At 35.1% G+C, this 132579-nt stretch overlaps 6 protein-coding genes, 4 long non-coding RNA genes and 1 pseudogene across 18 annotated transcripts; 2 read left to right on the forward strand and 9 right to left on the reverse strand.

Annotated features, from left to right (window-relative positions):
* Positions 1–11746: 11746 nt before the first annotated feature.
* LOC132800641 (uncharacterized) lies at positions 11747–13799 on the reverse strand. The gene is made up of 3 exons (XR_009635854.1): positions 13538–13799; positions 12111–12215; positions 11747–11964 (listed from the first exon to the last, which is right to left on the reverse strand). It is a non-coding gene; the product is annotated as an uncharacterized LOC132800641 (long non-coding RNA).
* An 803-nt stretch (positions 13800–14602) lies between these two features.
* On the reverse strand, positions 14603–18236 carry LOC132800437 (receptor-like protein EIX1). 5 transcript variants are annotated; one of them, XM_060814083.1, is made up of 2 exons: positions 15429–18072; positions 14603–15328 (listed from the first exon to the last, which is right to left on the reverse strand). In XM_060814083.1, the coding sequence occupies exon 1, from the start codon at positions 17094–17096 to the stop codon at positions 15432–15434; it is 1665 nt and encodes a 554-aa protein (XP_060670066.1). In that variant the 5' UTR covers positions 17097–18072; the 3' UTR covers positions 14603–15328; positions 15429–15431. The 5 variants fall into 5 exon arrangements, with proteins under 5 accessions (XP_060670066.1, XP_060670064.1, XP_060670065.1 ...); XM_060814081.1 differs by having other exon boundaries at positions 14604–15287; XM_060814082.1 differs by lacking the exon at positions 14603–15328 and adding an exon at positions 18086–18236 and having other exon boundaries at positions 15351–17832.
* Positions 18237–24015: 5779 nt separating this feature from the next.
* On the forward strand, positions 24016–25529 carry LOC132800547 (uncharacterized). Its single transcript, XM_060814489.1, has 2 exons — positions 24016–24832; positions 25345–25529. Exons 1-2 carry the CDS (start codon positions 24016–24018, stop codon positions 25527–25529), a joined length of 1002 nt encoding a protein of 333 aa, XP_060670472.1.
* Positions 25530–28390: 2861 nt separating this feature from the next.
* On the reverse strand, positions 28391–30046 carry LOC132800548 (LRR receptor-like serine/threonine-protein kinase FLS2). Its single transcript, XM_060814490.1, has 4 exons — positions 29974–30046; positions 29492–29729; positions 28747–29129; positions 28391–28638 (listed from the first exon to the last, which is right to left on the reverse strand). The coding sequence occupies exons 1-4, from the start codon at positions 30044–30046 to the stop codon at positions 28391–28393; spliced, it is 942 nt and encodes a 313-aa protein (XP_060670473.1).
* A 3759-nt stretch (positions 30047–33805) lies between these two features.
* Positions 33806–45678, reverse strand: LOC107407531 (phenylacetaldehyde reductase). 4 transcript variants are annotated; one of them, XM_060814102.1, is made up of 12 exons: positions 45404–45678; positions 44429–44598; positions 44105–44296; positions 43687–43849; positions 42795–42981; positions 42133–42220; positions 37349–37481; positions 36394–36563; positions 36068–36259; positions 35513–35675; positions 34656–34848; positions 33806–34073 (listed from the first exon to the last, which is right to left on the reverse strand). In XM_060814102.1, the coding sequence occupies exons 1-12, from the start codon at positions 45519–45521 to the stop codon at positions 33920–33922; spliced, it is 1923 nt and encodes a 640-aa protein (XP_060670085.1). In that variant the 5' UTR covers positions 45522–45678; the 3' UTR covers positions 33806–33919. The 4 variants fall into 4 exon arrangements, with proteins under 4 accessions (XP_060670085.1, XP_060670083.1, XP_048330392.1 ...); XM_060814100.1 differs by lacking the exons at positions 42133–42220; positions 42795–42981; positions 43687–43849; ... (1 more) ...; positions 44429–44598; positions 45404–45678 and adding exons at positions 40086–40253; positions 40716–42074 and having other exon boundaries at positions 37349–38338; XM_048474435.2 differs by lacking the exons at positions 42133–42220; positions 42795–42981; positions 43687–43849; ... (1 more) ...; positions 44429–44598; positions 45404–45678 and adding an exon at positions 38724–38837 and having other exon boundaries at positions 37349–38338.
* Positions 45679–48353: 2675 nt separating this feature from the next.
* On the reverse strand, positions 48354–56275 carry LOC107417488 (phenylacetaldehyde reductase-like). The gene is made up of 6 exons (XM_016011115.3): positions 56158–56275; positions 50643–50812; positions 50317–50508; positions 49833–49995; positions 48977–49163; positions 48354–48498 (listed from the first exon to the last, which is right to left on the reverse strand). Exons 1-6 carry the CDS (start codon positions 56273–56275, stop codon positions 48354–48356), a joined length of 975 nt encoding a protein of 324 aa, XP_015866601.3.
* A 4162-nt stretch (positions 56276–60437) lies between these two features.
* On the reverse strand, positions 60438–63351 carry LOC107429171 (phenylacetaldehyde reductase). Of its 2 annotated transcripts, none has more exons than XM_060815156.1 (6): positions 63093–63350; positions 62420–62589; positions 62130–62321; positions 61660–61822; positions 61274–61460; positions 60438–60746 (listed from the first exon to the last, which is right to left on the reverse strand). In XM_060815156.1, exons 1-6 carry the CDS (start codon positions 63208–63210, stop codon positions 60605–60607), a joined length of 972 nt encoding a protein of 323 aa, XP_060671139.1. In that variant the 5' UTR covers positions 63211–63350; the 3' UTR covers positions 60438–60604. The 2 variants fall into 2 exon arrangements, with proteins under 2 accessions (XP_060671139.1, XP_060671140.1); XM_060815157.1 differs by lacking the exon at positions 60438–60746 and adding an exon at positions 61076–61112 and having other exon boundaries at positions 63093–63351.
* A 6803-nt stretch (positions 63352–70154) lies between these two features.
* Positions 70155–73283, reverse strand: LOC107429161 (receptor-like protein EIX2; annotated as a pseudogene).
* A 2366-nt stretch (positions 73284–75649) lies between these two features.
* On the forward strand, positions 75650–79071 carry LOC112493065 (uncharacterized). The gene is made up of 4 exons (XR_003057430.3): positions 75650–75976; positions 76233–76313; positions 77989–78147; positions 78500–79071. It is a non-coding gene; the product is annotated as an uncharacterized LOC112493065 (long non-coding RNA).
* A 44407-nt stretch (positions 79072–123478) lies between these two features.
* Positions 123479–125504, reverse strand: LOC132800450 (uncharacterized). The gene is made up of 2 exons (XR_009635561.1): positions 125109–125504; positions 123479–124829 (listed from the first exon to the last, which is right to left on the reverse strand). It is a non-coding gene; the product is annotated as an uncharacterized LOC132800450 (long non-coding RNA).
* Positions 125505–130650: 5146 nt separating this feature from the next.
* On the reverse strand, positions 130651–131653 carry LOC132800451 (uncharacterized). Its single transcript, XR_009635562.1, has 3 exons — positions 131351–131653; positions 130894–131264; positions 130651–130808 (listed from the first exon to the last, which is right to left on the reverse strand). It is a non-coding gene; the product is annotated as an uncharacterized LOC132800451 (long non-coding RNA).
* Between the last annotated feature and the right edge of the window lie 926 nt (positions 131654–132579).

Raw genomic sequence — 132579 nt, forward strand, 5'->3', positions numbered from 1 at the left:
TAAAAACATTATAAATTAGCAATACCATTTATCTAGAAATTCTCTTAATATCAAATACATAAAACATATTTATCAAATATTTAATTATGAGATATTTTAACAATGAAATTTATTAAAATTTACCAAAATCTCAAATTCCTTAGAACCAACATATTTTATGATGCCTAAATATTTAATTCCATTCAATTTTGGCATCAAAAATTCCAAATATAAATTTACTAAATATTCAACACATCGAACATATTTTCAAATAACCAATTAACCCAAAACATATATATTTTAACATCCCAAAATAATTTTGAAGGTGGGTCACTCACCTCGAGCACGCAATTAACCCAAAATCCACCATGGGATCAATTTCATGATGTACACGTGCTCCTAGAACAATAATTCAAACACAGTCAAATAAATTAATATTTTATTCAGGTAAATAATACCCGGTACCCGGGGGGTTAAACATAAACGTCAACCAAAATTGACGAGTAATATACCGAATCGAAGCTTGAGTGACGAGGATTACGAATCAGGTCTTACTTCCTGGAGATCGGACCCGAGGTGGACGGAATCTCGCCGGAAAGCTTTCGGCCTTTAAAGCCTCAATTCTCCCAAACCGTCACGAATTGGAGGAAAAGGACACCGTATTTGGATTCAGGGGGTCGGAATTAGTGGGGAGGGACCGGCGCTGCAACTTGGTACTCGCTGGAAATGGATTTTTCGGCTAGCCGCCGTGGTCACCGATAACCATCTCCGGCGGCGGTGCGTCCGGTGGCCGATGGCTGAGATTTTTGGGTGTTTTGTAGATTGAAGGGAGAGGGTTCCAACGGGACTGGCGGTGAGGCAAACGGAGGCCGGACGGCGAAGAGATCTGGGTTTGAAGGTGGCGGCACCGCCGCTAAAAAAGCCCCGATCTGGGCTCGTCGCCGGTCAGTTGGCCATGAAATTTGGTGGGCTGGCCGGAAATGAGGAGGTGGTGAGGGGTGGTTGCCGTGTGTTGCCTGAAAATGGGTCAAACAGCGGTGGCCGGTGGTGAAGGGGAAAAATTACCGTCGCCGGAAAACGCTCCGATCCCGGTGCGTTACCGGCCGGTTGGTTGTGAGATTTGGGTGGCCGGTCGGAATTGAGGAGGCGGAGGTAGTGGGGTGGCACGTGTGGGGAAAGGGTGGCCGGAAAACGGCTAAGTGGCGGTGGCTGGCCGTTTCTCTCTCTAGCTCTCTCTCTCTCTCTCTTCTCTCTCTTTTTCTCTCTCCTCCCACCGTTTTGCCAAAATAAAAGCCACCGTGGGTGACATTGTTCACCCACGTGGACCTCTCAGATGTCGACACATGGCGTTTCACTGTTCACCAATTCAAAAATATTAAAATATTACGGTATTTGGAAAACTTCACATGTCCATAACTTCTTAACCAGATGTCCAATTTAAGCGTGCCGCTAGTCTATGAACTCGTATTGACGAGCACTTTACAACCATACAAAAGTCAAAGTAAAATTCTACAACCATCAAAAATCAACTCCCGGCACCTTTTGGACAATTTGAATCTCGACTTGTTTTGCCCATAACTTTCAAACCGTAGCTCCGTTTTCGACGTGCTACTAGTCTATGAACTCGTGCCAACGTGTACTTCGTAACGGTACCTCAGTCAACCTAGAATTCCATCCGAGTCAAAAAGTCAACTTTTGACTCCTTCGGTCAACGATCAACCTCGGTCAAAGTTGAAAAATTTCCGTTGTACTTTGGGACGGGGTGTTACAAATGCATTGTCAAAAAGCCTAGCTTGAGGGGAAAGCTCTATGAGAATGGCATCTTGGTGAAGACCACTAAATCTGTAAGCCAAAACCGTCCATTAAATTTCAATATACAATGCATTCTGGTGGAGAAGAAATTTTTACTTTCGTACACAAAAGGAGTTTAATTGTTATTGGAAATAAAAGCAAAGGAAAATATCAGAACACTTCCAACTAACAAAAAGATAAAAATAGAAAAGTTGAATCTAATGAGCAACCAAGAATGGACTCATTTAACAACTTATGAGTCAGAATTTCATAATATTGTAATATGTTTATACTAGTATACACGGAATTTGATTGTTGTTTTTAAAACATATTTATGTTGATATTCAAAATTACTTTTAAATTTTCATTTTAAATCCCAATATTTTTTTTCAGGTATATGTACTTGATTTAATTCAATCGTAATAAATTCAATTTCAATAAGTACATTTCATTTTTGTCTTCCACTTATTAGAATACATTTCCTTCACTATATTAGAAAAACAAAAATAACTTTATAGTAATTTTCAAAATCTATATACATAGAAGATCTTTATCTAATGGCTATCGTGTACTTGGAAACAAATTGACCAAGTTGGATCATAAACACCCACTAAATTTACCAATTAGAAATGCATTGTCAAGAAGCCTAGTTTGGGGGACAGATAAGCCTGTGAGACTTCGAGGGGAAGATCACTAAATCTATAAGTCACAAACCCTCCATTGAATTTCAATATATAATGCATTCTAGTGAAGAAGAAGGGGGGAAGATCACTAAATCTGTAAGTCACAAACCATCATTTCAATTTCAATATATAATGCATTCTAGTGAAGAAGAAGGTTTTAATTTCATACACGAGAAATTTAGTAGCTATTGGAAATAAGAACAAAGGGAAAGATTAGAACAACTTCCAAACAACAAAAAGATATTAAAAAAAAAAAAAAGGTTGAATCTAACGAGTAAGCCATGTATGACTCATTTCATGACTTTTGAGGTAGAATTCCATGATAATGTGAATATATGTTTACAGTTGGAGTATAGATGAAATTTCAATGTTGTTTTTGAACCATATATATTTTGACATTCAAAATTACCTTCAAATTTGTATTCTAAATCCCAATATTTGTTTAAGCATTCATTATGTCGCCAGAAAATAAACTCTTTTTATCATAAATTATCTTTCAATGACTTTAGCTAATTGCGTGATAAATAGTACTGTTATTATATGAAAAAATAATAAAAAAGGCAATAATTTTTTCAACAAAGTTGGCCCTTAAAACTTAAATTATATTTTATAGTCATTAAGCCTTTTTTTTTTCGTTTTCGTCCAATATTCTACATTCCCTATTTCAAACCTCAAAAGATCTTCATTACTTCAAAATATTTATATATATATATATATTTTTTTTTGTTTGGTCAACGTAAAAATGATGCGGAACTTTTTTATATATAAGAGTCATTATTTGAAGATAATTACAATAGAAGAAATAAATAAATGGGGAAAAAAGAAAAAATGAAAAAGAAACTGAAACAAAGATAATAACCGAAGAAACAAAAAAAGTTAACAAAAAAATGAAATAAAAGACATGTATATTGCTTACAAAGAATTTAACACAAGTAGTCTTCTTTTACTACTTGTGTACAACAAGACTGAGCTGGGGACTACAAACAATGATCTTACTAAATCATAATATTACTAAATCATGAAATGTCATAGTATTACTAAATCATGAAATACTAGACACCACCTTATAATGGTTTGATGTTTGTTCATATTTTTCCCCAAATCTGTCTTCAAAACATAAAATCCATGACAGAAAGAAAGAAACAAGATAAAAAAAAAAAAAAAAAGAAACTGAAAACAGGCTCACCATTCTACATGTTTGAAGCGTGTTTCAAGAGTTGGATCAAAATCATTTAGCTTTTTGCCTTTCATGACTGATGCTTTGACATATAATGCTATCCATTTTTCACCTCTTCAATAATAATTGACCATCGTTCAACTCAACAATTTTCCTTTTTTTTTTTAAATGAAAAAATAAGTAATCCACAGCTATATATATCCATATTAATTGCTACAATTCTATTTTGACCTACATCAAATTTGGTAAAATAGTTCATAAAAGTTGTTTGCCTTCTTTCTTGTATATTAGCTGTAAAATACAATCTCTTTAATATGGAGTTAAACAATAATGCTAAGTAGAGTACTATATATTCAAAATCATTGAAGAAAACTTAAAAATATCAAATTCGTTTACTAAATTTTGGACGCCAACTTATGTGAGTTTATGTGAATGATTAGCAGATTGTTAGAGTCTATGTACATTCATGTTGAATTCAAGTAATTGCCAAAGTTTTGCTTATTGAATATGTTTAAATTTTTATTATCTGCTACTCTTGCATTTGCCCCTGTTATAAATACTTGCTGATTGTAAAGCCAATTAAAAACAGAGGAAATTTGTTGGACTCCAGAATTCTTGTCAGGGTTGTCAATATACCCCATTTAATTATTGCGTCAACCAAAATCAACAAAACCAAAAATATATAGATAATCTATTACACAATTTTTGTCCTCCAGCCTCTAATTTTAAGAGATATTGATTTTGTTTTCTATCAAGTATATGCCAAATTTAAAATTGTAAAAACAAAACTACATAGTTGTCAACAAAATCCAAGTTTTTTGGGTTTTAATTATCTTCTACAATCTGAATAAAAGGCTTATTTATTTGATTAAACAAGCAAAAGTTGAATACATAGCATATCAAACTTCGACTAAACAAAGGTTATCTATTAAGAAAGATAATCTGAAGATACAAGGCTTATTTATTTGATTAAACAAGCAAAAGTTAAATACATGGCACATCAAACTTCCACTAGATAAAGATTGTCTATTAAGGAAGAAAAACTAGAATCCATAAACAGCCATTCTCTCCGTAGTCTTGTGATCAAGAGCCTGTAACCAACAACAATAAAGAGGTAATCAATAATAACTCAGTTGATGGTCCAAATATCCGTTCAAGAAAAATGTTACTGTCAGGACCCCTCCAAAATTCCTCCCCGGAACGCTAGATAAGCCCTGATCCCAGGGAAATACCACAGAACCTTCCAACGGAAAATCCGGCAGCACCTCCCCTAAGGGTAGGACTTACCAAAAATTACCTGCACTGAAAACACACTTCTATATTCACCCCCTTATTCCTCCCGCAAAACTACAAGTTGTTTCCACAATTTATAGCACGTCACAACAATAACAGCAGCCCAATGCATAAATAAAACATAAGTGTCCAAATAGTATACAGAGCTTTATGAAGTGCTAATCAACAGAATACAACAAAAATGAAAGAAATAATACAACTGAAATGAATGAGTACAAAGGTACTTCTCGAAACACGATAGCAGCGGAAAGTTGGTTCGCTCCGGAAGAACGTCTACCACCCCTTGCACCTAAGGGAATGGAACTTAAAAACGTGAGATGCTAATCATCTCAATGAGTGACCCTAACTACTGAACACTTTAATGATAATAATAGTAATAATATAACAAATAAGGGAATTGAATTAATACCAACAATTAATAAATAAATAATAACAGTTGGAAATAAAAAATTTCCCTCAAACTCTCACCAATCACTCCGTTGGAAATGTTCCCTTTTTAAAACAATTTCACAAAATTCGATATTCGTACTTCTCGAAAACCAAGGGATCAAACATTTGATAAACAATAAATAAATAAATACCCCAATATATAATTAAAATGTAATAAATTATAATAAATAATTTTTAAACACCTTTGGGGTTTGAAACTTTATCTGAAAATTACACTTGACACACCACACCATATACCAGTGATGCCCTCCGATACCCAGCGTCTCGAGCACCGACTGGCGGGGAGATTAAAGAGAGAAACTTGCAAACGGCACTTCGGCGTCCCGACAGTAGCGCTGCTAAAATTGTCATCCCGGCCAAGGGAGGGGCGGCTGTGGCCAATATCAAACTTGCCTGCCCATGGTCCAATGGCAACCACGGGAGACATAATACTTGCGCGCTAAACCACATGTACACACACCAGAACACCAATACTGTATGAGTGCGTCTAAAATAATTATTAAATCAACCGTACCGTTTTCCAAAATTACCATGGGAAATATATTAAATTTTCACACTTACCATCCCACATATTTTTATTTAACAAACCGGTATGAAACATCGATAACAAATACCAAAATTTTTCTCGTAATACGAGGTTCAACAAATAAATACCGTGGGCATAATTATAAAATTAAACCACCAATTTAAACGAATATTTTCATAAAATATTTAAACCAATTATGCCCAAAAATAATGCTTAAAACCACGTACGATTATTACCGAAATATACTTTGCTCATGCATAATAAATAAATTAAATCACAATAAAACCATAATTAAATTGTACCACATGAGCATAATTTAAATACCAATTAAACACCAATTAAACATAATTAATTGCCCAAAATATTTTTAAAGGTGAGTCACTCACCTGGAGCACGTAATTAAACCATGATCCACCATGGGATCAACTCCACGACTCACCAGTGCTCCTAGAATGCAATTCACACACAGTCAAATAAATTAATATTTTATTCGGGTAAATAATACCCGGTACCCGGGGGGTTAAACACAAACGTTAACCAAAATGGTCGAATAATATACCGAATCGAAGCTCGTGGAACGAGGATCACGGATTCGGTCTTACTTTCCGATGATCGGACCCGAGGCGGTCGGAATCTCGCCGGAAAGCTTTCGGGATCCGACTCCTCAATTCTCCCAAACCGTCTGAATTGGCAGAAAAGGATGCCGGATTTGGATTCAGGAGGTTGGACACAGTGGACAAGGACCGGCGGTGCAACTGGGTACTCGCCGGAACAGTAACTTCCGGCAAGCCGCCGCAGTCACCGACAACCGTCGCCGGCGGCGGCGCGTACGGTGGCCGTTGGCTGAGATTTTTGGCAGTTTTGTAGATCAAAGGGAGAGGGTTCCAACGGGACCGACGGTGAGGCAAACGGAGGCCGGACGGCTGAGAAATCGGGGTTTGAAGATTTTCGGCCCCTCGCCGGAAAACGCTCCGATCCCGGCGCATCGGAGGTCCGGTGGCCGTGAAATTTGGTGGGCTGGCCGGAAATGAGAAGGTGGTGAGGGGTGGCTGGCGTGTGTGGCCTGAAAAATGGCCGGAAACAGGGCAAAAGGCGGTGGCGGAAAAAACGCCGCCGAACTTGGCCGCCTCGATCCGGGGGCGTCCGGCGGCCAACGACCGTGAAATTTTGGGGTTTGGCCGGAAATGGGGAGAGGCTTCCGTCTGCTCGGTGCATGTAACAAGAATTGGCCGGAAAATTTGAAGATTCCGGCGGCCGGTCGGTTTCTCTCTCTCTCTCTCTCTCCTTTCTCTCTTTCTCCCTCTTCCCCGAGATTTTTGTCAAATAAAAACCACAATGGTGACACTGTTCATCGACGTGGACCAATCAGGTGACGACACGTGGCATTTCACTGTTTATCGATTCAAAAACATTAAAATATTACGGTATCCGGTAAACTTCACGCGTCCATAACTTTTTAACCGGATGTCCGTTTTAAGTGTGCCACTAGTCTGTGAACTCGTATCGACGAGCACTTCACAACCATGCATGAGTCAAAGCTCATTTCCCCAGAAATAAAAAGTCAACACACGCCAGCCTTCCCTCACCACCTCCTCATTTTCGACCAACCCCCAAAATTTCACGGCCAACCGACTGGCGACACGCCCGGATCGGGGCTTTTTCCTGCGGCGGTACCGATTTTTTCAACCGCCGAGATCTCCACATTCCAGCCTCCATTCTTGTCACCGCCGGTCCCGTTGAAACCCTCTCCCCTTAATCTACAAAACCCCCAAAACTCTCAGCCACTAGCCACCGCATAAGCCGCCGGCGGTGACGGTTGCCGGTGACCGCGACGGCTCGCCGAAAAAATCACTATTCCGGCGAGTACCCAGTCACGTCTCCGATCCCTCCCCACTAATTCTGACCCCCTGAATCCAAATCCGGTGTCATTTTCCTCCAATTCACGATGGTTTGGGAGAATCGAGGCTCTAAAGGCCAAGAGTTTTCCGACGAGATTTCGGCCACCACCGGTCCGATCTCCGGGAAGTAAGACCAGATTCGTAATCCTCGTCACTCAAGCTTCGATTCGGTATATTATTCGTCAATTTTGGTTGACGTTTGTGTTAGACCCCTCGGGTACCGGGTATTATTTACCCGAATAAAATATTATTTTATTTGACTGTGTGCAAATTTTTATTTTAGGAGCACGTGTGGATTGATGAATCGATCCTATGGTGGATTGTGGTTTAATTGCGTGTTCCAGGTGAGTGACCCACCTTCAAAATTATTTTGGGATGTTAAGATATATATATTTTGTGTAAATTGGTTGTTTGAAAATTATGTTTGATGTGTTGAATATTTAATAAATTTATATTTGGTATTTTGGTGCAAAATTGAATGGAATTAAATATTTGTACATTATAAAATATTTTGGTTTTAAGGAATTTGAGATTTTGGTAATTATTATCAAATTTCATTGTTGGAATATTTCATAATTAAATATTTGGTAAATATGTTTTATGTATTTGATATTAAGAGAATTTCCAGATAATTGGTATTGCTAATTTATAATGTTTTTAATATATGTTTTGGTGCCAAAATAATATATTTGGGAATTTAAAGAAATTGTGGTTTGAATTTAAAGAAAAAAATGTGGGATGATGAATTTGAAAAATGGTATAATTCCCACGGTGAATTTTGGAAAATTTATACTTTAATAATAAATTTAATAATTGGTTTTAGACGCACTCATACAGTACTGGTGTTCTGTACCGTATATGTGATTAGCGTGCAAGTTATAATGTCTCCCGTGAGTTGCCATTGGACCGAGGGTAGGCAAGTTTTATGTAATGCACGTCAGCCGCCCCCCTCCGTGATCGGGATGACAGTTTCAGCAGCGGCGCTGTCGAGATGCCGAAGCGATCGTATGCAAGTTTCTCTCTTTAACCCCCCGCCAGTCGGTGCTTGGGACGCTGGGTATCGGAGGGCATCACTGGTATATGGTGTGGTGCGTCAAGTATAAATTTTCAGATAGAAATTTCAAACCCTAAAGTGTTCTAAAATTATTTATTATATTTTATTACATTTTATTTATATTTGGATTATTTAATTATTATTTATTAAATTAATTGATTCCTTGGTTTTCGGGGAATACGAATAACGGATTTTGCGAAAATGTTTTAAAAGGAAAATCTTTCCAACGAAGTGAATAGTGAGGGTTTTGAGAGTAAATGTTATTTTCAATGAATTATTATTTATTTATTTATTTAATTGTTGGTATTGAGTAATTAAATTCCTGTTATTGTTATATTATTAATATTAAAAGTGTACAGTAGATAGGGTCATTCACTGAGATGATTAGCATCTCATATTTCTAAATTTCGTTCCCCTAGGTACAAGGATTGGTAGACGTTCGTCTAGGGCGAGTCCGACGTCTCAGTTCATTGCCGAAAGTCCAAGAAGCATTTCTTCCCTTTTTCCTCTTCATCTTGTATTACTTCTTTATCTGTCATTGTATTAATTCTACATTTATTTGTATAATGCTCTGTATACTGTATTGAACATATTTTATTAGATACTGCATTAATTCCCTGTTATTCTTTTGGAGTGCTGCAAATTGTTGAATTATATTATAGTAACGTGGGAGGAATAAGGGGATGCATATAGAAGTGTGTTTTCAGTGCAGGAAATTTGTGGTAAGTCCAACCCTTAGGGGAGGTTCTGCCAGATTTTCCATTGGAGGGTCCGGTAGAGTTTCCCTGGGATCAGGGCTTGTCTAGGGTTCCGGTGAGGAATTTTGGATGGGTCCTGACATTCTTACTCAGGTCTAATACCTCTAGAGAAGTACAATTCCCAATGCTTGATGGAATATTTCTCATTAAGTTGTTACTCGAAAGATCAATAGCATAAATACCAGTAATTTTACCTATAGAAGGTGGGATTTCTCCACTTATCTGGTTGTCAGAAATAAATAGGAAGTTCAAATATTTACCGAACGAAATGTTATTTGGAATGGTATCGGAAAATTTATTTTTTGACAGATCAATGATCCAAAAGTCGCCACTCAGGATAGGAATGGCTCCCCTGAAGCTGTTTGAGCTTAAATCAAAACGTGACATTGTCTAATGTTGGAGCATAGTTTAAATGACTTGGTAACTGACCGTCTCATTGATTATTGGAAACATTCAATGTGGATAGGTTAAGAAAATGTTCCCAAAACCAGTAGGGTACGGAACCAAAAATACTTGTATTTGACAAATTCAAATCTGTGAGTTCTTTTTGTGACTTAAGCCAAGAAGGAAATGAAGGACCATGCAGCATGAATCCATAAGAAGAGTCTCAACTTGGAAAGGGGGAACCCAATTGGAATTGACAGCCAAGGTAAAAGAGCTTGAAGACAAATCTAAAACACATAGCATTTTAAGCTTTAAAAAATGTGTTTCAGTAACTGTGCCTGTCAAACGATTGGAAGAAACATCAAGGAAAGACAACTTAGAAAGTTGTCCCAACTTTCTGGGAGGGTCCCATTTAGTTCATTGTCGTTTAGGTTCAGATAGGTAAGCTTTTGCTGCAATATTCCAAAAGAGGCTGGGATGGGACCGCACAGAGAGTTACCGGAGGACAAATCAAGCTCAACGAGATTCGCAAGCTGAGTCAGCCACTCCGGTGGTTTACCAACCAAATGATTGTTTGGCAAGTTCAACACTTGCAGACTGGGCAGTGGCTTCCTAGAAAGGCAATTTTCAATTCCTTCAAGGAATTCTGGCAAAGTTCCTGTCAAGTTATTTTTTCCTATATTAAAATAGACTAGGTTGCAAAGTTTACCAATAGAGCTTGGAATCCCACCCTTAACATTATTGGAAAAAAGATTTAAGAAAGAGAGAAATGTCATGTTTCCAATGGAGGCAGGAAGCTTCCCATGCAGGCTAATGGATTCCAAGTCAAGGTCTTGTATCTTCTCCCATCTACCCCCGAACAGTTGATGTCAACTTGCTGTAAGATCATTGTGACCAAGATATAAAAACTGCAAATTTGGAAGGTCACTAAAACCAAGTGGAATTCTTCCAAAGAATTTACCACTGTTTAAATCCAAAGTAACAAGGCTGCTAATATTAACAATCCAATCAGGTATTTTTGAATTCAAGTCATTAGACCTAAGATCTAGGAAAACAAGTTAAGTTAAATTTACAAAGGTAAGACGAGGAATGGAACCAGATAAGCTACAATCAGATAGATGCAACTCGGTTAAGGATGAGAACTTATTTAGTTTCATAATCCAATGTGATCCTACATTTGAAAGATCAACTGCATCCATGTCAAGATGCATAAGAGAAACAAGACCTGTTACCCAATCAAGATTATCAACGTATAAACCCGAATGCCATTCCAAAGTCAGACTATTATCAAGATCAAAATACTGCAAGCTAGAAAGGTTCCCTAAATTTTGAGGAATTGCACCACTAAACCCAGCATTTGAAAGGTTTAGATATTGCAAATTTTTTAAAGATCCAAGAAATTCAGCAAGTGGGTTGTCAATGAATGCATTTAAACTCAAGTCCAAATGTCTCAAGGACTTCAGTGTCATCAATGAAGGACTTATATCCCCACTGATAGTAGGGTGTACATACCTGCCAAAAAACTGAAATCCATCTTGATGTGGATCATGGAGATCAACTGCAATAACAGCTCCAGATGTGTTATCACAACTTATTCCCCACCATTGGCAACAGTTGCTTCCCTTCCATGAAGAAAGCCGGTTTGCAGGATCATTAAGACCATTCTTGAAGTCAATGAGAGCTTCTTGAATTGAAAGTAATAGATAAAAAATGTAACCTAGTGGCTGTATTTATGCATGAAAAAAGTTATTGCTAATAATATAAAATTGCTAAAAGCACCATCTTACTGACCCCAGCAGAAACTGGTCTGGACTTGGTTCTCCATTGCTGTTCCATGGTGATGATAAATAATATAGACACGTTACTGAATCTGGAGACAAGCAGGTCATTTTTCCAAGTCAATGTGGAAGCCACTGAGAAAATGTCTTCTTTTCTTTCTACTTGGCTATCTTGGTAAAAGGTCTCTGCCACCTTTTATTCAGAAAAGAATAAAATATAATAAAATATAACAAAATTAGATATAAACAGGTCTATATAACTTGTTTATGTAGATAATAATGATCATCAACTTCATTTTTCCAAATTTGTTACAATTTATTCCACAAAAGGCTTACTACTGTAATAATAAGATTTGGCATACAGTTGGAATTTGTCGCATCCTAATTCAATACCCTTTTGATTCTTCAATCATGCTCTCCCTCTTTCTTTCTCTGTTGCTTTATCTGCAAGTTGATGACAATTTGGAAACCCCGACAGAGTGATTTTAGGCGAGTAAAGAGGCGTAAAATTGTATTAAAATAGAGGGTAACTGGATCCATCCTTTAAAGCATTTTATAGTTTATTTATAGTGCATGGTATTTGAAGCGTATTTTCTTCAGGAGTTGTGTTATAATCATCTAGCTTTTGCCTTTCATAACAAAGGTTACCATATAAAACTTTTCATTTTCATGACCCCCTTCATTTATAATCGACCACAATAAGAACCTCGGCAATTTTTTAAAAATGAATGATTCACAGCTATGTACATGGTAACTACTACCCAATTTCTACTTTCCCATCGTCAGAATTTCCATAGAATAAGATAATAAAAGTTATTTATCTTTATGTATATTAGCTGTTATAAAATATATATTATAATGCACTTTAATGGAAGCCCTGATATTGTTACCATCAAAGATAGACACTTCATGCCAGAAACCAGAAATGAAATTGAAAAATAAACTGTCTTGGTGAAGAATGAAGAAGCGTTCTTATATAAGAACAATTTCTTCCAATTAACCAACAATAATATGAAAATATAGGAAATTTCGATTGAATAAGAAACCAAAATATGAACAACTTTTGAGGAAGCCACGGAAAAATTCAAGATCCGGTAAAGCTAATTAGTCCATTTTTCCTTTGCAGATTTTCCGTCGTCTCATGGTAAAATATAGTTAAAATTGTCAAAAAGTATGGAAAATTATTTATAGGTATAAAATAAAACTAAGCATGCCTTTCACCTTATCTATTCACATAATATATTTCTTCATGATATAATTTCTACAAGTTGGAAAGGAAGATAAAAATTCTTTTACAATACTACATACCATATTATATGTTTCAGCCGATCATGGTCTTCTCCCTACAACTTGAATTGATACATATTTCTCTTCTATATTTTTGAACCATGCACGTTGAAAAGTCTATGGGAATCTAGTATTGTAAAATTATATATAAAAGTAATCATTTTCTAGTCTTTGATGAAAATAGTATTTTATTATAATAATCAAATAGAAGCTATTTTATTATAACAGTATTTTATTATAATAATCATTTTCAAGGCAAGTATGTCTCTTTACCAAGTCAGTGATAAAAGCAATTCTCTCGTCCTGATATTCATATACAAATTTCTTTTTCGATCTTAGCTCCCTTTGTGGCAGACAAGAATAAAACTATAACAAAAAGTGCTAAAAAGCAAGTCATTTTGGTTGTTTAATATAGATAATAGTGATAATCAGATTCATTTTTTCCAAATTTGTTGAAATTTATTCCATGAAAGGCTTACTTTAATGATGACATCTGCAATGATAGTTTGAAGATGTTGCATCCTTAACTTTGGATTATTCAAACCTGGTTTCTCTCTCTCTCTCTCTTTCCAGGGTAATTGGTGCCACTTTCTTCCTTAAAGTCAAATTTTGCTCGAGATTTTGTCCTGAAGTGCCAAAACATGATCAGTTTAAGGACTATATTTGTGTAAGCAAAATTTCGGATAAGGGCCACTATGCAAGCATAATTCAAGTTCAGGGACAAAGTACGTGAATGTCTGAAAAATTAGATATCCAACCTAACTAAGAATGCATTATTAAGATTTAAAAAAAAATAATAATAAGATTAAAAAAAAAAAAAAATAGTCTTTAAAACTGTTGTTTAATAAGCAATACAAAGCATGTCAATATCTGATTCAGATTATTAAGGGGATGATCACATTATGCTGATAAATGCTTAAGTTATGTGGAAATTTAAAAAATGAGAAAACTAACTGAAGATGGATCTAGAAACCAAATTTTTGTTTATCACATCATTTCTATGCATGTATAGTACTCACTCTGTAGACCGTAGGCAATATTATAACTAGCTGTTCGTGATTCTAAGAAGTAAAGACTATACTTAACAAGCCATTTATTGACAAGTATTTCTTGAAACAGTTATAAACAGCAAAGTTTGTTAGGGTGGAATGAAACTTGACAAAATATATACAGCATTAAAGGCTATTTGTTTTAATATTTTTCTTCAATCTGCAAGCATTGAGACTGTTTAGAAGTCGTATTTCGGCAGAAGTTCTCTCCTCCAATATCAAATAAAGTTGTGAAAGATACTACAAAGGCAATTTAACTTTTGTAATATGGAGATTAACTCTCAAGTGTTGAGTAAAGAAAAACACTCAAGTCTGATTAATTCCCCTTAAAATCTTTGGAGAAAATAATCTTTTTTTTAAAGAGCTATATATATATATAAAATGTGCGGCAAACGTAATAAATTTTTTTCTTTTAAAGTTTCTTATCAGATGTAAGAATAGCATGGCATCTAATCCAAATGATAACTTGTGAAGCAGTGAGCTTGTACGCAAAGAAATAATGGAAAACCAGACATGACAAAAGGCTCTGCTTATTACTTGACTTGACAAACGGTTTTGCTTAGTATAGTTTCTAATTACATTTTCGTTTATGTGCATAACTAATTAATGTTGTTTTTAGAACCCGAAAGCTATTTTGCAGTTACAAGGAGAAACAGAGGCATGTTCTGTTTTTGTTTTTTGTTTTGGTAATTGATTTTTCCTTTTTCCTTTTATTTTCCCTTTTTTTGGGAGGAAGGGGGGTGGGGGTGGCACGTTTAAAGCAAGAATGTCAAGAAAGCAAGGAAGTTATGCTCCCCCCTCCCTGTAAACTTGGTGCAACAACCTCAAATGTGTGAAATTGACACAGTGAGGAAGCCAAGAATATGCATGTTAATATGCAAGCTAATATGCCTCACAGCACTTAACCAGAAATTTCACATATTTCATAAAGCTGAAAACTAGTAGAAAATTGACATTTACTATAATATTGATCTGAACACAGCTTTTAAAACCATCACAAATTACAGAAGGTTGGGATAGTGAAACAGAAAAAAGAAATGTACTATTTGTAATTAGATAATCTATGAGGAAACCCTTCTTCATGCTTTCAACGGTGTCCCTGAAATTCACTTCCAAAGAAATTAAGCTGACATTGAAAACCTCTTTGCTTTCTCCTTGAATATATGGTGAAGCTTCTCACCTTCCCCAACAGGAAGTAATCACAAACAGAAAAAGCATTTTCTGAGTTTAGTAAAGTTAAGTAGATGAGAAACACATTGTCAAAGAAACATATTATTATTAGGAAGCAGATATAGTAACAAACTGAAGAAAGAAAACATACTCTTTATCTTCTTTGCTGATGCCTTCCTGTCCTCTGCTTTGTGGTTCTATATTTCAACCACAAATATAGTATTCTATCTACAACTTTATCAACAACATCAAAGTAGGCTATGCTCCAAGATTTTCTCATCGTCATTATCAAATACGGAACAAGAATTCCAGCTGCAAATCCCAATCCAATGCTCAAGTAAAACCACTTATTAATGAAGCTGTCACCATTACCAGCATCCTTGGGAGTTGTCCGTCCCTTATCTGGTTTCCCATTTTTATCACTACCTGGACATTTTACAGCAAGTTGACGACCACAAAGGCCAACATTTCCAGCAAAAGAGGATGCATTGAAGGTGAGCATCTGATCTTTATCAGGAATAGGACCAGACAATTCATTGTTTGACAGATTCAGATACCCCAGGGATGAGAGTGACCCCAAGCTTTGAGGAATCGCACCGGAGAACCTATTACTGGAGAGATCAAGAGAAAGCAACTCCTTCAACTTTGAAATGCTTTCGGGAATATGACCAGTAATTTGGTTGCTTGACAAGTCGAGAACAAGCAACCCCAACAAATTTGTTATCTCTATAGGAAGATCTCCGCTCAAATTATTTCCTGAGAGGTCTAGTGCCGTTACAAGAGAAAGGGTCTTCGTATATCTTAGAGGCTGGCCTTTCATATTTACAACAAAGCTTTCATAGTAGCTGCCAACAATCTCGTAGTTTCCCCCTCCGAGTATGTAAATGCCACTACGGGAAGGCCTATACAATAGATAATGGTTAATCATTTGGGCTTGTGACATGTGCATACCTTTGAAATGTCCAAAGCTAGGCGGAATACTGCCTACCAACTGATTTTCTGCTAGGTCCAGGATCTGTAGTGAGCTTAAGTTTGATAGCAGAGCTGGAAGTTCTCCTGAAAATGAATTAGACCTCAAGCTAAGAATTCTTAGCCTTTCAAATCCTTTCCCAATCCATGGTGGAATTACACCACTTAATCTGTTGTTTCCAAGATTTAGTGTTTCCAAACTAGATAAGTTTTGGAAAGATGATGGGAGCCGTCCGTAGAGCTTGTTGCCATGCAGGTGCAATGTTTGAAGCCCACCTAATTGACCCAAGAAGGTAGGAATGGCTCCAGACAAGTTGTTATTACTAATGTCTAGTACAGAGAGATCAGAACAATTTCCAATACTTGATGGAATACTTCCAGTTAAGTTGTTATTGGAAAGATCAATGGCTTTAAGATAAGGACCAATGTTACATATTGAAGCGGGGATTTCTCCATTTATCTGGTTGTAAGCAATAGAAAGGAAAACCAAGGACTGGCTTATATTATTTGGAATATTACCAGAAAGTTTATTTTTGGATAGATCGAGTATGTTAATGCCACGTGGTTTAGGAATAGACCCACTGAAGTTATTTGAGCTGAAATCAACTACTGCACCCGTTAAATGAATGACTTGACTTGGAAAGCCAAGTGCACTAAACTCTAGTCGACTTGGTAGTTGACCTGCTAGTTGATTGAAAGAAAGATTCAACCGTAATAAGGGATAAGAAAATTCCCAAAACCAGTTAGGTATGGAGCCAGAAAGGCTAGCATTTGAGAAATCCAAAGACATTACTTGCTTTTGTGACTTGAGCCAAGCAGGAAATGAAGGACCCAAATGGCAGGCTCTCATTGAAAGAGAAGAGATTTGAAATGGGGGAACCCAATTGGAATTGACATTCAATTTGAAAGAGTTTGAAGACAGATCTAAATAACTTAGCTTTTTTAGCTTTAAAAAATGTGCTTCAGTAACTACACCTGTCAATTTATTGGAAGAAACATAAAATGTAGACAACTCGGAAAGTTGTCCCAAACTTTCTGGGAGAGTCCCGTTTAGTGCATTGTCATTTAGTTTCAGATGGGTAAGATTTTGCTGTAATATTCCAAAAGAATCTGGGATGGGACCCCTAAACCCACTATTAGAGAGGTTCAGATACTGCAAATTTTTCAAAGATCCAAAAAATTGAGGAATTGTGTTGCCATCAAATGTGTTGAAACTACTTGAGTTTCATCACTGAAGGTCTAATTTCCCCACTAAGGTTCCAGAATCCAGACGTACCTGTAGATTCATCATAATTATTTGGATATGGGTTATGGAGATCAACTGCAATAACTGCTCCAGAAGTGGTCTCACAGCTTATTCCCCACCATTGACAACACTTGCTTCCCTTCCATGAAGAAAGCCGGTTCTCAGGATCATGGAGACCATTCTTGAAGTCAACAAGAGCTTCTCGGTCTGAATCCATGCAGTTCGTTAATTGAGCGTCACTGTTGAGAAGAAATTCTCTTGTCACAAGGCAGAGAATCAGAAACATAAATGGAAGCCCTGTAATTGTTTCCATCAGAGCTACAAACTTTTTGCAAGGAAACTGCGTTTTTGGTGAAGAGGAAGATCAAGAGGAATAGTTGTTGAAAATAAAAGCAAAGAAAAATTAATTAAGATCCACATAAAAAAAATCCCCCCAAAAAAAAAAAAAAATCCTAGCTTGATTTGAAGACTAAAAAAATCAAAATTAATTTTATAATGAGGCCAACAAAGCTAAAAACTCAAAAAATTTATATAATATATATAAAATATCAAAAGTGAAAATGGGAAGTATGGCCCCTGAAGCCAAAACCCACCTTCGCTCCTGTCTACACTATAAAATTGTCATATAGCCAGCAACCAAGTAAATGCGGCGACGAAGAAAAAACAGAGGTGAATAGCTTTTCGTTCCATTTCACAATCTGGTGCTTACGTCTACACCCCATGGGTTCCACCTCAAAGCAAGACCAAAGGCCAAGATTTATTATATTTGTCTATACCTTCAATCTTGGCCTTAAATGTGTCAAGATTTTACCATACAAGAAAGGTAAAAATATCTCTAAATCTATTTTTAAGTTAAAATATATTCACCACAAAAATTCTATTTTTAAGTTAAATTATATTTACCACGATATCGCCCTGGTGGGGGACGACTGTGCAATCTTGTGCGATTAGCTATGACATCTGCACGATAAACTTGAACGCTTCAACACATGTAATGCTTGGAAGACAAAATCCCTTGACTCATGCTCAGCCATACATATGAGATGGACTAATTCTATCTTGCTTTTTGTTTCCCTTCTTCTTTGCTCTGTCTTGTCATTTCAGTTCCTTTCATTCCCTTAAAGTCTATTTAATTAATCCAGCTAAAACTTCAACTGTTCCCACCAATGCAATACCAAAGTTGGAAAATTATTGACGACCAAGTCTCAAACTCATTACAAACTTCTAAGGAGCCAAGTGGGTCTCTTTTTTCCAAGTCAATGAAACTTCTATAGACAAGATCATGGCAATGTAAATCTGTGTACTTTGATGAATGTAATTGCTGAGAAATCTCTGTATGTCATTCATCAATTATGAAAACTACTATTTCTTTCAAACGTACATAATATTTTTCAAATTTATATTTTTAATTTGACACTATTTAAAATTTCTACGACAGTTTTATTGGAAAAAGAAAAATGTATACAAATATAATTTTCCTAGTTCATTTATTTATCCTTTGAAACAAATTTATCTTTTTAATTGAGGTGGACATATTTTTCTTTTAATTTTTAATATTTATAAACATTTTTTCAAATTATTTTTCTTTCAAAAATTAGCTTTTAATAATTTATCATATTTGGCCCGTCAACTGTACAAAATCTTATCTTTATTCTTAAATTATGCAAAAATATCACTTTGGTCTTTAAACTATGCAAAAGTCTCTTTTTCTTCCTTATAAAATTACCAACCTTACCTCCGATAAAAAGGATAACATGACATGCACTTGTTACTTCCTTGAGACAAACTGAACTGACATTGGAAAATCAATAAGACGACTTTACAGAAAAATCTCTGCCGTAACCACGTTCTTCTCAAGACAGCGACATCTCTCCAACTTTAGGAATGCATGCCAGACCAATCTGTAAATAGAAATATTATTGGACTACTAGCTCACCGATCGAAGTTGTAAAATGCATAGCACCCCAATTAATAAGTCATTGTGCCACTAAAAGTCATGACGTAACAGAACCATCTTATAATGGTTTGATGTTCATTTTTTTCATCCTAACCATACACATACACGCCCTCGAAACGTAGAATCCGAGAGAGAGAGAGAGAGAGAGAGAGAGAAGACGTATTTAAATCATCCAAATTAAGTTATTTCATTTCCAAATGAAAAATTAAAATTAAATTTTATTGTCCTCTTTTTCATTGACTTAGACGACATGTTTAAATTTTAGCTAGATTTAAAATTATATTGTTTGGTATTAGAAAAATACCGAAGAAAAAAAATTGAATGAAAATGTGAAAGGAAGTTTCCCTTGAAAAAAGTGAGGAGAACAGAATCCCTCTATAAAGAAAAATCGGAACTGTTCTCTCGTTGGCTCCAACATCTTTCTCCCCTCAGCAAATTCTTCTTGTCTCACTATCAGCATTCATGACAGGCAGCTTGCAAATTTTGCTACATTTCTTCATGAAACCAAACATGAGAAAAACAAACTCGGCCTTAAGCTAATTAGTTGGCCAAAATTTTGTACAATAATATGTCTTCTTCCACATTAGCAGTAAAAGACCATCTATCATAATATGGAGATGTAGAATAAAGCTAAGCAGGCTATTCAAAATCATTGAATAAAAACTTACAAGTACTACAACAGTGAAGAATAAAAAACTTACAATTAAAAAATGCAAAAAAAAAAATAACTGAATTTGTTTTGCAAATCCTTTTTAAATTTGATCACAAGTAATGTAAAGCACTATGCATGTACTAACATTACTCTGTAGGCTACAAGTAGCTGTTCGTAATTTTAAGGAACAAAGACTATACTTTACAAGCTATATATTGACAAGTATTTCTTCAAACAGTTAAAAATATTGGTTTTAACAGATTTTATCCATATGCAAGCAATAAGACTCTGTTTGGAAGTCAGATTTTTAGCATAGTTCTCTCCTTTTTTTTTTTTTTTTTTTGTAATAATACTAATTGTCTCCTTTTGATATCAAATAAAGTTGTGAAAGATGAGGCCGTGTGGTGGCCCTGATGGTTAGAGGCACCAACATCCCAAAGCCTCACCAGCCAAAAAAAAAAAAAAAAAAAAAAAAAGAAGAAGTAAAGTTGTGAAAGATACTACAAAGACAATTCAACTTTTGCAAGATGGGGATCAACTCTTGAGTACAGAAAAACACTCGTATCTGATTAATTCCCATTATACAATCTTCTGAGAAAATCAATTTTTCCAAGAGCTATATATAAAATGTGCGTGCTGCAAAACGTGCAGATTATAAAATCAAAGGGATCTTCGACCTATGTTCCATTTATTAGAAATGTGAAATTTTAATAAGTTAGAACAAGTGAAAAAGTAAAGACTTCTTTTCTGTTTTTTAGGAAGATGTGAAAAAGTAAATACTAAAAAGAGAGAAACATAATGGGGCAGTAAACTGAAAGGAAAGTCACTCTTCTTTGTATTTGGCAGGCAACTATAAAAAGCAATGTGGATTTTAGGTGAGGGAATGGCAGGTGACTCAAAAGGCGTGGTGAAAATGAAAAGGTGCGATGTGGGGTTTGTCCCCTCTTTGGCTCTGTTTCTTTTGTCTTGACCCTAAGAAATAACAATAAATTAGCTCACTTAGCATCTCGTTGGGGTCTTTTAATTGATTTCTTTGGTATAGTTTCTCCCTTCGTGATCTCTCAGGATTTTGTAGATGTGATGAATTAGGAAAATGGCTTAGTTACCATAGCCTGATTCATTAGCAGCATGCTTTTTTGTTTGTTTTGTATGCCTGCTTTTTTTGGTTAATACAACACCCTTTTTTAGCAAAAAAATATATATATAAACACCCCTTTTAACAAATATATATATATATATATATATGCAGTGCAGGTATCTCTCTCATGATTTCCTTCCCTTATTATTGATTGCATGACGTGTTTAAAGTTTAAACTATTCTGACTCAATTTAAATCTTAAAAGAAAAAATTATGGAGTTTTGAAATCCTAAGACACTTGAACCTCTAATTCCATCTATGTTTTAACTTTCAAACATAACTGTTTTACCACTAAAGTATGAACAGAGTTTTAAAATTAATTAATGCATAACTATTTGTTAAATGGAAGTTGACTATTAAATCGATTCATTATTATTCTAAAATGTTGTAATAGATATAGTTAAGTGGACTTTGTATGATATCTATTTTTCCTCTGCATGTTTAGTGTTGAAATGGTTATGCTCTTTGTCAGCTGCTAGCTATAACTTTATTGCATTGGTTTTGTGTGTTTTGGGGGCGCATTGGCATCATAAATTCTTCATCACTGGGGCTGATCTAGAATTTTTATTTTATTTTATTTTATTTTTTGGGAACAATTACAAAGATTGCTAAAACTTTATACGTTTATTTATTTATTTTTTTGGTGAATAGATTGCCAAAACTGTGGTCCTTAAAATTGATGTAATGTTTCAAGATTTATGTTGTGCAATTAAGATTTCTGCTGTGCAAACTATGTATGTTGTGGATGCAATTGTTGTTATGTGTTTGCTCTTTTAAATTTAAATTGGTTGTCAAGTGAGTATTTTTCTGTATATGCTACCCATTTCTGGAGCAACTTGGTTGTCAAGTTATAGATAATGGAAATTATTTTGATGCCATTGCATAATAGCTATTATGGACAATATTAGAAATATTATTACCTGGATGATGTGCATGAATATAGGATGCAATTACTTAGATGTCAAGTATATTTAATTGTGACTTTTGATTATATCCTTTTATTATTTTGTTTCTCCTTTTTTGTTTAAGTTAGAAACTTTCTTTTTCTTCTTATTTTCCTCTGTTGTTATTCATATTCCCAAGAATGTTATACTTGCCACTGGTTGACATTCTCTGTCTTTCTTCTCCTTTTATATAATGCTGCTGCTGTTGTTATTGATATTCCTAAGAATGTCAAACTTGCCTCTGGTTGCAGGTTCCCTGCTGATTTGCTTTCTCTTGCTAGTACATACCTACATGGTGTGTGCAACATTTAGGTTCCCTGTCTTTGTTCTCCTTTTATAATTTTTGGATGGGAACTAATGTGAAGATCAGAAAGGCATCTGAAAATAGTTTGGATTGTTCAACTCCAGAAAAATGTTTCGGAATCTTGGTTGGCAAGGAGAGCAAGTTACCTTAAAGCATGCCTAATGTGCGCTGATGCCCTCTAGTTTAGTATATTAGTAGATGAGAAACACATTGTCAAAGAAACATATTATTATTTAGGAATGAAAGTTTAGAAGCACTATTTATCACAAAACCAGTTTGACGAGTAACCTGACATGAACAAAGAAAGGAAAGCACATGTTGTAACAAATTGAAGAAAGAAAACATATTCTTGATCTTCTTCGTTGATGCCCTCTAGTCTTCTGCTTTATGGTTCTATATTTCAACCATAGATATAGTATTCTATCCACGGCTTTATCAACAACATCAAAGTAGGCTACGCTCCAAGATTTTCTCATCGCCATTATCAAATATGGGACAAGAATTCCAGCTGCAAATCCCAATCCAAAGCTAAAATAAAACCACTTATCAATGAAGCTGTCACCATTACTAGTATCCTTAGGAGTCATCCATCCCTTATCTAGTTTCTCATTTTCATCATCACCTGGACATTTTACAGCAAGTGGACTACCACAAAGGCCAACATTTCCAGCAAAAGAGGATGCATCGAAAGTAAGCATATGATCTTTATCAGGAATAGGACTAGACAATTCATTGTTTGATAGATTCAGATACCCTAGGAATGAGAGTGACCCCAAGCTTTGAGGAATAGCACCGGAGAACCTATTACTCGAGAGATTTTGTTAGTATAATGTCACTTTTGTTGCTGTCATAAGTTATTTTGTAATGATTAGTTACTGTACTTTCAGTTTTTGATAAAAATACTATTGTATTAGGTAGCCAAAGTATGGCTTGTCTTTTGGCAATATGATTACCACGGTAGTAGGTGAAAATTAGGTGGTTTACTGTTTCTGAAAACTTGTGGTTATATACTATGTCCATAATGAACGAGGGTGTCTAGACCACACCAGTTTAAGCTTCTTTCTCTTTCATTTTTGTTGTGTTTTTTGTTCTAAAATCCAACAAATGGTATCAAAGCTCTAATGATCTTAGAGGGGCTGTGAGTGAAATAGCAAAAATACAAGAAACCTTCCTTCTACCTTTCCTTCCTTTCTAAATGGCTTCAACTCATTTTTCTGCTCCATCACCTCCTATATTTTCTGGAGAAAATTATGCCATGTGGTCTATAAAAATGAAAGCTTACCTTCAAGCTTTTGACTTGTGGGAAGTAGTAGAGACCAAAAGAAATCCTCCCCCTTTGACAACAAATCCCACTATCGCTCAAATAAAGCAACATAGTGAGGAGGTTGCTAAAACGTTTAAGGCTTTATCTGCCTTACATGCTGGCGTTTCAAAAGTGATGTTCACCAGAATTATGGCTTGCACTACAGCTAAAGAGGTCTGGGACAAGCTAAAAGAAGAGTTCTAGGAAAGTGCAAGAACAAGACAAATGCAGATTTTGAACTTAAGAAGGGAGTTCGAAACTTTAAGAATGAAGGATTTTGAGTTGGTAAAAGACTTTATTGACAGACTTATGAAGGTAGTAAACCAGATCAGAATTCTTGGAGAGGAGCTAGGAGATAGAAGAGTGGTGGAGAAAGTGCTGGTCAACTTGCCAGAAAAGTTCGAAGCAAAGATATCATCCTTGGAGAAGTCAAGAGACCTGAATCATATTTCTTTGTCAGAGCTTGTTAATGCTTTACAAGCAACTGAACAAAGAAGATCTATAAGACAAGAAGAAACCTCAGAAAGTGCTTTTTTAGCATTACGAAAAGGTAAGGCTCCAGCAAACAATAATCAAAGGAAGCAGCAAAGTGGAGGAAGTAATGTCAAAGGAAAATGTGGTGTTGGTACAAGCAGAGAAGGTGAAAGAAAGAAGTTTACGAAGTGCTCTTATTGCAAAAAGGACAACCATCCTGAAAAATATTATTGGTTTAGGCTAAATGTTCAATGTAGAGTTTGCAAACAAATAGGACATATTGAAAAAGTTTGCAAAAACAAAGGAGGACTAGTGCAACAAGCACACCAAGTACAAGTTGCTGATGAAGCATGGAAAAGTGAGGAAAGGCTGTTTGTTGCTACATGTTATGTAGAAAACGGCAACAAAGAAGCTTGGTTGGTGGATAGTGTCTGCACTCAACATATGATTCATGATGTTGATCTCTTCAAGACCTTGGATAGAAGATTTGTTTCCAAAGTGCAAATAGGAAATGGAGATTTTATTCAACTTCAAAGCAAAGGAGAAGTGGCTGTGGAAACTTCAACAGGTACTAAACTCATTTCAAATGTGTTATATGTACCCGAAATTAATCAAAGCTTGTTAAGTGTGGGACAAATGCTTGAAAATGGATATTTTTTGAATTTTCAAGATAAGTCTTGCATAATATATGATCAACATGGAAGTGAAATTCTAAATGTTGGAATGAAAGATAAAAGCTTTGTGGTAGAATGGAACAAGAAGGGGAAATAATGTTTTTTATGCCAAAACTAGTGATGAATCTAAGTTGTGGCATAAAAGACCATGTCATTTTAACTATAACTCCTTGAATCTAATGCATGAAAAGAAATTGGTGGAGAATATGCCTGCCGTTAGCAAAAACTTGGAAGTGTGTGAAGTGTGTCAGCTTGATAAGCAACAAAGGCTGCCATTCCCTTCGAAAGGCACTTGGAGAGCCTCTGAAAATCTTCAGTTAATTCATAGTGATGTATGTGGACCTATGAGTGAGAATTCTATCAACGGTAGTAGATATTTTTTCACTTTCATAGATGATTTCTCCAGAATATGTTGGGTGTATTTTCCGAAACAAAAAATTTGAAGTTGCTGAGATTTTCACTAGCTTTAAAGCCATGGTAGAAAGTCAAGCAAAATGTAGCATTAAGGTGATAAGATCTGATAATGGGACTGAATATATAGCTCAAAAGTTTGAGTTGAAATGCAAAGAACTGGAATTCAACATCAGCTAACCTCTCCCTATACTCCTCAGCAAAATGGGGTTAGTGAAAGGAAGAACAGGACTATTATGAAGATGTGTAGATGCTTGTTGTTTAACAGGCAATTACCAAAGATGTTTTGAGCTGAAGCAGTGAACACCTCAGTGTATTTGCTAAATAAATTACCAACTAAAGCATTGGAGTTTAAAACTCCATATGAGGTGTGGTATGGGATCAAGCCTACCGTGGAGCATTTGAAGATATTCAGGAGCATTTGTTATACACATTTTCCTGAAATTAAGAGAGACAAGTTGGATCAAAAAGCTGATATGGGAATTTTTGTTGGTTATAGCAGCATAACAAAAGGGTACAGAGTATATCATTTGAAAACTAACAAGCTAATTGTTAGTAGGAATGTTAAAGTTGATGAAGCTACTGTTTGGAATTGGGAAAAAAGTGAAGTTCAAGCCTCAGAAAAGAAGTTTATCGAAGAACATGACGAGATTCAGGAGGAGAATGATTTAAATGATGAAGATGCTGTTGGAATCCGAGGTACAAGATCCTTGACTGATGTATATGAGAAAAGCATCCGAGGTATAAGACCTCTGACTGATGCATCCGAGATAAGCATCTGAGGTACAAGACCTTTGACTGATGCATCTGGAATAAGCATCCGAGGTACAAGACCCTTCACTGATGCATCCGAAAGAAGTGTCCTAGATACAAGACCCCTGTCTAATGTCCGAGATACAAGACTCTTATCCGATGTTCGAGCTATAAGACCCCTGTTTGATGTCTGAGATACAAGACTCCTGTCCAATGTCCGAGCTATAAGACCCCTGTTCGATGTCCGAGATACAAGACCCCTATCCGATGTCCAAGCTATAAGACCCATGTCCGATGTCCAAGATACAAGACTCCTGTCCAATGTCCAAGATACAAGACCCCTGTCCAATGTCCGAGATACAAGACTCCTGTCCGATGTCCGAGCTACAAGACCCCTGTCCGATGTCTGAGATACAAGATCCCTGTCCGATGTCCGAGCTATAAGACCTCTATCTGATGTTCGAGGTACAAGACCCTTGACTGTTGAATATCAAAGATGTAACCTAGCATTGTGTGATCCAATTACTTTCAATGACGCAAATCAGTTCGAGACATGGAGAGAGGCCATGAAAACGGAAATCAATATGATTGGCAAAAACAAAACTTAGGAATTGGTGAACAAACCCCAAGGCAAAAAGGCCATTGGAGTGAAATGGGTCTTTAGGACCAAGGTCAATGATGATGGTACAATAAATAAGCATAAAGTAAGATTGGTAGTTAAAGGTTTTGTGCAGCAACCTGGTATTGATTATGGAGATATGTTTGCACCAATTGCAAGGCATGAAACAATTAGAATTTTACTAGCACTTGCCGCTCAAAAGGGCTGGAAAGCTTACCATTTAGATGTGAAATCTGCATTTCTAAATGGTTACCTAGAGGAAGAAGTATATATTGAACAACCTGAAGGCTTTGTTGTTCAAGGAAAGGAAGACAAAGTTTATAAATTGCATAAGGCTCTTTCTGGCTTGAAACAAGCTCCCAAAACTTGGTATAGCAGAATTGACTCACACCTTGTTGGAAAAAGATTTAAAAGGAGTGAGAATGAGCCTACTTTATACGTGAAGTCAGGTTCAAATGATGAAAAATTGATTGTTTCTCTATATGTTGATGACTTGTTTGTTACAGGAGGAGATTCACAAAGTGTGTTGGAGTTTAAATCTGAAATGCAAAAGGTGTTTGAAATGTCAGATTTAGGAGTGATGAACTACTTTCTTGGCATGGAGATATATCAATTTAGTCATGGCATTTTCTTATCCTAAAAGAAGTATGCTGTGGAACTACTCAAAAAGTTTGACATGGAGAAGTGTAATCCAACTGACACTCCAATGGTTTACAATCAAAAATTTGAACTTGAAGATGGTGCTGCCAAGATTGAAGTTTCAACCTATAGAAGCCTTATTGGAAGTTTGCTGTATTTATGTGCTTCTAGACTTGACATTATATTTTCTGTGAGTTTGCTTTCCAGATTTATGCATGCTCATTCACATATGCATTATTCTGTAGCTAAAAGAGTGCTAAGGTACATTAGAGGCACCATAGACTATGGTGTTTGGTTTTTGAAGCAAGAAGAAGGCAAGTTGATGGGCTATGTTGATAGTGATTGGGCTGGAAACATGGAGAATTCAAAAAGTACTTCAGGGTACTTATTTTCTCTTGGTTCAGGTCTTTTTTCATGGAGCTCACAAAAACAGGGTTCAGTTGCTCAATCCACAGCTGAAGCTGAATATATTGCTGCTGCAGCTGCTTCAAATCAAGCTTTATGGCCAAGGAAGTTGCTTGTTGATTTAAATGAAAGGCAAGAAGAAGCTACCACAATATACTATGATAACAAGTCTGCAATTTCCATTGCTGAAAATCCAGGTCAACATAGAAGAACAAAGCATATTCCATTCAAATATCATGCTGTGAGAGAAGCTGAAAGAAATGGTGAAGTGAAGCTGGTTCATTGCAGTTCTGAGGTCTAGCTTGCTGATATTTTGAAGAAAGTTTTGCCAAGAAACAGGTTTGAAACACTAAGAAATGATCTTAATGTTTCCAGCAAAAGTGCTAAGGAGGAGTGTTAGTGTAATGTCACTTTTGTTGCTGTCATAAGTTACTTTGTAATGATTAGTTACTGTACTTTCAGTTTTTGATAAAAACACTATTGTATTAGGTAGCCAAAATATGACTTGTCTTTTGGCAATATGATTATCGCAGTAGTAGGTGAAAATTAGGTGGTTTACTATTTTTGAAAATTTGTGGTTATATGCCATATCCATAATGAACGAGGGTGTCCAGAACACACCAATTTAAGCTTCTTTCTCTTTCGTTTTTGCTGTGTTTTTTGTTCTAAAATCCAACAGATCAAGAGAAGACAATTGCTTCAGCTTTGAAATGCTTTTGGGAATGTGACCAGTGAAATGGTTTCTTGACAAGTTGAGAATGACCAAACCAAACAAATTTGTCATCTCTGTAGGAAGATCTCCACTCAAGTTATTCCCTGAAAGGTCTAGCATGGTTACAAGAGAGAGGGTCTTGGTGTATCTTTGAAGTTGGCCTTTCATGTTTACAACAAAACTTTCATAGTATTTGCCAACCAAAGTATATACATAGTTACGAGCCTAATACAATAGATAACGGTTAATGATTTAGGCTTGTGACGTACCTTTGAAATGTCCAAAGCTAGCTGGAATACTACCTGTCAACTGATTTTCTGCTAGATCCAGGACTTGTAGTGAACTTAAATTTGATAACAGAGCCGGAAGTTCTCCTAAAAATGAATTAGACCTCAAGATAAGAATTCTTAGACTTTCAAATCCTTTCCCAATCAATGGTGGAATTCTACCATTTAATCTGTTGTTTCCAAGATTTAGGGTCTCCAAACTCGATAAGTTTTGCAATGATGATGGGAACTGTCCATACAGCTTGTTGTCATTGAGATGCAATGTTTCAAGCCAACTTAATTGACCCAAGAATGTAGGAATGGTTCCAAACAAGTGGTTATTACAGAGAGATGAACACAATTTCCAATGCTTGATGGAATACTTCCTATTAAGTTGTTATTGGAAAGATCAATGACTTTAAGTGTAGGAACAATGTTCCAAGCAGGGATTTCTCCATTTAATTGGTCCTCAGCAACAGAAAGGAAAGAAAATGTAGCATCGGTAATATTCCATTTATTTGAAATATTACCAGAAAATTTATCTTTGGATATATCAAGTAAGTCAAAGTTGCCACTTAGAATAGGAATGGACCCACTGAAATTATTTGAGCTGAAATCAACTATTGCACCTGGTACGTATCCCATTAACAAAATTTGTGAACCAAACTTTAGTGGACTTTATAGTTGACCTGTTAGTTGATTAAAAGAAAGATTCAATAGTGACAATGAAGAAGAAAATTCCCGAAACCAGTAAGGTATGGAGCAAGAAATGCTAGCATTTGAGAAATCCACATCGTAGACCTGCTTTTGTGACTTCAGCCAAGTCGGAAATGACAAAGGACCCAAATGGCAGGAACTCATTGCAAGAGAAAAGACCTGGAATGGAAGAACCCGATCGGATTTGACATCCAAGGTGAAAGAGTTTGAAGATAGATCCAAATCTAATAGCTTTTTTAGCTTTAAAAAATGCGCTTCAGTAACTATACCTGTCAATTGATTGGATGAAACATCAAAGATACCAACTCAGAAAGCTGTTCCAAACTTTCAGGGAGGGTCCCATTTACCTCATTCTCTCCTAGAAGCAGAATAGTAAGATTTTGCTGTAATATTCCAAAAGAAGTTGGGATGGGACCATATAGAGAGTTATTGAACAAGTCAAGCTCAAGAAGATTCTCGAGCTGAGCTAGCAACTTTGGTAGTTTACCAACCAATTGATTGTCTGACAAGTACAAGTATTGCGGATTTGGTAGTGGCCTCCCATAACGATTTTGGAGTGATCTGAAGGAAGCTGGGATTTGACCATTTAGAGAATTATAGGATAAATAATGTGCTACAAGATTCTCAAGTTGACCCAACCATTCTGGTGAACTACCAACCAAGTGATTGCGTGAGAAGTCCAAGACTGCAGACTAGTCAGTGGCCTCCTAGAAAGGCAAATTTCTGCTCCTTCAAGGAATTTTGGTAAGGTTTCGTTGATGTAATTACCAGACATATATAAGGAAATCAAATTGCAAAGTTTTCCAATAGAGCTTGGAATCCCACCGTCAAGACTATTGCAATTAAGATCTAAGTGACTGAGAAATGTCAGGTTTCCAATGGAGGCAGGAAGTTTCCCATGCAGATTATTCCATCTGAAGTCAAGGATGTCTATCTTCTCCCATCATCCCCTAGACAATTGATGACAACTTTGTGAGAGAAAATTGTCACCCAGATATAAAAACTGCAAATTTGGTAGTTCGCTAAAACCGAGTGGAATTGTTCCACGCATATAATTACTGCTTATATCCAAAGTAACAAGACTACTAGTATTGTAACACCCTGTCTTGAAGTACACCGGAAAATTCTCAAATTTGACCAAGGTTGACCAGGTTTGACCATCATTGACCGAGAAGGGGTCAAATGTTGACTTTTGCTTTCGGTGGAATTTCACATTGACCGAGGTCCCGTTACGAAGTACACGTTGGCACGAGTTCATAAAGTAGTAGCACGTAAAAAATGAAGCTACGGTTTGAAAGTTATGAGCAAAACAAGTTGAGGTCCAAATTGTCCAAGGGTACCGGGTTGATTTTTATTTTTGGGATATGAGCTTTGACTCATGTACGAATGTGAATAACTTATCGATACGAGTCCGTAAACTAGCGGTATACCTGATTTGGATATTTTGTTGAAAAGTTATGGACCTGTAAAGTTTTTCAAATACAGTATTATTTTAATATTATTTTTAAATATATAAACAGTATGCCACATGTGTAAAGGGTGCCATGTGTTACAATGAGGAGATGCCACATGTCAACCATATTAAATACTATATTATCTTAATATTATTTATTTATTATTTTATTAATATTATTATTATTTTAAAAAAAATTTCTTTTTTTCTCACGTGGGGAAACACCCATGAAAATTTCTTTCTTTTTCTTTTTCTTTTCTTTTCTTCTTCTTCTTCTTCCTTCTTCCTTCCTTCTCCCTCTCGGCTTCACCCCGTTTCTCTTTTTTTCGATCATATAAAGCCACACGCACCTGATGGGGAGGAAGAGGGGGAAGATTCCGGCCAACAGTCGGAAAATGGTGGTCAACCATCGTTGGATGTGGCCGGATCGGGCTTTGTTGCCGACGACGACAAGATTGGCTCCGTCGGCGATCCGGCTACCACCCGGCCAAATTGATACTCATTTCCACCTATTTTGGACCTCCAGAGCTTGATTTTGAGGTCCATTTAGCTCAATTCCTTGTCGTTTGGGAGATATGACAAGTTGAAGTTCGGTTGAAACTTTTTGTCCATTCTGCCAGTCCCTGCCGATCAAATTGAGTCCAACGGACATCGGTAATGTATTCCTCATCCCTTTAGCTTTTTGTTGATATCTTATTTACAAATTTTAGACACCGTTTGTGTTAAACCCCCAGGTACCGGGTATTATTTATCCGAATAAAATATTAATTTATTTGATCCTCTGTAATATTGTTGTTTTAGGAGCACGTGTAAGCTGTAGAATTGATCCTATAGAGGATCTTGGTTGGATTGCATGCTCGAGGTGAGTGATCCACCTTCAAATTAATTTCGGGAATAAAATTTGTGAATATTTTGTATTAATTGAATATTTGAAATTGATATTCTATGTGATAAATATTTAGTACATTTATATTTGGAAATTTGATGCTCAATTGAGTGAATCAAAATATTTATATATTCAGAAATATTTTGATCTAAAGAATTTTATGAAATTGAAATTGAAATTATTAATTATTAAATTAATTTGTTGGAATATTTCATAATTGAATATTTCAAAAATATGTTTATGCGTTTGATATTATGAGAATTTCTATCTAGAATTGTATTGCCAATTTATAATTTTTTAATATATGTTTTGGTGCCAAAAGAATATATTTGGGAATTTAGAGAAATTGTGGTTTTGATTTATTTTAATTATTGCTATGGTTATTATTTAATTATTGTGCACAATTATATGAATTAATTATATATGGAATTTATATGGTTTTCATATTATTGATTTAAATTGATTTTTGAGAATTTGAAAAAAATATGGATTTAAATTATTATATGATTAGTGTCTATTATATGCCATAGTATAAACTCACACACGAAACTATATATGATATTAAAGAAAGAGAAACCATATTTGAGAATTATCATAAAGTTTCTTGTAGAGAAAGCATTAAGTTTGATTGTATATGTATAAAATTCTATTCTATTGGGTTATATTAGGTGGATTATGTTGGCCGTTGATGATCAGCGGTAGTACTAGTACTTACCGATTTATTATCATTATTAGAGAATTTATTGTTGCACAAATGCAGCTGCCGATCATCCAAAATTCTTAAATATCTTTTCCAACCAGGTTCTATACCGGGGGAAAAAAAAAAAAAAAAAAGGAAGACATTGCATATGCATGCATGGAGTTATAATGCATCACCAGAAGTAGATGGTTGAGAATGATGAACGGTAGAATCTGTTGAATCCAAAATCAACTTCTGAAAGTAAGCAACCTTATGCCAATCCTCCCCTGTTCCCCTTCGACATCTTCGAGATAAGATTGACCTCTAAGAAATAGTAAGCAATTGCAAAGTGGTGAGCTGATAGATTTCTTAAGGTAGGAATGTCAATTTTTCATGTTTGGAAATTTCAACTTGTTTGAGTGATTTGAGGTTGCTGAACCATTCTGGAATAGCCATCAAATTCTTATAGTCACAAAAAATAAGATCTTGTAGAGTGGTAATGTGTTGAAGCCCAACTGGTAGAGTTTCCAATTATTGAAGCTCTCAAAAATAGAGACAATGAAGGCTTTTAAGACCTTCCCGTATATATTAATCCCATTCAAGTCAACAATATCTTGTCAATTCTTAATCCATAGATGTTCAAGAGAGGTGAGATGTCGAAAGGATCAAGTAAGTGTTTTCCAACCCAAGATCTTTCAGATATGGATAAAGCCACTTGGAAGTCAATCTGGGGTAGTCCTCAATGGTTAATTCAGCAAGAAAAGAAAATGAAGCTAAACAACAACTATCATCTTCTTCACCATCCAGTACTACTACTACATGAACTTTCCACCAATAAGGCAAGTCTCGAAGCCAAAGGATTTCCAAGGTTGATAGAAGTGCTGTTGGCAAAGCCGAATCATTGGTTATATTATTGTTAGAAATATACTCCAAACAAACAAGCTTGCTATACATTGTTGGACCTGCTCTTTTGTAGCTTTAGAGATAAAGTGATTTAATATTAAGCATGTACAATAATCCCTCATATTTTTAAGTAAGCAGAATTTCAAGTACTTGATGCATTTGGATTTTTCCTTAAAAGTTGGAAGTTCAGTTCATTATGTCATCCATATGGTGAAGCTAATATGAAGAAACTTCTTAGTTTCCACTGGCATTCATGGGGCTAAAATCAAGTTCCACATGGATGAAAACATCTACGAAGTTGTTATTTCCCACAGTGATTTGCACACAACTTATAGATAATAAGACCTCCCACTGTTAGTAACTTAACCGCTGCTAAATTATAAAGAATATTGGACCCAATGAAATAACTTCAGATCAACAAGGATGCTAAGGTGCCTGTTGAAATTACCTAACCGTTAACAAATTACAGAAAACTGGAGTATCAAAACAAGATATGGTCTGTGTGTTATTGTTTTCCAACATATCTTGATCAAAGACATCAATCTAAACACATTAAAAAAAAACCTTTCTCCTTTAGGCTTTCAACAGTGTCCTTAAGACTCACTTCAAAAGGAATGAAATTCACACCCAAACTTTTTGCTTTCTCCTTGGATACTTGATAGATTGGCAACAGGGGGTTGTCATCTTCACACCTGGAAGTAATGAAAAACATAATTTTTTTTTTTGTGCTTCAGGGTTTATCACATGTCAGCAAATTTCATTGTAAGCATCAAAATAAATATAGACTATTTTGATCTAATATGAGAGGCATGAAATCTAATAAACATTATGATGAAGCATGAAACAGTTGGAAACCATATAGACTGCTTGGTAATTGAAAACCTGATAAATCAGGGAAAGCATTAAAACTGTGTTTCTCGTGTATTTTTGTGTTCCATTATCTTAATCTACTCTAATGCTATTTATCCATTTAAAAAATTGAAAGTAATGCAAGTTCTGAATACAAATCAGGGGAAACATGGTCTGACAGTAGATTAGTATACTTGGTGCCTTAGCATAGAAAAGCTAAACGTAAGCACAACCAAATAGACATACATCATCTTAGAGGCATTACCATGTAAAGTAAAAGTTCAGAAGCTCCCATTATTTAAAAAGGAACCCCAATGCTTAACATGACTTGACATGAGCTAATGAGCAATATAGATCAAGCCTGATTGCTTTTAGAAAATGCAGCAGAGAAGCATGCTTTATAATATTTACGAATGTACACTTACTTTTCAGGAACGTTCAAGGAAGGGTACAGTTCTTTTAAAATCTTGAAAGCCTCAATAAGGTGTGCAACACGTTCAACTAAACAATATCTTCCACTGGCAGAAGGAACTTCAAATGCTTGAACATGGGAATAAGCAACATCTCTAACATCAACAAATCCGTAAACTGCATTGGGGAATGTTTGAGCTCCCGTACCTTTTTAAAAGCACCAGAATGGAAAATTAGGATCCATAGTCAATCGTTTTGAGTAGGAAGCCTTCCAGTTATTACCATTATTATATTTTTTGGGTTATTAATTGGCTATGCTCATAGTTGCACTTTGGTTCTCAATTTATTTATTTTTTTCATATTGGCATTTTAGTCCTGAAGCCTTTGATGGTGCACTTTGGTCCTTAAAACTACTTTTAGTCTTACAACACACTTACCAGAACAAGGAAAACAATGACAACAACCTCACTAGATTCCTACATTTTGCATCAAGTACATTAAACATCTCAAAAGTGCTAATAAGTAGACAAAAATAGCTGAAAGATCAAAGTGCACCAAAGATTAAAGTTTAAGGACCAAAGTGCCAAATATATATATATATATGTATATATAGTTTAGGGAAAAAAGTGCAACTATGAATATAGTCCAAGGTCTAATATAGCTAATAACTTTTTTTGTTTTTATCATACATTTATTAAGTGGTGGGAGATCAAGCTACATAGTTGACATCAATGCCAACGTCTTAAGCTTCAGGCACTCTTGAAAGGATAGAGTATCTATATATATCAGCTGTATCAAGAAAAGTGGATCTAGTTTCACATCAAATGCTGCATCAATCATGGAATAAGAAGGATCAGTTGCAAGATGGTACCGGTTATATCCTTTAGCAAAGCCTCTACAGAGAAATTAATAGTTGGCTGTAAGAGAGGACCAATCACAGGCCCTGGATGCAGTGTGACTAAGTCAATCCTATTTTCCTTTGCAAATTTCCAAGCAGCTTCTTCAGCTAAAGTTTTTGAAACCATATACCAAAGCTGAAAAAGAAAAGGTATATTTAAAACAGTGAACATATAGGAAAACTGATGCATAAGTCACTTTACTTTTCACTTACCATATCCTAGTTTAAAACAGTGAACATATAGGAAAACTGATGCATAAGTCACTTTACTTTTCACTTACCATATCCTAGCTAAGAGCAAAAGGAACTAAAAAGGAGATCTAAATACAATGATACAAGATTTATCTTCTATCCTATTTTCACTAAAATCATCATTGACTATAAATTTCTGATAAATGGTATATATATATATATATATATAAAAAAAAGGTTTATGTAAAATATCAAAATGAAATAAATTAACAAGAAACTTGGAAAGAGATTAAAAATAAATAAAAATAAATTAGACTTTAACATGTAAGTATGCACCTTCTGCTGCTCACAATATACAACGTCTGAAAACCATGTCTCATCAACTACCACATCAGGGCTCAGAGGTCTTCCATTGACGGCAACTGAAGCCAAGGAAGATGTTAAAACCACTCTCTTTATAGAAGGGACTTTTACACATGATTTGAGAACGTTTAGTGTTCCCTTCACTGCAGGGTCAATTAGTTCTGCCTGGAAATCAACAAAATAATGCATAAATCTACTATTATTGGGTGAACCAAAATCCGAGAAAATGATGTAAAGGAACTGCAGTCTTCGTTTTCAAAATTTCATGATGGAATTGATGGTAGAGAAATATTATTAACCTGTGGATCATTGACTGAAAGGATTACAGGGGATGCTATATGGAAAACGCCTTTACAGCCATCAACTAAAGCATCAAAAGCCCCCTCAACCAATAAATCAGCTTTAAACAAATGTAGTCTTTCCTTAGCTCCATCGAGTGAAAGCAAGTGTTCTGTCTTCGTTGGATCATCTGTGACATACGTATTCAGAAGTAGGAGTTCAATTGAGATTTCATATGCAACAAACATGAACAATTTATATCCTGGTGCTTTCTTTGTATTTCAATATACAGAACATTATACCCTTTGACAAGCTACCAAACCTACAACATCATTCAATTCTAGCCTCAATTCCATCAAATTGGGATGAATTTCTAATAGTACTAAGAAAACCTTCAAAAAGGGACCCTCTTTTTTTTTTTTTGGGTTGGGGGGAAGTTGGGTTTGCACCTATGTCACCAAAACTTTGTACCGATGTGCAATTTGCTCTGAACTCTATAATTGTCACTCATGTCCCCCAAACTTTTAAAAACTATGCAACTATAGCCAATAGTCATATGTATGGGGGCATAAGTGTGAATTTCTGCAAAGTTTAGGGGTGTAACAGATGCAAGGTTCTTGGGTCAAATTGAAAATTGATACAAGGATCAGAGGTGTAGATGTAAATAACCCTTTTTTGTCTGTATGGTTTTTGGGTTTTCTCTGTTTCTAACACCAAAATTAAAGATTTAACTACAAAACCACAAGACTAACATTTCCGGAAATTCAATAACCAGAACACATTCATACAACAGCTTGCTCTTCAGATTCCATATTCAGGGATTTACCTTTATATATCTCAGTAAACAACAATCAAAACCCATAATTTGGAACTCAGTGTACCATTTACATAAGTGGCCTTTGAGAAAAAAAATCTGAATAAGGCAGTTTACAAACAAATAAAAAAAATAAAAAAAGGAAGAGTGGGGAAACAGACTTGGGTCTCGAACAGAAGCTTTGACAGTGTATCCACGCTCCAATAAGAGCTTCACCACCCACGAAGCTATGTAACCAGAAGCTCCTGTTACACACACCACCTTTTGCTCTCCTTCACTCATGATTATCTCTCTCTCTCTCTCTCTTTCTCTCTCTGTGCTAGGAGTTGTACTTATAGGAAAGCAATGAAAGCCAGAAATGGGAAAAATGACCTACCAACCCAATGTACTAAGAAAAGTTGTACTACAGATCACCTACTAAATTTTTGGTACGAATTTTCCTTTTTCATTTCCTTTTTGTTATTTCTTTTTAGAGAAAAATACCAATCAGTATTGGAGTATCATTGAATAAAAAATCTTTAAAAACATATCAATGAATTGAAGTCTTATCCGTAGGCAATTTCCACGTGACAAAATGGCAAAAAAGGTTCCTATCTTTGCTGTTACACATAGTCCTTTTCTAAATTTGTTACGTGGACTATCTGTCACTTCCAAGCTCAGGACCATTTGCCAAAGTTTGGTCAGTGTAAATGTCAAAAAGAGCAAGAGTAATTTTATATCCAGCTTCATAGAACATCTCCTTTACAAAATATGCTATAGAATCTCAAGTTCATGTTCCATAGGGATGAAAACTTGTAGATGATGAGGGTCTCCCACTGTTACTGACAAATTTAAAAGCAGCAAAATGATAAACAATATTTGACCCAAATGAAATAATTTGAAGGGAACAGGTTCAAAACTTCAAATTACCTAAGTGTTAACAAATTATGGAAAATTGGGGTAACAAAACAAGATATGTTCTGTTTGTTGTCGTTTTCCATCATATCTTGTTCAAATACAATAATATATAACACTAACAAAACCATTCGCCTTTAGGCTTTCAACGGTGTCCTTAAGACTCACTTCCCTAGGAACGAAATTCATACCCAAACTTTTTGCTTTCTCCCTGGATACTTCTGTAGATTGGTATGAAGGGCTTGTCATCTTGACACCTGAAAGTAATGAAAAATGGTTTTTTTTTTTTTTTTTTTTTTTTTTTTTGGGTACTTCAGAGTTTATCACATATCAGCATATTTTGTTGGAAGTGCTAAAATAGATAGGCAATTTTGATCTCATATAGGAGGAAAGAAATCAAATATAAATCATGATGAAGCATGAAATCATTTGGCAACAAACAATTGGAAACCATCTTGATTGCTTGGTGATTGAAAAACCTGATAAAGCATGAAAGAATTGAAACTGAGTTTCTGTGTGTATTTTTGTGTCTCATTATCTTTCAATCTTTTAATGCTATTTTATCCCTTTTATACATGGAAAGTTATGCAAAGTTCTGAATAAACACCAGAGGCAACACGGTTAGACAGTAGATTAGTATACCTGGAGCCTCAGCATCGACAAAAACACACTGATGGAATTTAAAGCGACAATCTTTTTCTACGTGCCCAAATTTTCTAGAGACTTTGCACTGTGGTTTTCCTTTAAATCAACCGTCTTTTTCCAAATGACTTTTTTTATTTGCAAATATCACAAGTAGGATATGTGCTATTTCTAGAATTTTCTCGTGGTTTTCTCCAGCCATCTTTAATATTTTGAGACCTCTTTTTTATTTTAGATTGAAAGGCGTTTTCCAAAGAATTTTCATTCTGCCTATTTAGTCTTTTCTCATATGCTTCTAGAGAGCCCATTAATTCTATTGCTGTTAAATTTTCATTATCCTTTGATTCTTCTATAGCAGTAATAATTGTATCATATTTTTCTGTGCAACTAATTAAAATTTTTTCTACTTTCTTTTCAGAAATATTCTCCCTATAGGCTCTCATTTGATTAACTAGTTTTTTTATTCTTGAGTAATAACCTTTAACGGTCTCATTATCTTTTATTTTTAAATTTTCAAAATCTCTTTTCAGAATCTGTAGTTTTAGGGCACGTACTTTAACGTTGCCTTGAAACTCCTCCTATAGCTTATCCCATGCCTCCTTTGCTATTGTAACTCCCATAATCCCTGGAAAAATTTCATCTGCCACCGCTTGTTGCAGAACAAACAAAGCATGGGAATCTTTTTGTTGATTCTCATCAAGAATGGTAATATCAGCAGGAATAGTGTAGTCCTCACACAATACCCCATAATAATTTTTGAAATCTAAAATAACTGGTCATTTTTATAGACCAAAAATCGTAGTTTTCACTGCTAAAGACTGGAACTAGAATTGTGCAGAAGGTGTTCTCGGCCATGGTGAGTGAAAATAACTACGCCCAGTTTATGATCTAACCAGGCTCTAATACCACTTAAGATATTTATTGAAAGATATTGTGGGATACTCTCAGTGGAGAAAGGAAAGGAAAAAGGACAAGATAGAGCTACTTTTTAAAAATGCTTTTGCAAAATGCCGCATAAGCATGCTTTTTAATACTCGCAAATGAAAACTTCTTTTTCAGGTAGCTTCAAGGAAAGGTAGAATTCTTTCAAAATCTTCACAACCTCAATAAAGTGTGCAACAGTTCCAACTAAACAATATCTTCCATGGCAGAAGGAGCTTCGTATGCTTGAATATATGCATATGCAACATCTCGAACTTCAACAAATATATAAACGAAAATGGGGAATGTTTGAGCTCTTGCACCCAAAAGAAGAACATAGCAGAAATGGAAAATTAGGTTCCAGCAGCCAATGGTCTACAGTAGGAAGTCTGCTACATTATTTGCAGAAATGGAATTGATAGTAGAGCTAATATTATTAACCTGTATCATTGACTGAATGGACTACAGAGGATGCCATGTGGAAGATGCCTTCACAGCCATCAATTAAAGCACCAAAAGCTCATTCGTCCAATAAATCAGCTTTAAACAAATGTAGTATTTCCTAAGCTCCAAACAGCAAAAGCAAGCGTTCTGTCTTATGTGGATCATCTGTGAGCATGACATTCATATACAGAATTAGAAGTTTCACTCAGATTCCATATGCAAATAAACCAGAACAATTTATTTCCATGTGCTTTCTTACTGTTTCAACGTACTGAACATTATATCATTTTGACAAGCTATCAAAAGCAAAAACCTAACTCAATTCAAGCCTCACTTCCATCAAACCATCAAATTGGGACAAATTTCTAATGGCATTACGAAAACCTTCAAAAGGAGATAAACCCAGAACAAGGATTTAACTACAAAATCACAAGACCAACATTTCGTGAAATTCAACAACCAGAACACATACATGCAAAATCTAGCTCTCCAGAGTCTATAACCTGGATTTTACCTTTTTTTCTTTCAGTAAACAAAAATCAAAACATTAAAAGCCATATAAAAAACCATTTAATATAAATCTGAACAAGGCAATTAAAAGAGGAAGGGGAAGAGTAGAAATCCAACTTAGTTCTCGAACAGAAGATTTGACAGTGTATCCACGTTGTTATAAGAGCTTCACCACCCATGAAGCTTATGCAACCTGAAGCTCCTGCTGCACACACCAACTTTTGCACTGACTCTCTCTCTCTCTCTCTGAGCTTTGATCTGCTCTCGACCCTTTTATCGAAGTGTGTCCAAAATATCTTCTCCATATGTTGTTATAATGGGAAAGAAAAGTAATGATTATGTAATTGATTATAAATTTTTAGAATATACGATGCACTAAAAAATAGAGTTGTCCTACGGTTCTTCTACCAGTTAATTATTAGTACAAATTTAAACTTTTAATTTTATTTTTGTTAAATGTTCTTATTAAATCGAAATTCCCATCCGTGTTGCAATACTTGAAAACACATTATCAATGAATTGAAGTTTTTTTCAGTAGGAAAACTCCACGTGACAAAATGGGACCGTATACACTAGTCTTTTCTTGACAACTTGCTAAATGGAACATTATTCATTCACTCCCAAGCTGAGGACCATTTGTCAAAGTTTGGTCACTTTAAATGCTAAAAAGAGCAAGAAAAGCTTGCATATTCGAATGCGGAATGTAATTTCAAATATTGGTGTACTTGGAATTTCCTAAAAAAGGCAGGAAGGCGGTTCAACGACAATCAGATTAAAAATGATAATTCAACACTGGTGGAGGAAAATTTTACTTGATATGAATTCAAACTTGGTACCTCCAAGATATATGGAAATTAGACAAATATCTATCTTCTTCTTTTCCACTCTTTTTAATTTCTTTATAATTTTATTTTTGGTTTTGGAAGATATTCAAAACTTCTAATGAATGGGGAAGAAAATCTAATGACCTTTGTATTCGACGCTGCTGTTTGTTAATTATAATCCAAAAATAAACCCTAAAAACATATCCAATAATAATACTATGTAAATGCTATGGTATAAACTTGCATACTAAAGCTCTTATTGGCATTGCTCCTAAGAAGCCAAAGGTAGCTTTTAAATCTTAAAAGTTGTTTCTGGGAATTTTTGAATAGTTTACTAGAAGTGCTTTAGATTTCCATGAGAACTTTTAACGAAAGCCAATAAAAAATGGCTTCTTTACAAATCATTAGAAGCAGAAATAAAAGCAAAAACTATGTCAAAGAAAGCTTTAAATTATTTATGATGTTAAAGAAAGAGAAACCACACTCAAAAATCATCAAAAGGTTCCACTGAAGAGGCTAGTGAATATGCGCAATAATATTTTAATAAGTTGATTTACAATAATTTTTGTATTCATTGAGTGCAGCAAACCAAAAGAAAAAAGAGTGTTCTGATTTTTATTGTTTTCCAACATATCTTGTTCAATGACATCAATCTAAACATTAACAAAACCCTTCTCCTTTAAGCTTTCAACAGTGTCCTTAAGACTCACTTCCAAAGGAATGAAATTCACACCCAAACTTTTTGCTTTCTCTTTGGATACTTGGTAGATTGGCGATAGGGGTTTATCATCTTCACATCTGAAAGTAGTGAGAAATATAACTTTTTTTTTTTTCTTGCTTCAGATCACATATCAGCAATTTTCATTGTTAGCACCAAAATAAATAGACTATTTTCATCTAACATGAGAGGAATGAAATCTAATAAACATTATGATGCATGAAACAGTTGGAAGCCATCTAGATGGCTTGGTGATTGTAAAACCCGATAAATCAGGGAAAGCATTGAAACTGTGTTTCTTTGTGTGTATTTTTGTTACCATTTTCTCTATTCTAATGCAATTTATCCATTTGATACATGGAAAGTAATTCAAGTTCCGAATACAAAGCAGGGTAAACACAGTTTGACAGTATAATAGTATAGTTGGAGCCTTAGCATAGAAAAGTTAAACATATGCACAACGAAATAGACAAACATCATCTTAGAGGCATTTAACATATAAGGTAAAAGTTCAATGGCTCCCATATGTAAAAAGGAACCCCAATGCTTAACATGACCTGACATGAACTAATAAGCAGTATAAATCAAGCCTTATTGCCTTTGAAAAATGCAGCAGAGAAGCATGCTTTATAATATTTGCAAATGTAAACTTACTTTTCGGGAAGATTCAAGGAAGGGTAGAGTTCTTTTAAAATCTTCAAAGCCTCAATAAGATGTGCAACACGTTCAACTAAACAATATCTTCCATTGGCAGAAGGAACTTCAAATGCTTGAACATGTGAATAAGCAACATCTCTAACATCAACAAATCCATAAACTGTATTGGGGAATGTTTGACGTCCTTCACCTAAAAGACCAAAAAATTAAAACGGAAAAGAAAAAACCAGCGAAAATGGAAAATTAGGTTCTATACTCAATAGTTTTGGGAAGAAACCTGGTTGTTGTTGTTATTATTATTATTATTTTTGGGTTATTAATTGGCAATGCTCATAACTGTACTTTGGTTCTTAAACTCTTTTCTTTTTTTATTTTAGTTTTTGTTAAGCATTTTAGTTCTTAAACTTTTTATGGTGCACTTGGGATTTCGATACTATTTTTAGCATACAATACACTTACTAGGACAAGAAAAACCAATCACATTACAATATTAGACAATCTCACAAGATATCTACAAGTTGCATTAAATACATTAAACAACTCAAAATTGCAAAAAAAGTAAACAAAAATAGTTGAAAGACCAAAGTGCACCAAAAATTGAAGTTTAAGGAACAAAGCGCCAAAAAAAAAAGAAAAAGAAAAAAAACAGTTGATGAAAAAAAGTGCAACTATGGATATTGTTTAAGGACTAATAAAGCTAGTCGGAAATTAAGGCATTTGAGTTGACAACAATGTCAACACCTAAAATTTCAGACAATCTTGAAAGGTCAAAATACCTATATATATATATATATATATTAGCATCAGCTGTACCAAGAAAAGTTGTTCTAGCTTGGCGTAAAATTCTGCCCCGCTCATGCAAGAAAAATTATTAGTTGCAAGATGGTACCAGTTATAAGCTTCAGAATGGGCTCTACAGAGAGGTTCATAGTTGGCTGTAAGAGAGGACCAATCACAAGCCCTGGATGTAGTGTGACTAAGTCAATCCTATTTTCGTTTGCAAATTTCCAGGCAGCCTCTTCAGCTAAAGTTTTTGAAACTATATACCAAAGCTGAAAAAGAAAAAGAGTATATAACACAGTGAACATATAGGAAAAAAGATGCAAAAGAAACTTTACTTTTCACTTACCATATCCTAGCTTATAGCAAAAAGAACTAAAAAAGATTTATAATTTTTTTCCTATTTTTACTAAAAAACATCATTAACTATAAATTTCTAATAAATGGTATCTAAAAATATATTTATTATGTAAGATATCCCAGTGAAAGAGATTATAATAAAAACACTTTAACATGTAAGTATGCACCTTCTGCTGCTCACAGTATGCAACATCTGAAAACCATGTCTCATCAACTACCACATCAGGAGTAAGAGGTTTTCCATTGGCGGCAACTGAAGCAAAGGAAGATGTTACAACCACTCTCTTTATAGAAGAGACTTTCAGACATGATTTGAGAACGTTTAGTGTTCCCTTCACTGCAGGGTCAATTAGTTCTGCCTGATAATCAACAAAATAATGCATAAATCTACTATTACTAGGTGAACGAAAATCCAAAAAAATATGTAAGGCATTGCAGTCTTTGTTTTCAAATTTCATGATGGAATTGATCTTAGAGCTAATATTGCTGACCTGTGGATCATTGACTGAAAGGAGTATAGGGGATGCTGTATGGAAAACACCTTCACAGCCATCAACTAAAGCATCAAAAGCTCCTTCATCCAATAAATTAGCTTTAAACAAATGCAGTCTTTCCTTAGCTCCATCGAGCGAAAGCAAGTGTTCTGTCTTCTTTGGATCATCTGTGACATATATACTCAGGATTTCACTTGGAATTCCATATGCAACAAACATGAATAATTTATTTCCACGTGCTTTCTTTCAATTTCAACATACAGAACATATTACCCTTTAACCAGCTGCCAAAACCTACAAACTCTCTCAGATCTAGCCTCAGTTCCATCAAATTGGGATGAATTTCTAACACCATTAAGAAAACTTCAAAAGGAGACCTTTCTTTTGGAGGAGGGGGTTGCACCTATGTCCCCTAAACTTTGCACTGATTTTCAATTTGCCCCTGAGCTTTGTAAATGTCACCTATGTCCTTTAAACTATTAAGAACATTGCAACTATAGCCTGTAGTCATATGTATCGAGCATAAGTCTTCATGTCTGCAAAGTTTAGAGGGCATATGTGAAAAATGCAAAATTCATGGGGCAAGTTGAAAATTTATTCAAAGATTAAAAGCCATAGATGTAAACAAACCATTGTTTGTTTGTTTGTTTGTTTCTTGTTTTTGTTTTTTTGGTTTTTCTTTCTTTTTTTTTTCCTTCTCTGTTTCTGACACCCAAATTAAAGATTTAATTGCAAAACCACAAGATCAACATTTGCTGAAATTCAATAACCAGAAAACATACAACAACTTACTCTTCAGATTATATATTTCTGGGATTTACCTTTTTTCTAATTCAGTAATCAGCAATCAAAACCCATAATTTAGAACTCAAAGAACCATTTAAAAAAGTCGCTTTTGAGAATTAAAATCTGAAAAAGGCAATTGTTAAAAAAAAAAAAAAGAAAAAAAAATGGAAGAGTAGGAAAACAAACTTGGTTCTCGAACAGAAGCTTTGACAGTGTATCCACGTTCCAGTAAGAGCTTCACTACCCATGAAGCAATGTAACCGGAAGCTCCTGTTACACACACCACCTTTTGCTCTCCACTCATGATTCTTCTCTCTCTCTCTCTCTCTCTCGGTGCTAGATGTTGTTATTATAGGAAAGCAAAAAAAGCCAAAAATGGAAAAATGAATTTTTACCAAACCCATGTACTAAAAAAAGTTGTACTACACATCCACCTACTAAATTTTTGGTAACAAATTTCCTTGTTATTTCTTTTTAACGAAAAATTCCAATCAGTTCTGGAAAATCATTAAATAAAAACTCTGTAAAAACATGTCAATGAGTTGAAGTCTTTTCAGTAGGAAATCTGCACGTGAAAAACTGACAAAAAAACGTTCCTATCTTTGCCGTTACACTTTAGCCCTATCCTAAATTTGTTACGTGGGCTTTCTCTGACTTACAAGCTCAGGACCATTTGCCAAAATTTGGTCAATGTTGTTGCAATTAATGCTGCCTATTTATAAAGAGAAATTAAAAATAAATAAATACTTTTCTAGAACTACTTAAGTGGCAAGTAAGACATGGAGATTGATGAAGATATTTTGTGTAAGTGTTTAACTTTATTTCCTAGAATATTAATATGTGTAAGTGTTTAACTTTGATTTGACTTCTTAGAACATTCATGTGTATAAATATTTAAGTTTAACTTGATTTTCTACAACATTCATGAATGATTTAATTGGCCAATGAACCAACCTTTTATTTGTGTAAATAGGAAGTTGTTGCTTGCACAACATATATAGCAATTACATTAAAAAAAAAAAAAAAAAATCAGTCATATTTTATATTTCTTTCTCCACCAAGAGTATCCCATCTTTTACTCAAATAATTCAACTTATTTCTACCTTCCTTTGTCACCTAAATCAAAATACCGTTCAAACAAATTCCATCAAATGTAAATGTCAAAAAGAGAAAGTTTAATTTCAAATCCAGCTTCACAGAACATCTCTTTTACCAAATATGCTATAGAATCTCAAGTTCATGTTTCGTAAGGATGAAAATTTGTAGATGATAAGAATCCCCTAAAGGATCATGTTGACTTAGAAGGCTCTAGAATTAACTAGTATATTTGGTATATTTGGCTGGCAAGTAAAGCATTGAAATTTGTGAAGAAAATATCTAAAATTAAGAATGAGAGCACGGAGTGAAGAAGTCTAGATGATGTGAGAGTCGGCTAAAGCAACCGACAGTAACAAGTATAAAAGGAAGTTTTGGCTTGCATACACTCTGAGCTACCCAGGTGAGCTACAAGGAGGCTCTCGGTTAGTGCGTGTGAGAGCAAGCTTGGGCAGAGTGCTAATGTGGAACGAAAGCTAATGAACTTTGATTCATTCCTGCTTTTTTTATTAACTATAAGACAAAATTAAACACAAAGGGGATACCCAATAATGGGCGTAGAGCAAAAGCTTTATGCTGCCACTACTATGACTAGTAGTAATAGTATTTACCATTCTGGAATAGTAGCAAAAGCTTTGACGTTGCTGAACCATTCTGGAATAGCTATCAAACTTCTTATAGTCAGGATGGTAAGACCATGAAGGCTTTTATGACATCCCCACATATATTGATCCCTTCTAAGTCAGAAATATCTTGACAATTCCTTATCCATAGATGTTGAAGAGAGGTGAGATGTTGAATATTAGGATACAAGTACTTTAATTTTGGACAACAATGAATCAACAGGAATTCGAGAAAAGTGAGGCACTTTAGCCCATCTGGAAGAGTGTAGATTCATAATGCTACAAGTATTTTTTTCAAACGAAGATCTTTCAGATATGGGTAAAGTGGCATGGAAGTCAATAGGGGGCAGTCCTCGATGGTTGATTTAGAAAGACAAGAAAATGAAGATAATAATGATTATTATCTTCTTCACCATCCAATACTACTGCTACATGATCCTTCAGACCAATTAGGCAAGTCTTGAAACCTAAGGGTTTGAAAGGTTGATAGTAGCGTTGTTTGCAAATCCAAGTCGTTGGTTACATTTTTGTTTGAGATATTGTCCAAACATGGCAAGTCAAACAACTTTGAGGACTTCAGAAAAGGAAGTTGATTCAGTGGCATCAAATTTTGGCATTCCTTACATCCTACCAAGATCAACGTGCCAAGTCTTGTAAGCAAAGGAACCCAACTTGGACCTGTAACACCACAGTAACAACTTAAAGACAATTTTTTAAGATTTGGGTGTGGTTGCACGTGGAGGTAGAGGACAGAAATGCAGAATCTTGTGTGGCACACTCAACTATTGGAAACTAACCTTAAGATATATATTGTTGGACCTGCCTTTTACTAGCCATAGGGATAAGCGGTGATCTAACATTAAGAACTTCCAATAATCCCTCAGATTTTTCAAGTAAACAGAGTTTCAAGTTCATCTATGCTTCATAGATTGATGCATTTTGGATTTTCCTTAAACGTTGGAAGCTCAGTTCATTTTATTCTCCATACAGCGAAGCTATTATGATTGAGCTTCTCAGTTTCCACTGGCATTCATGGTGCTAATATAATGAATTTCCATAAGGATGAAAACTTGTACAAAGTTGTTATTTCCTACAGTGATTTGCACTTGTACATAATAAGAAACTCTTCCTACTATTACTAAAAAAACTTAAAACCAGCTAAGTGATAAAGAATATTGGACCCAAATGAAACCATTTTGAGATAAACAAGGAAGCTAGGGAGCAGGTTGAAATTACCTGACCGTTAACATATTACAGAAGACTGGGGTAACAAAACAATATATGTTCTATCCGTTATTGTTTTCAAACATATCACTGGGGTAACAAAACAAGATATGTTCTGTTATTACCCAAAAAAAAAAATATAATACGTCCTGTTTGTAATTGTTTTCCAACATATCTTGATGAAAGACATCAATCTAAAAATTAACAAAACCTTTCTTCTTTATGCTTTCAACAGTGTCCTTAAGACTCACTTCAAAAGGAATGAAATTCACACCCAAACTTTTTGCTTTCTCCTTGGATACTTGATAGATTGGCAATAGGTGGTTGTCATCTTCACATCTGCAAGCAATGAAAATCAGAATTTTTGTTGTGCTTCAAAGTTTATCACATAGCAGCAGATTTCATTTAGGCACCAAAATAAATATGATATAAGAGGAATGCAATCTGATAAACATGATAAGAAATGCAATCTGACATTGAAACTGTGTTTCTGTGTGTATATTTGTGTTCCGTTATCTTTCTCTATTCTAATGCTGTTTATCTATTTAATACATGGAATGCAAGTTTTGAATACAAATCAGGGGAAAGTAGATTAGTATACTTAGCAGAAAAGTTAAACATAAGCACAACCAAGTAGACATACATCATCCTAGAGGCGTTTACCATGTAAGGTAAAAGTTCAGAAGCTCCCATCAGGTAAAAAGGAACCCGGATCCTTAACATGACTAGATATGAAGTAATAAGCAATATAGATCAAGCCTGACTGCTTTTGAAAAATGCAGCAGAGAAGCTATAATATTTGCAAATGTACACTTACTTTTCAGGAAGGTTCAAGGAAGGGTAGAGTTCTTTTAAAATCTTCAAAGCATCAATAAGGTGTGCAACGCATTGAACTAAACAGTATCTTCCCCTGGCAGATGGAACATCAAATGCTTGAACATGTGAATAAGCAACATCTCTAACATCAACAAATGTGTAAACTTCATTGGGGAGTGTTTGAGCTCCTGCACTTAAAGACCAAAAAAAAAAAAAAAAAAAAGCAGAAACGGAAACTAGGTTCTATAGTCAATAGTGTTGAGTAGGAAGCCTGCTTGTTGTTATTAATATTATTATTTGGGTTGTTAATTGGCTATACTCATAATTCCACTTTGGCTCTTAAACTTTTTTTATAAATTTTTTAGGCATTTTACTCCTTAAACCTTTTAAGGTGTAATTTGGCCCTTAAAACTATTTTCATATCATATAATACATTTACTAGAACAATAAAAACAATGACATCATAATATTAGACAATCTCACAAGATTCCCACATGTTGCATCAAGTGCATTAAATATCTCGAGATTGCTAAAAAGTAGACAAAATAGCAGAAGGACCAACGTGCACGAGAAAAAAACAAAAAAGTGTACGGGAACAAAGTGCATCTATGGATATGGTTCAAGGACTAACAGAGCTAATAAGTTTTCTTTTTTAATCATATATTTATACTTTTATGAAGCAGCGGGAAATAAAGGTGCGCAAGTTGATATAAATGTCAACGTCCAAAGTTTCAGGCACTCTTGAAAGGTCAAAGTATCTATATATACATCAGCCGTATCAAGAAAAGTGGTTCTAGCTTTGCATCAAATTCTGCCTCGTTCATGCAAGAAAAAGGATTAGTTGCAAGACGGTGTACCAGTTATAAGATTCAGAATAGGCTTTACAGAGAGGTTAATAGTTGGCTGCAAGAGAGGACCAATCACAAGCGCTGGATGTAGTGTGACCAAGTCAATCCTATTTTCCTTTGCAAATTTCCAAGCAGCCTCTTCAGCTAAAGTTTTTGATACCATATACCAAAACTGGGAAAGAAAGAAAACACATATACAGCACGGTGAACATATAGGAAAACTGATGCATAAGTTACTTAATTTTCACTCACCATATCCTAGCTAATAGCAAAAAGAACTAAAAAAGAGATCCAATTACAATGATATAAGATTTATATACTATAACCTATTTTTGCTAAAATCATCATTGACTATAAATTTCTAATAAATGGTATCTTAAAAAAAAAATGTTTATGTGAGATATTCGTTGAAGTAAATTAACAAGAAAGTTGGAAAGAGATTATTAAAAATAATAATAAAAATAAAAAAAATCTTTAACATATAAATATGCACCTTCTGCTGCTCACAATATACAGGATCTGAAAACCAGGTCTCATCGACAACCACATCAGAGCTAAGAGGTTTTCCATTGAAAGCAACTGAAGCAATGGAAGATGTTACTACCACTCTCTTTATAGAAGGGACTTTTACACATGATTTGAGAACGTTTAGTGTTCCCTTCGCTGCGGGGTCAATTATTTCAGCCTGAAAATCAATAAAATACGGTATAAATCTACTGTTACTAGGTGAATGAAAATCTGAAAAAATAATGTTAAAGCATTGCAGTCTCTGTTTTAAAATTTCATGATGGAATTGATTGTAGAGCTAATATTATTAACCTGTGGATCATTGGCTGAAAGGAGTACAGCCGATGCTGCATGGAAAACACCTTCACAGCCATCGACTATAGCATCGAAAGCCCCTTCATCCAATAAACCAGCTTTAAACAAATGTAGTCTTTCCTTAGCTCCATCGAGGGAAAGCAGGTGTTCTGTCTTCCTTGGATCGTCTGTGACATACATATCCAGAAATAGGAGTTCAATTGGGATTCCATATGCTATGAAGTCCAGCCGCACCACCACTGCACTGACAGTGTGAAGACTGCTCAGCCACCATCTTTGACAATGGCCATTGCTGCATTTAACACCAAACTCCAACTTGCTCAACAATTATGGGCTACTGTTAGAAGCTGTTGAAGATTGTGGCCATGCAACCGACCTTGTAAGCCTACAAATAGGTTCATCCCGTTGCATGCAAGGCAAGCCAAGAGAACAAGATCAATATCATCCCAAGTGAGGAGTATTGAGAGTAAACTCCGAGAGAGAGAGTGTTTAAGTTCTAGAGAGAGCTTGAGAGAAGAGTGAGCAATTCCAGAGAGAATTTGACAGTGTAGAGAGGTGTTCCACGTAAGAATCCTCCACGAGAGAAGTTTTTATTTTTGTATTCTATTTCCAAGAGAGTAATAGAGAGAGTAATAGAATTCTTTTTATTTTTCTTCTCATATTTCTTCTCTAAAGTGGTCAAAGAACCACAACAAGTGGTATGAGAGCTCCAGGTCGAGAGCTTGGGTTCAAAATTTGAAGAAACAGAGCCTCTGTTCTTTAAGTTGGTGTTTCGAAAAGTTGCTCAAATAATTAATTTGACAATACCAGGTGAAAGTACTCGACGAGAAGAGAACAACCAAGTTCGCCAAAGAGAAATGCAGAGCTTCACGCGCCCACACATGCCGTCTGAAATTTTCTGCAGCAGATCACGCGCCTCACTCAGCCACGTCATTTGCCACGCTACCCGACACGTCGTCAGCCACGCAATTGCCACGTGTTGACACGTCAACATAGTCTGCCATGTCATCAGAAGTTTCTGAAATTACGGAACAGCCCCTGAATTGTTGGAAATTATAGATTGGCCCCTTAGTTTCTGTATTTACAGGTTGACCCAGAATTTTTATGAAATTACATTTTTGCCCCAAAATTTCTGGTAATTATATTTTGACCCCAGAAGAGTCAAGTCCACCATTTTCGGCAGTTCCGGACGCAACGGTTAACTCCGTTTTTCCAAATTCGGCTCCATTTTTTGTCAAGCCATAATGTCAATGGAAGAATCATCTTCGGGAGCTATGGTTAAGCTCACTGCCATAAATTATACACTTTGGAGACCTCGGATGGAAGATCTCCTCAATTGTAAGGATCTGTTTGATCCTATAGAAGCTAAAGGAGAAAACCTCAATCCCAGCAAAGAAGTAGAATGGAAGAAATTAAACAAGAAAACGATCAGTCAGATCAGGCAATGGATCGACCACAGTGTCTTCCATCATGTAGCGAAGGAAACAGATGCATATGCCCTTTGGACAAAATTGGAGGACATGTACCAGGCTAAAATTGCTCTGAACAAAGCCCTGTTGCTTAAGCGATTGGTAAATCTAAAATTACAGAGTGGAACTTTTGTAGCCGAGCATACCAGTGAGTTCTAGAGCTTGGTAAATCAACTATCTGCTGTGGATTACCAACTAGGGGATGAGGATCAGGCATTCCTACTTCTAAGCTCTCTTCCAGATAGTTGGGAGACATTGGTAGTCTCTCTCAGCAATTCGGCCCCGAATGGCAATCTTACTATGTCTATGGTTAAGGATGCCCTATTTAATGAAGAGGTCAGGAGAAAGGACATTGGCATGGATCAGTCACATGCCCTCGTCATAGAGAGAGGAAGACAGCAAAGAGGTGGTCGAGATAGGGGGAGAGGCAGGAGCAAGAGCAGAGACAGATCTACAGATGGTAAAAAATCATCATATAAGTGCTATCATTGTGGCCTGGAGGGTCACATGAAGAAGAACTGTAGAAAGTTGTTGAGAGAGCAGAGACTACAAGGTAATCAGCTGAAGAAGGATGGAGAGACACTAGTTACTGTTACAGGAGAAGTGGCGCTCTGCTCCACCGAAGAAGAGACATGCCTTCATATATCAACCCAAGATGTTGAGTGGGTAGTCGATACTGTAGCATCCTACCATATCACTCCACATAGAGATTTCTTCAAAACGTACAAAGCAGGAGACTTTGGTACGGTAAAGATGGAAAATTCCAGTTTCGCAAAAATTATGGGAACTGGTGATATTCAGGTAAAAACAAATGTTGGTTGTACAATAACTTTGAAGGATGTCCGTCATGTTCCAGATCTTCGGCTTAATCTACTTTCGGGAGCAGCCTTAGACAAGTAAGGCTATGACAACTACTTCAGCAAAGGCACATGGAAAATGATGAAAGGTGCCATAGTTGTGGCCCAAGGACATATTTGTGGAACACTGTACAAGACTCATGTGAAGATATGTGCAGATAGCATCAATATTGCAGAAGGAGAGGCGTCTCAAAATCTGTGGCACCAGAGATTCGGTCACATGAGTGAAAAATGATTGTCCACTTTGGCAAGGAAGAAGCTTATCACTGTTTGCAAGAATGCTGCACTAGATCCTTGTAATCACTACTTGTTTGGTAAGTAACATAGAGTTTCCTTCAGTTCCTCTGCATCGAGAAGATCAGAGTTACTTAGTCTGGTGCACTCTGATGTTTGTGGTCCCATGGAGGTGGAATCATTAGGTGGCAACAAGTATTTCTTGACCTTCATTGATGATGCTTCTCAGAAGGTATGGGTATATTTCTTGAAGACAAAGGACCAGGTATTGGATTACTTCAAACTGTTTCATACCATGGTAGAGCGTGAAACAAGAAAGAAGCTAAAATGTCTTCGCTCAGATAATGGAGGCGAGTATACTTCCAAGGAGTTCGATGCCTACTACAGAAGACACGGCATTCGACATGAGAAGACGGTCCCTCGCACCCCACAACATAATGGAATAGCTGAAAGAATGAACCGAACCATTATGGAAAAGGTCAGAAGTATGATCAGTATGACTAAGCTGCCAAAGCCATTCTAGAGAGAAGCTGTTCATGCCGCCTGCTATTTAATCAACAGATCACCGTCAATACTGTTGAATTTTGAAATTCTGGAGAAAGTGTGGTCGGGTAAGATTCCCTCCTACTCTCATTTAAGAGTGTTTGATTGTTTAGCTTATGTACGTGTATCCAAGGAGCTCAGACAAAAGCTCGATGCAAGATCTACTCCATGCATCTTTATAAGATATGGAGATGAAGAATTCGGATACAGGTTATGGGACCTAAAAACAAAGAAGGTTATTAGAAGTAGGGATGTAGTATTCCATGAAAACTAGACAATGGAAGACATTGAAAAGCCCAGAATGTCTCCTAATTGCAGTTCTAGTGCCGAGAATTTTGGCCCTAATCCAGCACCAGCACAAATAGCCACAGAGGATAATGAGGTGCATGAAGATATACCATAAGCAGACCAGGAGGAAGAAGGGGATAATCAGTACCATATTCTTCAGCGGTAGGAAGTCTGATGTATGCAATGGTGTGCACCAGACCAGACATTGCTCACGCAGTAGGTTTGGTCAGCAGATTTCTTTCAAATCCTGGAAAAAAACACTAGGAAGCAGTCAAATGGATTCTCAAGTATCTTAAAGGTACAACGAAGCTGTGCTTGTGCTACGAGGGAGGTGATCCAATCTTAGAAGGCTATACAGATGCAGATATGGCCAGAGACCCTGATAATAGAAAGTCTACATCAAGTTATCTCTACACTTTTGTGGGGGGAGCTGTGTCATGGTGGTCAAGATTGCAGAAGTGTGTTGCTTTATCCACTACTGAAGCAGAGTACATTGCCGCAGCGGAAGCGAGTAAGGAAATGTTGTGGTTAAAGCGTTTTCTCACAGAATTGGGCATCAAGGAAGAAGACTACAAGATACATTATGATAACCAAAGTGCCATGGATTTGAGCAAAAACTCAATGTATCATTCCCGTACAAAGCACATTGACATCCGCTATCATTGGATACGCGAAGTAATAGATCAACAGTTACTGAAACTAATGAAGATCCACACAAAAGAGAATCCAACAGATATGCTAACAAAAGTTGTTGCTCAAGAGAAGCTGAAGCTATGCAGAGACATAGCCGGAATGGATGGCAGATGACCATTAGTTTAAACGCGGCTGGAGGGGGATAATTGTGAAGTCCAGCCGCACTACCACTGCACCGATAGTGTGAAGACTGCTCAGCCACCATCTTTAACAAAGGCCATTGCTGCATTTAATACCGCACTCCAACTTGCTCAACAATTGTGGGCTACTGTCAAAAGCTGTTGAAGATTGTGGCCATGCAACCGACCTTGTAAGCCTATAAATAGGTTCATCCCGTTGCATGCAAGGCAAGCCAAGAGAGCAAGATCAATATCATCCCAAGTGAGGAGTATTGAGAGTAAACTCCGAGAGAGAGAGTGTTTAAGTTCCAGAGAGAGCTTGAGAGAAGAGTGAGCAATTCCGGAGAGAATTTGATAGTGTAGAGAGGTGTTCCACGTGAGAATCCTCCACGAGAGAAGTTTTTATTTTTGTATTCTATTTCCAAAAGAGTAATAGAATTCTTTTTATTTTTCTTCTCATATTTCTTCTCTAAAGTGGTCAGAGAACCACAACATATGCAACAAACTTGAATAATTATCTCCATGTGCTTTCTTTCAATTTCAACAACAGAACATCATACCCTTTGACAAGCTTCCAAAGCCTACAACCACACTAAATTCTAGCCTCAATTCCTTCAAATTGGGCTGAATTTCTAATAGTATTAGGAAAACGTTCAAAAGGATATATACATATACATATACATATATATATATTTCCTTTCTTGACCCTGGTACCTAAACTTTGCACCGATTTGCGATTTTCCTCTGAACTTTGCAATTCTTACCTATGTCCCCAAACTATTAAAAACTTTGCAACTATTGCCTATAGTCATATGTACGGGGGCATTGGAATTTCACATAAGTTTGAATTTCTGCAAAGTTTAGGAGGCGTATGTGACAAGTGCAATGTTCATGGGACCAACTGAAAATCGATATAAAGATCAAAAGGCATAGATATAAATAACATATTTTTGGACAATATAGATGTAAATTACCTTCCTTTGTTTGTTTTTCTTTGTTTTGTTTTTATTAATTTAATTTAATTATTTTGCTGTTTCGTTTCTTCACCCCCCCCCCCCCCCCCCTCTCTGTTTCTAACACCCAAATTAAAGATTTAATTACAAAACCATAAGACCAACATTTTCTGAAATTCAATAGCCAGAACACATACATACACCACAGCTTGCTCTTCAGATTCAATGCTTTGGGATTTACCTTTCTTCTATCTCAGTAAACAACAATCAAAACCCACAATTTACCATTAAAGTGGCTTTTGAAAATTAAAATTCGGACAAGGCAATTAAAAAAAAGGAAGAGTAAAAAAACCAATTTGGGTCTCGAACAGAAGCTTTGACAGCGTATCCACGTTCCAATAAGAGCTTCACCACCCACGAAGCTATGTAACCGGAAGCTCCTGTCACGCACACCACCTTTTGCTCTCCACTCATGGTTCTTCCCTCTCGCACTCTCTCATTCTGTGGTAATTATAGGAAAGCAATGAAAGCCAACGAACGTTTACCAAACTCATGCACTAAAAAACGTTGTCCTATATACAGGTCACCTACTAAATTTTCGGTACAAATTTTCCTTTTTTATATCCTTTTTGTTATTGCTTTGTAAAGAAAAAATCCAATCAGCATTGGAATATCATTGAATAAAAAATTTGTATGAACATAACAATGAATTGAAGTCTTTTAAGTAGAAAAACTCCACGTGACAAAATGACAAAAAAAGGGTCCTATCTTTGCTGTTACACTTTAGTCCTTTTCTAAATTTGTTACGTGGGCCATCTGTCAATTCCAAGCTCCGGACCATTTGTCAAAGTTTGGTCAATATAAATGTCAAAAAGAGCATGAGTAATTTCAAATCCAACTTAGTAGAACATCTCCTTTACAAAATATACTATGTATGAAAGTTTAAAGTATTTGGATTTTCCTAAAAATATTATGTATGAATATTGGTGGAGGAAAATTCAACTTGTCATAACGGAATCAGAGAGGAAACTAAATTAGGAGTAATACTCAAAATTGGTACCTCCAAAGTACATGGAAATTAGACAAATATCTGTTGGATGAAAACAAAACACCAAAAGCAAAAACAGAAACAGAGCAGCAAAATAGAGAGCAAAACAACCGAAGAAGGAAAAAAAAAACTACTGCTGGTTTATTTAATGGTTCTCAGCTTTTGTGGCTTGCAGCATACACAAGAAACAAAAACATAACAATATTTATACTAATAATTAACCCTACCTACATAAAACATCATAAAATTACCATAAAAGAAATTTTTAAAACTTGGAGTCTAAGTAACTAAAGCCCACAAAATTAATTATTAAAAAAAACAATAAAAAATCAAGTTTATATTTCAACAATATGTATGTTCTGTCCACTCAGAATTCAAGTAAACAGAGTTTCAAGTACTTCCACTGTGCTTCCAATTTCCAGGGTTGATGAATTTGGATTTCACTTAGAAGTTGGAAGTTGAATTCATTTTGTTCTCCATGCGGTGTAGCTAATATGATTGAGCTTCTCAGTTTCCACTGGCATTTATGAGGCCAAAATCATGATCCATAAGAATGAAAACTTGTAGATAATAAGAATCTCCTGCTGTCATCACCCACGAAGCTATGTAACCGGAAGCTCCTTTTACGCACACTACCTTCTGCTCTCCTCTCATGATCCCCCTCTCACTTTCTCTCTCTTTGCTCTGCTCTGAACCTTCTGTCTAGGTGGTGTGCAAAGTAGATTAGATGTAAAAGGCCATTGACCAAACCCATTTTCAAGTCAACTACTAAATTTTCACTACAAATTTTTACTTTTTGTGGTTTTTTGTTTTTAAAAAAGAAAAATTCCTGTCCATGTTGCAATCATTGAATCAAAACTTGTAATAACATAATAAATGAATTGAAGTTTTTATGGTAGGAAAACTCCATGTGGCAAAATGGGAAAAACCGATCCTATCTCGTCCGTTTACAATTGTCTTTTTGCCAATTTGCTACATGACTGTTTGTGAAAGTTTGGTCAATGTATATGCTAAAAAGATAAGCATATCCGAATGAGAAAATGTAATTTCAAAGCCAGCTTTATAGGACATTTACTTAATAGAATATGCTATAGAAAGATTGATCTGCGTATTTGAATTTTCCTAAAATTGGAAGCATATATGAAGTACAACGACAGTCAGAATGAAAATGATAATTGAATAGTGGTGGAGGAAAGCCCATCAACTTGTCATGATTATGCTGTAGGTTAACATTTTTGTATCTTATTGAGTGCCAAAAACTAAAATAAAAGGAAAAAAATGATAATTAATTGTAGTACTTGCCACCTTAACATCACCTCCATCACCATTAGAAAATTCATTTATTGCACAAATGCAGTTGCCAATTGAAACCTCTTAAATATCTTTTCCAACCAGGTATTACCAACAAAAAAGAAAAAGAATGCAAATTGAAACACAAATCCAAGGAAGTGTATTAAAAAGGAAGATAATGCATGCATGAAGCTATAAATTATTACAGATTACCAGAAAAAGCAGATGATTAAGAATGATGAATGGTAGAATCAGCCGAATACAAAATCAAGTCCAGAAGGTGAACAACCTTATGCCAATCCTCCCTTATTTTCCTCTGACATATTTGAGATAAGATTTGGGCACTTAGTAATAGAAAGTGATTGCAAAGAGCGGCGCTGATAGATTCCTTGTGGTAGGAATGTCAATTGTTTCAAGTTTAGAAAAAATTTCGACATGTCTAAGTGATCTGAGGTTGCTGAACCATGTATTCTGGAATAGCCATTAATCAATCTTATAGCCATGGATAGTAAGATCTTGTACAGTGATGATGTGTGGAGGTCATGCAGTAGAGTTTCCAATTGTTGAAGCTCCCAAAGATAGGGACCATGGAGGCTCTCAAGACCTTCCTACATATTCCCATCTAGGTCAGCAATCTCTCGGCAATTCTTAATTCATAGATGTTGAATATTAGGAGACAAGTACTTTAATTTTGGACAATAATGAATCCACAGGGATTTGAGAAAAGAGAGGCACCTTTAGCCCATCTGGAAGAGATTGTTCATCCTCAATGCTAGAAATCTCAATATGCTTCAAATTTGAGAGAGGAGACGCTTACTATACTTATTAGCATTGTTTGTTTGAAAGGCAGCAAGTGTTATTTTAACCCAAGATCTTACTGATATGGGTAAAGTGGCATGGAAGTCAATTTGGGGCAGTCCCTGAAAATTAGATCAGAAAGACAAGAAAATGAAGGTAAACAACAGCTATCAACTTCTTCAGTCTTCACCATCCAGTACCTAGACGATCCTTCCACCATCCCTTTGGATTAGGCAAGTCTCGAAGCTGGACGTTTTTCTAAGTTTGATAGTAGCGCTGTTGGTGATGCCAAATGTTGTTTGAAATATACTTCAAAGAATGCAAGTCAAACAACTTCAAGGACTTAGACAAAGAAGTTGATTCGGTGGCAACAAATTTTGGCATTTCTTACATCCTACCAAGACGAATGTGACAAGTCTTGTAAGTCGAAGGAGACTGACTTGGAGGTGTAAAACCAGAGCAATAACTCAATGCATTTCAGATTTAGTGTGGTTGCAGGCTTTCCAATGTAATTTCATAATCAACAGCCCCATTTGCATCAGCATCATCACTTCTATGTGGCCAAAATGACAAATGACTAACATCTTATTTTTCCTTTATTTTTGCATTCTTATATGCCATGCTATCATCTTTTCCATGTCTTAATTTTTCTAATAGCCAGTTCATTAAGCGCATCCTCCTTACTATTTTGCAGCTAAGGGTAGAACCAATGGGGTTGTCCCAATATGAAATTTTTAAATTTTTATTTTTATTTTTTGCAGAAATCCAACGTGAAATTTCTTAAAAGTCTTGAGGTTAGTTAATTCTCCCGGTCCATGTGGGATATAAATCAAACCATCACATAGATCATTCTCAAGATGTCTGAGATTGACTAACTTCTTGAAGTCTCTTGGGAATTCTTGTAAACAACTGCAGCATGATAGTTTCAGTGTTTGCAAATTCCTTAGCTTTGTGACAGGAAAATAAGATCTTAACATATGCAAGAACTCAACTCATACCATATCATACCATATGTCTAATAGTCGAGGTAAGAATTTCACCAATTCTAGCTAAATGCAAAAATACAAGTTATTTAAGAACAGGGTAGTGATAGTGTGTAGCCCCACGGAAATGGTGTTTCCTTCTTCGAAATCAGATTTTCAGTTTATTTAGCTCCTAAGAGATGGAGGGAAAAGACTAAATGAAGAATCTTTCATGGCCCACTCAAGTACTTCCAATAATACCTGGATTTGAAGTAAACAAAGTTTTAAGCACTTCTCCATGCTTCCTAGACTGATGCATTTGGATTTTCCTAAAAAGCTGGAAGTTCAGATTATTTTGTACTCCATGCAGTGAAGCTAACATGGTTGAACTTCTCAGTTTCCACAGGCATTCATGGGGCTAAAATCAAGTTCCATAAAGCTGAAAACTTGTACCAACCTGTTATTTGCAACAGTGATACACGGCTTGTAGATGATAAGAAACTCCCACTTTTACTGAAAAACTTAAAACGAAGCTAAATTATAAAGAACATTGGAGACAAATTAAATAATTTGAGAGTAACAAGGATGCTAGAAAACAGGTTCAAATTACCTTTCTGTTAACAAATTACAGCAGACTGGGGTAACAAAACAAGATATGATCTACTTGTTATTGTTTTCCAACACATCTTGTTCAAAGACGTTGATCTAAGCATTAATGAAACCCTTCTCCTTTAGACTTTCAACGGTGTCCTTAAGACTCACTTCCAAAGGAATGAAATTCACACCCAAACTTTTTGCTTTCTCCTTGGATACTTCGTAGAGCATGAAGGGCTTGTCATCTTCACACCTGAAATTAATGAAAAACAGAATTTTTTTCTACTTCAAAGTCTATTGCATATCAGCAAATTTCATTGTAAAGAAGAATAACAGATAGAGAATTTTGACCTAATATGTGAGGAAAGAAATCCAATATACATTATAATGAAACATGAAATCGTTTGAGCAACCACCAAGACTGCTTGGTGATTGCAAAACCCAATAAAGCATGGAAAGTATTGGAATTGTGTTTCTGTGAGTTTATTTTTGTGTCTCATTATCTTTCTCTCTTTCAATGCTAGTCATCCATTTAACATATGGCAAGTAACGCAAAATTCTGAATACACACCAGGGACAAAACTGTATGACAGTAGATTAGTATACTTGGAGCCTTAGCCTAGAAAAACACAATCACAACCAAGTAGAAACACATTATATTTACCACAAAAAATGACCATGAACTGACAAAAACTAATAAGGCAAATAGGTAAAGCTTGATTGCATTTGCGAAATGCACCATAGAAGCATGACTCTTAATACTTGCAAATGGAAACTTACTTTTCTGGAAGGTCCAAGGAAGGGTAGAGTTCTTTCAAAATCTTCAAAACCTCAATCATGTGTGCAACTCGTCCAGATAAACAATATCTTCCACTGGCAGAAGGAACTTCAAATGCTTGAATATGTGCATATGCAACATCTCTAACATCAACAAATCTATAAACTATGTTGGGAAAGGTTTGAGCTCCTGCACCCAAAAGAACAAGAAAATAGCAGAAATGGAAAACAAGGTTCCACCAGCCGTCAATGTCTAAAGTTCAGGAACTCTAGAAAGGTCAAAGTATCTATATATATATATATATATATATCTCTATACATCAGCTGTATCAAGAAAAGTGATGATGCCTCAACTCATGCAAGAAAAAGGATTAGTTGCAACAGGGTACCAGTTGTAAGATTCAGAATAGGCTCCACAGAGAAGTTAACGGTTGGCTGTAAGAGAGGACCAATCACAAGTCCTGGATGTAGTGTGATTAAGTCAATCCCATTTTCTTTTGCAAATTTCCAAGCAGCCTCTTCAGCTAGAGTTTTTGAAACCATATACCAAAGCTGGAAAATAAAAATATATACAGCACAATAAACATATAGGAAAATTGACGCATGATTTCCTTTACTTCTCTGTTACTATATCCTTGCTAACAGTAAAAAAGAACTAAAAAATAGATATAAATAGAAATGATGGCTTTATATTCTATGCTGTTTTTACTAAACTCATCATCGTAGTATAAATAGTAGTGCTATAAATTTTGCATAAATGGTGTCTGAAAAGAAGTTTATATAAGATATTCTGTGGAAGTAAATTGATAAACTTAGAAAGAGATAATAAAAGCTTAGCCCATATTGATATAGTACACACCTTCATCTGCTCACAATATGCAGGATCTGAAAACCATGTCTCATCAATTACCACGTCAGGGCCCAGAGGTTTTCCATTGAATCCAACTGAAGCCATGGAAGATGTCACAACCACTCGCTTTACAGAAGGGGCTTTTGCACATGATCTGAGAACGTTTAATGTTCCCTTCACTGCAGGGTCAATTAGCTCTGCCTGAAATTACAAAATTATGCATAATTATATAAGTAATGGACTAACGAAAACCCAGGGAAAAAAAAAAATGTTTAGGGCATTGCAGTCAAAGAATTAACCTGTGGATCATTGACTGAAAAGGTTACAGGGGATGCTGTATGGAAAACGCCTTCACAGCCATCAACTAAAGCATCAAAAGCTCCTTCATCCAATAAATCAGCTTTAAACAAATGTAGTCTTTCCTTAGCTCCATTGAGTGAAAGCAAGTGTTCTGTCTTCTTTGGATCATCTATGACATACATATACAGAATCAGGAGTTAAAAACTGAGATTTCATATGCAATAAACATGTGTAATTAGAACTTGCTCGCAGTCAAGCCATTCATTTCCATGTGCTTTCTTTATGTTTCAACATACAGAATACTATACCCTTTGACAAGCTATTATCAAAACATAAAAACCTCAATCAATTTCAACTCTCAACTCCATCAAATTGGGGAGGAAAAAAGAAAAAAAAAAAAAAAAAGAGACAATATTATTTTTAAGGTTTTTGTTTTTCTTTTATTTATTTATTTATTTTTTTCATCACCCAAAACAAGGATTTGACTACAAAACCACAAGACCAACATTTCCTCAGATTTTATATTCTCGGTTTTATTTTGTTTTACATTTTTTTCCTAACAATAAACAACAAACAATCAAAACCCAGGATATGGAATAAAAAACTATTTACGAGACTAATTGATATAAATCTGAAGAAGCCAATAAAAAAGGAAGAGTAAAGAAAACCAACTAGGGTCTCGAACAGAAGCTTTGACAGTGTATCCACGTTCCAGTAAGAGCTTCACCACCCACGAAGCTATGTAACCGGAAGCTCCTGTTACACACACCACTTTTTGCTCTCCATCCATGATTACTCTGCTCTCTATGCTTTGCTCTGTCTGGTCTGGACCATTTTGTCAAAGTCTGTCGAAGATGGGTTGACCAGATGTTGTACTTAAGAAAGAAAAGATACGATGTAAATGGTCATTATTGTCCGAACAGAACAGATCACCTACTTAAATTTTAGTACGAATTTTCTTGTTCTTTTTTTTTAAGATAAATATTCCCATCCGTATTGGAATCATAATTATTGAATTTGGTAATATATATATATATATATATTAATCAACTGAATTTTTATCTTTTTCTTTTTTTGTTCAGTAGGAAAAGTCCATTTGACAAAATAAGTAAAAACGTTCCCATCTGACAGTTTTACACTTGTCTTTTCCTAAATTTTACTACGTGTAGTAATCACTACCTTGCTCAGCTTTGGACCATTTTGTCAAAGTTTTGGTCAAGAATATATAGCATTTATAAAAGGGAATATACGGTATTACCCCCCTTAAAATTTGATTTAAATATAATTCATTTCTTTTAATTTTGAAAATTTAATGAACTGCTTTTTTAAGTTTTAAAATGTCACCACCTTTCCTCTCTTAATGTCTCATGAAAATAGTAAGAAGAGCATATTCCACAACCAAGTATCATTGGCAAACGAGTAAACATAAATTCCATAAGCTTAAAAAATTGCTTATCATTTCCTGCTATAGTGATTTGAACATAAGCTATATAAAATAACTGTTGGAAGATTCTGTACATATGTGTTTGATTATGTGTTTTTTTTTTTTTAAAGTAGTCATGAGCTGTACAGATATTTAGAAATCAATTTTATTTTATTTTATTTATATTTAGAATTAAAGGGATTTATTATCTATTATGTATCCTAGAAAAGGTTATAAAACCTAATGTACAGAAGCATAATAAAATATCCCATTATTCACATTTTTTCTGTTTCTATTTTATATGGTATCAGAGCAGGTTAAACCTATCTGTGAAAAAGTGTGGTGCCGTGAACAATACCTACGTAAACAGTAATCATACATGAACAGTAACCCCATGTGAACAGTTCCTCTCATAAATAGTACTTTCTGCGTTTCTGCACTAAAAATGTCCGAAATCACATCCAATTTTCAGCCCCAATCTTCTCAATCTGAGCCTCAGATTGCCCGGAATTTACCTGAAAATCACCCTTTTTAGATCACTACAATCTGACTAAATGGTGACAATTTTCTCCGGTGGTCACAATCTGTTCGAATGTATATCAGAGGAAGAGGGAAAATTGGCTATATCACAGGAGACACAAAGAAGCCCAATGTGAATGATTTAGCCTATGCTATTTGGGATGCTGAAAACTCCATGGTAATGACATGGTTGGTTAATTCTATGGCTGAAGAGATAGGGGCAAATTATCTCTGCTATTCTACAGCCAAGGAATTATGGGATAATGTCTCACAAATGTACTCAAATTTAGAGAATCAATCCCAAGTTTATGAATTAACTCTACAACTTGGAGATATTCGCCAAGGTGAGGACTCTGTGACTAAATATTTTAATTCTCTTAAGAGAATTTGGCAGGACCTGGATTTATTCAATGATTATGAGTGGAAGTCACCGGATGACTGCAATTACTACAAGAAGATGGTGAATGTTGGCCGAGTCTTCAAGTTTCTTGCAGGTTTAAATGTTGAATTTGATGAGGTTCCTGGCCGGATTATTGGAAGGAACCCTTTGCCCCCAATTGGTGACGTCTTTGCAGAAGTACGTAGAGAAGAGAGCCGGAGACAAGTGATGCTAGTGAAGAAGATTGCAAGTACAACCGGACCTGTGGAAGGATCAGCCCTAATTATATCCAAAGCCCAAGTCAGTCGAAAGTCATTCCAAAATCAGCGGGTTGGAGACAAGTATAATCTACGCTGTGATTACTGTGGGAAACCTCGCCATACTCGAGAGAATTGCTACAAGTTGCACAGCAGACCACCCATCGGAAGGATGACCAAATCTGGTAAACAGCGTTTACCCTTAGCAAACGAGGCAGAATCATCTCCATTCAGTAAAGAACAACTAGATCATCTTCTTAAACTTCTAAAATCTTATTCATCACCTAATACTCTTGTTGGTTCTATGGCACAAACAGGTAGCAATTCTTTGGCACTCTCAGTTCTAGGAAAATCATATCCTTGGATCATAGATTTAGGGGCCTCTGATCATATGACAAGTTACTCTAACCTGTTTAGTTCCTATTATCCTTGTTCTGGTATTGATAAAGTGAGAATAGTTGAAGGTAGTTTGTCATCTATTGCAGGAAAGGGAAACATTAAAATTTTTGAAAAAATTACTCTAAAATCTGTTTTACATGTTCCAAAACTTGCCTGCAGTCTTCTTTCTGTCAACAAACTATCTAAAGATACTAATTGCTCCATTCTCTTCTTTCCTTCCATTTGTATTTTTCAGGACCAGAACTCGGGGAAGATGATTGGAACTGCTAGAGAGATAAATGGGCTCTACTACTTTGATGAAACTGCTACTGGTAATAAAAAAGTTCATGGCCTAAGTAGTACTAGTTCAAACCCTGTCTATGATCAAGTTATATTATGGCATAAAAGATTAGGATATCCTAGTTTTCCATATCTTAAATATTTATTTCCTAAATTATTTAAAGGAATTGATTGTTCGAAACTTCATTGTGAGTCTTGTCATTTGGCTAAAGATCATCGAGTTTCATTTCCAATAAAATCTTATCTTGCTTCAAAACCATTTTATTTGTTTCATAGTGATGTTTGGGGTCCTTCTAAGGTTACTACACTTTCTGGCAAAAAATGGTTTGTAACTTTTATTGATGACCATACAAGAGTGTGTTGGGTTTACTTGTTGGAAAAGAAATCAGAGGTTGAACAAAGATTTAAAGAATTTTTCCTAATGATTGAAAATCAATTTCAAACCAAGATTAGTATTTTAAGATCAGATAATGGGACTAAATACTTTAATAAATATTTAGGAGCATTTCTGACCCAAACATGTATTATTCATCAATCAACTTGTCGTGATACACCATAACAGAATGGAATTACTGAAAGAAAAAATAGACATCTTCTTGAGGTAGCTAGAGTCATCATGTTTTCTATGAATGTACCTAAATATCTATGGGGAAATGCAATCCTAACTGCTTGTTATCTAATAAATAGAATGCCATCTAAAGATTTCAAATATGAAACACCTTTACAGATTCTGAAAACCTTTTTCCCACATCTCGGATAACTCTACAAGATCTTGAACGGAGACCTAAAGGAAGAAATATATATGGACCTTCCACTCGAATTTGAAGAAAGTCTTGGAAGAGGCAAAGTTTGCAGTTTAAAAAAATCCTTATATGAGTTGAAACAATCACCAAGAGCTTGGTTTGAACGATTTAAGGATGTAGTAAGGAGGCACGGATTCTCACAAAGCCAAGCTGATCATATTTTATTTTTCAAGAACTCCACCGAGGGTAAGATAGCGGTTTTGATAGTGTATGTAGATGATATTATAATAACTGGAAATGATCTGTTCGAGATTAACAAGCTGAAGAATAAGCTTGAGGTTGAATTTGACATTAAAGACCTCGGAAAGCTTAGGTATTTTCTAGGGATGGAGTTTACAAGGTCCAAGGAGGGAATTTTCATCAACCAACGAAAATACATTCTTGATTTGCTCAAAGAGACAGGGATGACAGGTTGTAAAGCTACAGAAACTCCAATAGACCCAAATGTGAAGCTAAAAGCAGCAACAACAACTGAGGTGGTTGATCGAGAACGCTATCAAAGACTAGTGGGAAGGCTAATCTATTTATCGCACACAAAACCTGATATAGCTTTTGCAGTAAGTCTAGTAAGTCAATTTATGCATTCACCTGGATCTACTCATTTTGAAGCTGTGTTCAGGATTTTGAGATATCTAAAAGGAACTCCGGGAAAAGAACTTTTGTTCAAAAATAGGGGTCATCTCCAAGTTGAAGCCTACACAGATGCAGATTGGGCAGGTGATATAAATGATACAAGATCTACCTCAAGCTACTGCACTTTGATAGGAGGGAATTTGGTCACTTGGAGAAGCAAAAAACAGAATGTTGTAGCAAGGAGTAGTGCAGAGGCAGAATTCCGCTCTGATGCACATACGTTTTGTGAAGTGTTATGGATCAAAAGACTCCTAGAAGAATTGAAGATTCCTACACCAGCACCTATTAAAGTCTATTGTGATAACAAGGCAGCTATTTCCATAGCTCATAATCCAGTTCTACAAGATAAAACAAAACATGTAGAAGTGGATAAACATTTCATCAAGGAGAAGATAGACAGCGGTGTGATATGTATGTCTTACATACCCACCATGAGCCAAGTAGCGGATGTTCTTACCAAAGGACTTCCTAGAGGGCAGTATGAGAACTTAGTTAGCAAGCTTGCCATGAGTGATATATTCATGCCAGCTTGAGGGGGAGTGTTGGAAGATTTTGTACATATGTGTTTGATTATGTGTGTTTTTTTTTTTTTTTAGGTAGTTATAAGCTGTACAGATATTTAGGAATCAGTTTTATTTTATTTTATTTATATTTAGAATTAGGGGATTTATTACCAGAAGAATCCAAACCAGCTTCAGCTTCTGGATATGGATTATGGAGATCCACTGAAATAACAGCTCCAGTAGTGTTCTCACAGCTTATTCCCCACCACTGACAGCAGTTGCTTCCCTCCCATGAAGAAAGCCGGTTTTCAGGATCATGAAGTCCATTCTTGAAGTCAGTAAGAGCTTCTCGGTCAAAAGCATTGTCTCTAACTAACTCCATCAGAAACCTTTAAAAACTATGTTCTCCTCTGTTGTTCCGATCAATTCACTTTCGGTATTACGTGGTGATGACAAATAGTATTAACCCGTTATGAATTTGTTGACAAGCAGGTTCTTTTTCCAAGCCAATGAGGAAATCGCTTCCTTTTCTTTTTCTTAGCTCTGTTGGTGAGTGGTTTCTGCCAGATTCTGTGCAGAAAATGATAAACTATACAAAAAGACTACAACTAAATCTAATAATGATCATCAGCTTCGTTTTTCAAAAAATTGTTGCAGTTTATTCCACAAAAGGCTTTTACTTTAATAATGACATTTGGCATATAGTTGGAATTGGTTGCATCCTTAATACCCTTTTGATTTTTCAAACCTGCTTTCTCTCTTTTTCTTTCTCTGCAAATGGAATATAGATTTGGAAAGCCCCACAGAGTGATTTAGTAGAAGAAAATGGGCATAGCATTTGATTAAAATAAAAGGTACAAAAAAGAAACCTTTAAAGCATTCTCTAGTAGGCATTTTTATTTTCAATGGCTTAAGTCTTTGATATAATATAAAACTGAAGTACGCTTCGCTCAAAGATTTTATAGGCTTCATTCAAAGATTCTATCATTCCCAATATGAATAAGGAACTAGAAAATCCTACTGAAATTCTCAATCCAACACTAAAGATGTAACCAATATTATGTAGAGCATCATCATCATCATCATCATCATCATCACCTAGACAATTTACAGTAGGTGGAGTAGAACTCAGACGATCTTCTATTATCATATCTTCTTACCAAATCAATAAGGAAGCCACTGAGAAAATTCCATGAGATAATGCAATTGAGTCTATCTGATATCGGTGTAAATTTTTTTATTCTTAGCTTTCTTGGTGACAAAGTTCCCTGCCAGCTTTTATGCAGAATACAAGAAAGACTATATATTACTTGTTTAATATAGATAATAATGATCAGCTTCATTTTTGCAAATTGTTTGCAAGTTCATTCCACAAAGCAGGCTTACTTTAATAATGACATTCCACAGAGTGATTTAGTGGGACATGACGTTACAGCATTTGATTAAAATAAAAGGTAATTAAATGGACCCTTTAAACCATTCTGTAGTTTATACTATGACGTTTGAAAATTGTTTTTTTAGTTGTTGGGCCATAATCGTCTAGGTTTTACTTGTCATGGCTGGAGCTTAACATAAAAAACTATTCCTTTCCACCCCCTTCAATTACAATCTGTCATGGTTCAACATATGTGGAAATTTTTAAAAAATGATTGATCTAAAGCTATATATATATATATATATATATTTATATCCATCATCCATGTTAACTAATAAATACTTAATTTCTACTTTCACCTGGTAGAATAACATAATCCGTATAAATTTATTTTGGAAACGAAAATTAGACCTAAGCAGATTTTAATTTAAATAAATGAATAAAAGTGGTATTGAGAATGGTTGACAAAGTAACAGAGCCTATATACTACCATAGTAAATCCAAGTAAGAACACATTATTAAGGGGAAAAAAAAAACTAGTTAGTCCTTAAACTTGTGGTTTTATAAGTAACACAAAGTATGTCAACGCCTGATATATACTAGTATTGTTAAGGGAATGATCATAACATGCTAACGAATGCTTAAACTGGCAAATTATATTTATTTATTTTTTTTATCAGGCACTCTGTACTTGCACTCACTCTGTAGCCCATCAAAAATAGCTGTTTGTAAGGCCAGTTATCTCTGAAGTCTAAACAGAGATAGAAAATTTGTTGGACTACAAAATTCTAGTCAGGCTTGTGTACATATACTCCAATTTATTTTTGGGACAACCAATATATAGATATAGTTATCATACAATTTTATACTCCTCTGCTTTTATTGAGATATTGATTTCTTTTTTCTTTTTCTTTTTCTTTTTTTTTTTTTTTTTTTTTCTGTGAAGCAGATGCAAAATTTTAAATTGCAAAAACAAAATACAGAGTTGTCACCCAAAACCAAGTCTTTTTGGTTTGAATGATCATCTTCAAAGTAAATAAAAGATTTATTTGTTCATTCAAGCAAGAGGAAGTTATATGCATAGCTCTTTAAGCTTCCAGTAATTGAAGGAAAATCTGAATACAGAGATCGCCCTTCTTTCTGTAGCCTGATAATCAAGAAACTCTATCTTCCCTGGTGATGCCTTCTTGTCCTCTGTTGTATGGTTCTATCTTTCAACCACAGATATAGAATCCTTTCAACAACATCATCTGCAACATCAAAGTAGAAAACACTCCAAGATTTTCTCATTGCCATTATCAGAATTCCAGCCGCAAATCCCAATCCAATACTCGAAGTAAAACCACTTATCAACAAAGCTGTCACCAGACTCACCACTTGTAGTATACTTATCCGGATCATCGCCTGGACATTTTAAAGTAAGTGGATCACCGCAAAGTCCTGGGTTTCCAGCAAAAGAGGATGCTTCAAAAGTTGTCAAATGATCCTTGTAAGGGATCCTACCTGAGAAGTTCTTGTTTGACAAATTCATGTAGCCCAAAGATGAGAGTGATGCCATACTTTGAGGAATAGCACCTGTGAACTTATTACTTGAGAGATCAAGTGATGACAATTGCTTCAACTCCGGAATCCTCTTGGGAATGTGTCCACTAATATGATTTCTGGACAAGTTCAAAAAAACTAATCCCAATAATTTTGTTATTTCTCCAGGAAGATCTCCAGTCAAATTATTTCCTGAGAGATCTAAGCAAACTACAAGGTTGAGGATCTTGTTGAATATTCGAGACTGGCCTTTCATAGTCAAAACAACATTTTCTTCATAATACTTGCTGATTATCATAGATACCGATTGTAAGTTGAGTGCCCCATAGAATAAATAAATGTTATTGGTTTGGACTTCCGACATAGCTTTGAAATCTCCAAAGCAAGCAGGAATGCTGCCATTCAACTGATTTTCTGCCAAGTCCAGGACTTGTAACGAACTTAAGTTTGATAGCGCCGATGGAAGTTCTCCAAAAAATGCATTCGACCTCAAGATGAGAATCCTCAAACTTTGGAAACCTGCTCCAATCCATAGTGGAATTCTACCCATTAATCTGTTGTTTCCAAGATCCAGAGTTTCCAAACTTGATAAGTTTTGGAAAGATGATGGGAGCTCTCCTGAGAACTCGTTGTCATCTTGGTGCAATGTTTGAAGCATACTTAGCTGACCTAAGGATCCAGGAATATTCCCAGATAAATTGTTCTTACTGAGGTCTAACACCTGGAGCATTGAACTTTCCCCTTTGCATGATGGAATACTTCCTGTTAAGCTGTTATTTGAAAGATCAATGACTTGGGCAAATCTCTTACATATAGAAGCTGGGATTTCTCCATCTATCTGGTTGTTCGAAATAGAGAGAAAACTAACTGAACCATCAAAGTTACTTGGCATAGGACCAGAAATCTATTATTGGACAAATCACGTAAGTCACTCCTGAAAATTGGAAGACTAATGGGACCTTCGAAGAGGTTTGAACTCAAATCAATATCTGGTTAAGAATTAGGAAATGGTAATGAACTTGGTAGCTGACATTCAAAGTGATTAAAGGAAACATTCAACAGTACCGCATTAGGGAAAACTTCCCAAAACCAAAAGGGTATGGTACCATAAATTCTAGCATTTGACAAATCGAAATACCTGATATCCTTTTGTGACTTAAGCCAATGAGGAAATGAAGGACCCAAATGGCATGAACGCATAAAAAGATACAAGAGTTGGATTGGGGGAACCCAGTTGGAGCTGACATTCAAGGCGAAAGAATTTGAAGACAGAGCTAAATAACTTAGCTTGCCTTGTTTTGAAAAATGGGTTTCAGTGACTATACCCATCAAATGATTGGAAGAAGCATCAAAGGTATCCAACTCAGGAAGTTGTCCTAAACTTTCTGGGAGTGTCCCATTTAATTCATTCCTTTGTAGCCACAAATCAACAAGGTTTTGCAGTAATCCTAAAGAATCTGGGATGGGACCATATAAAGAATTAGTGGACAAATGAAGATGTACGAGACTCTCAAGATGGCCCAACCACTCTGGTAACTTACCAACCAAGTGGTTGTCCGACAAATCCAAGTACTGCAAACTGGGTAGTGGCCGCCTGGAAAGGCAATTTTCTGTTACTTCAAGTAGCCCGGGTAAAGTTCCAGTCAAGTTATTACTTGACATATGAAAAAGCATCAGGTTGCAAAGTTTGCCAATGGATCTTGGAATCCCTCCCTCAATATTATTCTTTCTGAGATCAAAGAGAGTGAGGAATGTCATGTTTCCAATGGAACTGGGAAGTTCCCCATGTAGTTTATTGGAAAATAAATTGACTACTTCTATCTTCTCCCATCGTCCCATCAACAATTTATTGCAATTTCCTCTGATATTGTCATTCTCAGCAAGATTTAAAAACTGCAAATTTGGCAACTCGCCAAAACCAAGTGGAATTCTTCCAAACAAGTCACTATTGCTTATATCCAACGTAACAACGCTGCTAATATTGACAAGCCAATCAGGTATTTTTGAATTGAAGGTGTTAAGACTAAGATCTAATACAACAAGAGAAGTTATATTTACAAAGGTAAGAGGTGGAATGGAACCGGATAAACTACAGAAAGATAGATGCAACTCAGTTAAGAATGGGAGTTTGTTTAGTGTCCTAATCCAGTTTGATCCTACCATTGAAAGATTAACTTCATTCATGATTAGATGCCTTAGTGAAACTAGACCTGTTGCCCACTCAAGATTATGAACAAGTAAATCCAACGACTCGATATCAAGATACTGCAAGCTAGAGAGGTTTCCTAAATTTGGAGGAAGTGCACCACTAAACCCAGCATTTGACAGGTTTAGATATTGCAAATCTTTCAAATATCCAAAAAATTCAGGAATCAGATTGTCATTGAATGTGCTGAAACTCAAGTCCAAATGTCTTAAGGACTTCAGTTTTGTCAATGAAGGTCTAATTTCTCCACTGAGGCTCCAGAAGTCATGCCTGCTAGAAGAACCATGTGGATTATGGAGATCAACTGCAATAACAGCTCCAGTAGTGTTGTTGCAGCTTATTCCTTTCCATTGACAACAGTTGCTTCCCTTCCATGAAGAAAGCCGGTTTTCAGGGTCATGAAGGTCAGTCTTAAAGTCCATAAGAGCTTCTTTGTCTGAATCCAAGCAATTCACCATCTCAGCATCAATTCTGGGAAGAAATTCTCGTGCCATAAAGCAGAGAATCAGTAACGTTAATAATGGAATCCATGTAACTGTTTCCATGAGGTACAACATTTATGCCACACCAAAAACAAAATCTCAATATAAGCTTCGTTTTTTATAAGAGGATGAAGAAACTTTGAATTCAATGTAATATATATAAACAATTTAACATAGTACTTGGCTCTATACATTATTGTTTTCTTTTTAATTAAATAGTGGATATATTTATGAATGAAAAAGTTAGTGCTGATAATATAAAATTGTTAAAAGCTAGTTCCTCCATTGTTGTTCCACGGTGATGATGACAATTAATAGTAGTATAGACTCAATACCGACTTTGAAGACAAACTGGTCTTGTCCAAAAGAGAATGAAGAGGCCACTGAGAAAATGTCTTTACCTGCTTTTATGCATAAAAGAATAAACTATAATAAAAAAGACCACAAGCCAGTAATATATATCATTAGCTTAATGTAAGATATAATGATCATCAGCTTCATTTTTGAAAATTTGCTGGAATCTATTCCACCAAAAAAGACCCACTTTAATAATGAAGTTATGGATATGGTTGGAATTTGTTGCTTCTTTCATGCCTTTAGTTTCTTCAATCCTGCTTTCTCTGTTTTCTTTATCTGCAAAGAGATGAAATTTGAAAGCCCCACATAGTGATTTGTGGGGGAGAAAATTGGCACAATATTAATTCGATTAAAATAAAGGGCAAATAGAGAATTGAAGCGTGTTTCTTCAGTAGTTGGGTTGGATCGTAATCATCTAGCTTTTGCCTTTCATGATCTCTGAAACTTAACATATATATGAAACTATTCGTTTTCATAACCCCTTCCAATTATAATTTATAAATAGACCACAATAAAGCATCTCTGAAATTTTTGAAAATTGAATGATTCATTTTAGTGTGTATTACTATTTAATTTCTACAGGTCATAATTTTGCTATAATGCACTCTGGAAATAAAATTCAAGCTAAGCAGATTATTTAAATAATCAAAATAAAAAAAGTATACAAAGTCTTTTTTTTTCCTCTGAAGATGAAATAAAAATAGTATACAAAAACCTTCTCTCTCTCTCTCTCTCTCTCTCTGTGAAAATGGTAGACAAATTAATAAAGCCTACATATACACATAGCAAACCCAACTAAGAATGCATTATCAAGGAGAGGAGGGGGAACACTTGGGGAACACTTGATAGCCCTTAAACTTGTGATTTTATAATTATTGCAAAACCATGAAAATCAAAGAATTAATTATTATATTTATGTGGCTCACATGTATTTCAGTTCAACTAACTGAAGTTGGTTTCATTCAAAGATTTTCTCATTGCTAATATGAATAAGGATCCTGCAGAGATTCCGAATCCAACATTGAAGCTGTCACCACTACCATCTAAAACATCATCATTGTCACCTGGACAATTTTACTTTAGGTGACAAAGTCAATAAGGAAGCCATTGAGAAAATTCCAAGTGATAATGCTATTGTGTCTGCTACCTGATCATGATGTCAAATATTTTATCCGTAGCTTGAAGTTCTCTGTCAGCTTTTATGCAGAAAAGAATAAAGAATAACAAAAATTGTTACTAGCAAGTTTATATATATATTACTTATTTAGCATAAAAGATATTGAACATCAGTTTCATTTTGCCAAATTTTCTTGCAAATTTTTTTTTTTTTTTTTTTTCACAAAACAGGCTTACATCAATAACTATATTTCACAGAGTGATTAGCGCAAGCTAGAGAGGTTTCTTAAATAAAGATGAATTGCACCACTAAACTTAGTATTTGAGATGTTTTAACACTAAACTTAGTATTTGTGTATCGTTAAGTATTTGAGAGGTTTTAACACTAAACTTAGTATTTGTGTATTAATTGTTTATTTATTTTTATAAACATGTAATTTTCTTATATAAACAAACAATTATGAAACATACTTTCGAAATGTTCGTCCAAAAAAATTAAAATGGTTATATCAATATCTATTTGAAAATCACAAATAAGGGGTATTGTAAACAAGAAAAATTAAATTGATAAAAAAATATTTTTGATATTAATTTGTGTTCAGCATAATATGGAGATTATAAAGTGAAGGGATCTTCCTCCTCATATTCCATTTATTAGAAAGGTAAACTTTTTCACCCAAAAAAAAAAAAAAAAAAAAGAGAGAGAAAGAAAAAATCCCAAATGTAAAATTTTACTAAATTGGGCTGAAATTAGGCATATAATGGCCATCAGTCAAGCCCAATTTTCAGCTGACCCTCATGCTAGTTGGGCTAGGAAAGCGAGAGAGAAAATTAATAATAATATTGACAATAATTTGAATTTTGAAAAACCAACGGTAAGAAAAATTCGAATTTAGGAACGGCAATATTTTCTTTCCCTGGTTTTTAGCCCTTGTTATATTTCTACATTATGAAACTTCTCATGCTGAAACCCTTCTGTTTCTCTGGAAGGAAAATAATAATAATAATAATAATGGGTCAGACAGAGGAACAGAGATTGTTGAAAAAGGTGATGAGATCGGCAGGTGTCTGCGACGCCATCAATCGGCGTTCCCAGAGAAATTGGGCAAGACAGAGACTTTTTCTTACCCTCTGATTACTATTTAGGGCTTTTGTCTCATTTTTTAGGGTTTATTATTATTTTTTGTTTTCACTCTCTGTGGTGTATCTTAACTTCTACTGTCTTTGGTGTGCAGGTGTTTGAAAGCACAAATCAGAGGATTCCTAAATGTTTAATGGTAAAGGTGCGTAATTTTCTTAATTGCCTTTTGGGTTTTGAAAAGGAAAGAAAATAACTTGATTTTTATCATATTTTTCTTCTAATTTTCTTCTTGTTTTATAATTGTGGTTGTGGGTTTGACTCGAACAACCAACATTGGAATTGCTGGTTATAATTGTTTTGGAAATCACATAGTTTTGTAATTTACGATGTATGGGTTTTGCTTTTTTATGGGGTCTGATGGTTGGGTTTTTTTTTTTTTATTGATTGAATCCTTGCAGGTTGTGGTTACCGGGTAATTGTTTTGGGAGTGACTGAACTGAAGAAGCATCATTGAGATTGCTGGTGATCATGGTTACCAGGTAATGGTTTCGAAAATCACATAAATCATGTCATTTTCACACATGGGTTTTGCTTTTGGATTCAGTCTGATGGGTGATTTAATTATTTAGACAATTTTGATTTGCATGCAACTCAGAGAAGTAAATGTTGTTAGATTTGTTTGTGCAGTAAAATTGTTAGATTTGTTTGTACAATAAAATTACATTTCCAAGTGTGCTTGTATATTTGGTTGTTTCCCCTTTTAAGTGATTTTTTCATAAAATACTTGAACAGTGTTAGGAGGAAAATAAATCATTTATATTAGATCAATGACTTATACAAAACAATTACATGGACATAGCATAAAACATCCATACATGCAGCGGGATCCACACACATGATAACCTTTGGGACACTAACACATAAACACTTAGCATTATTTACTAACTCTAACATGAGAGCTCTCTCTCTAGGAGCCTACTCTACTCAATGAGTAACTCACATTACATGGCACCCTAGCTTCCCTTTTTATAGCATGCCCATGTCGGTTGCTAAATTCACTCAGACCTTCTGGATTTCTCTTCAAAGTCGGTGCAAAACTTAGATATTTTCTTCACCAATTCCAAAGCTTTACTTGCTGTCCAAATATATAATTCTAAAAACACCAGTCAATGTTGAATATCCTTCAAATAGTTACTCAAGTATACAAAATATTTAACAAACAACCTAACAACAAATGAAACATCATTGAAGTTAGGACAAACAAGAAAAGAAAAAGGAGAGCAAAACTAAAGAAAATTAAAGACTTAAAAGAGAAAAAACACAATGAGGTGGTAATCTGAAAGGAAATTCATTCTTCTTGGTAGTTGGCAGGTGACTCGTAAAAAATGATGTGAATTTTTAGGTAAGGTAGTAGCAGGGTGACTCAAAAGGGGTGGTGAAAATGCATAAAGAAGGTGCCACTTGGGGTTTATAATAGACACCATCTAATGCATGGGATCTGACAAGGCTTGGCATGATCCAAGTAAGACCTTACATTACCAAGTATTAGCTAATATAATTTGCATCTTGTGCTGGTATCTTGTTATTGATTGAATGAGTTTAAACTATTATGAATCAGTTTAAGTGTAAAAACTAAAGTTATGTAGTATTGAAATCCTAAAACATTTGGACCTCTGATTCCATCCATGTTTTAAACATAAGTTACGTAACTGTGTTAACCTCCAAAACATGATCAGATTTTTCAATGTTTATTAATGTAGAAATAATTTTAAATAAAAGTTGACAATAAAATTGATTTTTTATTATTTTAAAAAGGTGTAAGAGGCATAATTAAATGGACTTTACATGATATCTGTTTTTAAGATGTGAAAACGGTTATGCTCTTTGCCAACTGCTAACTATGACATTATTGCATTAGTTATGTGTGCTTTTCGGGCATATTGGCATTCTGGTCTAGATTTCGAACCATTACAAAGATTTCCAAAACTATGGTGCTTGCAACTGTGTCATGTTGCAAGTGGTTGTTATTCATATTCCCAAACAAGAATAACATACTTGCAAATGGTTGCAGGCTTCCCTGCTGGTTTGTTAGTCCAAATCCCCCGGATGGTGTCTACCACATTGAGTTTCCTCTGTCTTTTTTCTCTTTTAATATTCTTAAGAGTATATGATGTATACCATGATTAAATCAACCTAGTCTTCCTTAATTCTCAGTTTCTGACTTCAAATTTGGATGGGGAAACTAATGTAACGATCAGAAAGGCATCTGAATGGAATAGGGATTGTTTAACTCCAGAGAAAGTGTCTGCATTTTGGTTGGCAAGGAGAGCACGTTACATTCAAGCATGCCTAATGCATGCTTACTTTGCAAAGGTATAAATAATTTTTCTTGTCGTTTTGTACCTTATTCTCAATTGATCTATCTTTTACTTTTCAAAAAATAAAATTCTCGTATTTATTAGTCATGTTCAAAAACTGTAAGTGGTGATCTATGTGACATTTGCTTAAAGTCCTACCGCCATGACATTACAGTTTATCCTCAATAGTTTATCAGTTTTATATTTTTGCTCATTACGTTTGGTTTTGTTTATCTTACGATATGTATATTTCCATGACAGACTTGCTTACCTGCACATGTACATGTATTTTTTTTTTTTTGGTAAATCACTTGTACATGTACTTGGATGATAGTCTTGCTGATAATTTTCATTTTTTATTTCTGTAGTAATTACAGCTGGTCTTTGGCTTCCCTCTATACACAATAAAAGACTTTTCATTGATGTGTAAATAAGAAAATGTCTGGGGTGTATGTATATTATTTGTAAAGCAAGGTTGAGTCCCTCTGTACTCTTTGTTAATAAAAAAATATGAAATTTTTGGCGTTTGGGTGAAGAGAATAATGCGGGAATTGCCCGAGGTTCTCTTCCTTCTTGTTGGAGTGCTGTGCGTGTCTCTCTTTCTGTCTCTCATTTGCTTCCTTTCCCTATGTCCTTAAAAAAATTAAATGTAAACAAAAAAAAAAAAAAAAAAAAAAAAACAAACAAACAAAAAAAAAAAAGAAAAAGAAAGGAGCTATACTTTTATTATAAAATAATATATACACCAAAAAAAAAAAAAAAAAAACATAAAATGAAACGCATTGAAGAAACCAACCATTAAACAAATAAGAAATTAGTAAAAGATTATATGTGCAAAAAGAACACTTAAGTAAATTAGTAATGATTTAAAAAAAGAAGTAAATTAGTAAAACAGCCTAAAATAGGCCTAAAAAAACAAAATAAAAAAAATAAAATAAGAAATTTGAAATACACGTTAAGAAAAGTAATGAAATTAGTAAACTTAGCTCAAATAAGAAATTAACAATATTTTTATATTGTTAAGTTTTAATATATATTGTTATTATCTCACTAAAAACAGCTTTATAAAGAATATAATTTAAAATATTCTTCATCTAAATATAGTTTACACAATTTTAATATACCTAAAAAACCTAAAAAGAAAAAAATTAATTACTTGTAATAATTATTAAGGATATAGTCTTAAAAAGTTTAAGACTAGTAGATAATTTAATATTTAAGTTTTTTTTTTTTCTTAAGTTTTTCTAGTACTATTTAATCAAAAAAAGTTTATCAGATATTCAAGTATAAATTTAACAGTACATTGAAACTAAGATTTATCTTAAAAAACAGTTATTGGATAAAAGGCTTACATGTAATAATTATCAACATAGATAAAAATAATGCATTATAATGGATGAAAGACACACCATTAATTACTATATAAATAGGAAACTAGGGTATGCCTTAGAAAACACTAATTTGATAAAAGACTTGAATACGCATGCAGTAATTATCAACATAGATAGAAATGTATGAGAATATAAAATTTACATTAAAAAAGATTATCGAAAAGAATACATAATATAAATTCAGATATGGTATAACTAGCCAATGGTGTCCATGAGAAGATGATTATATAGATAAAAAATTGAATTGTCAAGAATAAAATAGAGCCACAATAAGCTTGATCCTATATTACTATTTTGGACCTAAAATACATGCCAGAAAAGATCATCCACTTTATATATTTGGGACCTAAAATCTAAAATACATGCCAGAAAAGATAATCCAAGCAAGGATTCAACAACTGTGTAATCTTACCATTCGAGGCCTCAAAGAGCGAATGGAAAATTCCGACCGATTCAGCGGTAGTTGCAGATCCCGAATTCTCTCGCGCAGTTCGTAGTAAAGGGATGTCTGTGCGAGTCTTCCAGGCTTCTTGTCCCCAAAAAGATCCAAGATGACCTAGACAACAGACAACAATTTCTTTATTTAGTAATTATTGCTAAAATTCTATAACTAAAAATAAATAATTAAATAACACCCTCACCCCATACGTAACAAATCCATCTAGGTTGGCCTCACGGAGAGGAGAAGCCTCCCTCACCACCAGCGTGCAAGTATGGCGCTTCCTGTTGACGATTACTTCCCCAACCTTCTCGAGCTCCTTCAGCTCATCCATGACGATCCTTCTGACGCAATCCCTGCCATTGTGCTTTCGGTTGATGCCGTGCTAAGTCCTCACTTCTCGCACCTGTCGACACAGATCAGGAATGCGCTTATCAGCAGCATCCTTCATGAAATCGACGATGATAACTTGAAGCTGTGGAGTCGCCATTTTCGCTTCTGATATATATATATATATATATATATAGTTTTGGGTTCTTGAAAAGCAGATGGGATGGAAGAAGAAGATGAAGATAGCAAAATAGGGCTCGGGCATTTGTACGAGGGAGTTTGACCATGGGCTTGGTGTACAGTGGCACAAGGCCCCACTTTGGTCCAGCCCCAAGTTTACAAATATATATTTTAAATTTTTCTATTTTTTAAATATTTAAAATCGTTTAAAACATTGAAATATTAAAATGTTTTAGTAAAAATAATCATAAGAGATAGGCCTTTTTATTATTTTAGGTTGTTTTTATTAATTAGACATTAATATTTTTAAATGATATTGTCATTTCTCAAAACAAAAAATTAGATCATAATTATCTTCTTCTTTTTCCTTCCAATAAAGCTACAATTTTGGTAGTTTAATGCAAGAACAACTTAATTGTTGTATTTTGATTACTGATTTGCATCTAAAAATACTAGAATAGTAAATTTTAAATGAACTTTTATAATTGTCAAGATATTAAAATATGTAATTTTGATTTCTTTTTATTTAATAAAAATTATTGTTTTTGCTTATTTTATTTATTATTATTTTTTAAATGTTAATAAAAAGATAAATTATAAAATTAGACCAAGGCCCCAAAATTTTAGGCCAGCCCAATGCAAGTGGACTTACAAAGTGGATAGTATCATTGAATGAATAGCAACCTTTACCCAATATTTAGGCAAACAAATTGATTGTAACATTATTAATTTTTCAAAAGTTAAAAAAATGACCTCAACGATGAATATCCCCTCACTTCATACAATTTTTATTCAAACCACTGTTTCCCCCAAAAAAAAAAAAGGCAAAAAGTTATGGTAAGATAATAAAGAGAGACAGAAAGAACTTGAATGTGGTGGATAAGTTGTTAGTAAGGGTATAGTTAAAATAATACAAAAAATATGGGTAGATAAAGAAAAAAAGCATCCAAAGGAGGATGTATGTATCATTAAACACCTATTTGAGTGGGTATTGAGCCAAATTCCATAGAATTTTGTGATGTTTTGAAAAGATAATGACTCTTGAACAAACTAATTGTGTATAATTTCTTAGTTATATTAGGTCATGAGTCTCCTGACGTAAAAAAAGAGTTGCTTAATTATTATTGCAATTAAATCGATGATTTGCATAACTACTTTCATAAGATTTGATAAATAAAAAAGAAGTTTGTATTGTGAAGTTGAAAATGGTGCTTGACCAGATAGTATACCTTTAGGTCAATTGTTATGTATATTTGATACTGATCAAAGTCACTTTCAGCTAGAATCAGATCAACTTTGGTCGAAAGTTCTATATATCTGTCTCATAACTATGATCGATTTGATGTTTTTTATTTAGGTGGTGTGTGTATAGGTAAAATAATGAACCAAGGACACGTCACAAAATTTTGGTCCAAATGGATAGCGACAACACTGCCACGTATGAACATAAAAGTGACACATCAGCAGTAGTACTACAATGGCTTGGTTAGAGGTAGATGACTCGGATCCAACAAGTGGAATAAGAGCCATGTGTCTGAGAAAAAGCATCCAACGTAGATCATCTGAGATAATTCAAATTCAAATCGGGTCAACAGAACCCAAAAAATCCTCCTTAATTATGTTACTAAATATATTCTAACTTTAACTGCTATAAAGGATACAAAGTCATCCCGTTTCAAGGTATGAGAAATTGACCAACTCTAAACAATTTCAACTTCCTTTGTTTGTTGTCTGACTTGAGGGTCGAAGTGCCTTGGGCCAGTAATACACCGGTGCCTAGGTGACTTGTCCTTCATTTCTCTGTCTCGCAGATGTACTGTTACTGCCATATCCTCAATCCATGTGTCCATATTTTGTTGAATTGGAAGCCAACCGAATTTCAACATCAACAGTTTAGCTCACCAGGTAGGGAAAAATCCTTGCTTTGAAAACTGAAGTGGAAACACTTCAAACACAAATTTAGGAGATGGTGGCAACACACGACCAAGCCCAAAAGGCGAATCAAGAACTGATGCAGCAATGGAAACAATTTCTCCCTCTTCCAGGAGTAAGAAGAGAAGAAGTGGTGGAAAAGCATAAGAGGGATGTAAGCCAAGACAAGTCACCCTAGGATAGGCTATCGAAATCTTAATCGCTCCACAATATAGCTTTAAAAAGTCACAATGACAAGGAACGGAAGAGGAGACATGGCCAGGTTGAGGGGAACTTCAAACATGAAGAAACCACCTCATGAAGATTTTAAAGAAGATTTGAGAGAGATTGTACAAGAGGAAGTCAAAAGACAGAAAGGAGTAGCCCAATTTAACCAACGATGGGTCTCAAATCTGGTACATACACCATTCACCAAATGGATAGCTAAAACATCTCGGTTTGTCCCACCAAAATTCGACCTCTATGATGGTGCAGCTGACCATTGGACCATTTAACGCACAAACACCAAGCCATGTTCCCACTCGGACTGCCCCATTATAAAAGAGAGGCTATAATGTGCAAAATCTTTGCTACTAGTCTCAAAGGAGCAGCACTTACCTCGTTTGATAGTTTTAAACCAGAATCAATTCATTCATTTGAGGAGCTCGTGAACCATTTCGGAGCACAATTCGCCTTCAGCATGAAAGTTAAGAGAGAAGTGAATCACCTTTTCACCATAACTCCCGAAAGGAATGAATCTTTGAAAGCTTATACGCAAAGATTCAATAAAGAAAAGGTCACCATCCTAGATTGCAATGAATTAATTGCAATTGAAGCCTTCAGGAAATGGTTACTACGGGAAAATTGGTTATACGAGTCGCTCATGAAAAGAGTCCCTGAGACCATGATTGAAGCAATGTGTCAAGCAACGAAGTATATCAACCTAGAAGATGACCAAAAGATGAAAAAAAGGGACAGCGCAAGAAGAGTCAAGAAGGGCGAGCCGGTGGTGGAGATAAAAAGAATGATACTTCGATAGCAACCCGCTCGACCCTTCAAACTTCAGATAAAAGAAACAAAGGCTGATAGAAGAAGGCAAGATGAGGTTAGCGATCCCCCCAAACATTATTCTCTGATAGTCTCTCCTGAATGCTTGGTCGAACATTTGGAAGGGAAGAAGTATGTAAAGTGGCCAAAGAAGATGACAACAGATCCATGTCACCGAGATGGAGGAAAGATTCGGTAAGTACCCCTAACAGAAAAGCCCTAAGGATGGAATCAACCCCCAGATTGTATTCTCGGATCATGACACGAAAAGGTTGCATATGCCACACAATGATGCACTAATCATCAAAAAGGACATAGCAAACAATTTGGTTTCAAGAATTCTCATAGACAACGGAAGCTCGGTCTACATCATCTTTTTGTCAATGTTGAACAAAATGAAGTGGAAAAGCAACAATATAGAGAAGGTCAATGCTATGAATCTTGTCGGATTCAATGGCAAAACAAGCCGAGTCATGGGAAAAGTAATCGTGCCATCCTAGCAAAAGGCAAAACGATGCTTTTGAAAATGATGGTGATTGATGCAGATTTAGCGTACAGCGCCATTCTGGGAGACCTTGGATCCACTCAATGGGAGTTGTACAATCTTCCTACCGTCAGGTTGTAAAGTTCCCCATTGGAAATCAGATTGTGGCTGTGCAGAATGATCAAGTTAGTGCCTAAAATTGCTACGTGGCGACCATGAAAGGAAAAAATTATGGAGATAAATAGCAATCAAGAAACCTTAAGACCTCAACCGAAGAGGTAAATGAAGTTGAAAGTCCTAAGACTGTCATAGAAGTAGTATTGGACGAGGAGAAGCCAAACCAAAAGTTTAGAATTGGAGCAAATCTATCCGAAGAAGTGAAAGAATGGTACCTGGTGGATGCACCATCTTTACATGAAATGTTAAGCTTCCTGGACGCGTAATCAGGATATATCAAATTCTGATGCATCCAGAAGATCAAGAAATGACCTCATTTATGACCGATCGAGGAATCTACTATTACATGGTAATGCCCTTCATACTTAAGAATACAGGTGCAACCTACCAAAGGTTAGTGAAAAAGATGTTTAAAGATCAGATCGAGAAAATGATGGAGATCTTTATAGATGACATGCTTGTGAAATCAGCTAAAGCGGAGGATCATCTAGACCATTTGGGGCAAACTTTCGATGTGCTGGAAAAATAGAGGATGAAGCTCAATACGACAAAGTGTAGTTTTGGAGTTCTAGGAGGAATATTTAAAGATCAGATCGGGAAAACGATGGAGATCCGTATAGATGAGATACTCATGAAGTTAGCTAAAGCGGAGGATCATCTAGACCATTTGGGGCAAACTTTCGATGTGCTGGAGAAATACAAGATGAAGCTTAATATGACTAAGTGTAGTTTTGGAGTTCCAGGAGGAATGTTTAAAGATCAAATTGGGAAAACCATGGAGATCTATATAGATGACATGCTCACAAAATCAGCTAAAGCGGAGGATCATCTAGACCATTTGGGGCAAACTTTCGATGTGCTAGAGAAATACTGGATGAAGCTTAATACGACGAAGTGTAGTTTTGGAGTTCCAGGAGGAATGTTTCTCAGACATGTTGTCACTCAAAGAGCGATCGAAGCAAATTCGAAACAAATCAAAGCCTTTGTAAATATGCCTTCTCTCCGAACGAGAATAGAAAAAATGAAATTAAACAACACAATTGCAGCCTTAAGCCGATTTATATAAAGGTCTCTGATAGAAGTTATAAGAGTTGATGGATTACATCGGTTGCGGTATCAAACAAGGATGTTAGTTTGGTTCTCATAAAAAACAAGGGAGGAAAACGACACTGGATCTTTTAAATGAGTAAAATATTGTCGGATATTGAAACAAGATACACAAGCATGGAGAAATTGGTCTTGGCACTGGTCGTGATAGTTAGGAAAATCAAGCTATATTTCCAAAGCAACAAAAAAGATGTAGTATCGGCATATCCGATACGATCTGTCTTAAACAAGCCATCGGCATAACTGTGAGGATGGCGGTTTGTGCAGCAGAGTTAGTAAACTATAGGGTTGATATGTCCCAAGATCGGCCAGTTAATCTAAAATATTAGATGATTTCTTAGCAGAACTCGCAGTGCCTAAAGTTGAATCCCAAATAGGAACCTCATAAGAAAGGATCGAGTCATGTAGTCTATTCGTCGACATATCTTCAAATGACAAAGTGTCGGGAGCTCCAATTGGAGAACTTGTTGAACACTCTCTTCGTATAAGATTTTAGTGCACAAATAACGTGGCAGGGTATGAGGCTTTAATTACAGGATTAAATTTAGCCTACTAATTAGGAGCACGAAAGCTGAATATATAGAGTGACTCAGCATTAGTAGTAAGCCAGGTAAGTTGGAATTTTATGGCTACTAATCCTGTAATGGCAGCTTAATTGCAGAAGATAAGACAATTGTTAGAAATGTTCGAAGATACCGAAATAATGCAATTGCCAAGGGATCAGAATAATCTTACAGATGCACTAGAAACATAGCTTCTTCGGTCTTGTCCAATCAGGAAGGAACAATTCCTATAGAATTTCTTCTGAATAAAAGCATATCCGAAGGAGAAAGTCTTTCGACCAGTGATTAGATTGATGAAAAAAGCTAGATGATGCCAATCATTGAATATATTAACAGGGGTAGTCAACCTTTGGACAAATCCGAAGCAAGGAAATTGAGGATAGTCACCAAGATATTGTATCCTCGAAAAAAAACTTCATCGAAAATCTTATCAAGGACCCTTGTTGAGGTGTTTGGGACCAGTTGCAGCATTGAAAAAAATGGTCGAAGTACATGAAGGCCATTGTGGCAATCACACCGGATGAAATCGTTGTCTCGAAAAATAATACTACATGGTTTCTCTTGGCCGATTCTAGTGAAAGATTGTGAAAGGTCTTGAAAGAATGTGATAAATGCCAGAGGTTTCCACCTTTACACCATGCATCAGCAAACGAGCTCACGAGCATATCAAGTCCTTGGCCCTTCATGCTATAGGGAATCGATATTATTTGTCCATTCCCCATGGCTTTTAGACAACTGATATTCATTCTGGTAGCAACTGATTATTTCTTGAAAATGGATTGAAGCCGAAGATTATCCGTAGATCAAGGTGCCCCATTTGATAAATTTGGTATGGAAATTCATTATATGTAGATTTGGTTCCGCGAGAGTACTGATTTTGGATAACGAGTCCCAATTCATCAGCGAAGGATTCAAGAATTTTTGCAAAGAATGGAAATCAAACTCCGATATTCTTCTTCGAGACATCGTCAAGGAAATGGCCAAGCTGAAGCATGACATAAGTGTATATTGAATACTCTGAAAAAGCGACTTGAAGATGGAAAAGGTTTATGGGCCGAAGAACTCCCTAGAGTCCTTTGGCCATTTAGGACAACAATCTGAGCCCAAACAAACCAATCACTATTCTGCCTTTTGTTTGTAGATGAAGCAGTCACTCCTGCTGAAATATCACAAGGAGTTTATGCACGAGAGGATACCTCAGAAAATTAATGATCTCTTAATGAAACGAGCACTTGACGAGACTAAAGAAATGAGAGAAGCTGCTTCCATCAGACTGGCAATATATTAGCAAATAGTAGCAAAGCATGATAATCCAAAAGTTAACCTCTGATCTTTCGAGTAGGGGATTTAGTCCTTCCTAAATTTTTCTTGGAGGAGAAGAACGCAATGTTGTGATGTTAGGACCAAACTGCGAAGGGCCTTAGAAAGTTATCTCGATCGTTTCTTGGAGGAGAAGAATGCAATGTCGTGAAGTTAGGACCACACTGGGAAGGGCCCTACAAATTTATCTCGATCGTTCGGCCAGGAACATACAATATTTAGAATCTTAGAGGCAAAACTATTCTGAGAAATTGGCATTCAGATAATTTGTGGATATATCACTCGACGTCTTTTTTATGAAATTGAATTGAAAAAAAATGTAATCGATGTACATACATTATTTTAAAGTCATTTAAAGCAATAAAAGCAACAACACTAGTCATTCAGATATAACAGAAGATGAGTAAAGAAAAATTTTCATTGATTATTAGCAAAATTTACAATAGCAACAAAACCCAAAAAGTACTGGGTATACATTGGATATTTTTTCGAGATACATATATATATATATATATATAACTGTGAATTCTTCTTCAAGTAGAACACAATGTCTTCTACTACTTCCATTCTCCCTAGGACGAGTTAGGAAGTTATTCATAGAAGAAATCCCTCAAAAGATGAAAGCTGCTCCCCACGATAAAAAAAGAACTCCTCTAGAATAACTTTGAGGAGTGGGAACTCCACCAAGAGTCGTGCTGGAATTCAGGAAATAGGCGGGTGGATAATTTTATTGATTTGGAAATGAAACTATCCACGCTCCTCACTGAAATATCTGCCCACCCTAGAAGGCCGAAGACCCTACAAAGAACCCTCAGCCAATGAGATCAACATTGCTAGTACCGAATAGCCATCACCAAGAGAATAAAGATCATTGGTGCCAGCATCCCCTAAACATTCCCACTCCTTAGTGAAAATGTTGAAGATACTGGCAATGATTGTAACACCCCGTCCCGAATCATGTCGGAAGTTTTTGCACATTGACAGAGGTTGACTGTTGATCGTTGACCGAAGGGGTCAAAAGTTGACTTTTTGACCCGGTTGGAATTCTAGGTTGACTGAGGTACGGTTACGGAGTACAAGTTGGCACGAGTTCGTAGACTAGTAGCACGTTGAAAAACGGAGCTACGGTTTGAAAGTTATGAGCAAAACAAGTTGAGGTCCAAACTGTCCAAGGGGTGCCCGAGTTGACTTTTTATTCATGCAAGGTTGAGTTTTGACTCATGCATGGTTATGAAGTGCTCGTCGATACGAGTCCGTAGACTAGCGGCACGTCCGATTTGGACATGTGGTTTGAAAGTTATGGACCTGTAGAGTTTTTCAAACACCGTATTATTTTAATATTATTTTTAAACGCGTAACGAGGTGCCACGTGTGACTTAATGAAGGTGACCATGTGTCACCATGGTGAAATACCACATGTCAACCATGTGTAAAATCAAATTATTTTTATTATTATTTTAAATAATAATATTATTATTAATATTATTTAATTAATTTTAAATCATTTCTTTTTATTTTCCTTTTTCTTTTTCTTTTCTTTTTTCTTTTTCTTTTCTTTTCCCCACGTGGGAAAACACTTTCTTTTTTTTCTTTTTTCTTTTTTTTCCTTTCCCTTTCCTTCCCTTCTTCTTCCCCGAGCCCGACCGAGACGAAAAGAAACCCAGCAAAGACTTCTCTCTCTCTCTCTCTCTCTCTCCTTTGACTTTCTCACCCTCTCTCTTTGACTGACCGGTTCGCCGGATTTCAGTCGTCGGAATGGCACACACGCCAGCCATCGGTGTAGCCCACCTCCTCGCGACCTCGGCCTCCAAATTTCCCGGCCTGTCGCCACCGGACGTGCCCAGATCGGGCCGGTGAAGCCGGCGGCGGCCGGTTATGTTTTTCCAGCGATTCTCGCCATTTCCGACCAAACCAGCCCGACCCATACCTCTATCCCACCATTTTCGACCCCTCTAAGTCCATTTCCGGGGTTAGATTGCCCAAAATCCCCACCGTTTGAAAGATCCCTCAAGTTTAAAACCGGCCGAAGCTTTCCGGCCAAATTCCGGCCACCTCCGGCGGAATTGGGATCGATGGAGACCGGATTGGTAATTCTCGTCGCTCAAGCTTCGATTCGGTATATTATTCACCTATTTTGGATAACGTTTGTGTTTGACCCCCCGGGTACCGGGTATTATTTATCCGATTAAAATATTAATTTATTTGGCTGTGTGTGAATTGTGTGCTAGGAGCACCGGTGAGTCGTGGAATTGATCCCATGGTGGATCATGGTTTAATTGCGTGCTCCAGGTGAGTGACCCACCTTCAAATTAATTTTGGGAATTTAATTGGTGAATATTATGTGTGATTTGAATATTTGGAATTTAAATTCTATGTGCCAAATATCTATTTGATTTATGGTGGAATTATTTGTGAATTTATTTTGATTAAAGAAAATATGCATTATATAAATTTATGCCATGTGAAATTATTTTATGGGTTTGAGAATTTTGAAATTTTTATGGTTTTAATATTAAATTGGGCATGATTTGATTTTCAAATATTTCAACGAAAATATTTGTTTATGTTGGTGACTCCAATTTTTATAAAATATGCCCATGGAGTATTATGGGATTTGATTATTATATTTCGAGAAATTATTTATGCTATTGGGAAAATGTGAATATTTGAATTGGTGGATTTGGGAGTTGATGGATTTGAAAATCATGGAATTTATGGTATTGATTATAAAGAAATTGTGGAGAATTTTCCGGGTTCAAGCGGATGGAATATACCCGCTGTGTTTATGCAAAATGTGAAATTTGTTATATAAATTAAATTTGTGGATTTTACGATTTTTAGATGCACCGTGCACGTACTGGTGTTCTGTTTATATGTGATATGGTTAGTGTGCACACGGTTGTGATTAGCGTGCAGGTGGGTGTGAGGAGCGCGCGGGTGATATTATGAGGTTGTCCTGTGGTTGCCATCGGATGAGGGTAGGCCACTCCCCATGGCCGGGACACCAGGTTAGCAGCGGCGCAGTGGGACGCCACGCGACCGTATGCCGGTTTCTTTCTATAACCTCCTGTCTGGCGGTACCTTGGGACGCTGGATACTGTTGGCGCCACTGGTATATAGTGGGTGTATCAAATGATTTTCGGAACTGTGTTTTAAAAATAAAATGTTTTGAAACTGTATTGGAATTAAAAATATAATTATTACTGTTTCTGGTATTTATTTATTTGATGTCTTGATTTTCGGGGAATACGAACAAAGGGTTTTGTGAAAAGGTTTTAAAAGGGGAACTTTTCCAACCGAGAGAACTGTAAGGGTTTTGAGAGAAATTACTATTTCCAATTTATTATTATTTATCTACTTATTACCGTGATATTATATTGTATAGTAGATAGGGTCACTCACTGAGATGATTAGCATCTCACACTCTTAAATTCCGTTCCCCTAGGTCCAGGTTGGAGACGTTGATTGTCCGGGGCGAGCCCGACGCCTCAGTTCGTTGCCGAAGTCCAAGAAGTATTTCTTCCCTTTTTCCTCTCTACCTTGTATTACATTCTTATCTGTCATTTTATAAATTTCACATTTATCTGTATAATGCTCTGTATACTGTATTGGACGTGTAGTTGTTCTTTATGCACTGATTTACTATTTTTTTTGAAGTGCTGAAATTTGTGGAATCAATTTGTAGTATTGTGGGAGGAATAAGGGGATGTTTATAGAAGTGTGTTTTCAGTGCAGGAATTTTTGGTTAGTCCTACCCTTAGGGGAGGTGCTGCCGGATTTTCCGTTGGAAGGTTCGGTGGTATTTCCCTGGGATCAGGGCTTATCTAGGGTTCCGAGAAGGCAATTCTAGACGGGTCCTGACAATGATGATCTCATTGCCTAAGCGAGACCATTGTAACCAGAGCAATGATTTTACTGGCATACAGAAAGAAGAAAAGTGAAGAAAAAGAAGAGCAGGTGAAAGGAGAAAGACAAACCCAAAAAGCAATGCCACATTTATGGAACAAACAGTGGAACCACCTCGCCCTATATTTAGGCCTTCTCAAAGTGTACGGCACATTACGAGCCTAGAAAATAGGAAAGAAATCCATGCCGTACACGTAAGTGAAGCCTTTCCATATTGTGATTTACTCACATCTTTTCGAATCTCGATAATCATATCTGTTGTCATAATTATCTTTGATTACGATAATCCTACAGAATCGAGATGTCATGATGCCATCAATAAGGATGTGGAACAGCACAAGAAGAACGCCTGCCCTAAAAGGTTGAGCCTTCACAATAAAAGCTTCAAACTAGTCTCGGACTAGATCAGTCCTAAATAAAAAGGTAAAAATGAAAAAAAAATAAACCAAAAAGAATTCAATTCTTATAGCTGGACTTAAAATTGAAAAAATGCTGTTTCAATTTCTCACCTTACAGAACCTATTCTTCTTTGTGCTGCGACTGAAAATGACTTCTTTGACAACCTTATTTCCATCAGGGTCCTATTTCAATATAAATGACTACAAAGTCAATGTCGCATATGGATAAAGGAGAATCAGAATTAATAAATAAATAAATAAATAAATAAATACTAGAAACTATAATATATATTATAGTTTTTTGAATTTTTATCTAGATTGTTTCATAAGTTGGAAAGGGAGGGTACAATCCATGGAATTAAAATTAGTAGGACCAGCCCTGCCATCTTTCATTTATTTTTTGCGGATAATATCATGATTTTTTGTAGAGCTAATCAAGAGGAAGTCAAAGCAGCGAGTGATTGCTTGAAGCTGTACCGCCGATGGACTGCTCAGATGGTGAACACTGCGAAATCTAGGTGTTTCTTCTCTAAGAATGTAACAGGAAGTCTCAAAGCTAACATCAAACATATCCTCAATATGAAAGAGCTCCCAAAAGATGCTAAATACCCGAGAAACCTGCTGTTGATTGAGCACAGTAAGATTAAAAGCTACGAGGAGCTCCGGAAAAGAGCGGAACAAAGACTTCAAGGATGGAAGAACAGACTTATCTCGCAGTCGGGTCGATTTGTGCTAGTAAAAACAATGATCTCTTCAATGCCTACCTATGCCATGTCCTCCACAAAATTTCCAAAGAGCTGGTACAGGCATTTCGATAGCATGGCCAACCGATTTCTTTAGAACAGCGAAAGTGATCAAGAGAAGTTAACTTGTCTTGTTTCTTGGAAGAGACTTTGTCAACCTAAATCAGCAAGAGGGTTGGGACTAAAACAACTAGAAGATGTTAACAGAGCTTTTTTGTGTAAATTAGGTTGGTCGCTGGCAAACAACTTTGACTTGATGTGGGTGTAAGCCTTAAAAGCTAAGTATTCTCAGACTTTATGCATTGTACTTGGAAAAAATCGTGCTCTTGGTTTTGGAAAGGCATTTTAGGTGTGAGACCCAACCTAGCTAAAGGTATGTATTATAAGATTGGTAATGACCGTGGCATCAACTACTAAGAGGATCCTTGGATTCCCAATATGCTTAATTTTCGTCCTACTTCTACTCTGAATAGCACTAGCTTGCAGGTTGGGATGGTTGACTCTCTTTTGTTTCCAAGTGGTGAATGGAATATACCTCTTCTGGAACAAATTTTCAATAGGGACTCTGTAAACAAAATTTCCAACATTTTCTGGGTTGATACATATTTGGACGATAAGCTAATCTGGATGGGGAGCTCTTCAGAGAAGTTTTTAGTTAAATCGATGTACCAATTCTTAAATCCAGCAGCTTTCAACAATCGAAAATGGTGGAATTTTCTCTAGAATAGTAATCTCCATGACAGGTTGAAGTTTTTTATGTAGAGACTATCCTCTCGCAACCTCCCAGTATGTGCAACTCTAGTTAGTCATAATTGGCAGATTGATGATCCCAGATGTCCCTGTGGGTGTAATAATATCGAAGATGAAACTCATCTTTTTTTCCACTGCAATGTAGCTTGATCCATCTAGTTGGCTTCCCCTTGGAGTGTCAGATGGTTGGAAGATCCCTCTCTTAACCTGGACTCTTATCTTGAATGGCTTTCGAAACCAGATACACATCTGCCAGTCCACCCTAAGGATACAAGCAAATTCTTCCTCTCAGCGGTGATCCTTCATACTATTTGGAAAGTGAGAAATCTTTTCCAATTTGAGGGTATAACTTGTAATCTTAAGGAACAAGTCAAAATCATTTACAACAACGTTGATGAATTCTTGGCCACTTCATCCTCCCCCAATGGACCTCCTATCGGTGCTCAATTGACTAATCCTTCGTGGAGACCCCCTCCTTTAGGAACAATCAAAATTAATTCAGATGCTTCTACGGGTCATGGCAGTGCGAGTTTAGGTCTTGTTGTCAGAGACCACTTTGGAAGGGTCCTTAAAGTTCAAGTTCTTTAGGAACACATAGACATTCTTGAGGCTGCTGAAGCAGCATCCATTCTGAGGGCAGTTCAGGTAGCTTTGGAAGAAGGCTACTCGAATTTATGTTGTGAAAGTGATGCTAAATTAATTATCCAAAGTATAAAGAACCCAGACAAATGCTACAGCCATTGGACTGAAGTAAGTTTCCTTCAGAAAATCTTGGATTTATACCCTTATTTTGAATCCATCAGTTTTAGCTGGACTCCAAGATAGAGCAACACCTTGGCTCATCTTGCATCCAGATGGGGCCTTATGAACGATAGCATAGGCATTGTCTCTCTTTTCACCATCTCTTCTTCTTTTGTTGAAATAATGGACCATTAAATGATTTAATATCATTTTCCTGCTTCCTTGGCATCTTTGTATATGTTTGGTTGCCTTTTTTGGTTAATATAACCCCCCTTTTAAGGAAAAAAAAAGAAAGTAGCATCTTAGGGTGCGTTTAATACGCAGGATAGGTTCAAATAGGACTAGATCAGACAGGATAGAATAGTACATTCTTGTGTTTGGTATAGCTCCGGATTGAATATTGGACTAGTTGTTTCATGTTTGATGTAGGATTGAACTATTTTATAATTTTTTACTTTTTTAAAAGTGAAAAATTTTAAAATTCTATTTATAATTACAATAAAAAAATAATATATTTAATTAATATTGTAAATTTATATATTTGTATTTACATATGAAATTTAATTTTTTATTACACCCACAAACTATATTAATTTATAATTTAAAAATAAATGAAAATTAAATTATAACATAATATTTTCTAAATAACAATTAATTAAAAATGAAGATAATTAATGAACTTTTCTAATTGTAATTTTTTTTTTACATTGTAATTAAATTGTAATTTTATTTTACACCCACAAATTACATTAATATATGGTTTTTAAAATCAAATAAAATGAAATTATAATATGTAAATCATAACTAACAATTAACAACAAATAAAAAAAGTTAATATTATATTTAATTAAGAACTTGTTGATAACATAGATTTCACATACTTGTCCGCATACATATGTAAAGGATAATTTCCTTATACAACAAATAAGTAAATACACCCATTGATAATAATCCAAATAAACAGCCTAATATGAAACCATTACAGCATTCATTATTAGTTAGCACGCGTATAGGCGGTGAACTCTCATAGATATCAAACTCTATATTCTTCTCGACTTCAATATCTCTTATCGTGGCACACTAAGACCCAATTCTGAATATTTTCAAAAGAAAACAGAGCACATATATTAGCATTGATGCACATAAGCAACATAACTAAAACCCCATGTAGATTTCAACTTCGAAAATTGTTTAATTAATGTTTGTAAGCACCAATGTCCATGATCTTAGATCAACATCTGAGTTGTGTGTGTGTATATATATATATATATATATTGTATACATATTATATATATTTATATATACATACATATATATTTCATGTAATTGATTGTTTAATTGGTCAAGGAGATTCATGCATGCCCCACGGCCAAAAGACTAATAAATAATGTAACAAAAATTTAAGAATTCAATAAGTCATTTAGAATTATAATCTATACAAGCAAACTAAACCGATATGAACAATGAAGTGGTAAAACTTGGGGACATTTTCTAATGAATGCGTGAGAATTAGTCAGCTCACCAACACATTTAGATAAAGGTAAATTGAACAAAAGAAAACTAAACCTTTTCAACTGAAGTATTGGTAAATGCCAACAAATTACAACCAGAACATACAGCTGTCCCATTTTGATCCAAGTCCATAATCTCACCAACCATTTAAAAACCATGGCCTAGGGGGCTTGTAATTCTTCAAGAGCATACAATCAATGGAATAGCTACAAATCAAAGTCATGGTGACATTTTCTCCATTTGATTTGGCACTGAAGTTTTATCATTCCAAAATCATAAGAATGCTGTTGCGATTATAGCACCATAGAACTAGCATAGAAGGCAAGAATTTCACAAATCTCCTTTGATAAATATGTGCTTTTTAGTCTTGCAACTTAGATAAAAAAAACCTCCTTGGAAAATGTGCAATTAGGTAGTTTTTAGTGCATAAGTTACCAAAAGCACATTTTCTCTCCATATTATGATGAGCTGATTTGATGTGATTCTGTCCGTGCCCACACATCCATCCATGTCTTGGAGGACATCCATACCTCGGAGGGCAACCATACCTCGGATTCCTCGGAGGGCATCCATAGGTCAAAGGACATCCACACCTCGGGGAGCATTTTACCTCAGACAACATCAGTCCATCCATGTCTCGGACAACACTAGTGTCATCCATGTCTCAGACAACACCAGTTCCTTTGGACATCAACAGCACATTCATACCTCGGAAAACGTTCTCATGTAAACCATCTGCATTATAGAAGCCATATATATATATATATATTATATTTGTTTCAAAATAACACTAAACTTAGTTGAATATTGATCAAATTTGTTTACTATATGATATGGTATTATTTTATTAGTTTGATTTTCTGTTTACTTATTCATGAATATATCAGCTAACAATAATGTTATTTGTTGCTTTTCATTTGGATTTAATTGCCTTTTGATTGCTTTGCAGTGAATAACAACAGAAAATAAGGCTTCTTTAGTTTTTGAATTAATTTTTTTTTCAAGAAGAAAAATTTAAAGAGCACTAAATCTTTAAGCCATAACCATCAATCGAATTCAATATATGCTGTGCCGTGAGTCACTTGTATTGTGACAATGTTCATTTATCTATGTTTCTTTCTTATTATATTAGTTGTCATAACTGTTATGCTTGTAAACTACCTAGCTGATTAACCTCACCTATAAGGATTGTAAACGTTATCAGTTGTTACATGTACTCATTATTTTCCCATGGGAGGCATCAATTCAAGTTACATAATTTTTTCCAAGTACTCTATTTTATTTATTCATTTTTGTTACATGATCTTTGTTAGAGATTCAATTTGCCCATGGGAGGCATCAAATCAAGTTACACGATCTTTGGTAGTTAACTTGTAGCTGGTGGCCATTGTATAAATATAATATGGAAGGCATCAATCAAGTGTGATTGAAAAGACATGTATAGTATAGGAAAACAGGAAAACGGGCTGCTCTATCCTCCTTTTATTACACCAATAATCACTCAAAGATTCAAGTGCTATTTAACCAAGTCTCTGTTTTGTATAATTTTCACGCTTGCTTTGGATCCTTTTTAAGAAAAATCTCCTAAGAACAAGATCACAACATAGTTTGAGAGACATTATAATAAAATTACCCAAATTTATGATCATGGCCTCCTCCTTCTTCATGAGCTATCTCCTATTTCCTATTTACTAGCTTGTTATCTCTGAGCTTTGGGTTTGAACGAAAAGTAGGCACCAATGCAGCCAGCCGCCTTCAAAACTATCATGCTATTCCCATCTCCTCTCTATTTCCGTAGACCATCTGCACCCCCTCTACTAAAGGTTCATATTTAACCACCTATTTACTTTTATTATGTAACATCCCACATCGGTTGGAGAGGGGCACGAAGCGGTCTTTATAAGGCTGTGGATACCTCTCCCTTCAAGACGCATTTTGACAAAACCTTGAGGCTTGGGGGGAGAGAGGGAGTGAACCCTGGGCCAAAGAGGACAATATCTTGATGCGAGTGGTACTGAGCTGTTACAGTGGTATCAAAGCCAGACCCGGACTGGTGTGCCAGCAAGGACGCTGGGCCCCAAGGGGGGAGGATTGTAACATCCCACATCGGTTGGAGAGGGGCACGAAGCGGTCTTTATAAGGCTGTGGATACCTCTCCCTTCAAGACGCGTTTTGATAAAACCTTGAGGCCAATGGGGAGAGAGGGAGTGAACCCTGGGCCAAAGAGGACAATATCTTGATGCAGGTGGTACTGGGCTGTTACATATTAGCTATATACTTATTATATATACCAAATTAATCTTAACATTAGATATATAATTATGGAATTCTGCTACTTTCCCATAATAGTATGGGCGTCCAATGTCAGATAACATTTTTTAATGATGTTAGCTTAGGTGCTCGCACTATTTTAGTAGATAGATGTTTTCATGATAAAATTACTATCACAATATGTGATATATTATTTAATTAATTAATATTAATGATTCTGATCTTACGATTAGGTAAAAGGCAAAGTTGTTATGCTCCTACATCCCCATGCATGTAGACAAGAAGTTATGGTGACGGATCACAAACAACTGGATACTTGAGCAGAGAAACAATCACATTAAGGCTATACGACAACCAGGTGTTGGAAGATTTCCTCTTTGGCTGCGACAAACTCTCTTTCGTCGAACAGTCTGCCCAGAAATACAACCGTATGTTCTCTTACTGCCTACCAACCAACTCCAGCTCATCTGGATTCTTAACCTTTGGCAAAGATGTCGACAAAGCTGCTTCCGCCGATGTGAAATACATCCCATTAACCACAGTTTCTGAATACTTTTACGGCGTAAAATTGGACGATATTATTTTAGAAGGCATTCCATTAGGGATTTCACCAGTTAATCTTTTTTCATTCCCTGGCACCGTTATTTGCGATTTGAATTTCGTAGATACATGGAATTTCAAGGTTATACATTGATATCACCAATCAGTATACTGGATACTTGCTATGACTTGAATTTTATAACAAAGGTGCCCTTGCCAATCATAAGCTTTCTGTTTGCTGATGGAACTATGGTGGAGTTGGATCCGAATGGCATATTTTATGTATTCAGACTTTATCGCCAGGGTTGTTTGGCATTTGCCAGATTCTCTGACTATACTGGGCACACTATCCTGGGGAATACCATTCAGCGAACAATGGAAGTGGTATGTGATATTGATGGAGGCAGAATTGGTTTTCGCTCTTCTACTTGTGAATAATTTAGATATATATATATATATATATACGAAAATTCTATGGTGAGGATGGTCCGCATGAGGACCGCAGTATTGGTGACAGTTTTTCATAGTATTAACGACGGTTTCTTAGAAAATCATCACCAATACTATGAAAAACTGTCACCAATATTGTGGTCCGCATGAGGACTGTCCGCACCATAGACGGACTGTATATATATATATATATATATATATGTAAACCAGATTTGGTTGCATGTACGTTTTTAAAAATTAATGAAACCATGTTCAACTCACCAAAATTATGTCAAAATCAAATATCAAATCTTTAAAAAGAATCATATTTACAAAAATGCATTCAACAGATATGTATATTCAAAATCACATAAATGATTCTAGAGAAGCATCTTCAATAATAAATTAAAAAACAAACTAAATAGAATAAATGAAAATGATAAAACAATATTCAAAATATTAATTGGGAAAAATTATTTTTATATAGCAAAAATGGTTAAAAAAAGGGGGGGGGGGGGGCGGGTGGTAAAAGATTAAATTGTGGAAAAAAAAAATTTAACAAAGAAGAATTATCATGTAGCGAAAATAAAAAAAAGAACCCAAAAAAAAAAAGCATTAATCCTAAAAAAATTAATGGGAGAAATTCTTTAGAATCTTGTTATTTATCATCATTCGTGATAGTTATCAATTTATGTGATAAGTTTTAATTGGAAGCATATAATTCTATCATTTTTTTTTATACTAAAACTTTAGAATAACTTTCTAATGGACACTTGTCATGTAGAATGATTTCTTTGAATTATAGTTTTTGTTTTTTTTATTATTATTTTTTTTTGGATCTTAGACCTTCAGTATTCGGTGGATCCCATCATTTCCGACTAAGCCACAGGACTCCATCTTTCCGGTGGTCATTGGGCCCCGATTAATCGGAATAAAATCGGGTTAGACCATAAGGGTGTAAAGCTCTCCCAGCCCCAATTTTCTCCATTCACAGTGCTCGAACCCGAAACCTTACTTAAGGGGAATAGGTGCCGAACCATCTGAATCAACTGGCATTTGATACGAACCTAGGACGACCTGCTCCTAAACCCGTATTATATTAGCCCGGATCTTAATTAAGTTCAAGTTCTAATGGAATTGACCTCAACCCCTAACCAACCTGTGGTTAGAAACCTTGGTATAATGTAGACGCCACAATAGGGGATGGAAAACCTATTGATAAGTCAAGCTAAAACAACCAATTCGCTAATGGTGTTTTAGGTGTTCTCAAAGAACAAAGAGATAATTAATCTCACAAGTATTTTCTTAATCAAATCAAAGTTTAAAGTTATATTATTAATGAAATATAAGCCTTTAAATAGGCTTTGAAAGAAACAAAATAAACCCTAAAAACCCTAGGAAAAACCGGCCACACAATGGAGAAGTCTACCTTGGCCGAAACTTTCCTTTTCCTAATCTAATTTGGATTAATTAATTCCTTTATTTTGAATTAGGAATTAATTAATTTACAATGAAAATAATAAAATAATAACTTTCCTAATCTTATTTGTCCAGAAAATAAATAAATAGAAACTAAAAATAATGGTAGTTTCCTAAAACAAAAAGTAGAATAAAATTAGGAAACTAAAATACTAGTTTTTTGACTAATTTGACTTTGACCAATCTTTGACCAAAGTGAGCTCCAAATCAGCTTCTAGATGCTTTGAAGGATGCCAAATAAACTGAATATGAAGGCCCACACGTTGCCCATGCTTGGAAAAATAAGAAAAGGCTAATACAGTAAAGCCAGCAAGCAATACAGCAAATTCGGCCAAATTGTTGAAGCTGTCCGTACAAGCCCTTTTTGATTGCATTTGAGGCTGATTTAACTTGATTCCATGACCTCTTAGGCATATGTATTGAACCCATAAAGCATTGGAACCATTTCATGCTTCTCGGACTCCAAAAATGTACCAAAACCGTCACCCGGGTCCGTATCGGCTTCCACCACTTGGATGCGTAGAATAGGCTTTGTATCTTCAAGTATGGACAAGCTCTATTGAGATTGATTAACCCCTGTATAAATACTTCCAGGTTGTCCTTAAATCTCTTAATTTGAGCTCTTGTGATTGGCCTAGTCTTCATCCGTGTCGAGTCAGCACCCCAGCGGGTTATCGGTTGAGCGGGCTCGGGCGGAATCACATCATTCCCCTCCTCTTGAAAAGGATTTGTCCTCAAATCAAGATCATCACCTGCAGCAAAAGGAGTTAAATCAGCAACATTAAATGCAGCACTCATGTTATACTCACCCGGTAAATCAAACTTGTAGGCATTCTTGTTATTCTGCTCCAAAACTTGAAAAAGTCCATCCATAGGCGGCATGAGCTTTGACTTTCTTTGTTTAGAAAACCTTTCCTTTCGTAAGTACAACCAAACCAATTCTCCTGGGTCAAACACTATTACAACAAAATCTAGAAATACATGCTCATTATGGTAAAAATTACACTTTTTAAAGTTAGCAAACAATATTTCCCAAATTTTCAAATTACCACTAAGTAAAGCTCTCAACAATGCAGATAAAGTTCTATGCAATAAAGACATCTTTAAATAAGTATCTTTAAAGTTCATGGTCAGCAATGATTTCTTATTCATAATTACTTTATCAACATCACCAAAGCTAAGATAAAAATTAATATTTTTCCATTCTTGTCTTCCTTTTCCTTTCTCACTCAATGCCATCTCACCTTCCTCACTCTCGGCTTTTGCACCAAATTTTTCACTCTTGGTTTTATTAAAATCTTTCCACACAACCTGAGTATTAGAAGACTTACCTTGGATAGCAAGCTCACCTTTTCCCTCTTGATTGGATGGTAGTCCACTTGGAATTTCATTTGGGAAGACATCTCCAAATTCCTTCAAAAGAGAAATCATTGAACTTGGCAATTCAAGTTCTTCAAAGTTAGTTTGATCATTAAAATAATTTTCTTTATAAATCATGACCAGCAAAGGTTTCTTACACTCAATAACCTTATTAATATCCCCTAAACTCAAATAAAGATTCTGGTTTTTCCTCTCTTTTCTTTCTTTTCTTTTTCTTTCCTCGGTTTGGCTCTCATTGGCGGAAATTTCTGGTTTTTTTATGCTTTCGGGTTTGCTCTCTTTTCTCACCTCTCTCTCAGCTTTTTCTTGGTCTTTCCACTCAACATGAACCTTAGAACCCTTACCTTGGTCAGCAACCTCAACCTTACCTTCTTGAATGGATGGTGAAGCCGTTGGTGCCATGCTTGCTTTTTCCTTGAGCTTTTCGGCTTCTCTCCTTTGTTGCATTTGTAATTGGTCCTTATAAACCTCTTTAGGAGATAATGGTTCCAGCTTGATCTTCTTCCCTTTAAACCCGAAAACAATACTATTTTCTCGACCAAAATGAGTAGCATCTTTATCAAATTGCCATGGTCTACCTAATAGTATATGTCCGGCAATCATAGGCACAATATCACATAAAACTACATCCTCATATCTACCTATATTAAATTTTACTTTGGCTTGTTTGTTTACTTTCATCTCACCACTATCATTAAGCCATTGTAATCTATAAGGTTCTGGATGTTTAATTGTTTTCAAGCCTAATTTATCAACTACAAGATTACTTATCACATTAGTACAACTCCCACTATCTATAATCATGCTACAAATTTTACCTTGTATTTCGCAGCGAGTGTGGAAGATGTTTTCCCTTTGTATCTGCTCTTCATCTTTGTAGACAGCAAGTACTCTCCTTGAAAGCAAGTTTAATTCAGCATTGGATGCTTGCAAGGTTTCGGGTTCATCCTCCAAGTCCTCCTCCTCTTGCTTGGCTTCATCCTCACTTTCTTCACTTTCTGATTCTAGCTCGTCATTGCCCTTTAACACCATGATTCTTCTATTCGAGCATTGGCTAGCAATGTGTCCTCCTCCTTGGCACTTAAAACACACACAACATCATGAGTTCTAGAAGGTTTAGGATCTAATTTTACCTCATTCTTTGGTGCTTGGACAGATTTGGTTCTAGTCTCATTCCTTGGCCAGTTTGAACTTTCTTCTTTGACTTTCGGCTTTAGCTTGCTTTCATAGATGGGATTGTTCCTCCAGCCACTTGAATTGGACCTTCCACTGTTGGAAACACCTCCAAACCATGATCTTACACCCCTCCTCTTGAATTGATGCTCTAATTTAATAGCCACATGCAACATCTCCTCCAATTCCACATATTGTTGCAATTCTAGTTGATTGGCTATTTCACGATTCAAACCAGCAAGAAACCTTGCCATGGTTGCTTCCCTATCTTCATTCAAGTTCAATCTCATCATAAGCATCTCCATCTCCTTGTAATAATCCTCCACAGATCCATGTCCTTGAGATAAAGATTGAAGTCTTTGATGCAGCAACCTATGATAGTGTGATGGTACGAATCGCTTCCGCATGGCTCCTTTCATTTGTCGCCATGTAGTAATCAAGTCATCACCAACCCTCCTTCGGGTGCTTTGCTCATTTGTCCACCATTGGAGTGCATAATGGCCAAACTCCATTGCTGCCAACTTCACCTTCTTACCTTCCGAATAGTTGTGGCAGTCAAAAATCATCTCCATTTTTTCTTCCCACTCTAAATAAGCTTCGGGATCACTTTTACCCATAAAAGGTGGGATATTAACCTTGATATTTCCCAAATCATCATCTGTATCTTCCCTCCTATATCTCCCACAGCCAGCTCTATCTTGGACAGCAAAGGTTTTGTCCATACCTTCCTCAAAGTCGCCGTCGAATGGCTCCTCATCAAATTCCTCTCTCGGCCTCTCGCGACCTCCTCGTCCTCCATGGAATTCTTGCCTATTTCTTGTATTCGGCCTTCCTTGTGAGGCTTCTAGTCTTCCCACTCTTTGATTTACATGCTCAACTTGAGCACTAACCCGCTGTATTGATTCCAAAACAGCTCTCATGTCCACTTGGTCTCCACTCCCGATAGCTCGGTCATTGCCATGGAATGCTACGGACTCTTCCTCATTGATCCTCAAGGGTGGATCCCCTCTTCTTATTCTAGAATCTGCCATGTTAGTAAAATACTGCAAAAATAAAATAAATCCTCACAATATTCACTCCCTCACGTGTTTCACTCAAACAAGGTCTCGACACTCGTGTTTGCACACTAGTTTCGACTTTTACCCTCTTTTAAGCTCTCACACTCTTGCCTTTTTCCACTCAATGAATTATCTCAAAGTTCTAATTAAAACACCCACAAAACAGCAATTAGATCACTAGTATGTTTTAATTAAACTTATCAACAAAGCAGTAGCAAAAAGTAGGCAATACCGAAAGAATCCAACAAATCCTAATTTTTCGGCTTTCTAGACAAGAAAACACAAAATAATGGGAAAACGTTGGAATTTTTGAAAACCACACCAGATGGTAGTAGATTATGAGTTCAAGAATAAAATTCCAGAAAAAGAAATTCAAATACGAACAAGAATCAAAGAGAACAAAATTATAGAAAAGTGTTGGTTGTTGTTCTTGTAATTCAAGTTTTGTATCAATTCCTTTATCTAATTTTAATCCAAATAATTTAAGCACCCAAAATCCAAATATCCAGCAGCAAAAATAATTCTCCAGCAACTCAAATATTGAATAAATAATAAAAACCCAGCAGCTCCAACAAATTTTCAGCAAACAAATCAAACTCCAACAAACCGAAATATTTTTTTTTTCGTCTTTTTTTTTTTTTTTTATTCGGCTTTACCTTCTTCTTTTTTTTTCACTCACAGAACATAAACAAATGCAGTAGCAAGAATAATTACCAAAATTACAATTCCAACTCCAAAACAAACACCAAACCCGTGACCTCCAAATAAACAAAATGTGCAGTTTTTTTTTTTAAATGTTGCCGCAAACTTTTTTTTTTCCTGTTTTCTTTTTTTTTTTTTTTGAATATATGAATGCAAATATTTAAGACTAAAACAGCAAAGAAAAATCAACAAAAACCAAATTAACAAGAACAATGATAAAAGACAACCAACAAACTAGGAAACAAAAATACGATAAAACTAGGAAATCCTAATTCAACTAGGAATGAATTTTATTTATTTATTTTTTTTTTCAGATGCTGAACGTGTATAGGATGGATGCAACCTTAACCTAATGCTAAAATTGCAGAATAACACAAAAACAAATAAACCAAATAAAGATAGATCAAACCTGAACAAAATTTAGCTCTGATACCAAATGATACGAACCTAGGACGACCTGCTCCTAAACCCGTATTATATTAGCCCGGATCTTAATTAAGTTCAAGTTCTAATGGAATTGACCTCAACCCCTAACCAACCTGTGGTTAGAAACCTTGGTATAATGTAGACGCCACAATAGGGGATGGAAAACCTATTGATAAGTCAAGCTAAAACAACCAATTCGCTAATGGTGTTTTAGGTGTTCTCAAAGAACAAAGAGATAATTAATCTCACAAGTATTTTCTTAATCAAATCAAAGTTTAAAGTTATATTATTAATGAAATATAAGCCTTTAAATAGGCTTTGAAAGAAACAAAATAAACCCTAAAAACCCTAGGAAAAACCGGCCACACAATGGAGAAGTCTACCTTGGCCGAAACTTTCCTTTTCCTAATCTAATTTGGATTAATTAATTCCTTTATTTTGAATTAGGAATTAATTAATTTACAATGAAAATAATAAAATAATAACTTTCCTAATCTTATTTGTCCAGAAAATAAATAAATAGAAACTAAAAATAATGGTAGTTTCCTAAAACAAAAAGTAGAATAAAATTAGGAAACTAAAATACTAGTTTTTTGACTAATTTGACTTTGACCAATCTTTGACCAAAGTGAGCTCCAAATCAGCTTCTAGATGCTTTGAAGGATGCCAAATAAACTGAATATGAAGGCCCACACGTTGCCCATGCTTGGAAAAATAAGAAAAGGCTAATACAGTAAAGCCAGCAAGCAATACAGCAAATTCGGCCAAATTGTTGAAGCTGTCCGTACAAGCCCTTTTTGATTGCATTTGAGGCTGATTTAACTTGATTCCATGACCTCTTAGGCATATGTATTGAACCCATAAAGCATTGGAACCATTTCATGCTTCTCGGACTCCAAAAATGTACCAAAACCGTCACCCGGGTCCGTATCGGCTTCCACCACTTGGATGCGTAGAATAGGCTTTGTATCTTCAAGTATGGACAAGCTCTATTGAGATTGATTAACCCCTGTATAAATACTTCCAGGTTGTCCTTAAATCTCTTAATTTGAGCTCTTGTGATTGGCCTAGTCTTTATCCGTGTCGAGTCAGCACCCCAGCGGGTTATCGGTTGAGCGGGCTCGGGCGGAATCACATCAGCATTGGTATAGTTTTTTGTTTTTTGACTGATGGATTCTTTGATTCCAAATCTCTCAAAGTAAGGTATAATTGGTTTGCCAGATGGAGGATTAAACCAAAAAGAAACATCATATGCATAATAAGTTCACCTTCTTTAAAATAAATTCAAATAAATAAACAAAATGGAATGTCATTAAAATAAAAGAGAATACCCGGATTTCAACCTCAGCACAAAATCATACATATATATATATATGTATGTATAAGTTGTTAGATTTTATGGATCTAAATATATATAATAAATTTCATAAATCATAAATCACTAACCTCCCATCGTAGCCATTGATAGATTAAATTTTTAATCCTGCAAAATAGAAAACAATGTAAAGTAGTGTCTATGGACACACTACTCTCAAACCACTCTCAGATATTTGAAAACCCTAATATCAAAATACTGTATGGCATGTGTTTGTTTGCTTGCCCTAGACTTTTTATAGTCTCTGCAAGTCACACTTACCCATTAATTTTAATACACACAAATACTAATAATTTAATAATAAAATAATACTAGGAAAAATATGGATAAGTCAATGGGCTTATAAAGAGAGTTGTTCCTCCAGTCCAACGGGCCAACTGGAGTCTTATAGAGAGTGTGTGACCAAGGGCCCTACTATAAAATATTAAAATAAGCCAATCCCATTAATGGCATAAATAGGCCCTGTAAATGAGTAGTTGATTATACTAAGTCTACAAACTATTTATTTATTTAACATTCTCCCACTTTGACTACATAATCATCATCATATATATAATCCAAACTCACTTACTATAGAATCTCTCGAACCATAATAGCATTTCATCTAAATATATAGCATACCGACATGGCACAACAATATACTAGACTAGGCAGTAGAAATTTTCTTTGTAAGTCTCCCAAAACATGATACCATTTCAAGTGAACACTTTGCATGCCATAAACTCAGTCTAGGTAGTAGAGATTTACCTAACCATGTGCAATCCCCCCAACACACAATACCATTTCATTCGAGCACATTGTGTATCGACAAGATACATCAATATACCCAAATTAGGTAGTAGGGACTCACCATGGCACCTGTGGATCAACATACACATATACATAGACTAATAGTCTCAACAGGCCTATAAACATGAGGAGCAATAATATGTGTAATAAATCATCTCATAAATATATAATGATCCACATACATCAATGTATCAAAATAATAAATAATACTTAACATGGATATTACTACAGAAAATATAACAAAATCCCACTGACCCATAGCAGTCTCAGCTGTCTAACAATCCCATACGGAATACATGCTCCTCAAATATGCCTATAGGTAAGGCATTGGTCAGTGGATTTGCCACCATGCTGTAAGTAGGCGTGTGAATTATAGTAATGAAGCCTTCTTCAACTTTCTCCTTAACTACAAAATACTTAACATCAATGTACCTTGCATTAGGGGTACCTTTTAAATTATTGGAGAAAGATACTGCTGCAGTATTATCACAATACATCATAATAAGCCTCTTAATGGAGTCAACCACTCCCAAGTCACAAATAAAATTCTAAAGCCAAACTGCATGACGAGTAGCCTCATAATACGCCATATACTCTGCCTCCATAGTCGAGGATGCCGTTACTAACTGTTTGGCACTGCGCCAAGATACAGCACCTCCTGCCATGATAAATATATATCCAGTGGTATATTTCTTATCATCCACACAGCCCTTTACAATCTGCATCACTATAACAAACAACATCTAGGGAGTTGGTACATCAATATGTCAACATATGATCTTTAGTACTCTGAAGATGCCTAAAGACCTTCTTAACTGTTTAGTAATGAATAGGACCAGGATTGCTCATAAATCTACCAAACACACCCACAGCAAAGCTAAATCAGGCTGTGTACATAGTTGAGCATATATCAAACTACCCACTACTGAAGAATAGCGAACATTTCTCATCGCCATCCTCTCTTTATCATTCTTGGGACATTGATCCTTAGAAAATCTTTCACCTTTTGTGACTGGTACACTTCCAGGAGAATAATTATGCATATCAAATCTCTTAAGGATTCTATTAATATAGGCTATTTGAGACAATTGTAACACATAATTAGTCCTATCTTGAACAATCTTGATGCCCAAAACAAAAGAAGCCTCTCCAAGATCTTTCATATCAAAATGGTTGCATAACATCTACTTTGTCTCAGCCAACAGGTCAGTGTCATTAGTAGCCAGAAGTGTAACACCCCCTCCCGAAAGACGTCAGAAATTTTCATGTTGACCGAGAGTTGACCAAGTTTGACTGTTGGCTAAATGGGTCAAAATGTTGACTTTTTGCTTTAAAGGGGATTTTGCACCGACCAAGGTACCATTGCAGATTTCACATCAATCTGAGTCCGTAGACTAGTAGCACGTTGAAAATGGAGCTACGGTTTGAAAGTTATGAGCAAAACAAGTTGAGGTCCAAACTGTCCAAGGGGTGCTGAAGTTGACTTTTTGTTCATGCAAAGTTGAGCTTTGACTCATGCATGGTTGTGAAGTACTCGTCGATACGAGTTTATAGACTAGCGTACGTCCAATTTGGACATGTGGTTTGAAAGTTATGGACCTGTAGAGTTTTCAAATACAGTATTATTTTAATATTGTTTTTAAATATGTAAACTGTGCGCCAGTGTTACTTAATAAAGGGTGCCATGTGTCACAACGGTGAGATGCCACATGTCAACCATGATTAAATACCATATTATTTTATTATTATTTTATACAATAATATTATTTTAATATTATCTAATTATTTTATTTTTTTTCTTTTTCTTTCTTTTTTTTTTCTTTTTTTCTTTTTTTCTTTTTTTTTTCCTTCCCCCACGTGGGGAAAAATCCCCCAGCCCCCCCCCCCCCTAAACCTTCTTCTTCTTCTTCCTCCTCCGGATGGTCCCTCTCTCCCGGTCTGTGTTTTTTTTTTTCGGTCATCAGACAGCCGCACGCGCTAGGCGACGGGATGGGCCACACTAGGTAAACCCGACTATTGAATCTCTGGCTGGTTGGCTGACGGACGCGCTGGGATCGGAGCCCAACATTGGCGACCGGCGTCCTCCTTGTTGACCAGTTTTCCGACCGGCGTCCTCCATTGTTGACTAGTCCTTTCCCATGAATTTGGGCTCCCTGAGTCCGTTCCCAAGCTCGGATTGGCTTAAATCTTGCTCATTCGTGAGGAATGATAGAACCCATTTCGGCAGCAACTTCTCGGCAGGATTCCGGCGAGCTCCGATGGCGATTAGACCAATTGAAGGTATATTCTTGATGCTGTCATTATATGCTTCGAGTTGGTAGCTAGAATGCAAATTATAATTGAGTAATTAGGGAGTTGCCATTGATGGAGCTAGGTTGTGTTTATGTTGAAATTGGATAGAGGTTGGGTAAGTCCTCAGCCAATTGCCATTACATTTGAGTTCTTAATGGTTGTTGAGGCTAAAGGAATGGTTAATTTGAATTAATTGACAAGATATTGAAAAATCCCAAATTTACAGTTTAGGCCATACGGGTTCATCCTGTTTTCTACCAAATTAGGGTGGACAAAGTTGATATTATCAAGCAGAAGGTGTAAAAGGATTGTTATAGATTTTGTGAGTTTACTTGTTATGTTGATTGGAATTATTATACGAAAATTATAGTTAGCATGTTTATAGATTGATATATATATATACACACACACACATGTACGGTGAACATATGATGCATATATTTATGTATACACATGTACTGTGAACATATGATGCATATATGTATATATATATATATGTATTTATATATATTGTTAATGGGCATATACATATATATATATATATATTTATATATATGGAGATGTGTGATTTTATATGAAAATACATAATTATATATATGTGAATATATGTGTGTGTGTGTGTGTGTGTGTGAATATATATATATATATCTATGTACTTGTGTGCATAAAGAGATTTATACATATGTATTTTATATCATTCAAAATTTTGAAGTATATCATATATGTTTTAAATTTTAAGAGATATTGTTATTTGATTTTAATGTGTTATTTTTATGTGATTTAAATATATTCGTTATATAGAATTTATTATATCATATGTGTTTAATATTTAAGAAACTGCTATTTAAATTTTTGATGCTAAGTTATGTTGATTTAGTATATATGTTGCCTCATATTTATATTTTGGGTTGTTAAAGGTTTTACATATATATTTAAATGTGTGAAAATGTAAATATATATATATATATATAGATATGCGAATATATACGTAGATATCTATGGATGACTTATAATAAACTTTATTGTGACATCTTTAATGTATTTCTGTATTTTTACTTGTATGTGAAATTGTATGTGGCCTTGATGATAAATTTTGGTATAATTTGAATTGAAGGATTGAGAAGAAAAAGATAATTATATTAAATTATTGTGATCAAGAATATCCGTATATTTGATTATTTATTATTTATTATTATTGTTTATGTATTTGAATAAAGCATATGAATTGGATTATATTTTATCTAAATTTAATATTTTATAATATTACGAAATTTATGTTTTTTTTTTTTAAGATGCACCCATACACGTACCGGTGTTCTGTACTGTATATGTGATTATGATAAGCACGCAAGTTGTAATGTCTCCCGTGAGTTGCCATCGACCGAGGGCAGGCAAGTTTGATATTGGCCATAAGCTGCCCCACTCCATGGCCGGGATGACTGTTTAAGCAGCGACGTCGTCGGGACGCCGAAGCTACCGTATGCAAGTTTCTCTCTTTAACCTCCTGTCAGTCGGTGCTCGGGATGCTGGATACCTTCGGGCACCACTGGTATATAGTATGGTGCATCAAGTATTTTTTATATGTTCGTACATATATTTGTATGTTATATTATTTGATATTATACTGTATATACCACACCATATGGAGGTAGCAAACCAATGTGGTCCATGTAGAGCTAGCCTCATAACCATGTTGCCTACGAGTCCAGGGATCGGATGGCCCATATAGGCAACCACCTTGGTTTGTATTGATAGCAAAGTGCCAGCGACAGCTGGACTCATGGATCATGTAGCATGTTAGAAGGTATCGTACGTATCTCTATTACGAGCGTGCATATTTCATTTTATGCTATGGATTTTAAGTTATGATTTTATGTATTTATGTTATGTTATCTATTTGTGATTTAATTTCTTACTAATATTCTTAATCGATGTTATTATATTCTTATTACTAATAATTGTATGTAACTATTTATTTAATCATTATTGTCACTGTTATCGGGATTGTTATTATTATTTATAATGATTATTTTTATTGTAATTCCAATTTCTATTATTATCATTATTATAATTATAGTTGTTATTATTGATTATTATTATTTTTTTTATTTTTATTTTTATTAACACTATTATGAGATCTTTAATTTTAATTTTGTTATTGTTTTTATTATTATTACTACTATATGGTACCTTCGGATAAGTATCACAGTCTACGGGCAAGAAAGATAGCCATGGAACAAGTATAATAGTCCTTGGACAAGTTGTAGAATTTGGGTAAGTTAGATAGCTCTCAGGCAAGTTACACTAATACATGTATGGGAATATAATAGCCCTTAGGCAAGTTACATCAATACCATCATCATTAAAATATTTGTTATAGTTTTTTTTTTTTTATTGTTAATGTGATGTTGTTTTACCTTTCTTTCTATGTTACGCATTGGCATATTTGTAAAACGATATTTAAAGTGTATTTGACATGTGTAGTACTAAGTGGGTGGTGTGGGTGGACGAGAATCTATGATGGTATATTTTAATTGGTTATTTACTAAATTAATTCCATTATATGTCTGTTATATAATTTGTTATCGAAGTACTGCCAGTTGTGGAACTTAAATTGTAGTAATGTGGGAGGAATAAGGTGGTGTATATAGAAGTGTATTTTCAGTGCAGGAAAATTGTAGTAAGTCCAACCCTTAGGGGGGTGCTGCTGGATTTTCCATTGGATGGACCAGTAGGGTTTCCATTGTAGGGTTCCAGTGAAGAATTTTGGACGGGTCCTGACAAGAAATATGTCATCAACATACAATACCAGAAATATAAAACTGCTTCCATTGACCTTTATATATATGCATCTATCAATAACATTCTCCTTAAAGCCATTTCTGATGACAACCTCATCAAACTTAAGATACCATTGCCTCAAAGCCTGCTTAAGACCATAAATTGACGTCTTAAGCTTACAAACCAATTTACCATTCCCTGTTTGCTGGAAGCCAACTGGTTGAACCATATACACATCTTCAAATAAATCACCATTCAGAAAAGCACTTTTGACATCCATCTAATGCAACTCTAGGTTATAATGTGCCACAATTACCATCATGATTCTAAAAGAATCCTTTGTTGATACAGGAGAGAAAGTCTCTGTGTAATCAATTCCTTCCTTCTAGCTAAATCCTTTGGCTACAAGTCTAGCCTTATACCTCTCTACTTGACCATTAGAGTCTCTTTCAGTCTTAAAGACCCATTTGCACCCTATAGGCTTGCTACCTAATGGTAACTCAACCAAATCCTAAACACCATTTGATGCCATGGATTTCATTTCATCTTCCATTGCATCAAACCAAAAATTTGAGTGCAAATCGCTTATAGCTTCCTCATAAGTGACTGGATTTGAATCATCACTTATGTTAAAATCATGCTCCTGCAAGTAAACATTGTAGTCATCAAGAATAGCTGACCTCCTAGTCCTTTGTGACCTTCTCAAAGGCACATCAGCATCTACAATAGCTGGGATATTCTGCTCTTCAATGATGGGTTCATCCTAATCAACTACTGGTTCATCAACTACTGGATTAATAATATCTCTATCAGGAACTACAACATTGGGAATGAATACATTTTCTTCTTTAAATTGAGGCTCCCTTGGACCATTACTATCATCAAATCCAAAATCATGTTCAAAATAAACATTCATATCTGATTCAACAATTCTTGTGGTGTGAGATGGACAAAAGAATCTTGAACCCCTAGATCCTATATAATAGCCAACAAAATTCCCACTTATAGTTTTAGGATCCAACTTCTTAACCTGGGGATTGTAAATCCTTACTTCAGCTTTGCAACCCCATAGTCGAAAATGATGCAAATTAGGCTTTCTCCCTGATCACAACTTAAAAGGAGTCTTAGGAACAGATTTACTTGGAACTTGATTCAAAATATAAGCAGTCGTCCTTAAAGCCTCTCCCCATAAGTAATCTGGCAAGCTAGAATTTGCCAACATAGATCGACCATGTCCAACAAAGTGCGATTTCTCCTCTCAGCTATGTCATTCTGCTGAGGTGTACCAGCCATTATATATTGTGCATCAATGCCACACTCACGTAAATAGATTGTGAATGGCCCTAGGTTCCGTCCAGTCTCATCATATCTGCCATAAAATTCACCACCTCTATCAGACCTCACAATCTTTATCTTCTTATTCTTTTGAAGCTCCATCTTTACTTTAAACTCCTTAAAAGAAACTAAAGAATCTGATTTCTCACGGATAAGCTCAACATGTCCATAACGAGAAAAATCATCAATAAAGGTAATAAAATACCTATAACCACCCAAAGCAGTTGGAGTGAAAGGTCCACATACATCAGTATGGATTAATTCCAAAACATCACCACACCTTACTATCTTATCCCTTCTAACCTTGGAAGTTAGCTTCCCTTTCACACATTTTACATAAGTCGACAGATCGGAGAAATCAAGATTAGCAAGTATTCCATCCTTCACTAACCTTTCCATCCTGTGCCTAGAAATATGTCCCAAACGTTTATGCCACAACATTGAGGAATTATCATTAACTCTTGGACGTTTAGAAGCAATAACAGGGGCAAAAACAGAATTAATAGAAGAATTTAGACCATTACTAAATAAATCAAGTCTATATAAATTGCCACATAAAGTTCCAAAACCAACAACTTTATCATCCTTATACATCTCAACTTTATTATTCCCAAACAAAAAACTAAAACCTTGACTATCCAAAAGTGAAATAGATAACAAATTCCTCCTAATTGAGGGTACATATGAAACTTCTTGTAATTCTAAAACATATCCAGTGGCAAGCTTCAACTTGATTGTTTCCATGATATCTACCTTCACTTTTGAGTTATCTCCCATATAAACATGCTGCTCAAGATTGGTTGGCCATTTTCCCTTATCATCCCCTGCAATTAATTAGTTCATGAATTGTTGCTCCAGTATCAAACCACCAAGTATTCATAGGCACATTAATAATATTGATCTCAATCATTAAAATATTAATTTTCTTCTCTTGCTTTCCCTTCAAATTCCAACACTCTATCTTCTTATGTCCAACTTTATTACAGTAGCCACACCTTTCAGTGAAGTACTTTTTCCTTTTTCCTATCTAATAAGCATCATCATACTTAGTATTATTCAAAAAGTCCAAATAATAATGCTTCTCATTCATATCGAACTTGATAAATTTCTTTCCTATCTTCTCAAGAAGTTGCTTTGCTATATCAACCTTAGGAATACTAGCATATATAGCTTCATCCATGTAATTCTCCATCATCATTATGCAGCACTTATTAGAATGCTTCCAATCCTCATAAAGTTTTCTAATTACTGCACTACTATCATTAGTTGGTATCATGAGTGAATCTATCTCCAAAGGCAAATCCAATTTCATAAATGTCAAATTCATAACCAAGGTTTTTTTTCACTTCTGATAATTTATCACATCCAATTTCATCATGGCAGTCATAGGCAGAACATTCGGGGTGCTACTAACTGTGAAAATAGTAAACACAATAAAACATTTAATATATATAAAACAAAAAATATTTTCCAGCCCCTTAACACAAAACATAAAATATCAATATCGCTAGGGTCTTTGTAGCACTAAAGATACCCTTTCGCAGGCCAGGGATAGTCAACCAAATAACCACAATCAAATGTATTGAACTGAATCACCGATAGGGTACTCAGAACCTGCGATACATGGCATTTAATTAACTTCCATTGCCATTCCAGGCGTCATACAAAACAACTAAAACTACCAACAGGGTAGCCTAGTTACCCGTATAGAACCTGGTTAACAAGTGGGAGAAAATAACAAATTGGCAATTTCATGAAATAGGCAAATATAAAACATCCTATCCACTATGCCAACAAACATTATATTGGTACACATAATGCAGATAAAATAAATCTCATGATATGTGAGTACCCAAAATTCCACACTACTATACCAACTAGGCACAAAGCCTCTTTAGGGAAAGTTAACACAATCAATTTACCAAGCATAGATATGTAATTTAATTCAATAAAATTGGAATGAAATAAATAAACAAATAAATAAATGAATAACATCCCATTTTTTTTTCTGGTTAATAAGAGTGAACAATAGATAAATAAACAAATAACCAAACAAATAAATAAACAAAATAAAAATAAAAAGGAAAAAAGTTTTTTTTTGGCTGCTGACGTCATCAAACGACATGTCGTGCTGACATCAGCACCAAGGCTCCAAACGGCATGCCATTTCTCTATTCTTTTCACCCAACCGGCTCACGGGTGACCCGGTTCCACTCCAAACGGGTCACGCGACTTGCTATTTTCACCCGACTTTATCTCTCCGTTCCGGCCACCCTTTTCAACGATTCCGACCGCTTTAGGTTCTTCCGGTTACGGGAAATTGTTTCCCCAATTCAATTTGAATCAAAAAACCTCCAAAGTTTAACACCCAAACAATATGAATTAGGCCTTTAAACAAGAATTTTCAGATCCAATTTCGAAGTTTTCAGTCCAAATTAACTCAAAAAACTAATTCCATTCGACTTAGAGAACAAGAACCACAATACCCAAACCAAAAATTCGTACAAAACACAATTTTCTCAATATTTTGCAAAAGCAATATACAGTTGAAAATTTTACAATTATTATTATTATTATTATTATTATTATTATTGAGTATATAACAGTCGGATTATATTTCATAGACAATCAACATATAATGTAACACCCCGTCCTGAAGTACATCGAAAATTTCTAAAACTTGACCAAGGTTGACTGGGTTTGACCGTTGTTGACCGAAAAGGGGTCAAATGTTGACTTTTTGCTCATGATGGAATTTCACATTGACTGAGGCACCATTAAAAAGTGCACATTGTCACGAGTCCATAGACTAGTAGCACTTTGAAAATGGAGTTATTGTTTGAAAGTTATGAGCAAAACAAGTTGAGATCCAAACTGTCCAAGGGATGCCCGAGTTGACTTTTTGTTCGTACAAAGTTGAGCTTTGACTCATGCATGGTTGTAAAGTACTCGTCGATACGAGTTTATAGACTAGTGGCACGTTCGATTTGGACATGTGGTTTGAAAGTTGCGGAGCTATGAAGTTTTTCCGAGACAACATTTACTATTCATGGATCTGTATGTGTGTGAATATTGGTGCCACATGTAAAAAAAATGGACCCACCCGTGAGTGCACAATGGCACCCACAAGCGTTTTGACTAGCTGAGAAGGGGAGGGAGGAGAGAGAAGGAGAAGGAGGAGAGAGAGCTAGAGAGAGAAACCCAACCAGCCACCAGAATAGTACACGTGCCACCCTAGCTTAAAGCCCACCTGAAAACCGACCGGCCAGCCAAAAATCATGGCCAACCGACCTCCGACGGGCCTGGATCGAGACTTTTTTGGGTGGCCAATCTGATTATTTCAAACCCAGATTTCTCCCTATTCCGAACTCCATTTGCCTCACCGTTGGTCCCGTTGAGTTACCCATCACCAGATCTACCACTTCACCAAAAATCAGGACCAGTGGCCACCGGATGCACCGCTAGTGGTGGCGGATTCCGATAACCATGGCAGCTCATCGAAAAACCCAATTTCGGTGAGTTTCTGATCACCCCACCTATCCTTCCCCACTAATTCGACCTCCCTAAACCCAAATCCGAGGTCGTTTTCCTTCAATTTGTGATGGAGTGAGAGAATCGAGGACTTGAAATCCGAGAGCTTTCCGGCGAGATTCCGGCCACCTTGGGTTCGATCTCCAGGAAGTAAAACCAGATTCGTAATCCTCGTTTTACAAGCTTCGATTCGGTATATTACTCATAAATTTTGTTTAACGTTTGTGTTAAACCCCCCGGGTACCGGATATTATTTATCTGAATAAAATATTAATTTATTTGAGTTATGTAATATTGTTGTTCTAGGAGCATGTGTGCATCGTGGAATTGATCCCATAGAGGATCTTGGGTTAATTGCGTGCTTGAGGTGAGTGACCCACCTTCAAAATTATCTTGGGATGTTAAAATATATATATTTTGTGTTAATTGGTTATTTGAAAAATATGTTTAATGTGTTGAATATTTAGTAAATTTATATTTGGAATTTTAATTCCAAAATTGAATGGAATTAAATATTTGTACATTATAAAATATTTTGGTTTTAAGGAATTTGAGATTTTGGTAATTATTATCAAATTTCATTGTTGGAATATTTCATAATGGAATATTTCAAAAATATGTTTCTGTGTTCAATATTATGAGAATTTCTATCTAGAATTGTATTGTCAATTTATAATGTTTTTAATATATGTTTTGGTGCCAAAAGAATATATTTGGGAATTTAAAGAAATTGTGGTTTTGATTTATTTTAATCATTGCTATGGTTATTATTAAATTATTGTGCACAATTAGATGAATTAATTATATATGGAATTTATATGGTTTTCATATTACTGATTTAAATTGATTTTTGAGAATTTGAGAAAAATATGGATTTAAATTATTATGTTTTAAAAATATTAATGCATTGAAATATTAATGGCTTGACCTTATGCCATTGAAAAATTTGTATATTCAAATTGATGGATTTGAACTTGATGGATTTTAAAATGATGGATTTATGATGAGGATTAAAGAAAAATGTGGGAATGTGAGTTTGAGAAATGGTATAATTCCCACGGTGAATTTTGGAAAAAATTTGCGTATTTTAATAATAAATTTGGTTATCTGTTTTAGACTCACTCATACAGTACTGGTTTTCTGTACTGTATATGTGGATGAGCGCGGAAGTTATAATGTCTCCCGTGAGTTTCCATCGGATCGAAGGCAGGCAAGTTTTATATAGTGCACATAAGCCGCCCCTCTCCATGGCCGAGATGACGGTTTAAGCAGCGGCGCTGTCGGGGTGCCGAAGCGACCGTATGCAAGTTTCTCTCTTTAACCTCCCACCAGATGGTGCTCGAGACGCTGGGTATTATAGGGCATCACTGGTATATAATGTGGTGCGTTAAGTTATTTTCTTGATATGAATTTCAAACCAAGATGGTTTAAAATCGTATTTAAAATTAAATGTATTTAATTTTTGTTTTATTGCTTATTTGAAACTAATATTTTCTAAAATGTAATTATTCATATTTTATGTCACTTATTTTAAATTAATATTTTTAAAATGCATCTTGTCATAAAAATATTATATAGATTGGTTGAATATTTCAAAATGAATATTATAGTATTTTTCTACCACTTATTTTACATGATTGTTTGTAATTATTTAAATTATATTTTTGATACTGTTTATTTTGATTTATTAAATCAAATTTTATGAATTATATATTGAATTTTTCCTTTATGTTATATTTCTTTCATGCAAGTAATCGAAATTTATTTTATTATATTTCATTACATTTTATTCGTATTTGGATTATTTAATTATTCATTAAATTAATTATTCCTTGATTTTTGGGGCATAAAAGATTGGGTTTTGCGAAAATATTTTAAAAGGGGAACCTTTCCAATGGAGTGAATAGTGAGGGTTTTGAGAGAAAATATTTTTTTCAATTAATTATTATTTATTTACTTATTTATTCTTAATTAATCAAATGTGCTATAATTATCGTTACTATTATAATTGTACAGTAGATAGGATCACTCACTGAGATGATTAGCATCTCATATTTCTAAATTTCATTCTCCTAGGTATAAGGATTGGGAGACGTTGATCGTACGGGGCGAGTCCGACGTCTCAGTTCATTGCCGAAAGTCCAAGAAGCATTTCCTCCCTTTCTCCTCTTCATCTTGTATTGCTTCTTTATCTGACATTGTATTAATTTTATATTTATTTGTATAATATTATGTATACTGTATTGGATACATTTTATTAAATACTGCATTAATTCCCTGTTATTATTTTGGAGTGCTGTAAATTTGTGGAAACAAATTGTAGTAAGATGGGAGGAATAAGGTGGTGTTTATTGGAGTGTGTTTTCTGTGTAGGAAATTTTGTGGTAAGTCCAACCCTTAAGGGAGGTTATGCCGAATTTTTCATTGGAGGGTCTGGTAGAGTTTTCCTGGGAGGGCTTGTCTAGGGTTCCGGTGAAGAATTTTGGACGAATTCTGACATATAATATCTGATTAATAAAGGAAGAGCAAACAATAATAAAAATAAATATCATGTAATCAATGTACAGATCATCAATGACCGAATATATGCTATTCAATCCGATCATCATAGATACAACGAAGACGATTACAAAGAAATTTATTATGCATATTAACTATGCTCTGATACCAATTGTTAGATTTTATGGATCTAAATATACATAATAAATTCCATAAATCATAATCACTAACCTCCCATAGCAGTCATTGATGAATTAAATCTTTAATTCTGCAAAATAGAAAACAATGTAAAGTAGTACCTATGGACACACTACTCACAAACCACTCTCAGATCTCTGAAAACCCTAATATCAAAATACCATACGGCATGTGCTTGTTTGCTTGCCCTAGACCTTTTATAGTCTCTGCAAGTCACACTTACCCATTAATTTTAACACACACAAAATACTAATAATTTAATAATATAATAATACTAGAAAAAATATGGGTAAGTCAATGGGCTTATAAAGAGTGTTGGTCCTCCAATCCAATGGACCAACTGGAGTTTTATAGAGAGTGTGTGACCAAGAATCCTACTACAAAATATGAAAATAAGCCAGTCCCATTAATGGTATAAATAGGTCCTGTAAGTGAGTAATTGATTATGCTAAGTCGACAAATTATTCATTTATTTAACATAAGTTTCTTTTTAGCAGCTTCGAACTTGATCAGAAAGGTGGTGGTTTCCAAACTCGAGGATTTCTCTATTACTGGCTTAATGGTTTCGTCTTGGTAGAGTAGTTGAGGTCCATGCTTCTCGACTATATTCAGTGGTAGTTTGTTGACAATCACTTCTACAAGGTCCACTATTAGTTGCTTTGTGGTCTCGTCTTGGTAGAGTTGAGGTTCATGCTTCCCTACTACGTTCACGTTCAATGATTTTCTGTTGATATTCATTGCATGGCATTCAAATTAGAATTAAATCTAAATAAAAAACAATACTAAAGCTATTATAGGCACTAAAATATTTATCAAAAATATTGTTAATATATTATTGGTTGATATATCTATAGATGAGTGACTAAAAACTTTGTAATATTTAAATATTATCATATATCATTAGGTAAACAAATTTAATGAATATTTAGGTAAGACTAATACTACTATTATTTTTATTTGGGTTATAGAGAAACAAATGGAATGTATATATATTTAATTTAAAATTAAAAATATATGCTGGGTGTTACTTTGTTGGAGAAATTAAGTCCTGAAGAAAAAATGAAAAACATTGATAGAAAAAAAACAATCACTAACAGATGCGTAAGAACTCATTCATGTGGTGAGTTCGTCAATATGTATTACAAGGGAACTCTCTTTTCTTGTTTATTCATTTTTATTTTGAAGAAAGAGACATTTTAAATATATTAGTTATATAAATACAAAATTTCACCCAAAAAAAATTAACATCGAAAAAGAAAAGGCTATGGACATTGACATCCTTTTAATTTCTTTTTTACCAGACGACTATATACCTCCTCGATAAATTTTTTTTTCAGAAAGTCTTGATCAGATATTGATTAGGAAAGGTCAAAACCACAAAGATATTGAACTCAAAGAGAGGAGATGGAACAACGTGAGATTTTTGGACATGCACCTTTGGTGGAGGGTTGGCCGATGGTCTCGGGAATAGAGAGGAGATGGAACAACGTGAGATTTTTACCTTCAAAACTTTGTTAAGGCAGCTGAGGGATAACAAGCAAGAGGCCATGATAATTACTTTCTGATACTGTTTATTAAAATATCTCTCTAACTAATTAATCTCTCGTTCTTGGACATGCATACTCTATATATTATAGGTAGAGAGAGACTAAGTGACCTCATCACCCTATTGGGACACAGTTTTATTGTAATTATATAGTTTTCGAAGACATTTCAGGTTTAAAAAATTGGGAATTGAAAAAAACACGGTGTTTGTGGATTTTTCTTACCAAAGACAAGCAAGCAGTTCGGTGAAAATTATGCGAAACTCTTGAATCGTTGCGTGATTCTTGTTGTAAATGGAAGAATACAGCAGCCGGTTTTCCTTTTCCAACATTATAGGGCCTGTCTTAAATAAGTCATAATCATAATTAATGATTTGAATGATTTTAGGAAATAAGAGATATAGTTGAGAGTTTACATAATATTTTTTTATTTTTTTTCTTTAATGATATGGATTAATATGAGGAAAAAGAAATACAAAATGCAAAATTGAGTTTTAGCTTCCAATTTTGAGTGACTTGCAAGTAAAGCTAACATCTCTTAGAAACAACAAAAAAAATAAAATAAAATTTGCAATGTATGGAAATCAAGGGAAAATATGCTCAATGCATTTCATATCCATTTCACCATCAATCTCGAGATAAGCATGTGAAAATTTTTGCCAATGTAAGGAATTTTCACGCACCTTAATTTCTACCCCACCATAGTCTCTATACATTTTTTTTTTTCCAACTTATTTCTTCCCTACCTTTCTATCATTCTATATTTTCCTTTTTTTTTTTTTTTTTCATCCAAGCATTAAGGATATATATATATCCACAACAATTTATATATATATATATATATATTCTGAACATTTAAAGTAATTTCCCCTCCTAACCATAGTGTCTCAAACCCATAACTTTTTAATCATAAGTGTGGATGACTTACCAACTAAACTAATATCACTTATTTCATAATAGAAAATGAAATATTGTTTGGGAGCCTTCATTAAGCTTAAATTATTATTTTGTTTTTCTTTCCATCCAAGCATTAAGGCTTATGCTACAAATTGCTGCTGCTGCTTCTGCTGCTCTCTCTCTCTCTGTGTGCAAGAATTTGATTTTATTGTCACAATTTTGTGACAAAAATTATTGTAAGAATTATGTGACCTAAAAAGAACTCTTTGTTCTAGTGATACCCTCTAGATGTGTAATAGCATAATGTACATATATATATATATATATATGCTTTGTAGTAAAGATCGAATGCATGATCATGCTTTATTACAGAGGAAAGACAAAAGCTTCCCCTGAACATTAACTGACTTTGAACAAGATCAATATCAAGCCAAAATGTGGATGAACCTGAACTGAAATTTAATTGGTCAAGTGCTGTATGATACAGTAGATTCGCTGCACATAACCACCACTGGCAAAAACAAAGAATAAAATGAAATAAAAAGAACATGTACAAATCTTTATAAAAGGGAAAAGAGGCCACAAATCCTCTATCACATGGCAAATTGGATCATTGCGTGATTTTTGTTGTAAAGGGAAGACACAGCAGCCCGCTTTCCTTTTCCATTATTATAGGTCTTGCTTTAAATAACTCATAATCATAGTTGATGATTTGAATGATTTTAGGAAATAAAGAGACATAGTTGAGAGTTTCTTATAGCATTTAAGATTTGTCTTTTTTTTCTTTAATGATATGAATTAGTGTTAGGGAAAAAAAAAATACAAAAATACAAAATAGAGGTTAGCTTCCAATTTTGAGTGACTTGCAAGTTATGTCAAACAAAGATCTCTTAGGAAAAACAACAACCAAAAAAAAAAAATTAAAATAAATAAATAAATAAATAAAAAGAAAAAAAAAAAAAAAAAAAAAAAAAGGGATTGCAATGTATGGAAATCAGGGGAAAATCTGCTCAATGCACTGCATATAAATTCACCATCAATATCAACAAAGAGGATGCCAAAATTCTTGGGCCAATAGTCCTCTTTTTTCTTCCTGCCACCATTGGTTTAGCAAAGGGCATCCATAGATTTTCAAATAAGAAAGAGAAGTAGACAGCCATTCTTCTGGCAAGCACTGCAACCCATCGCAGTAAGAAATGGACAACTCTTTAAGGGATGTAAGATGTCGAATTCCCTTGCTGCTTGACGATTTAAGGTTTGCAAGACAGTATAGGCAGAGTTTAACCAAAGAAGTTTGAAGCATACCTCCTCTGGTAATGAATCCAATACATCTTTCCATTTAATTGTGGACAATTTTACAGAACACTCTGTATTAGGCAATTATTCTTCAAGTTCACGAAAAGACAAATCCATCAGGTTCTTCAAATTTCCAATTGGATTAGGCAATCCAATAAGATAGTTTCAATGTGACAATACAAAAAACTCTATTAGCGGTTCATTGTGGATAAAGGTTAGCACTGCCATATGTGGTTTTACATTCTATATATGTCCTCTCCTGGCCCTGATGTTAACGGGATGAATTTGAGAAATTGTGGTTATTTTTCATGATTTTAGTTGCCAATTTTCTTTTCCAAACGATAGACACTTCAAACTCTTGGAACTGGAAATGTTTTAATATAACACTCCAAAGGTGAAAAATTTTGCTGTCAAGGTGCTGAAGAACTATCTTACATATTGTAAAGGAAACCACAAGCTTACAGCTAGAATTAAACTACATTATCTTCTGCCACAAGCAATGCATGAACATCAACATTGGGAAACAAAAGTAATAAAGAAAGGAAGTGAATTCAGTTTTTCTGAATACATGATTAAATTCCATTAGCTATGCTATACTATCGGAGATTGTATATGAATGTCTGCTACAACAGAAAGTTGAGATCTATCCCCAGCTAAAGCAGAAGCTTGGCACTGTTGAAATCAACTATGGTTATAAGACAAGCAGTCAGTTCAAACAATGAGGGAACTTTCGAACTGGAAGGGAAAACCCTGTGAAGATTTCATTCAAGCAGTGATAAACCATGAAGAAAGAATTTAAGTTGCATGCAATATATCAGTTTAAACAAGTTCTAAGATTTTCTATATAATTGTAAAGATTATAATTTGAAATTCTTGAGTTAGAAACAGGAAAACAACCAGAATTTATAAAAGGAAAAGAGGCCACAAAATTGCTATCACATGGCAAATTGAATCTCTAACAAAGATCATGTAACTTGCCAATTCTATGAGGATTTATGAAGCTAACTGAGAGGCATACCTTAAAAAAGCAAGAATTAAATTTCGATTTGTGGTACAATGTTGTGAAGTGCTTTAAACGTTCCTGTAAATTCCTGCAGAAAGGTAGTATAAAATATACATCTTTTCATTATTACTGTGTAATTTCTGGTTTTTATCACCTGAATGAATTGAGAAAAACCATCTTTTTGGAAACTTGATGCTGACTGCAATATACCATAGCTAAAAGTCAAATGGCAGTGGAAAGTAGGAAGGTAATCAAAACCCAGCTATCAATTCCCAAAAACAGTTGGTAAAAGTCATAGAGTCTGTGGTAGTAGGTAATAGATACCTGAGCACTAAAATGGCCAAGAAGAGCTAGAAATGAATCTCAAAACGAAAAAGATTTTCACTATTGAATCATCTATTGAGAATAACTATACTTTGCTTCCAACAATGGTACTGCAATTGTGAGAACTTGGAAATGAATCTTTATCACAAGGTAGTTAAATAGTGAGGAAAAAAGTTTATAATAGAACAACAGCATAATAACAAATCGCTTTTATATTTTTTTCTGATTTATCCACAACTGCAGGGCTGTGCCAGAGTGAGGACATGAGCTGCATTTAAATGGATATCGAATATTTACATCTAAGTATAGCTACTTTTACGAAGCAAAAACGAAGAGAATCTTACTGAGTTGTTTTTTCATTACTAAAATCGAACCACCTACAATGAAAAAGAAAGCATGTGTATATTAACACTTCCAAAAATAAATCTCAAATTGAAACTAATTTAAACCCCAAAAAATGTAAATTGAGCCATATGCATAATGCTAAAGGGAAACTTTTAGGTGGTTAGAAACACACATTTAAATGAGATTAGAGGTTAGCTGCATTTATGCTTTAAAAAACAACAAGTTGGGTCATAATGAGTGATGATGTTTGAATTCATCTGAAAATCAAAAGACACTGAAGGTATTATATCAAAGATTGTAGAAAATATTACCTGAACATTTTTACACAGGATAGACAGGTCTATCCCTGGCCAATTTGAATATGGATCACCTGGGTATACGTGAGGGATGTGAGCAATCTCGGACAAATCTTTCCCTAGGCAACTTGGGCTTACCAAAGGACAGGAACTGATGTCCAAAAGAGACAGCGAAGCCTCGAGACCTTCTTCTGGCGAGCAATCAAGTTCTGGGCAAAGTGAAATTTTCAAATGTTGAAGGCAGGAAAGATGTCAAAAAGCCTTGCCAATAAAGGATTTTAGTTTTGAAAAAAAAAAATAGCTCGAGAGAAATTAAAGTGGTAGGAAGTTGTCCTTCCTCAGGAAATGAAAGTGGTTTCGTCTATCTGCCACCTATTTTCCAAACGAAGCAATAAGCATCCCAAAAGTACCTTTCTATCTCTTTTTTCTGGTCTTAGTTGGACTCTTAAGACATTGCAAAAATGTCAACCACCGCACAGTACTAACCGTTTATTTTCCTCTTTTGCCCAAATGAACAACACTGAAAAAAAGTGAGGCAACCCATTTTTTTTTTTTTTTTGTTTGTTTGTTATTTTTGGAGTTGAAAAAGTTAAAGAAATTAAACACAGTCAGGAATAATTGCAATGATCAAAGGGAGTAGAGTTGGTTACAGTTTATAAATAAGCAAATCCAATGCTCATCTGCTTAGATGGCAAATGACTTATGCTCTTGCACAAGACATGAGCACAAATGGGCGTCATTGTCCTATTGATTTTGTGTTGAAACCCTTGATGTAATAACTCTTCTTTTGAATTTTGAGACAGAAAATGAGAAGGTTTTTTACCCCCCCCCCCCCCCCCCACAAAAAAAAAAAAAAAGAAGCCAAATTAATGAATAAAATAAAATAACAAAAGACTTCAAAATAAAAATGCATACTTGGTCCGAAACCATGGTTGTTAAAATCCTAAATTTTGTTGCATACTGAGTCTGAAACCATGACAAAATACAGCAATCCTAAATTTTATTGCAGCTTCAGGGGGTTAGCTTCTGCATTAGCTGTTACCTAGGCGTTGATTCCTCATATAAATTCAACCTGAAAAATATCTATAGTAAAGAGGAAGAAACTTCTCTGCTGCAACAAACTACACAGGCCTTTGCAATGGCCAAGGTTATGTACATTCTTACATGCAAATAAAAAAAAAATTTACAGATAGAACTGAATTGCACTGTCTTCTACTTACACTTAATCGTAGAACATTAACACTTAATTAAAAAAAAATAAAAAATGAAGAAAATGAAGAAAGGAAACAGTAAGTTTTGCAGTTTGTTAAATATATGCTTAGATTCTGTTAACTATTCAACGCAATCAGAGACTGGTAGAATGCAAAAAATTCTCCAATACTGAAGTATCAGCAATTAATAAAGTGCTACAACCTCAATTAAGATCACCCTCGGGTAAACAGAAGCTTGGCATTGTTGAAATCAAGTAGATGAGGGACAAGATTTCATTTCAAACAAGGAGTGAATTGGGAATTGAACCCTGCCAAAAGTTGGGGGGAAAAAAAAAAAAAAAAAAAAAACCTTTATGATATTAATATAAGATATATGAGTTCAAAGTATCAAACAAATTTAAAATTATCTATTTACCTCCAAATATTACAAGTGAAAATTTAAGAGTTTATAACATAAAAGAGCAAGAGCAAAAACCAGAATTGTTAAAAGACAGGCCATGCTATGAGAGATTAAATAACGGCATATTGAAACTCCAATAAAGATCAAGTAAATAAAAAATTCCATGAGGATGCTTGTGGTAACCAACAGAGAAGTATATCTTACAAGTAGCTGCAGAAAATCACAGTTAGCAGTTCCATGCTAAAAGTATGTCTTCCACATCCTTCAAATACCTGCAGAAAAATCTGCAGTATTAGCAAGAGAATATAAAATCCACAATATTATCTCATTAATGTGTAATACATGGTTTTATTACGTGAATGAATTAAAAAAAAGTTAAGTCTTGGTATTAAACATCTTAAATACAATCGGTTATGTAGGGGATGTTGACTGCAATACACCAGAGCCACAGTCGAATAGCAGTGAAAAAGGGAGCTCAAACCCCAGCAATCATGAGCTGGGATTGCAATAAATGAAATTGCATATAGCTTCTTCAATGAGGATTCAAATCCCGAAATCACTTTGAAACAATTAGAGAGTCCGTGGTAGCATATAGTAGTTACCTGAAGCTGAAATGGTCAAGATGAGCTACAACTCTGTTTCAAAGTCAAAAAAATTGTTGTTGGATCAGCTACTGTGAGTGACACAACTTTGCTTCCAAAAATGTAACCGGACCAAGAAAACTTAGACATGAAATCTTATTCCAAAAATTAATTAAAACAGTGAGGAATTGAGTTGGTAATTTGAACTGTAAGGGTAATAACTGTGGATATATTACCACTGGGCGGTGCCAAAGGAATAAAATGGACTGCATTTAAATGGGTGTTGAACATTGCATCAAGTATAGCTATTTTTAAATTCTTAGCCAAAAAATTAAAAAGTTTAAATGCTTTTACTCAAGAAAAAGGGGAAGAAAATCTCACTCCATGGTTTATTGTGAGAAAACGTGAGCCACCTACATTGACAACGATAGCTTTATATAATTTAACACAATCAAAAATAAAACTCTCCAACTTCAAATATTTCAAACTAGAAAAATATAAAATTTGGACCTTTCTTACCACGTAATTAGATTCATTGGCAAGGAGGGACACATCTGCATGGTACTGTGACAAGCATTGCAGCTGATGGCAGGAAGAAGTATCATTTCTAACATGGAAATGGTATGCAGCATTTGGCCCTCTGTGACAAAGAAACATCATGAGTACTGCACGTACAAAATTTTGACTTCAACTCCTGCAACAAGAAATTTTTTGGATAGTTTATAGTGAGAACTAGGAACTTATATCTGACATTATTCCTGAAATTTAATTGTACAAATTGAGCATAGCAACAAATTAATACTTTTCAGAATAGGTGAGACATCAACCATGGATGAACAATATGAATAAAATTTTAACAAATAGTAACCAAAAAAAAAAAAAAATACTAAGAAGAAAAAAATTTCACAGTATTTAATACAAGAGAGAAAACATATTATCACATTAATGAGGATCGGTGTTAAATGGCCTTGCCGTTTAAGGATTTAAGGTTTGGAAGCATTGATAGATGAAGAGAAATGAGAGTGGTTCGCAGGCATTCTTCTACTTCTGGCAAGTTCTGTAATTGGTCGCATGATTCAATAGACAAGCTTTGAAGGGAGGTGAGGTGTCGAAAGGCACTGCCATTTAAGGATTTCGGGTTTGGAAGCTTATCTAGCCTGAGAGAAGTGTTGATCTCTTTATATATCCCTTCTATCTGTAAGTCTGTAAGGGAGGTGAGCCTTCTCAGATTCCACTCAGTCATGCTGTGCTCCCTGAATAGCTTTTCGCATCCACAATCTAGAGTGGTTTTAAATTGGAAGGCCATCCCTCTTCTGAAAAGGAGACCCGATGCTTGCAACACTATATTTTTATTGTTTTGACAGTTTTTGAATTTAAACAAGAGCTTCCCCTGCATATTAAATGACTTTGAAGAAGATCAATATTAAGCCAAATGTGTGGTTGAACCTGAACTGAATTTTAATTGGTCAAGTGCAGCATGATACAGTAGATCCACCTACATATAACCACCAATGGTAAAAAGAAAGAATAAAATCAAATAAAAAGAATATGTACAAATATGTATAAAAGGAAAAGAGGCCGCAAAACTCACAGGCTAAATCCATTTTTAGATAATTAGTTACCCACTAAAACAAAAGCCTCAATTTGAAAATATATATTTAGAACTGAAGCAGGGAAACATATTGTTATCACATGAGTGTAGTAAAAGACATTTTTAGCTGGATGCTGAACAAAGAATAGAGAAATGAGAAAAACCTTCTTCTGGCATGCATTGCAGCTGATAGCAGGAAGAAAGAGCTTTTGAAATTTGGAAATTGAAAGGCAATCCCTACTTAATCGAAATAGCTCCAGGTTTTGGTCCATTGCGGAAACGAGTACCATGACTACTGCTCAAACAAACATTTGAATTTGTTTATATATTCAAAAGAATATTTCTAACACTCATAGAAAAGGAAAAATAAATGCAAGCATTATATGACAAAGATTGAAGAAAGTAAATACCTAAATGGTATTTAGAGAATGCATGAATCATACGTCTTTTGTCTGGGTCTTAGTGGTGCTCTCAGACATTGGAAAGTATCAACCACTGTACAGTACTAACCGTTTATTTTCCTCTTTTGCCCACTTCATGGTTGGAAAATATTATTTATGCTAAGAACGAAATAAAATTAAAAACACTGAAAAAAGTGAGGGAACCATTCTTTTGTTTGTTATTTTTTGGCTGAAAATGTTAAAGAAATTAAAATAGTCAGGAATAATTGCAATGATCAAAGGGAGTAGAATTGGTCGCAGTTTATAAATAGCAAATCCACCACTCATTTTCTCAAATGGCAAATGACTAACGCTTTTGCACAAGACATGAACACAAATGGGTGTCATTTTCCTATTGATTTTGTGGTCAAAAGGCCATGTATATACACCCCTAGATGTAAATGTAATAACTTTTCTGCAGAATTATGAAAAAGAAAATGAGAAGTTTTTTACGTCAAAAAAAAAAAATGATAAATAAAATAAAAAACAGCACTTAATTGAAAATGCATACTAAATCTGAAACTATGGTTATTTATTTATGTATTTTTTGGTAATGCTGACACTGTGATTGTTAATATCATATATATATATATATATATATTTATATATGACAAAATAGACAATCCTAGATTTTGCGGCAGCTTCATGGGGGTTAGCTTCTGCATCAACTGTTACCTAAGGCATTGAAACCTTATACAAATTCAACCTGAATAATAGCTTTAGAAAAGAGGAAGAAACTTCTCTGCTGCAACAACTACACAGGCCTTTGCAATGGCCAAGATTATGTGCTTTCTCACATATGAAGAAAACAAGTTTACAGATTAGAACTGAATTACATTATCTTCTACGTACACTTAATAGTAGAACATCAACATTAAAAAAAGAAACAGAGGAAGCTTTGCAATTTGTTGAATATATATTTTTAAATTCCATTAGCTATGCAATGCAGTTAGAGAGTGAGACTATGGTAGCGCAGAAGGTTCTCCAATACTGAGATATCAGTAACCAGTAAAGTGCTACAACTGCAATTGAGATCATCCCCAGTTAAGCAGAAGGCATTGTTGAAATCAAGTAGATGAGACAAGAGTTCAGTTTAACAAGGAAGGAATTGGGAAACGAAACCCTGCAAAGAGGTCATTAAAGTAATGAGAAAAAGTGAAAAAATGAACCTTTCTAATATTCAATATATGATATATAAGTTCAAAGAATCAAACAGATTAAAAATTATCTGTTTACTTTCAAATATTACAAGTGGAAATTCAGGAGTTTATAACATAAAGAGCAGGAACAGATACCAGAATTGTTAAAAGAACAGAGGCACTCCTACCAGGTTATCAGATGGCATATCGAAACTCCAACAAAGATCAAGTAAATAATGAATTCCAGAGGATGCTTGTTGTAACCAACAGAGAAGTCTATCTTATAAATAGCTGAAGCAATTTACAATTGGCAGTTCCATGCTAAAAGTATGCCTTTCATGTCCTTCAAATGCCTGCAGTAAAATCTGCAATCTTAGCAAGCAGATAAAAAAATACAATATATCATTTCTTGAATGTATAAGGGATGGTTTTTATTACCTGAATGAATGAAGAAACTGCAGTCTTTGGAAACAGTGTAAGCCATTAGCCACTTTTAAATTCTTGGCCAAGACAAAATAAATTATCAATACATTTCCTTGAGGAAAAAAGGGAAAAGAATCTTAGTCCATGGTTTTTAACGAGAAAACGTGAGCCTACTACAATGAAAATGAGAGCTTGATAAATTATAACACAACCAAAAATAAAAATCTCCAACATCAAATATTTCAAACTAGAAAAATGTAAAACTTGAACCTTCTTTTTTTTTTTTTTTTTTGGGACTTAAAGAGTACGTTGAATGACAAGCAGGGATATCTACATGGTGGTGACCTCATATGAATTCTGAATTAAGCTGAGTATCCTGTAAATTCCTGCACAAAAATCCACTCTCTTAGATTGAAGCTGGTATAATACATAAATATCTTTTCATTAATGTTTAATATCTGGTTTTTGTTACCTGTATTAACTAAGAAAGTCCTTTTTTGGGAACTCAAACATCTGATACACAAGCGGTTTCAGGGGACTCTAACAGCAATAGACCAGTGTCACATGCTAAATAGCAATGAAAAGTAGAGAGCTCAAACGCCACCAATCATGCATGCTGGGATTGCCAGAAAAGAAGTTTCATAGTTTCTTAAATAAGGATTCAAATCCCAATTCCCAAAAGCACTTTGAAACAATCAATCAATATGTGGTAGCAGGCCTTAATCACCTGCAGATTGAAATGATGAATAAGAGCTAGAGCTGTATTTCAAAACAAAAGAGCACATCGTTATTTAATCAGTTACTAAACTTTATTGCAACTGATAGAAGTTTGAAATGAAACCTTATTACAGGTTAGTTTAGATTGGGAAGAAAAGAGTTTTCTGACATACCAACCGCAGAAAATGACATTCACTGCATTTTCTTTCTCTATCTTGGACTGTAGGGCCAATGAGCAAGAGCAACAATGAGATTTGATAAAAGAGAAGAGCAGGCATGGCAACAACAATCTCTAATGAAGATCAAGTGAATTATTAATTTGATGAGGAAATTCTAGTTACAATCCAAGTGTAGTATGAGAGAGGAAGATTGGTGCAACCTATAGAGAAGCAGTTATCGCAGGGGAAGCTGAGTTGTTACAATTGGCAGTACCCCATGTTGTCATATGCTTTATTCATTCTGTAAATTCCTGCAGAAAAATCAGCTGTCTTAGATTGAAACTGGTATAGAATACATGTAACATTTCAATAATTTTTAAAATGTTGTTTTTAATTCCTGAATGGATTTTAAAGGTCCATTTTTGGTTGGAAACTTATACATCTGAAATAAGTTACAGGACTGATCTGTATAAAAGAATATGTACAAATCTGTATAAAAGGAAAAGAGATCACAAAACTCACAGGCCCCAGGAGGAAATGACTCCATTTTTGGATAACTAGTTACCCACGATAACTCAAGTTATGGATATCGACAATCTGAAAGTAACATTTGCTCACTGGACTGTACGTTAAGAGTTGTCAAAGATGGAAGATAATCAGGTAAGCATTCTCAATAGTTTCAACAATGAAGAAAAGTGATTCAATTTAGTCCAGGTTCCCCAACTAATCAAAAGCTTGTCATTGTTGAAATCAGGCAGGTGACCAAACATGGAGTGAACTGGAAATTATAACCCTGTCAAGAATTTATTAAAGTAATAAGAAAACT

Source organism: Ziziphus jujuba, chromosome 2, assembly GCF_031755915.1.
Source record: "Ziziphus jujuba cultivar Dongzao chromosome 2, ASM3175591v1".
Classification (NCBI taxonomy): Eukaryota; Viridiplantae; Streptophyta; class Magnoliopsida; order Rosales; family Rhamnaceae; genus Ziziphus; species Ziziphus jujuba.

Excerpts from the sequence above, each read along its gene's own strand:
- LOC132800437 (XM_060814083.1), bottom strand. The coding sequence starts at position 17,096 with ATGAGAGCCTGCCATTTGGGTCCTTCATTTCCTGCTTGGCTCAAGTCA.
- LOC132800547 (XM_060814489.1), top strand. The coding sequence starts at position 24,016 with ATGCAGATTTTGAACTTAAGAAGGGAGTTCGAAACTTTAAGAATGAAG. Across the intron at positions 24,833-25,344 it reads GGCTGTGGAAACTTCAACAG|AATATGTTGGGTGTATTTTC; the intron begins GTACTAAACTCA and ends TGATTTCTCCAG.
- LOC132800548 (XM_060814490.1), bottom strand. The coding sequence starts at position 30,046 with ATGGTCAAATCCCAGCTTCCTTCAGATCACTCCAAAATCGTTATGGGA. Across the intron at positions 29,730-29,973 it reads CTACCAAATCCGCAATACTT|GTATAGTTACTGAAGCGCAT; the intron begins GTACTTGTCAGA and ends ATCAATTGACAG. Across the intron at positions 29,130-29,491 it reads TCTTGCTCCATACCTTACTG|GAAGTATTCCATCAAGCATT; the intron begins GTTTCGGGAATT and ends ACAACTTAATAG.
- LOC107407531 (XM_060814102.1), bottom strand. The coding sequence starts at position 45,521 with ATGAGTGGAGAGCAAAAGGTGGTGTGTGTAACAGGAGCTTCCGGTTAC. Across the intron at positions 44,297-44,428 it reads TTTCAGTCAATGATCCACAG|GCAGAACTAATTGACCCTGC; the intron begins GTCAGCAATATT and ends GTTGATTATCAG. Across the intron at positions 34,074-34,655 it reads TCCTTGAACGTTCCTGAAAA|GTGTGAAGATGACAACCCCC; the intron begins GTAAGTGTACAT and ends CATTACTTCCAG.
- LOC107417488 (XM_016011115.3), bottom strand. The coding sequence starts at position 56,275 with ATGAGTGGAGAGCAAAAGGTGGTGTGCGTGACAGGAGCTTCCGGTTAC. Across the intron at positions 50,509-50,642 it reads TTTCAGCCAATGATCCACAG|GCTGAAATAATTGACCCCGC; the intron begins GTTAATAATATT and ends ATTGATTTTCAG. Across the intron at positions 48,499-48,976 it reads TCCTTGAACCTTCCTGAAAA|ATGTGAAGATGACAACCACC; the intron begins GTAAGTGTACAT and ends CATTGCTTGCAG.
- LOC107429171 (XM_060815156.1), bottom strand. The coding sequence starts at position 63,210 with ATGGATGGAGAGCAAAAAGTGGTGTGTGTAACAGGAGCTTCCGGTTAC. Across the intron at positions 62,322-62,419 it reads TTTCAGTCAATGATCCACAG|GCAGAGCTAATTGACCCTGC; the intron begins GTTAATTCTTTG and ends TTGTAATTTCAG. Across the intron at positions 60,747-61,273 it reads TCCTTGGACCTTCCAGAAAA|GTGTGAAGATGACAAGCCCT; the intron begins GTAAGTTTCCAT and ends CATTAATTTCAG.